This window comes from Nuphar pumila, chromosome 17 (assembly GCF_984573655.1).
Source record: "Nuphar pumila chromosome 17, dmNupPumi1.hap1.1, whole genome shotgun sequence".
Classification (NCBI taxonomy): Eukaryota; Viridiplantae; Streptophyta; class Magnoliopsida; order Nymphaeales; family Nymphaeaceae; genus Nuphar; species Nuphar pumila.
In genome coordinates, this window is record NC_143265.1 from 14,492,923 (window position 1) to 14,637,101 (window position 144,179).

Here is a 144,179-nt window from a genome sequence, read left to right on the forward strand (position 1 = left end):
ATGAAGTGTGTGAGAAACATAAGAGAAGATTAGGAGAATCGAAATTCCTATCAAGTTTTGGAAGTGAAGAGTATCATGCTTCCGAAGTGAGAGTTTGAAAAGCGTGTTTCCCACCTAACCAAGAAGCTCCATATAACTCTGTGACAGATAATATCTTACATACTTGGAATGCTGTCGTCATGCATGAATATCTTTCTAAATTAACTAGAAAAAGAAAACGAAGAAAAGCAAACAATATCTTTCAACAATCCAACCAAATCAAGCAAATAAATTTGGTTTTCTAAGTTACACAAATTTTAATACTTTTTTCCATGCATGAAATGTGCAATAGCAGAATTGCAGCCTAAAGTCTTAACTGAAGATTAAACTACATTCATCTTTCTCTCAATTCATAATCACTATGAAACATCCAGGAGAAGAATGAGCCTTTAGTCCTAACATGACGACCTTGTGAATTATCCACTAGACCCCAAAACTTATTCCTTCTTCCTTGCGTCTTTTAGCTGACCTCTCTTACGAATGGCAAGGGAGAACCTTAGACGCCACCAATCAATGGCAGCATCAGGAAGTGAGCGTGCCAAAAGCCATACAACAGAATGAGGCCAATGGGGTGTGCACCGGGGCTCATAGCCAATCCAACGCAAGGCAGATCGAGCATAAGTATCAGCTGATGGTACAAGTAGTGAAGACTTTCTGATAGATGCCATTTTGGTGGCCACGTACAGTGGGACCTTCGTCCAACAGAAAAGGTGGATCAATTACAAAGCAAAACAAAAACAACACAGTATCTTTTCATAATAACATCCAAGAATCATACCACAATGAACATTTCCAATGATAGATAGGAAATGTAGTAAGAGTAGACAGCACAAAAAATGGTTGAGGTATTGATCAAATGATTACTGAAGCAAACTCTGTCACAATGCTTTTAGATGCCTCTAAATATTATCGATGCAATTTGAATTCAGTGGTGAAGACATCCAGAAAATGAAGGAACCCAATAATTCCAACAAATGGTATAACACATTGATGGCTTTAAGAAATAAAACAAGATAAGAAGGCAGCAATGAATTTTTAAATCATCTTATAAGCTTTGCGACCTAGTGTAAGCAATTAGTAACTTCATGTTCTACAACATATTGAAGGAACTGGTATGCATGAAAAATCAAATTTATTCAGCATTATCAATTTGCTGATGCTCAAGAAGTTAACTAAAACACACCACAGAGTAAGCACCATCCATGTCCAACTTTCCATTCACATGGTAAAAGAAATAACAGAATGGAAATGGTTGAGATGATCCAGAATTTATATACAATAAGCCAGACTACTGTAAAATGTGATTCATGGTATACACAGACCAAAGATGTCATACAGCTTAATAATGTTGCAAATCAATGTAAATATTGCATAATTTTTTAATGCCACTATATATATAGCCCTAATTATTGCATAACTTTTGTGCATGTTCTAATTATGTGCCAATTAAAACATCATAACATAGGATTTACAGCCACAGATACACAGCTATCATTAGCTAGGCCTTTTTTGATATTTACAAAGAGAAACCGCCCACGCCCACAGGACCAGAGACCTAGCCGTGCTGGCTCTGCCTGCCGTACTTACGGTCGCTGTCCTGGCAGCGCAAAACTCCGTGGGCTTATCCCTTGCCCCCAGGGAGTTGCCACACATCGACTTGCGCAAGGAGTGACGCCCATGGGATTTGAACCTAGACCGCCTGCCTAGCGGCCTAGGCCCCGTCCCACTATGCCAAACCCTTTCGGGGGTCTCATTAGCTAGGCCTAGAAGAAGAAAACACAAGATTGAGTTATAACCTGAGCGCGCGCACACACACACACACACACACACACACATATATATATATATATATATATATATATGTGTGTGTGTGTGTGTGTGTGTGTGCGCGTGCACTGTGTGTGTGCGCGCGCTCAGTGTCACCGATATCACCGATATTATCGGCAATATATCGCTATATTTTTGGGAAAAAAACTCTTATATTTTAAGCATACATTTTCTATTTTTTATTTTTTTTATATTTAAAAACCTTTTAAAACTTGTTTATGAAAAGAAGTGTTTCTCTGGTTACGGGTCTTGGATCTGAAGATCCAGACCCGTGCCACCAAATTTCTCATTAATGGCATTGTGTAATATTGATTATTGTAAAAAGGGTATTCTAGTACCCTAATTTTGTTTGTAATCTCATGTTAATATAAAGTAATACACATCAGCAGCCGACCCATGTACAGCAGGGTATCGGTTTTCTCCCAAACTTCTCTCTCCCTTCCTCTACCTATCTCTGTTTTGCAGCTCCAACGTGGGACGGACTGAAGGTTGCAAAACTTACATGGTATCAGAGCCACGCTTCAGCTGAAACTGGGATCGATTCAAAAGGACACGTCTGAAGATCCTCTTCTCCTCTATTTCCTCTTCCAAAGTCTGAAAATAAAAAAAAAAGGTACGGCTGTTCCTGTTTTTCTTTCTTTTTGGATTCACGACTGACCCAATCAGTCTCAGCAGATCCTACACCTATTCCCTATTCTTTTCTGGAATCACGACTGACCCAGTCAGTCTCAGCCTGTTTCTCATCTCTTCTTGGGTTCACGACTGATCCAGACAACTGAGATTTTCTTTTCGGTTTCTGGAAATCCCCTCCTTTCTCATCCAGCCAACTTTGGATTCATTCTCTTCTTTTCTCAATTTTTCTTTCTACAGTTCCTTTTTCTCCTACGTTGGTGGTGGTCGAACCTTGGTTTAGCCACTGTTTGTTTTTATCTCTTGAGTGCTTCAGCCCAGATTCCCTCATTCAGCCATTAACAAGCCGACATTAGGAATACATATGCACATTTTTTTTTGGATTTTCATATCCGACATTCCATTTCATATACAAATCAGAAATCTGATTGTCTTTAAATTTCTGTTCCGTATCAGCGATCTGAATTAGTTCCTGCAAAAAAAAAAAAAAAAAATTACAGAACTGCAGGTGTAAGCAGATTGTGCTGAATACATTCTTCATTCTGTGAAACATGAATTCTCTTCCTAACCAGTCAGTTCTTTCTTCAAGTTTCCTCAGCCAACTTGTGTCTGAAAAATTAAATAATAGAAATTTCTTGACTTGGAAGAGGCAAATCATACCTTTTATTAGGAGTCAGGATCTTTCTGGACATCTGGATGGATCCATTCCAGTTCCTCCTGAGTTCATATCACAAGAAGAAAGGGACAGCAAAGGGGAATCTACTACCGTATATGTCAGAAATCCTGAATTTGTGGCTTGGATGAAAAGAGACCAAGCGCTTGTTGCTTATATTACATCAACACTCTCACAAGAGGTTCTTGTAGCCATTCCAGATGACTGCACTGCCATGCAACTTTGGAACAGACTTGTTCAGACATACTCACAGGTTTCTCAGGCCAGGATTATGTTTCTTAAAAGAGAATTTCAAATGTTAAGAAAGGAGTCCATGACCATCATGGAATATTTGAACAAAATGAAGGTCATCACAGATCAGTTAGCAGTTGTTGGAAATACAGTTTCTGACAAGGATTTGGTACAACAAACCCTCAGTGGATTGGGACACGACTATCATATGATTGTCACTTCTCTGTTATGTTTACCCGAGCTGCCCAATTTTGAAGATCTGCGTGCAAAATTGTTACAATATGAGATGAATCTAAAGGGATTTTTCTGAAGAATCATCTATGCATACTGGGGCACAAGAAGTCCTTGCTACAGGGGTTACTTATGCACGAGGACGAGGAAACTATGATATCAAGGGAAAATGAGCACAAGGTAGAAGTGGTCATGGAGGTCGTGGATTATTGCCTAACCCCAACTCATATACCAATCCACAAAGACAAAGGCCAATTCCTACTTGCTTTCTGTGTAATAAAAGGGGGCATATCAAAGCTAACTGCTGGTTCAATCCTCTAAATAAAGGAAAATCAACACAAACTGAGGCAAAAAGAGGCACAGACAATACAAGGACCAGCGGAGAAGTAAAGGAGTTGTTATTGTCAGCCTTAGCAGAATTGAATCTGAAACAGAATGAACAAGGCACTTGGTACGTAGATTCTGGCGCAGCGACTCATGTTACTGGAGATGCAGGTAAGCTCCTAAAACTTGTTCCTTACATTGGTAGAAGTAGTATAGTTACTGGAGATGGATCACACCACTCTATTTCACATATTGGAAACTCCATCATACCCTTACCTGAATCTTCCATCAATCTTTCAAATGTTCTTTATGCTCCTAATATCAAGAAAAACATTGTTTCAGTCTCTAAACTTGTTGATGATATCAAAGCCTCAGTTGAATTTACTCCCTCTTCTGTTCTTGTTAAGGATCTCTGCACGAAGGAGACGTTCGCTAGAGGGAAACGGCAAGGCAATATGTATGTTTTTCAAGAAGATCCTTCAGCACATATTCGCTCTGCAGACCCAAACTTGAAGCTCCAATCATCATTGTCTTCTTCTGAAAATCCTACCTACGTTTTTAGTGTCTCTGAAATCAATAAGCCAAACCTTTGGCATGGTCGTCTAGGTCACTGCAGTAATAATTTCATTGAGAAGCTTGTTTCAAGTAACCTCATTCCCAAGTCAAGTTTAGGAATAAATGTAAATGACAACAAATGTTCTAGTTGTCTATTATGTAAGAGTCATGTTTTACCATTTCATTCTATCAATAAAAGAGCTTCAAGACCTTTTGAGACTATTTGTTCTGATGTTTGGGGGCCTGCTCCAGTTGCTTCTATGTCTGAAACTAGATACTATCTTTTATTTGTTGACAGTTATTCTCGCTATTCCTGGATATTTTTCATGAAACATAAATCTGAGACTTTCAAGTTGTTCCGTAACTTCCATTCCTTTGTCAGAAACCAAATTTCTGAAAACATCCTAAGTTTCCAATGTGACGGAGGAGGTGAATTCTCTTCCATTGACTTTACTAACTTTCTTCAAAGTAATGGGATAAGGAAAAAGGTGTCTTGCCCGCACACACCTCAACAGAATGGGATTGCTGAAAGAAAGCATCGCCATATTGTTGAGAGTACGATGAGCATGATGCATGATAGTAATCTTCCGATCACTTTATGGACAGAGGCTTTTCATTCTGCAGTTCATGTGATAAATCGATTGCCCATGACTATTTTGGAAAACAAGTCTCCTTACTTGTCTCTTTTTGGTATTCACCCCAACTACTATGATTTGCATGTGTTTGGCTGTTTATGCTATGTTCATGTTGACAGTTCAAAGAGACATAGGTTTCAGGACAAGGCCTTGAAGTGCAGGTTTGTGGGTTATGCCGATGACTATAAAGGGTACAGATGCTACGATCCGGTGAGCAAGCGCATCAAAATATCAAGAAATGTCATCTTTGATGAATTGAATTTTGATTGTCAATGTAATAGTTCTTCAGAATCAAAACATGAAGTTCAAACTTACTATCCTTGGTTGAACTATAAACTTCTCACAGAAGCTAGTGATGCTTGCTCAAATTGCACTCAAAAGGATAAGATACCTGTGTCTACTGATGGGATGATTGATCATGAAAATACAGACTCAATCTTGAATCCAGGAAGATATAGAGGTTTTGTATATACTCGACGAGAAAGAGAGTCACCCACTATAGTTGATTCAGACATGGACACATCCTCAACATCCAACATTGTTGATACTAGAAGATCCACACGTCCTCGCCATCCAATTGAAAGGTGGGTCAGTTATGAAAATTTCTCATTAGATTTTCAACTCTTTCTAACAGCCTTGAATAAAGAAGATGAACCCACAACGTTCTCTCAAGCATCAAATTCCAGAAGATGGATTGAAGCTATGAATGAGGAGATGAAAGCTCTACATGAATGCGGTACATGGGATGTCGTATCAAGACCACCTGACAAAAATGTTGTTGGTTCGAAATGGGTGTACAAAATAAAGTATAAACCAGATGGGACTATAGAGCGATACAAGGCGAGACTTGTGGCCAAAGGTTTTACACAGGAGCAAGGACAGGACTATGATGAAACCTTTAGTCCAGTGGTGAGAATGGGGACAATCCGAGTCATACTTTCTTTAGCCATTGAACACCAATGGACCATTAGCCAACTTGATGTGAAGAATGCTTTTCTTCATGGAGATTTGAGAGAGGAAGTTTACATGGAACAACCCACGGGTTACGCAAAAGGTAATCCTACAAAATATGTCTGCAGACTAAAAAGGGCGATATATGGATTGAAGCAGGCATCTCGATCTTGGTTTGACAGCTTTTCTCTTGAAATACAAAAATATGGTTTTAAGAAATCTCTTCTTGACCACTCCTTATTTATATTTAAGGACCAAGACACAACTACTCTGTTGTTGATATATGTGGATGATATCATCATTACTGGCAGTTCCAATGATCACATTGAATAAGTCAAACATCTCTTGAATCAGAGGTTCAAAATGAAGGACCTTGGCAAACTACGGTACTTTCTTGGAGTTGAAGTTGACAGTTCCTCTGAAGAAATGACTCTCACTCAACATAAGTATACTATTGATGTTCTCAATAAAGCGGGTACGAAAGACTGCAAGCCCTTAAGCACTCCTAGCGTTCTTCATCAAAGGCTTAGCTCTCAAGATGGAGATCCATTTGATAATCCCACACAGTATTGTAGCATAGTGGGTATGTTACAATACCTCACTTTTACTCGCCCTGATATAGTATACTCGGTGAATCAAGTTTCTCAGTTTATGCATGCCCCATGTGAAGGGCATATGGAAGCAGTTAAACGGATACTACGATATCTCAAGGGAACGGTTGGGGATGGTCTAATATATAAACGAAATACAAATGGGCAAAGTGCAAATGAGATCACTATTTATTCTGATGCGGACTGGGCGGGAGATCCAGATGAACGCAGATCAGTATCCGGCTATTGTGTATTTATTGGGATGAATTTGGTTTCTTGGAGTAGTAAGAAACAAAAGGCTGTTGCCAGATCCAGTACAGAGGCTGAATACAGGTCAATGGCAGCCGCCACTGCTGAGGCTACTTGGGTTAGACATCTACTGACAGAAGTAGGAGAATCGATATCTCGTTCACTTCTTTTATGTGACAACCAGAGTGCCATTAGTATGTCTTTTAATCCAATTCATCACAGTCGTGCCAAGCATATTGAAATAGACCAGCATTTTGTGAGACAAAAGGTAGAAGAGAAAGAGATTGAGCCTGAATTTGTTAGAACTACAGATCAAGTGGCGGATATATTTACAAAAGGATTGACTAAAGACAAATTTTGGACGTTAAAAGACAAGTTGTTCATGATTCAAGATCATGCACAACTTGAGGGAGGGTGAAAAGAAGTGTTTCTCTGGTTACGGGTCTTGGATCTGAAGATCCAGACCCGTGACACCAAATTTCTCATTAATGGCATTGTGTAATATTGATTATTGTAAAAAGGGTATTCTAGTACCCTAATTTTGTTTGTAATCTCATGTTAATATAAAGTAATACACAGCAGCAGCCAACCCATGTACAGCAGGGTATCGGTTTTCTCCCAAACCTCTCTCTCCCTTCCTCTACCTATCTCTGTTTTGCAGCTCCAACGTGGGACGGACTGAAGGTTGCAAAACTTACAGTTTCTTTATACATTTGCAAGAAAATCATGCAATACTATTATTTTTTATCTTTTTCTTATTATTTATATATTTCTCAATATTTTTAAACTCTCAAGATATTCTCGAGAAAAAACCTTGTCGAGAAAATACCTTGAACAATTAGGTGACTATGTTATATATATATATAGGGAAATAGAAACCTACAAAATGGGTACGGTGTTAAAAGAAACATGCTAATGGATTTTCAGTGTTTTCTTCGAAATTCTGACCCGATAGATGCGTTCAGCATGATTGATTTACTAAAAATCAACACTTAGATCATGCATTTTTTATGAAAAAAATGGTATTTGCTATGTCACAGGGATTCGGCTAACCAGGTGCCGCACCCGCATCGACACGACGCGATACGGGTGCGGCACCTGGTGCGGTCAACCCGACCCTATGTAAAAAAAAATGAAAATCACGACGTCGAGGGAGGCATGCCTGAAGAAGAAGAAGAAAAAAAAAAACGAAGACAACGAGGAAAGAGAGAGGCGAGAGAGGGAGCTCACTTGAAAGGGGGCCGGAGGGCGCATCGCTGGCACAGGAAGGACTGGCGTCGGGTGGCTCGCCAGACGTGGGGCTTGCCGGCGTCAGGTGGTCGAAAAACAAACAAGAGAGAGGGAGCTTGCGGCGGGGGGAGAAGGCGAGCGAGGAGAGAGAGTGAGCAGCGTAGGGTGGGGGAAGCAGATCAGGTCATGCTGAACATGAGCGTTTTTGCTCATGCCGACATCGTGGCCATCCGATTTGCATTTTAAAAAGCTAAAAAGTCAACAAACCATGTGGCATTCATCCAAAATGCAAACAGACGGCCACCATGACGCTCATGTTCAGCATGACTTGATCTGCTTCCGTGTGGGGGAGGGTTTCTCGAATGAGAAACCCTACCTTGCGTGCTTTAAATAAGCACAGGTTTGGATCCGGGTCGGATCCAAATCCGACCCAGGTTCATTTTTTTTTTGCCACACCCCCGCACCCATGTTTTTTTAAAGTGCCGCATCCCCGCACCCATCTGACATAGAGTATTTGGATCCTCAAAAAATTATGAAAATTGTAGGCTGATGATTTCTGAAACCTTATAAAAACCTATCCATGCATCGGAATCAAATCCTCCAAGAAGTGATTCCTATATAAAACAAGCATATAGATCAGATCTGTATAGTCAGAATTTCAAAAAAAACACTGGCAATCCAATAGCATGTTTCATTTAACACTGTGCCCATTTTTTAGGTTTCCAATTCCCTATATATATATATATATTAGTAGAGAGTAGCTGCCTACCATTGCCTATGGGGCTTTTAAAGGGTTCTTTTCCATGTTTTTCTTGAATTTGACCATCCAGATCAATTCTATGTGATTGCTTTTATAGGAATGGATTCTTGCATCATTCGATTATGATGTGCAAGTAGGTTTTTATAAGGTTTGAAAATCAATGGTGTAAAATTTTTATAAATATTCAAGGCTTACAAAATCATGTGTTTTTTTATTGAAAAAACATGATCCAAGTGTCATTTCCTAGCAAATCGACCATGCCGAATGCATCTGCATGGTTAGATTTGGGAAAAAAATACTCGGAAACCCCCTTAGCTCATGGTAGGCTGACGTAGGCTGCTACTCCCCTCTCTCTCTTTGCTTGGCTGCTACAATCGTTTATACAAACTCCATTTGTATTTGTGTGGTTGTGAACTCTTCATCCATTTCATTACAGAAATATCCATCACATTTCAGCATGCTGAATTGTTCTATGTGTCCATACAATACGTTAAATATCAACCTTATTAAAAATCGATTATTAACCTTATCAAAATTTATTATCTTAAAGTCGGTAGATATGTACTCAAACATTTGTATCTCTAGATTGTCACTGTATGATTATAACAATTAATGACATATGCAGATACTGCTAATTCTTGGTGTATGTCAAGTTAGCATTTATAAACATCCATATATCACCACCAACAAATAAACTAAAATGGCATTTTCCATCTTCAAAACAAATCTCAAGGGCATGCTTGGAAGACACATACACAATATATATATATATATATATATATATATAGAGAGAGAGAGAGAGAGAGAGAGAGTAAAACTAGGTTATTAGTCTCCAATCAGCTATTAACTGTCAACGGGCTCCTCTAAATGCATATTGCTAGGTTGGAAGATAACTTAGGCTAATGAATGTGACATCTAATGGATTATGGAACCTAAGCTGCTTTGTCAACAAGACTAGAATGATCATGGCAACTGTTGCACTATTAACCCTCTGCTTGGGAACCAGCTTGGGGAGGTAGATAAGGAGAGTGATGGGAGGGATTTGTCAACTGCATCCTCATGAAGATTTAGTTGAATTAGAAGAAGGGAGACCAAATCCCCTTTCATTTCCCAAAGCAGCATCCCAATCAGCAGGGCATGTAGGCGATTCAACAAATCCCCATCTCCCTTTCAGATCCAGCTCCCAAAGAGAGCCTAAAAGGTACTAAGATAAAATAGTTCATGGAAGAAACTGAGCATCGTGACACTGTTCTAGGATTGTTGTAGCTCACGTACTGAATATTTATTAGGTTTAGAAACAAATGGTTTTTTATCAACTCAACCTTGGGTCTGAGATGCCAAACCACTATCCAGATACAGGTAGTTCCTACTCACATCAACCAGGTTGTTGAGGGTCTAACTGATTTGTGGAGCTCAATCAACCATCTGGTCAGTTTGAATGGGACATTCATTTGCACTTTCAAATAACTTTCTTTCATTATATAGATCATGTTTTCAGAGAAATAAAAGAATGGGTGGATAAGCTTATCTTTCCTTCTGTCATTCTGGAATTAGATTTTTCACTTTCCAATAACTTTAAAAAGTTCAGTTCAGCCATGAGTCAACTTACAAGTGACCACTGATGCTACGGATTGAAATTCTCACTCTCGATAGTAGTTTGATGTTCATTGCCCTTTTCACTACTTTCTTGACTATTTTTATTGCCAAGAGAACTTAGACACTTTGAAATATTAGGACATTATTTTTAAGCTAAGGAGGTTTCACTTCAAGAGACTTGTCATTATTTTTAAGCCAAGGAGGTCTCGCTCCAAGAGATTTGTCTACAACTCCCCTCATTAATGCTTTCAACTCACTGTTACAACTTGAACCAGGGCATTCACCTAACTGAGAGTGCATAAACCTCTTCTTCACTTAAGAATCATATCACGTAGGGGTGCAGACACATTGAATACAGTTGTATCCAATCCAAATTCTGCATATTGTTTCTGGATTTGGATCCTTCAAGTAAGATACAAACGTGCATTTGGATCAAACTCAGATTTTCTTAACTGGATAATTTTTGGATTTGGACCAGTATTTTAGGTAGGGTCAAATTCAGATTTAGATCAAAATCCAATCTGATTGCATTTTTCAGAAGGATCATGTTTTGGATATGTTTCTACTGGATTGTGTATTACCAACATATAGTTCGGATTGGGTTCAATTATAGATAAACACAGTTTTGTGGATTTAGACTTGAATTTGGATAAAGTGCACACACACTATTGAAGGCACGGAACTATCAAGCACAAATCACCTTCTTTTATATTTATAGATTTTTTTTCTGTATTTTGGACCTTACGGATGTGATCTACAAGGTTTGTTTAGTAGAAAATGAGGTTTGAATCATGTGATTGTGACATGTAAGCAGGTTTTTTAAGGGCTTCAAAAGTAAACGGTCTACAATGCACTAAAATTTTACAACTCAAAAAAATCATATTTTGGAATTAAAATAACACGATCCAAGTTTTGATCCTTGTCAAACAAACCATGCTGAACACATCTATATGGTCAGATTTGAGTCGATAAAGCTTGAACCTATGATTTCCAGCACAATAGTTCTATGCCTTCAATAGCACCAAATATTAACCCATGTATATGCTAAATGAAACATGCTAAATGCGTTTTCTAAGCTTTTTCGTTTTAATTTTAAATTCTGACCGTACAGATATGATCTACATACCAGACTTTATAGGGATAAACTCTTACAGCATTCTATTTCAACACATGAGTTGGTTTTTATAAGGTTAAATTCAACAGTCCAAAATCTTTGTAAATTTTTCGACACTCCAAATATCATTTTTTTCATTGAGAACATGGTCTTGATATTGATTCCTACTAGAACGACCAGGCCAAAAACATATATGGGGTAGGAATCAAGAAAAAAGCACCGGAAAAGCCGAGAAACCCATTTGGCATGTTTCAGTTAGCATATTTCTGTTAAATTGTATATACATATAATGTATATATATATATATATATGATTTAAATACAACTTGTAAATATTTTTATTTATTTAGTTTTCTTTCTTTTTGACTATTCAACCTAATGTTGACTAGTTTTGACTAGCCATTGGGGCTAGTCTAATGGCTACAAGTATAGCTGTTGGACTAGCTCCAACAACTCTTTTTGAGTCTTGAGTATATATAAAGGAGATAAATCCCCTCATTCTTGTAATGCTTCTTGCATATTTCAAGTGAACAATAAAATATTATTTTTTTATTCGAGCCTTCTTTATGTGTATACCCTTTGTGGTATTCGTGGGTGTGTCCATAGTGATCACTTTTGTGCTTGTCCACTTTGGTTATTGGTGGACTTTTGCTTACGATCAAAGGCTCTTCGGTTCTTTACAATTTCATGTAGCATGTTTGCATCTCTCTACATATATAATGATCAAGGAGGATTCATCCCGTATCTGACTCATTTTCAGAACTAATATTATGTGAGTTAGAAATTTTGATCTTTTATGGATCATATATTCTAGCAAGGGCGGAGCCAGGAATCTAAACTAGGATGGGCACAAACACACAATAAAAAGGGGCTGGTGTATGCCTGGTCAAGTGGGTTGAGGCAGAACCTGGAGAGAGAGAGATCATTTATGCTAATTGATTAAACAAAAAAGACCTTAATATTCTAACCAAAATCAAGCATTCATTGTTCATGGATTCATGCTTAATGCTAATTGAAAAAGAAAAGCACATAAAAAACTTGAAACCATAACTAAACATTCATGCCAATATAAAAAACCACAAAAATACAAACCAATACCTAAAACATTCATTAATAGAATCATACCTAATGACAATTAAAAAGAAAAAGAATGCACAAAAAATCCCTAAAATCCTAATTAAACATTCATATTATTTGCAAAAATACAAACCAATACCCAAAATCCTAAAAGAAATCATATATTAGAAAGACGTCAAGTCAGGTCAGGGTGGGCACTGGCCAACCTGACCGAAACTTTCACTGGGTTAGGGTGGGCACTACCCACCCTGACCCGAACTGCCCTATTGGGGGATGTTTGGGTGAGGGTGGGCATGTGCCCACCTTGACCTCAATGTGGCTCCACCCCTGGTTTCTAGACATAGCCCAATTATAGCATCCAGAGCTTTTCTTCTGTAAGGAGGTAACTCATTCATCTTTTGTATACTTAGGGTAAAACCAACTGATATGCTTTCTACAAATTCTATTTTCAACTTTGTTTTTTAACAGTTAATTGATAAATTAAGAAAAACAGAGACATGAGGATATGCATGTGCTTACCAAAAAGTATGACACATAAGCCTACCATACTGTCATAAAGTTTCACAACTGTTCACAAGAGTCCCTGATACATATGTGCTTGCAACTACAGAAAGTAGTACCACAATATGCACATGACCTCCAACCTGTACTATGTGCAAGAGATGACAAAACATGCATGCTTTAAGGCTGTAAACAGTGTCATGAACAAAAAGCAATCATAGGTCGGAAGTCCATTGTAATGATGCAAACTAGCTGGCTGTAACGAGTTTGGATATCAAGTAACAAACTGGTGTTAGAAGGACTTGGTCTATTCGAAAAAGAATACTGTACACTGAGCCAGAAAATCTAGTTTGTGCTTGTCTTTGTTCATTGAATGTTGAAATAACTAATTCTGTTAGGTATTTGGGGGCAACTGCTGTGATACTTTCTGAATATCCTTGGTTCTCCTACTGAGAGAACACTTTGGAAGCTTATCCAAACTCTTAATGAATGTTCTCTATAATTGCTTCATTACAGATCTAGATCTTAGCTTCTTTGAAATGAAAGCATTTCCTTTTACTATTAATCAGGCTTTTGAAGCAACACAAGGGAAGGAAGGAATCTAACTAAACCACGGATGATAAGGGCCTCAAGGTATTCAAAGGAAAATCATAGCCAAGCAGCAATAGGAAACAATAATTTCTTCTGTGTGAATGTGGTCAACTTGTGAAATTAGAGAATTGCTTCGGCAACAGAGAAAGTACCTCATGAACCATAGGAAAATGCATTGTTACATCATTCTATTATGATTGAAACTTCATACAAGGCCAAAGAATGACAAATTTGAGTATTGAATGCAGCTAATGAAGCATCCAAAACATTTGATTCACATGACAGTGATGAGTACGGACTTGGTAAGGGAAAGAATACCATTTTTCAATACTATGTGTTACAAATGGTGCTAGCTCCAAGTATTTTAAATATTGCCTAGCCATTTAAGTGTAGGGTATGAATTGTTTTAACATGGTGACTGATTGGCAAGAAGCCTGTCAATGGAAAATTGGACTTACAGAAAAGCTAAAATAGACACCTAGTTACTCTTCAATGGTTTTGAAAGAAACAAATATTCATTAAACAAGATGGATACTTCTAGCATGAGGACATGCATTCAGTCTGCTACGGTAAAGTTAGTAGTCCTAATCTAAGATTATAATTAAATGGAAATGCCTGCATACCTTTTGGTTGATGCAACACCATTATGATTATAAGGACTAAGTAACCAACAACTGTTTGTGTCAAATTACATTCCAAACATTTGTTACTTCTTTTTTTTTGGTAAATTTTGGAGAAATAGCTATGTTAAAAGTGAATTTTAGCTAATAATATTGTCACATAAACTTATCGAGCAAATATGTAATAAAAAACATAATTAGAAAATGAACATCAATCAGTAAATCAACACTTGAATATGCTAGAAATAAAATGCCAGAGAAAGGTTTTAGTTACAAAAATCAGTCTATCCGTCTTCATTACTATGTATACACAAATTTTTAAGATCATGGACAATCAGCAACATGATGCAATCTAGCTTATGCATAATATAAAACGTTCTGGCCAGTAGTCAAGATCTCCCACAAAAATGTCTGGTTTCAAGTAGCAAAAGGACATGCATATTGAAACACTAAACAAAAGCACTCAGTGTTCTTTGCCTTTTCAAATGAATGCAACAACGAGGCAGCATGAAATCCCATAGAAAAGAAAAGAAAGAAGGAAAAAAGATTAGAAGCCGCAAGAATCATAGAAAACATATGTGCATGAAAGAGAGGAAACAGTACCTGGCACTGCACATCTATCCCGCTACCCTTGTACTCAACATATAGACACCTTGAGAGTTGATCAATGTAACTGGGTAGATCCAAATCATTCAATTAGTTAGTAGTTCCACTGAATTGCTTCCAGAAACAACTTAAATCAGAAACATAGTTTGTTAATTCGACAATCGAATACCTTCCGAAATAGTCAAACACATTCACAGTAACTCACCAGAAAAAGAAACAAAATCCACAGGAAGCATAAAGATTGAAAAATGCATCATATTTCAGCAATGAAAAGCGTACATCAAAGAGTTAATCTTCACTATTGAACTATACCAACAAACGAAACAAAACAAACAGACAGACTAAAGGATTTGGAACAAGCATGGAAATCCTAATAAGAATTCCAATCAAGCTGATACTTTCTGAAGAAAAACAGCATCAAATACGTTATTTCGAAGAAGAAAAACAAGAAATAAGAAAGAATTGAGAAAGACAACTCGAAAACTTACGCTTTTGTGGCAGCATACACAGTGTACAAAGGATCTGAAGGAATGACGATGGAGGCACCGGAACCAATATTAACGATTGCCCCCTTCTTCTTCTTGAGCATCACCGGCAACACAGCCTGAGTGACCTTGGTGGTTCCCTCCACATTGACCCTGATCAGATTGTTCAGCAATTCGTGATCAACTTCATGAAAAAATCTCGCATATGGGTACGAAACCCCGACGTTGTTGATCAAGACCCCGACATCCAACCCAGCGATCTCTTTCTCAATCCTGCTGATCCCTTCGTCGAGGTCGCCGGCGAAATCGACCACCACGGCCCTGATCTCCACCTTAGAGTACTTGGATCTCAAGGCACCGGAGACCTCTTCGAGTTTCGATGGGTTCCGGCCGACGAGCACCAGATTTAGGCCCTTCCTTGCGAGCTGGAAAGCAAAGGCCTTGCCAATACCATCAGTGGAACCAGTGATCACAGCCCATGAGCCATACTTCCTGAGATTCTTACCAGGTCTGAGGAAAGTAACCCACACCCAATTCACAGCACCTATCAAATGCTTCAGAACCAAGAGAAAACCAATAGCTACCAACACAACAAACCAGAGTGGCTGCTTCTTGACATCCTCAATGATGCCAAGACACTCCATTTTTTCTGTCCCTACTGCCCACTTCTTCTTCTTTAAAGAGAGAGAGAGAGAAGCTGTTGAGGTGGGATGGGGTTTTAAATAACAGATGGGGGCAGAAGCTGTTGGGCTACAATTTTTTCTTTTTGGCATATGCTGGGAGTAGTGTCAACGAACCTGGTTTACTCTGATCCGACCCGAACCAAATCCTATAGAGTCCGGATATGATGATAAATAATAAGACCCGATTAAGATTCGAGTCCATACCCGATTAAGATTCGAGTCCGGTATAGTTTGTGAATTTTTATACCAGACCCAAACCGGACCCGAGTTTCAATTAAGACCCGAAATTTTTCAATGTAAAAATGATAAAAAATATGGTTTTACCGGGTATGATTTGAGTATAGTTCATGTCGTTCTTAGCGGGTCCGGGTATGTTTTTTTTATAGTAGACCCGATTAAACTCAGGTCGGATCCCAATACTACACTCAAAACTCGAGTCCAAGCCTGGTACCACCTGGTCTGAACCAAACCCGTTTCTCATCCAAACAATTTATTGTAGGCAGAGGAAACCCCTTCAAGTTGTGGTATGGGCCTGATATCGACCGAAAATGGAGACACAAATGACCTGAACCGGCTAATTAAAAAAATGAAAAATGGTTAAAACTATTTTTTTAATAATTTTTTGACATATGTCTTTCCCTGGCAATGCACACCGATTCAGCTCCGAATCGGTATCTCCCGGTTCAGCTGAACTCTTTGGAAAACGATTCATGGCCTGAGATGATTCTTACAACATTGCTTTCGGCTTTTATATACGAACAGGGTTTTGTGAGGTTTATGAATTAAGTGGGTTTTATTTGAGCTAATAAATTCTCCATCATATTTTTTTATTTTTTTTTATTTGTTCTTATAATTAGGGGTGGCAATGCGGGGGGGGGGTTGGCGGGTCGGCATACCTCAACATGAACCCGACCCATTTATTATACGGGTCGGTTATGGCAAACACGAACCCGACCCATTTATTAAATGGGTAACCCAACACGACACGGTTAACCCGTTTAATAAACGGGGCAGGTCTGGTAAACGGGTTGGCGGGTCGGGTTCAGGTAAACGGGTTGGTGGGCGGGTTGGGTTCGGGTAAACGGGTTGGTGGGCGGGTTGGGGTCGGGTAAACGGGTTGGCGGTTTGGGTAAACGGGTTGACCCGCCCGCCTAACCCATGTATTAAATGGGTCAGCCGGGTTGGCATACCCCTAACACGAACTTGACCTGTTTAATAAACGGGTTAGGCGGATCGACCCGTTTACGACACAAACCCGTTTAAGCCAAACCCGAACCCGGCTAAGAAGCGGGTTGGCGGGTCGTGTCAGATTTTGCCACCCCTACTCATAATGTATGCGTTTTTACATTATGGTGGTCCTCCCCTCAAACCAAATTGGTTCCGACTAAAGAAAAGAGAGTTCAAACTGTGGAGAAGAAGAGAGACAAAATAATTAATAAATTTTGTAGAGGTCATTTTAGATTCTTGTCATAATTTTTATGTCAAAATTATCCATAAATCTTTTCTTCTTAACCATAACAAGTGAGGGAGTCTTTTAAAATTTGCAAATGTTAGGACATCTTTGAATTATGCCAAAACTTATGTCTCATTTCGAAAAAAAAAACATTTTTTAGGTTTTCTGGTAAAGGAATAAGAGCGAAAATTCTACCTTGGATCCGGGTTACAGTTGCAAGACTTTGTTTGCTGACTAACTGATAGAATTGGGTGAGAGTTGATGAAGTGGGTGGAGTTTGACTTGACCATGAATTTGGATCTAGATTTGGATCTAGATTCAATCATTTGGACCTTTTCCGATCTTGATGCCAAGCCATTTGAACCAGTTTATGGTTTTTCAAATGAGCTGGTCAAGTGCAAGATGATTCAAGCCAATTTTGACTCAGTGTCGGCCCAGCGACCTCCCCAAGTCCACCACAGTCAAACAGTAGTATCTTAGATCTCAACCAATCACCCCTAGTGATCCAAGATCAAGTTTGTTATCTGCAAAGGGTAGTCCAAAGTCTTGATTGGTTAGGCTGAGTCTAAGCAAGAGTTGGTCAAGTCCTATTGAATGTTCAAGTCAATCTTGGCAATAAGCTCATGGTCTACTGTCTCAACTAAACTCAAAAAGTGCCGTTTTGGCGAGCCGAGAACAAGTAGCTTGATTCGGTAGCCATACTTAGATTGGTCCAGTTTGAGAAATCAGCCAGGCCCAAAATTATTGCATCTGTAGAAGGTGTTGGATCCACTACCAAGACTTCGGGTCAAGTATAAAAATCAATCAAGTTCTACAGGGTATGGCCAAATCTAGATCCAAACCATGTTAGAAGGCTGTAGTCATCAATTGGATCCAGATCTACCCGAATTGCATTGTACTAGCTTCCTGCTCCTATCAAACGGTCAACAAAGCTCAATGGTTGGGCCTTACACGGAATGTTCACGTTCATGACAACCAAACAACAGGGTCACAGATTTGGAAGTTCAATATTACTTTCTCAGGCATAGGTAGGCATGGACATCAGACCAGCCTAGCCAGGAGGCCATTAGGGCCTGATAGACCCAACCCAGACCTAGGCCCACCAAAAGCTGACCACACTATTGTCGGGTTCAGGCCAGGCCTGAGTCTTATCGGGCCAAGTTCCAGGTGGGTTCGGCTGGATATTTTAAGCCCAACTAGTGAACGGGTGAAGCTCCTTGAGATGCCATCTTGCCCCTACCCGACCTAGCCTGTTTAATAGTCAGGCTGGATTGGGCCCAACGCAACATTTATCCGGCCTCGGGCTACATAAGGCAGAGCCTAAACCCGTGCCATTCAGGTCGGGTGGCTGACTCGATGTCCACACCTAGTGTAAGGGTTTAATTAGAATGGTGCAGTGCAGGCTTGCCTTATTAAGAATGGCAAGTTTGAGTAGGAGCTCAAGGTTGACCTTATCTCGAGCCTGGCCAGCTAACTTTGAATTGGATTAACTTTGTTCACAAGCTATATACATTAGGTTCAAACTAAGCTCAATTTGAGTAAGAATGACTTTGGATGACTTTTTTTTTTTTTTTATAATCCAAGGGAAAAGCCCCTATCAGAGACTGACACCTAAAAAAATTGAGTCAATTTTTTTTTTCCTAATAGAGCACACAGCTAAATAAAATAAAATTTTAATTCCTTAGAATCAGTTCTCAAAGAATTCACCACACAGCACAAGAAAGCGATTTGCAAATGGTTAGGAAAGCCATACTTAGAAAATTTTAATTCAACGGCACAACATCGAACACAACATTTAAAAACAATACTTCTAATGATTCTAAAGTTCAGTTTACAAAAATCAATTCTAAATAAATCTCAATGATAACCCCAATACACATAGAGCCCCAAGGAAGTAGAAGGGTTCATGATCCAGCTCTAGATATACTTGAGTCCATCACATCTATCCCCGTCAAGCCCGCCTACTTGTAGGTACTTAAAAAAGGAGAAAGAAAACAGGGATGAGACAAACAACACGTCTCAGCAGGTAACGCGACCACCCACCTTACGACAGTGAACATGGATAGGTTGATGAGCCAAACTGGACTCCAACCAAGTCCAATGCTCAACAAAAGTCCAATTCTTAACTTCCTGCAAGATTTGACTCGACACAACCTATAACTCAAGAGGCAACTCTATGAACCATGCACAACCTAGATACATGCATATATTTTATTTATTTCTCTATTTAGGTTATTATTTTGCTTTCTATAATTTGTAAACACAATTAATTTAGTTTCGATAGAATTATTGTTTCTACTAAAGCATCACTGCCTCAGGTCACTATAGGCTCATCGGTCTATATGAAGGTATATTTTCAATCATGAGTATTTTACATATTTTATTATTAACCCCATGAGAACTCGGTTATGCCAACACTAAGGTCCAGAGCCCTTTGTGAAAGCATTCATTTCTCTAAAAAAAGGTCGTAGTGTACTACTGATAGCGTATGTAGTTGAATCTCCAACACAAAGGAGTTTGTGTCTCTTAAGCCACCATAGTTGGAGACTTGTCCACCCTAGTGATCAAGACGGAGCCCACAACAACAACACACTACCGCCGATTGAGAAGAAGTCTCTTGTTAACTTAGTAAAATCTCATGGGGTTGGTGCAAACTCGTTCTCAAGGCGAGCACAAAGCCACTCAATATGACAAGTTATCCCATTTTTGAGGGCTTAAGCAAACATCTCTGTGTAACTTGTTTTGTAATTAAATTAAATTCATTTTAAACTTAGTTTACTACGTACGCTCTAGGTACCCGAGGGCCTTGTCCAACTAGCTACACTGAAAGTTTCCTAACTTAGGAGATATAACTTTTTTGAACTAGTGCAATTACTCCGTTGCGCCCTTGGGGTCACCTAAGTGTCGTGCTCAAATCCTTAAGTTCAACGAGACCTTACTATACCCTACAGTAGGCTTTAACTTGAAAAAATCATTTCTCTAAGTCTAACTTACAAGAAAAATGAAAAACTTCGTAAAGCTCAAGTTTACAAATCCTAAAACCTTTTATGTGACCTATTAAGACCCACATATACGAAGTTCTACCAAACTTTAATGAGCAACCAAACTCAATCACTTTCATAAACTAAGTTCAATTCACACACACACACAATATATATATATATATATATATATATATATATATATATATATATATATATATATATATATATATATATATATATATATATATATATATATTCCAATCACTACAGGGCAGCATACGTATCAATGATAGAATTTATTTGTCATCTATGTATAGGGCAGTAAATACATATATCATACTAAAAATATTTTTTTCTTTGAACAAATAGGGCAGCATGCATACACATACTAACAATATATATTTTTTATTCGAACTAACATGGCAACATATGTATACATACTAAAATTACTTTTTTTCTTCAAACTAATTTGGCAGCATACGTATATATTTTTTGTATATATAAAAGCAACATATATATACATACAAAAAATATTTTTTTTTCTTCGAACTAACAGGGCAGCATATGTATACATACAAAAACATATTTCTTTCAAACACTACAAGGCAACCTACGTATTTTATAACAGAAAATTGATTTCTTTCAAATACTATAAGGCAACCTCTGTATTTTATAACATAAAATTGATTTCTTTCAAATACTACAAAGCAACCTTTGTATTTTATAACAAAAAATTGAACTTTTAAATACTACAGGGCGGCGTCAAGGTTTATAGCACAAACTACATATCAAACTTGTTTTAAATCAATCATAGGACAGCCATAACGTTCATAACATAACTACATATAAAAATCTGTCACATGGGTGCGGGTGCGGGTATGGCACAATCTCCAAAAATTTGGACATGGGGACTCAGCTATATATAGAAAAAATGATTGGACCTGGGTCGGGTCCGGACCGGACCCGACCCAGATCCAGATCGGGTTACCGTTCCCCCCATGCTTTTATAAAGCAACATAAGGCGGTTAGGGTTTTCTCATTCGAGAAAACCCTCCCCACCTTTGTCGCCTGCCCTCTCTCCTCTCCTGTCCGACCACCACCGGCCCCGCTTCGGCAGCTTCGCCGGCCACCTCCCTTTATCCTCTCTTGCTCGTACCTCCTTTGTCACCCTCTTCCTCCCTATGTCTAGCAGACACACCCAACGACCCCCAGGCAACCCCGACCAGTATCTCCTCCTTCCTCTTCCACGGATTCTCCTCGCCAACAATAGTCGTCGGAGCCACATCGCCGCAACCTTCTCAAGTGACTTCTCCCCCTCTCCATGTCTTCTTCTTCTTCCTCTGTCATCTTCTTCTTCTCCTTCCCTCGTCCTCTTCTGTTCGTCGGTGACCTCGCTCCCCTCTGGTAAATCCCGACACACACACCCTCCTCGTCTCCCGGCTCACCGGAGACACGGTAGAAGGTCGCCGACCTCTTGCCTCCCCTCTCTCAGGTGCATTGACCGAGTCTATAAAGTGGACAAACTCGGCTCAGGTGCATTGACCGAGTCCGACACTTGTTGACCGAGTTCGCCCCATGTCTGAAGCCGCACCCATGTCGGGGCGTGTCGACACGGGTGTGTTGACCCCATAGCCGAGTCCATGTGACATAGATAAAAATATTTTTTTTTATTAATAATAGGACAACATTAAGGTTAATAACAAAACTACATACAAAAATTCTGTTCTAAATCAATAACATGACAATATTAAGGTTTATAACAGAACTACATATAAAAATTGTATTTTGAATCAATAAAAGGACAACATTAATGTTCATAACAGAATTACATATAAAAAAATTGTTTTGAATCAATAATAGGATAGCATCATGAGCATTCATTTCAAAAAAAAAATCAGAACTTAATAACATAGGCATTATTCTTTTCATTACAATTTTTTTTTGCAAATCTAAACACAAAAAAACATGAGCATTCATTTTAGAAATTTCTCAAAACCAAATTACATAGGCATCCTTTCCTTTAAATACAATTTTTTTTGCAAACCTAAACACATAGGCACATGAGCATTCATTTCAAAAAAAAAAATCAAAACCTAATCACATAGGCATCATTCCTTTCATTACAATTTTTTTTGCAAATCTAAACACATAGGCACATGACCATTCATTTCAAAAATTTCTCATAACCTAATCACATAGGCATACTTTACTTTCATTACATATTTTTTTGCAAACCTAAACACATAGGCACATGAACATTTATTTAAAAAAAAATTCAGAACCTAATCACATAGGCATCATTCCTTTCATTACAATCTTTTTTGCAAATCTAAACATATAGGCATATGAGCATTCATTTCAGAAATTTCTCAGAATCTAATCACATAGGCATCATTTCCTTTCATTATAGATTTTTTTGCAAACCTAAACACATAGGCACATGAACATTCATTTCAAAAAAAAATCAAAACCTAATCACATAGGCATCATTCCTTTCACTACAGATTTTTTTGCAAATCTAAATTACATAAGCACATGAACATTCATTTCAAAAAACATTAAGAACCTAATCACATAGGCATCATTCCTTTCATTACAATTTTTTTTTTGCAAATCTAAACGCATAGGCATATGAGCATTCATTTCAGAAATTTCTCATAACCTAATCACATAGGCATCCTTTCCTTTCATTACATATTTTATTTTTCTCAAACAATTTTTTTTTCTAAAGAGCAAATGAATCAACACCCATTTACAAACATCTATATATATACTTTATTTTTTCCTGAATAATCACAACAACACAAACATAATTCAGTTCCAAAAATGCAAATTCCTATCCATCAGAATTGTTTTTTTGAACATTCATTAGGAAATGCAGATTGATGTCATAAAAAAAAATCTGAAAATTTAACAAGAAACACAAATTTATATCACAAAGAAATTTTTTTTTGAACATTCAACAAGAAACACATATTCATATCACAAATAATTTTTTTTGTTCTAATACAATAAAACAAAATGCAGATTCGTACTAGTTAATTTTCCCACCTTTTTTTTCTTGAGCATACAACTAGAAAAATGCATAATCACAATACACATCCACAACAATAAACAGATTCTACTCAGTCCACTCAAATGTGTGCCTATCGCATGCCACTAACACGAAGAAGTGGTCAAGTACCTACCTTTAATCACAATATCTAATAGACACAGACCCAAAATGTTGTTTCATGACCCCTAATGTGTGTCTGCTACCACAGCTCGCCATCCTCCTTGAGGATGCCCCAAATAGAAAAAGAAAAATAGCATATAAGAAAAAAATGAGAATAAAAAGGAAAAAACGAAGAAGAGGAGGAGGGAGGGGTTGGCCTACCCTAGGTCGGTCCTTCCTCAAAGCCCCAAGCTGGGGCGATTCTCCGAAAAAGCCTAGCAAATTGGCTTCCCAACAAGGTTGTCCTCCATAACAACACAAGGAGAAGGGGTTGAGGGTGGTGGTGGAGGTGGAGACACTGATGGCATCAAAAGGAGAAGAGAGAGAGGGAAGGACGGTGGAGGAAGAAGAAGGCATGAGAGAGGAAATGGGTTGGGCATGTTAGGGCAAAAAAAAGAGGGAGAGAGGGGGAAAGAAAAGGGGTTAGGTTAAAATAAGGATGGATCCGGGTCTTACCTGAATCCAGCTAGGATCCTTACACAAGTGAGCCTAGTTAGCTCCCTAATTGAGCTAACTTGGTCCTAACCTAGTTAGTTTAACTAGGAGAGAACTAGGCCTGGCAAGGGTCCAACCACCTGGCAGAGCTCAGTTGACCCTGACAGAGTCAAACCTACAGGGGTTAGCTAGACTAGGTAGCAACCCAGGCACTGCAACAACAATTCCACCCTTGCATTCCAAAAGAAATCCAAATGGGTCCACTAGACCCATTTCTAACCTTTCTCAAAAAATGAAATAACAGTCGAGAATGGCTAAATATGGCCTTCTTGCAGTTGACCACATTGGGTCAACTCAGGCTCGAACAACTATGGCACTCGTGATCAAAATACCCATGAAACACTCTTGAAATGCCCATAATGCCCTTGGAACTTGCTAGGTTCACTTCAAACTCATTTTTACACCGTTTTGATAAAATAAAGACCATTTTTCTTGAAAATGCATAAGAATTCAATAATACATACAAAAGCCATGAAAAATGCCTTAAAAATTTTATTATCTAGATATTACAAAAATAAGAAAAAATGCCAGATTTTACAATCTACCCCACTAAAAAAAATCATCCTCAAAAGTTAAGAAAACAAGGGGTATCGAGTACACATATCAACTTATGGCTCCCAGGTGCATTGTTCAATCCCATGGTATTGTCATCTCACCTTAACAAGTAAAATCATCAGGTTCCTTAAGATCTCATCTTGATGGTTTATATTCTCAACAAGGCTCTCTTCCATTGTCAAGTTCTCTCGCACCTCAATATCCTCAAACTAAATCACATAGGACAGGTTGCCAATGTATTTTCTTAGCATCAAGACGTGAAATACATTGTGAACTAGCAAAAACTATGACGATAATGCCACTTGATAAGTTGAAACACCAATCCTCTTCAAAACCTTGAAAGGTCCAACGTACCCAGGGCTCAATTTTTCCTTCCTTCTGAAGTGAAAAACACTGCAAGTGGGAAAGATCCTCACAAAAATGTGATCTCTCACATTGAAAACCAGATCTTTGCACCTCTTTTGAACATAACTCTTTTGTGTGCTCTAAACTGTTAGCAACTTTTGACGAATCATTTACACCTCACCTAAGTAATGCTAAATAATTTTTGGTGACTCTAGGGATCGCTCACAAATTTTGCTCCAACAATTAGGGCATCAACAAGGCCTCCTGTACAAAGCCTCATACAAGGCCATCTGAATACTCGCATGGTAGCTATTGTTATATGCAAATTTTATCATCTTAACATGCTTATCTCACTCTCCTAACCACTTTAAAACACAAGCATAAAGCATATCCTCCAAGGTCAGAATAGTCTTCTCTGACTTACCATCTATATGAAGATGAAAAGCAGTGTTGAACTTTAGCTTTATATCAAGCACACTTTGTAACTACTTCCAAAATCATGAAGTGAAGTGATGATCACAATCTGATACTATGGATTGTGTAACACCATGAAGATGAATGATCTCATCAATATACAAATCTTCCAAACCCTTTAAAGATATGCTCCTATTAATAAGCAAGAAATGAGTTGACTTCATTAGCATGTCCACAATCACCCATATCGTGTTGTTACCTCTACGGGTTCTCGACAGACCAATGATAAAATCAATGGTGATGTCATCCCACTTTCACTCTTAAATATCCAAAGGCTGCAAAAGACCTTCAGGTCTTTGATGCTCTATCCTCACCTGTTGGTGAGACATCTCACCATGAAGTCGGGTGCATCTTTCCTCATGTTGTTCCACAAATTTTTTTTCTAAAGATTTTTAAATATCTTGGTACTCCTAGGATGAATAGAGTACCTCGATCTATGGGCCTCTGTCAAAATTTCTTCTCTAAAAGTGGGATTATCAAGAACCCACACTCTCTGTATAAACCAAACAACACCATAACCACTGCACAAATAATGAGACTCTACCTTACTAGCCTTTGCTATGAACTTTTTATAATCAAGACTCGCATTTTGAGCAAGAGCGATCATATCCAAAAGCTCTGGCCTAGCAATCATATTCAAGCACAAAATCTGGCCTGAACTCTTCACAAGCAGTTCTTAATCTATAAAACTCTGCAAAAGATCTCAATCTTGGCTAATCAAGCAAGAAATCATAGCCTTTTTGCTTAATACATTAGCAACAACATTGGCCTTTCCTATATGGTACGATATAGAGAAATCGTAATCCTTCAAGAATTCTAGTCACCACTTCTGCCTAAAATTTAGCTCTTTCTGCGAAAAAATGTACTTGAGACTCTTATGGTAAAAGAAAACCTCAAAAGTCTTGACGTACAGATACTTCCTCCATAACTTCAATGCAAAAACAACTACAACTAGCTCCAAGTCATGTGTCGAGTAGTTGCGCTCATGGGTCTTCAACTGTCTTGAGGTGTAAGTGATCACCCTTCCATGTTCCATCAACATGCAACTAAAACCAACACCCAATGCATCACTATAGACAACAAACCCTCCTGAACCATTGAGTAAGGCTAAAACTGGGGCCAAAGTCAATTTTTTCTTGAGGATTTTGAAACTCTCATCACACTGCATAGTCCACACATACTTGACTCCCTTTCTCAACAACTTTGTCATAGGGGCTACTATTCCAGCAAAGTCCTAAATGAATCACCTATAGTAGCCTGCTAATCCCAAGAAGTCATGAACTTTTGTGATGCTCTTCAGTGGTTCCCAAGCCAGCACTGCTTTTACTTTCGTAGGATCTACCTTGGTACCATTATCAAAAATAGTATGGCCCAAAAATACCACTCTATCGAACTAAAACTCGCACTTTGAGAACTTAGCATAAAGCCTATGTTCTCATAGCATCTCCAACATGATATGAAGATGAACTTCATGCAACTCCATATCATCAGAATATACCAAAATATCCTCTATAAACATGATCATAAATTGATCAAGGTATTGACAAAAAACATGGTTCATCAAATCCATAAAATCTGCCAAAGCATTCATCAACTCGAACGACATCACTAAGAACTAGTAATGCCCATATCGAGTACAAAAGGTTGTTTTCGGCACATCCTCTGCTCTCATCCTCAACTAAACGTATCACATCCTTAAGTCTATCTTTGAGAACACCTTCACAGTCTTGAGCTGGTCGAACAAATCCTTGATCCTCAGCAATGAGTACTTATTATTAATTGTCACTTGATTGAGCATCCTATAGTGGATATGCAATCTTAAAAACCCGTCCTTGACGAACAGAATAGGAGCACCCCATGACAAGACACTCAATTTAATGAAACCTTTCTACAACATCTCTTCTAACTGCTTTTTCAGATTTGCTAACTCTACTAGTGTTATATGATATGGTGCTTTGGATACATGGGTTGTAGCAGGAATCAAATCAATAGAAAACTCTACGTCTCTAGGTGGTGGTAACCTAGACAAGTCTTCGAGAAACACATTTGCAAACTCTCAAACAACCTCCATGTCATAGATTGATGCTTCCTTGTGGTTCAAAGCAACCACGCTAGCGAGAAATATCTTATTAATGAACTTTTAACAAAACTCCACTGCAAGTTGACCAGGTCTCTCCAACAGGACCATATTCTCATGACACTCCGAACTAGCGAAGTGCTCACAAAGTCAACCCATCTTGAGAATGACATCAAAGTCCATTATCTCGAGAAGGATATAGTTCGTTGGAAACACTTGACCTTCTATCGAAACTACAACTCTAAAAAAATGCAACACACAATACGTTTGTTGTAGTATCCAACAAGTGAGTGAACGCCTTCAACAAAAAAGTGTGTGTCACACTAGAATCAAACAACACACGAGCAAAAAAGTCAGCGATGTCCAAAGTACCTTAATAAACTAATGAATAAGGCTTGCCTCATCTGTTATAGTTGCATACACACGACCTGTGGTCCTTTTCTACTGTTGAGCTGGCTGAGACTACTGCTGCTAGGGAGTCTGCTAAAGTTGAATTTGTTGCGGCATCAACCGCTACTGTAAAGACTTGTGAGTAGCCAACCTTTGCGAACAAAACCTAATATAGTGGCCCTTCTGGCCACAATGCAAGCACACTCCAATCCCTTTGGGATATGGCTGGCCCGCGTGGTCCCGTGGCACCTCCCAGTAGAATGTCTCTGTTGCTATTGCCTGCCCCTAAACTTTTGTTGCTTTTGATATGGGGTTAGCCTCTAGTTCTTCTAGAATGGTTTCTTGAAGGATTTATGGGAATCCTTCTTTGCTCTTGACGATGATGAGGAGGGCTCGATGTTGCTCTGATTCTTCTTTAAGGACCTTCAGTCCTCATCGATGATGTTGGCCGCCTCGATTGCCTCCAATAGGGTTTGAGGTCACCCCATGAGGACCTTGCTACGAAGTCCATTGTAAAGTCCTCGAGCAAACTTCAGTGTGCAGACCTTCTCCATCGGGAAAGTGTTGGGGCAATATCACTCAAGATGTCTAAATTGGCTTATGTACTCCAACAGGGTAGAGCTACATTGCTTTAGCTCTAAAACCTCTTGGGTCTTAGCCCTAGCGAAGTCGGGAAAGTAGGTCTCTAGGAAGGTAGCTCTGAACTCCTCCCAAGGGATGGTGGTGACTCCACCAAAATGAATCTCCTTGGTGGTCTTTCACCACCTCGCTGCAACGTCAACCAGTCTATATACAACTCAAAAAGGGTCTTCTTGTCATCAGGAACACTTAGGTCTTGAATACAACTTTAATCTCCTAGATCCAAAACTCAGCTCGCTTTGGATCTGATTTTCCCATGAAGGAAGGGGGATCTAAGTCCATAAACCTCTTATACACAACACTCTGCGCTGACTGCGATTGCGCTTGGGTCTGGGTCTGCACCATCTAGGTGAGGGTTGCGAGGGTTTCCAAGACAAAGTCCATTTGGCTCATCTAGTCTCTTGGATACCACGACATCTAGAAAATAAATATATAGAATCTAATTACCACAAGAGCTATAGTCTACACTATAATGCATCAAGAAAACAACCAATCATTAAGATAACTAAAACAACTAGCCACAAAAAGCATTATTAAGCAAATCCATTACCCACACTAACAAGGTTAGGCAGTCGTCAAGATGCAAATCTTGATCTTCTGAATCAGATCTTGGACTATTCTAGGAACTTTGCTCTGAAACCAATGCAGTGACACCCTAAAAAATTGAGCTTTTTACTAATAGAGCACACATCATCATAAAACAAATTTTATTTCCTTGGAATCATTTCAAAAAGAATTCAACACACAGCGGAAGTAAGTCATTTGCAAATTTTTAGGAAAACCACACTTAGAAATTTTTAACTCCAAGGCATAACATTGAACACAACATTTCAAAACAATACTTCTATTGATTTGCATGTTCAGTTTACAAAAATCAATGGGTGAACTTTAATCAATTCTTTTACAAAATTTACAGTTTCAAATAAATCTTAATGATAGCCCCAAAACACACAAAGTCCCAAAGAAGTAGAAGGGTTCACAATCCAGCTCCAGATATAGTTGAGTCCATCATATCCATCGATGCCAAGCCCACTTATATGTGTGTACCTAAAAAAAAGGAAAGAAAGCAAGGGTGAGACAAACATGTCTCGGTAGGTAACTAGATCACCCACCTCAAGATAGCGAACATAAATTGGTCGATGAGCCAAATTGGACTCCAACCAAGTCCAAGGCTCAACTCGAGTCAATCTCCCAACTCTTTGCGGGATTTGACTTGACACAACCTCTAACTCAAGCAACAACTCTATGAACCATGCATAACCTAGATACATGCATATATTTTATTTTTTCTCTATTTAGGTTATTCTTTTGCTTTCTACAATGTGTAAACACAATTAATCTAGTTTTGATAGAATTAATGTTTCCACGAGGGCACCACTGCCTCAGGCTGCTATAGGCTCACTGGTCTACATGGGGGTGTATTTTCAATCATGGATATTTCATATATTTTATTATTAACCTCACGAGAACTCGATTATGCCAACACCATGGTTCAGAACCCTTTGTCAAGGCATTCATTTTCTTAGAAAATGTCATAGTGCACTAATGATAGCATAAGTAGTTAGATCTTTGTTATCATTGCGAAATTTTACTTTTGCAAGTCAAATTGACCTTTGAAAAAGATTTTGAAAATAAGCCACCTCTGTTTTTGGCGCCATAACCAGAGGAATGAGACTCGCCTGACGGTACGAGGTTCAACTGTTCTTGGCACCATAACCAGAGGTAATCGAACCAAATATCAATCTTATGCTTTGCTTTGCTCAACTGTCTAAATCGATGTTCTATTTTCTAAATGCACAAAGAATTAGGCGTGTGTTATGAACTTTGAAAAATGCAGATTGAATACATGGTGTATGCTTCGAAGATTTGAAAATACTTGAAAAAAGGACACTTTGAAAATCATGAATCACATTGGAAAATACCTTTGAAGAAAAGGAAAATCGATTTCTGAAAAAATCTTGATGTTTTGAGAAAATAGATTTTGAAGAACATTCAAATAACTCTGAGAAAGTTGATTTTTTCCTGAATTTGAACTCTGAACTTAGAAAATATTGAAGCTTGAAAAACATTTCTAAAGAAAAGCAAACTTGAAAAATCATGAACTGAACTTAGAAAAGCTTTAGAAAATTTCTTGAAAAACCAAGGGCTTTGAGAAAATTGATTTTGAGGAAAATTCAAGATAACTTGCAGAAAATCAATTTTTCTGAGATGAATTTGTGAAATAACTCAACAGGGATGGGCGTGTGGCCCTATGAAATCTTTTCATGATGCTGTCTAAACCTAGATGAATGAATGAATGCAATTTGAGAAAATATTTTCTAAATTTTTTATGAAAAATCATTGATAAAAAGAATTTATGTGCCTTACAGAATTTAGATGAAATATATTAGCCATATATCCATAACTATGGCCACGAATATGTTTTGAATATAGTTCATTTGATTCTAAAAGGGGAAATACTTAGAAAAGTTTCAAAAAATGTGCCATGATTTCTGAAAATAGCCTGAGTGTGAGTCATTTGTGACTTAAAAGATGATAAATCTGGATATTGTTTCTATTCTGACTATGGCCACAAATACAAACTCAATCAAGTTTATTAACTTCTTAGAAGCGAGTGCACGTGCCATTTTTGTTGACCATGGTGAATTTGAATATGCATGAATCATCATTCATCACATGAATAGTATTATTAAAAATAAATTATATGTAATGCAACCCTAATCTAAGTAGAAAATTAAATTCTTATTCCAATGTTTATATTTACATCAATAATAAATTAAAAAAAAGAAAAGAGAAATAAAGAAGAATACAATCTTAAGTGTCCCTGTAAAATTAGCAAACTCATTAGTGGACAAATATCGACTTTTCGGGATTTATCCAATAATATCTAGAATTGAGAGATTTATTCAGATATAAGCCTTTTTCTATGCTTGAAATAAAACTCATTAAATAACATAATGGATTATGTATAACTAAATAAATAAAAAAAAAACAACTTTAAAATTTAGAATTTGGAGAAAAATGGCAAAAATACCCTTGAAAATTGACCTTTATTGCAAAATAGGTTTTTTCAGAAAAGATTTTTTATAAAATGCTTAATCCGGGGATCAAACAGATTCAAAACAAAGACAAATCGGGTGGAGGGCACCTTAGCATGATTATGAACATGATCAAATCCTAAAAATATAAAACTTTTCATGAAAAAATCGAAATATTAGAAAAAAAATCAATTTTTGCCCGTGTTTCAGTTGAATCAGGACTCCGTGGATATCCTATTTTTATGATTTGACTAAATAATTCATCAAATAAATTCCAAAATTCACAAAAATCTACATGGACACTTCTAATAACCCTAAAATTAAAATGCAATCAAAAAAATATATTTTTGGTATTATTTAAATATGAATATCAAATAAAGAAAAAAATATATGATTTTACCCGTGATCACGTACCTGTCACAGTGTGAGACCCAAATCAGATGTCAAACAACAATGAAAGTTTATGAAATTTTACAGGATGAAACTAGACACATGAACAAAAATAACCCTGGTTACATATTGAAAAAAGTATCTCCGGTTAGGGAGATATGATTCTGGCAATATGTACCTGATTTTGCCCTATATGTAATGATGTGAAATAGACAGATCTGGTTTCAGGTGCAGGAAATTATAGAAAACGACCTTCAAAATTTATAAAATTTTACAAAAATATACTAGATATCACAAAGAGAAAAACCCATTTTACGGATCATTGATATGATCTTTGGTGATGGATAAATCATTCTGACAAGTTGACCCAGGCTCTGAATTGGGTCTGTTAGTCCAAGAAACATAGATGTTGTTGTTGGATCAAAGAAACAGAGAAATCCACCATAGAAATTTATAAAAATTTCACAGATTAAAGTAGACATCATGAGGAGTACACTGATTTTTATGGATTATCGATCTGATCTTTGATGAAAGAGATATGACCTCGGAAAGAAGCTCCTGAATTCCATAGCGTTTTTCCAATACAGAAAATAGGTTCCGACTTTGATTTTTGAACACATGGTTACAGACCTCTAAAAATCCTAATTTTTTAATTAAAAACCTTAGAAATATGCATAAATTCACCATAAAAAATCAGATTTTTTTAATGCATATAAACTGGTGAAATAATTACATTAACAGATAGACAGAATTGTAAATAACGAATCTAAAACCCTAAAATGAAATAAAATTGATTATTCATGCTAAAAACATAAAAAAACATGTAAATAATGCAATGAATCATGATTTGATGCTTGAACAACTAAAATAAACATGAATATGATGAAATAAATAAAAAAAAAATTAAGAAAACATGGTCAAAATTTTGATTTAGCCATTAAAAGAGGGATTCAACCTATAAAAAGGTCGAATCTTGATCTTTTTTGGGCATTTAACATAATAATCGAATTTCCAATGGATCAAAATGTGTAAAGTCCCATGTATGATCAATAGATAATCATCTTAGGACATTTTAGGGTTCATTGAACAAAAAAATAAAAATAAAGAAAAAGCTCACATAGGGGGCGGCAATGGTGGACAATACGTAAAAAAATAAAATAAATAAAAAGGAAGAAGAAGGAGGCACTTACCTTGGCTGCACCAATGGAGGAGAAAGGAACTTGAGGTCTGAGAGAGATGAGAAAGAACAAATGAGAGAGGTATATATGCCTTGGTCGACCCCCCCTTGTGCCCATTTTATAAAAAATTTTGAACTCTTAATTAGAGAGTTCCATTTTGTCGGAACTCTACTAATTAAAAGAGATAGAATCAAAGAGGGGGGGATTTCCTTGGGATGTTCTAACCTAAATAAAATACTAATTAACTAACCTAATTGAATCCTAATTAGCCTAAAACAATCTCAAATGTGGTGCCACCCACTGTGGGCCCACATTTGGTTTTTAAAGTCCTAATTACAAGATTTAAAAACAAAGTTTTAAAATGTTAAAATAAAGGTTGAGTTTTAAAACCACTTTTGACTTTTCAAATTCATAATTTAATTAGAACATTAACTAAACTTGAACTAACCTAAACACTTTCAAATGTGGCACCACCTACTGTGGGCCCCATTTGATTTTTCAGAAAACGATTTTAAAAACTTGAAAATAAAAGGGTTAAAAATGATTTTTTTCAAGAACTTCAAAAGGGATACCTGGACACTAATATTTTTGTATTTTTAAAATGTGTAAGACATAAAAATGAGATGAAATCAAATAAAGATGGGAAAATTAAGGTTTGCACCCCTGCAGGGTGGGCCCCACATGAAGAAAGTTGATAAAAATTGAAAATTGATTTAAAAATCAAGTTTAAAACAAATCCAGATCATTTTTCTAAGGTAAATGTTTTTGAAATAAGGAATATAAAGCCTCGTGGGTTGGCCAAATGGCAAATGTCGGTTTAAAACCCAGGTTTTTGAAATAAGGTTTTAAAACTCGAATCTGGATTGGAGATTTTGAAAAACTAGAGTGCTAGATCTCGAGAATGAAATGCAATGCTATGCGATAAAATGACATGAAATGATAAGAAATGGTATGAAATTATATGAAATGATACAAAATGTAAACCCTGAGCAAGAGATTTGAAGTCCTGGATCCCTAGCAGAGACAAAGACTTAAAAATTCTTGTTTGCGGATGAAAATTGAGGATTGAACATCAGACCCAACATTGGATCTGGTCCAAATGCGAATTGAGTCTCGGATATAACTAAAATTTTCAGGAAGGAAACTGGTTTGAGCTCCGATTAGTTATTGTACCAGCTGGGAAAATGATAAAATGAAGTTCTGGACAGGAATGATCTGAGAAATGATTTTGCCCCTGCAGGGCATGGAGTGACACTGGAAGCGATGTTTGAACTGGTCTCGATTGGTTTAAACTGAATCCTAGGATTTCTAAACTCAGAGAAACTAAAACAACACTGACTCAACTAAACTCCTAGACTGATTGACCGAGAAATGGTACAATTCTCAGAGAAATGACCACTGGAGTAAAATGGGTAACGAGACCGCATTGGGTTTGAGCTGGAATGAAGATCAGTAATATTGAGATGAACTAAATTTGAAGCTCAAACACCAGCTCAGCTGATTGGATTTAGCTCAATTTTAGCTAAAATGGGCTAAAATGGACTCCGACACTATAGAAAATGGATTTGAACTGGAACCAAGTCACTTGAACTCCTGGTGAGCTCAAGTTAAACTCAAGAGAATACAATCGATTGGAATTGAAAGACTTGGGAAAAATTGGTTGGGATTCGAGCTAGAAATGAGCTTATTTCTCAGGAAATGAACCAAATTTAGCTGAAATAGTAAAAAATGAATAGGATCTGCTCATCGTGAGCTCAGATGAGCTAGAAATGACAGACATTCTAATTATTCTAAGCTTAAAAATGAGCTGGGTTGACTCTAACTGACAGGAAGCTAAGGTGACCTAAGGATAAAATGAGAATTTTACTGACAAAAGAGGTGAAATGACACATAAACTAGGACAGACCTAGGGTTAGACTCCTACACTAACCTACAGGTTTTACATCTGTGAAAGGGGGTGTCTAAAAATAAACGAGGAAAATTTGGGGTATTTACAATCTCTAACACAAAGGAGTATCTGTCCCTTAAGCTACCATGGTTAGGGACTGGTCCACCCTAGTGACCAAGACAGGGGGGGACTACAATAACATGTCATCACCAGCTGAGAAGGAGTTCATCATAAATTCAACGAAATCCCACAGGGTTAGTACGAACTCACTCTCAAGGCAAGCACAAAGCCACTCAAGGTGACAAGTTATCCCATCCTTTAGGGCGTAATGAAACATCTCTATATAACTTGTTTTGTAATTAAATTAAGTTCATTAACTTAGTTTACTATGTACCTTCTAGGTACCCAAGGCCTTGCCAAACAAGCTATACCAAAAGTTTTCAAACTTAAGAGATGTCTTTTTTTAACAAGTGCAATCACTTTGTTGCACCCTTGGGGTCACCTACGTGCCCCAAATCATTAAGTTCAATGATACCTTACTGTATTATAAAGTAGGCTCTAACTTGGAAAAATCATTTTCACAAGTTTAACATATGGAAAAAATGGAAAACTACTTAAACCTCAAGTTTATGAATTTCAAAACCTTTTACGTGACCAACTAAGGCCCACGTATACGAAGATCCACCAAACTTCAATGAGTAACCAAACTCACACATTTTTATCAACTAAGTTTAATTATATATATATATATATAACTATCGGGCATCATGTGTATCAAGGATACAATTTATTTGTCATCTATGTGTAGGGAAGCAAATACATATATTATACTAAAAATAATTTTTTTCTTCGAACAATTAGGGCAACATAGGTACACATACTAAAAAAAAAATCCTTCGAACTAACAAGGCAACATATGAATACATATTATAAATATATTTTTTTTCTTCAAACTAATAGGGCAGCATACGTATACATACAAAACATTTTTTTTCTTCGAATTAACAGAGCAGCATACATTAATACAAAAAATATATATTTTTCTTTGAACTAACAGGGCAGCATACGTATACACACACAAATATTTCTTTCAAACACTATAGGCAACATACATATTTTATAATAATAAATTGATTCTCTCAAACACTATAGGAAAGCCTACATATTTTATAACAAAAAATTGATTTCTTTCAAATATTATAGGGCAACCTACGTATTTTATAACAAAAAATTGATTTATTTTAAATACTATTGGGCAACATCATGGTTCATAGTATGAACTACATATCAAACTTGTTTTAAATCAATCACAGGACATCATTAAGGTTCATAACAGAATTGCAAATAAAAATCACTTTTTTTAATAAATAACAGGACATCATTAAGGTTCATAACAGAACTACATACAAAAAATCTGTTTGAATCAATAACAGGACAACATTACTGTTCATAACAAAACTATGTATAAAAATTTTGTTTGAATCAATAACAAGATAGCATTAAGGTTCATAACAGAATTGCATATAAAAAATCTATTTTGATTCAATAATAGGACATCATCATGAGCATCGTTTTAAAAAATATTTTATAACCTAATCACAAAGGCATCATTCCTTTCATTACAAATTGTTTTGCAAATCTAAACACAAAAGCACATGAGCATTTATATCAGAAATTTTTCAAAACACAATCACATAGGCATTCTTTTATTTCATTACAGTTTTTTTTTGCAAACCCAAACACATAGGCACATGAGCATTCATTTCAAAAAAAAATCAAAACCTAATCACATAGGCATCATTCCTTTCATTACAGTTTTTTTTTTGCAAATCTAAACACATAGGCAGATGAGCATTCATTTCAGAAATTTCTCATAACCTAATCACATAGATATCCTTTACTTTCATTACATATTTTTTTGCAAACCTAAACACATAGGCACATGAACATTCATTTAAAAAACAAATTCAGAACTTAATCACATAGGCATCATTCCTTTCATTACATATTTTTTGCAAATCTAAATACATAGGCATATGAGCATTCATTTCATAAATTTCTCAGAACCTAATCACATAGGCATCATTTCCTTTCATTATAGATTTTTTTGCAAACCTAAACACATAGGCATATGAACATTCATTTCAAAAAAATTTCAAAACCTAATCACATAGGCATCATTCCTTTCACTACAATTTTTTTTGCAAATCTAAATACATAGGCACATGAGCATCCATTTCAAAAAACATTTAGAACCTAATTACATAGGCATCATTCCTTTTATTACAATTTTTTTTACAAATCTAAACACATAGGCACATGAGCATTCATCTCAGAAATTTCTCATAACCTAGTCACATATAGGGGTGACAATTTCTGACACGACCCGCCAACCCGACCCGCCAACCCGCCTCTTAGGCGGGTTCGGGTTGGGCTTAAGCCAACCCGTTTAATAAACGGGTCGACCTGTGTAACCCGTTTATTAAACAGGTCGGGTTCGGGTTGGGGGTATGCCAACCCGCCAACCCGGCTGACCCGTTTAATAAACGGGTTAGGCGGGTGGGTCAACCCACCAACCCGCCAACCCGTCTGCCCGACCCGTCAACCCGCCAACCCGACCCGTCAACCTGACCCGCCAACCTGCCTACCTGCCAACCCGACCCGTCAACCTGACCCGCCAACCTGCCTACCTGCCAACCCGATCCGTCAACCCGCCAACCTGACCCGCGAACCTGAAAACCCGTTTACCCGACCCAACCCATTTATTAAATGGGTTGGTGGGTCGTGTCGGGTTACCCGTTTATTAAACGGGTCGGGTTCGTGTTTGCCACAGCCGACCCGTTTAATAAGCGGGTCGGGTTTGGGTTGAGGTATGCTGACACGCCAACCCGCCAACCCGACCCGCCAACCCGCCAACCCGACCCGATTGCCACCCCTAGTCACATAGGCATCATTTCCTTTCATTACAAATTTTATTTTTTCAAACATTTTTTTTTCTAAAGAGAAAATGAATCAGCACTCATTCACAAGCACACACACACACACACACACACACACACACACATATATATATATATATATATATACACACTCTAGTTTTTTTTTCTGAACAAGCATTACAACACAAACATAATTCAGTCCCAAAAACGTAGATTCCTATCCGTCAGAAATTTTTTCCTGAACATTCAACAAGAAATGAGATTCATATCACAAAGATTTTTTTTTTTGAACATTCAACAAGAAATGCAAATTCATATCACAAAGATTTTTTTTTGTTCTAATACAACGAAAAAAATTAAGATTCAAATTAGTTAATATACCCACCATTTTTTTTCTTGAGCATACAACTAAAAAAATGCACAATCACAACACATCCACACCAATAAATAGATTGTAACCAGTCCACTCAATTGCATACCTATTGCATGCCACTACTGCAAAGAGTGGGTCGTGTACCTACCTTTAATTACAATATTCAACAGGTATAGACCCAAAACATTATTCCATGACCTCTAATGCATGTCCGTTGTTGCAACTCGTCCTCCACCTCCTTGAGGACACTCTAAACAACAAAAGAAAGAAAAAAATGAGAACAAAAATAGAAAAAAAAGAAACGAAGAAGAGGAGGTGGGAGTTTAGGCCATACTCACATGGGACTGGATATATTTTGGACTAAAACCACGTCCAATCAAGTGTAGTTTGATTAGTTGTAGAACTTTAAATTTTTTATTATTATAGTATCGACATGGGCATCATATTCTACTAGAAGAATCAACATGAGCATGTGACACTACAAGGAATCAATCAATTCCAGATGTATAAGGTTTAGAACTTTTGTCGTGAATGTGTATCCACGATTGATCCATATTCATAGACAACGACCCCACTATATTCAACAAGAGAATCTTTGATCAGTGGGATATATACATAATCACAACAGAGAGAGAAAAAGATCATTTACGCTAATTAATTAAACAAGAAAATATTAGTCTAACCAAATCACATGGGATGCAACCAAACATACCCTAAGTGTTAAAAGTTAAAACTATAGTTATAACAATATAAAAAGGCATAACCCACAAAAGAATGCTTTTGTTTAAATCTAATTCCAAAATTAATAATCTCAATAAACTCTACTGTGGAGTTTTCCTAAAGCATGTGGTGCCAGGAGTCAGGACTTAGAAAATGAAAATGTGCGTCTGGAAGATCTAGCAAAATGTCAAAGCCTAAGCTTCAAGCAAGTAATAGAAGTGAGGCAAATATGTGGATGTCTATAGGACACTATAATAGGCTGAATATATACATATATCTCAAAAGAGATAATGTGCAAAATAAGCACAACCTCTACAAAAGGAAATGTGTACAAAGGCACAAGAACACTTAAAACAAAATGTACACAAGGTACAAATAGAGAACACAAATGCTAAAATATAAAGAATTTTATTGAACAATGGATAACAATGCTCCAAGCATTGAATAACATTTAAGAGGGGGGTTCACCCTTGTTTATAAAAAGAGGAAGCCTTGGAGGGGCTCCCACTAGACGTTGGAGGGGTCCAACGTCTAGTGTTGGACCCCCTCCAAGGAGTTGACTAAGTCAACAAAAAAGAAAAAAGAAAAAGAAAAAAGGAAAAAAGAAAAAGAAAAAGTTACAAACATATTCACTAATGTGGATATTCGTAAAAAGGAAGAAAGATAGAAATACCCTCGGGGGTTACATGATGTGAAAATAATATATATATATATATATATATATATATATATATATATATATACAAAAAAGAGATACAATTTAACACCTTCCCTCAAACTTAGGGTGCAATGACCGAGAGTTTGCCGAGAAGAAAGTTGAATCTAGGAGAGCAGAGCACTTTGGTGAAGAAATTTGTCAACTGATATTCTGAGGTCACGTAAGGAAGATCTATAACTTTTTGCAAATATGCTTATCTAACATAGTAGCAATCCATCTCAATATGCTTTGTGCGTTCATGAAACTTGTGATTTTTAGCAATGTAGATTGCACTCTTATTATCACAACATAACTTTGTGGGTCCTTGAACTTGAATCCCAATGTCTTGTAGTGGTTGATGAATCTACACAATTTTCATGATTGTGGAAGCCATGACTCGATATTCTGCTTCTGTGGATGATAGAGATACCTTATGTTGTTTCTTGCATCTCCATGAGATCAAGGATTCACCTAAAAAAATACAAAAACCTGTAGTAGAGTGACGATTATTTGGGTCACATCCTCAATCAGAGTTAGTATATGCAATTAAATTTAACTCAGAAGATGAGAAAAAAAAACTCTCTTGTTTAAAGTTTATCTTTTGTATCTGACAATTTGGAGAACATCGCCCATATGGACAGATGCAGGAGCATGCTGGAATTGGCTTGCAGTATGCACAACATGCAAGATGTTTGGCCTTATGATGCTAAGATACATTAGAGACCCCACAAGTTTCCGGTAGGGAGTGAGATCCTCTAAAAATATCCCATCATCGATCATCATTTTTTATCTCACAATTTCAGGGGTCTCACAGATTTTATCGTCAGTAATACCTGATCTGTCAAGAATCTCACATGCAAGTTTAGTTTGAGACAAAAAATAGCCTCTATGAAAGTAGGCTACCTCGATATCAAGAAAGTATGTCAGATATCCCAAGTCTAACATTTCAAACCTTTCTTTTAAAGTGGTTTTAATACTTTTAATGCCCTTTATGTCACTACCTGTTATCAACATATCATCAACATACAACAGTAAAATCATAATTCTTGCATCAGACTTTTTGACAAACAGAGCAGTGTCAGTGTAGCATGAAGTAAAACCTTCTTGAACCATTATTTCATTAAATCGATCATACCAAGCCTTAGGGGCTTGTTTTAAACCATAGAGCATTTTTTGCAAATGAAGGACTTTTCTCTTTGGTACGTCCATGCCAAGAGGAGCATCCATGTAAACTTTTTCATTAAGGTCCCCATTTAAAAAGACAATTTTAACATCCATTTTGTAAATATTTTATTTTTTAATAGATGCAATGGTGATCAAACATCTTACAGTGACCATTCGTGCAACAGGGGCAAAGGTTTCTTCGTAATCAATGTCGTATTCTTGACTATATCCTTTTGCGACAAGGCGGACTTTATATCTTTCAAGAGTGTCATCACTCTTGGTTTTGACTTTAAAAACCCATCTACATCCTATTGATTTCTTTCCTTTTGGAAGATATTGAAAGACCTAAGTTTTGGCTTTGTTGAGAGCTCTAAGTTTGTTATTCATGGCATCCCTCCACTCTATCATTTTCTTAACTTCTTCAAAATTCTTAGGTTCTTGATATGAGTGAATAGCACTAAGACATGCCCTATGTTTTGAAGAAAAAGACTCAGGATATAAATCTAGAAGGATTTTTTTTAGATCTTTCGGTTCTTCGAGAGTGGTTGGAAGGTTTACTAGGGTCACTATATTTCTCTATTGTACTTCTGAAGGTACTTTTATCTCTATGTGTATAGGTAATTGGTTCAACTATCATTTTTTTTTCATGTTGGATGGGTTGTGGAATACTTTCACTTATATCCTCATCCTCATTCAATTCATCATCGCTAAAAAAATCTTCATTTCTAGATAATAATTCAAACAAAAAAGAGTAATCAACATTATCTTCATGAGTTTTGCGTTCTTTAAAACCACATTTGTTTTTTAAAAAGGTTATGTTTCTTGAAACATATAGTTTATCATTTTTAATATCATAACACCTAAATCCTTTTTGTGTTTCCAAATATCCCAAAAATGCACAAGGAATAGCTTTGAGAGATAGTTTATCCTTCTTGTCGGTGAGGACAAAACATTTACAACAAAAAATTCTTAGTCTATTGTAATCAGGTTCTTTTTTATACAAGGTTTCAAAAGGGGGTATTTGATTCAAATTTTTGGATTGAAGTCGATTTATGAGGTAAAGCAATGAAAGAGTTGCTTCGGCCCAAAATCTTTTTAGAATTTTTTGAGAAATGATTAAGGTCTTTGTAGTTTCTATTATGTCTATGTTTTCGTTCAGCTATTCCATTTTATTGAGGTGTTTTAGGTCAAGACCTTTGATGAACAATCTCATTATTTTCAATATAACTTTTGAAATCATTTGAAAGATAATCTCTCTCAAAATCGATTCTAAGGATTTATAATTTACTATTGAATTGATTTTGTATCATCATATGAAAAACCTTAAAGGTAGAAAAACCTCATGTTTATGTTTGAGGAAGTATATCCAATTGTATCTTGAGAAATCATCAACATAAATAACATAATACGAAAACCCTTCCTTAGATACTATGGGTGTTGCTCCCCATACGTCCGAATGCACAATTTTAAAAGGTTTAGTTGAAAACATAGTTCTTTGTTCAAAAGGTAAGCTTCTCATTTTACCAAGAATACAATCATTACAATTAAAGTTGTCTTTACATAAAGTTTTAGCAAAATATAAATAAGAAAGCTTGACAATATTTGGATGCCCAATGCATTTATGCCAAACATTTATATCTTTATGTTGGGCAATATTACAAAAAGAGTGTTTTGGAATTTGAAGAAATTCCATAAAGTGTAGATTTCCCCTCCTAGAGCCTTCCCCAATCAACTTCCCAGACCGGCGATCCTATATCCAACATTTATTTGATGAGAAATTGATATCACACCTATGATTCGATAGTTAAGAGATGAAAAACAAATTTAAATTTAGTTTTTGGATAAATCCAACTTTAGGAATAAAAAAAACTTGTCATTCAAAATCTCTAATTCATTGTATTTCAATAGAAGCCCCATTCGCGGTAGAGACAAAAGAAGGTGGCAATTTTTTTGAGTATTTAGAAAGTGCAAAGACATTTGGAGTCATATGAAAGGATGCGCCCGAGTATAAGAGCCAAAGAGTCTTACCGGGAGGAGAGAAGGTGGTCATGGCGGCTCCGAAAATGGATCCCTTGAGGAGAGGTTAAAGAGCTTCCATGATTTGATTTAGAGACAAAGTAGCATTATTGAAAGTTGATGATTATTCTTCCTTGGTTGGTTGGAAAGTTGTAGACATAGCCACCATCTTTTTTCATTTAGGACATATCGGTTTAATGTGTTTCGGTTCTTTGCAAAAGTGGCATATGATTTTGCTATAATCTCTTCTTCCATATTGCCTACCATTTTTTCTTCCTCCTTGATTTCTGTTGATGTGGGGGTTTATAAGCTTTGACATTATTCTCCGGTCTTGAAACGACATAAGCACGTTCATCCTTAGAAGAAAGGGCCAACACACTTAGATAAGTTTTATTCATCCCCAATCTAGTTTCTTCTCCACTTAGTTTGGTAAGCACATCTTCCAACGGAGGAGAAGAGAAAGAAGACAAGAGAGAGGATCTAGTTTGTTCGAACTCGAGTCTAAGCCCATTTAAAAAGTTGAAGAAATGATTATCTTCTAATTGTTTGGCCCTTAATTCAATTGCCTCTCTACTCCATTTAGGTTCTTGGAGTGCAAGTTCATCCCAAATAGTGGATAGCTCAGCAAAATATTCTCTAACGGATGTTTCCCCTTATTGAAGAGTTAATGCCTTCTTTTGGACATAATATTTATGGGACAACTCACTTGAAGTATACATTCTTTCAAGATACTCTCATACTTGAAAGGCTTTCTTGAACTTCAATATATTGGCATTTATTTTTGTTTTAACGGAAGAAAAAAAACCATGAGAGAATTTTGTAGTTTTTCATCTCTCATTCTTCATGTCTTTTGTTGTATTCTTCAAAGGCTTTTTCTCTTTCTTCACCATCAAGAACATTTATTTCAGCCTTCTCAATAATGGTGATCTTAGGTTCGGGTTTGGGAATGGTTCCTTTGACATATCTCCAAAGACCTTTTTCTTTAATGCGAGCCTTCATATTACCATCCCAAACGTGGTAGTTGAAGCCATTTAATTTAAAACCAAGTGAAAAATGAGACTCTTTTTCACCCATTAGAGAGAGAAGAATGAATAATTTATACGTACCACAAGACTTTTAAATCTTACTTGTCGTAAAAACCTTCTAAAATATTGAGGGAAGAGAAGTCTCCACTCCAATCACCAAGAAGCCAAAGGCACACTTTTTGAGGCACTTGCAAATACAAAGAATCACATGATCTTCAATCTTCATCTTCAACCTTGCTCTGATACCATGTGAAAATATCTCAAAAGAGATAATGTGCAAAATAAGTGCAACCTCCACAAAGGAAAATGTGCACAAAGGCACAAGAACACTTAGAACAAAATATACACAAGGTACAAATAGAGAATACAAATGCTAAAATATAAAGAATTTTATTGAACAATGAAGAATAATGCTCCAAGCATTGAATAACATTTAAGAGGGGGGTTCACCCCTATTTATTTATAAGAAGAGGAAGCCTTGGAGGGGCTCCCACTAGACGTTGGAGCCCCTCCAACGGTTAGAAATCTAACCATTGGAGGGGTCTAACGTCTAGTGTTGGACCCCTCCAAGGAGTTGGCTAAGTCAACAAAAAAGAAAAAGAAAAAGGAAAAAGAAAAAAGGAAAAAAGAAAAAGAAAAAGAAAAGTTACAAACATATTCACTAATGTGGATATGCGTAAAAAGGAGAAAAGACAGATATACCCCTGGGGTTACATGATGTGAAAATAATATATATATATATATATATATATATATATATATATATATATATATATATATATATATATATATATATATAACGATAAATACATATACATATATATATGTATCTTTCTTTATATATATAAATATATGTACACAACACACACACACACACATATATATATATATATATGACAAGGTTGCACCATTGTCCTATATGATGAAGATCAAGGTGAGAACGTCTAAAACAATCTCTTGCTGCAAGCGACCAAAATCAAGGTAAAAAAAAACTTCAAAATCAGCAAATAACATTAGAATATAAGATTATATTGGAAACATCATCACTCATCGCCTCTTCTATAGGCTCGTACACACGTTTACACACACAGATTTTCCCTGTTGTGAACCAAACTTTGTATTACGATCTTTTGACAGTAGCTAAACCAGCCCAAGCCGAGGAACTCTACTGTGATCTCCTTGTCTTTGGAAGAGGTATGTTGTGACCAAAATCGATCAATCTAGATGTTCTGTATTAAGAGAATAGTTTTGGTTCCTTCTGTTGCCAATTTAGCAGGGGATAAACTTAAACTCAGAACTTGAGGTTTTATGGGACATGGTAGTTTTAATGCCTTCAAATTCTGGACAGAGCAACGATGAGTATGATGACCTAAAACAAGTATCAGGATCGTTCTACCATCTAGGCCATTGCGCTCTAGAACCAGACCAAGAGGGGTAATTTGAATATTTGACCTGTTTATTCAGATATTGAGATCTTGGATATGTATTTCTTGACCTAACTTCCTTTTGGTGACTGGTGTTTTCTCCCTGTCAGTCTGATGATAGATTCCTCTTGAGTTCTAAAGATAACATTTTTCACTTTAGGTTTTTTATTAAGTTCTATCTAGCATAAACCAATTTTAACATTTTGGGTACATGGTACTTTAGAAATTAGAGAAAAAAAATAGTTTCATTTTTGTTCTACCGTTGTGACTGCTAATTTAAGAAGTCATGGATTTATATTCATTAAAAAATATTAATATTCTAACTAAAATCAAACACTCGTTACATGCCTAATGCTAATTAAAAAACATACAAAAAACCTTAAAACTCTAATTAAATATGTATGCTATTTAAATATAAACTAAACAAAAAAATAAAAAACCCTATCATACATTATGCTAGAAAAAGCAAATAAAACCCCTAAAATCAAAACATTTTATCAAATAAATCCTAAGAAAAAGAACACACAAAAAAACTTAAACCTTTAATTAAACATGTATGTCATTTGGAAAAGTCCAAATCAATACCTTAAAGCGATTTTCAACCACATCAATCCCTATGATGAAAAGAAAATAACGAGAACAAGAAAAACATAGAAAAAGATCTAAAGGATGTGTTTTTTTCATACTTTTCTAAAGAAATTTCTAAAGGATTTGGATTTATCATGATCTTAACAAGTTTAGATTTGATTGATGTCTCTAAGACATCACAAGCAACACCTTGAGTAATGCACTTCTCACACTAGCCTTCTGTGAATCAAAGAGTTAGCATAAGTTCACTTCAAAATGCAATTCACTCTTGAACTACGAGGCAAGATAAAGTTCACTTAAAAATGCAATTCACTCTTGAATTATGAGGCAAGTAAGAGGCTGAGAATGAATTCCACAGCTCCAACCAAAGCCATCTCAAACATGCGCATGTTTGGCACATGTATGTGTTCCAAACCACTTTCCATCATAATCCTTTGCATGGAACATCTATAAACAACCAACATGAATGCAACTCGATGCTCAGCTAACCACAATCATAAACATGGTGATTTTCTTTGCAAAGAAAATCTTGTGAGGTTTTAACAAATAAAAATTGGGGAAATTATATATAAACCAGTTAAAGAATCCACATTCCATACAAATGGAACAAAAAAGAACAAGATGCTCACCAACCTCAACATAAGATCCTCCAACCTAAAATGCACATCTTTCATCGGATTCCAATTAGACGAGTGAATCCACAAAAAATTCCAGCAAAAAATTCTGCATATAGGTTGTGATGACCTAACAAAATCCAAGAGATGAACCATGGTAAGATCACATCATGATTCTAAGGGATACAAAATGTAATCGATTAAGAGATACTGTGAATAGCTTTAACTCCGATTTGGGCTGGAGAATCGGGTTCTGTCGATGCTCAGTGGACCATCGACATTTCCCAACATGTAGTTGGCACCAAACCCGAAAAAATGAGTGGCGACAATGATAAGGTCTAGCGAATGGGGTGGTAGGGTTCCGATAATGATGGTAGCGTCTGGCGAGACGGTGGTAGGGTATGGTGGCTGCAGCCAAAGGGAGAGAGAGAGAAAGAGAGAAATATAAAAAGGGTCGGTTGGGAATCACTCTATAACGGCGACATAATTGTCACCGTTATAAAGTAAAAACCTATAATGGTGACAGTCAGATCTCACCATTATTTATCTATAACAGTGAGATCTTCTGGCCATTAAATATAGTCGTTAAAGTGTTTTAACGACAATATTTAACGGGCAGAGAATTGCGCTGTTATAGAATAAAACTCTATAACTGCGAGAGTCAGATCTCGCCATTATTGATATATAATAAAGTGTTTTAAGAGCAATATCTAACAGCTAGAAAATCTTGTTGTAATGGCAGAACCGTCCTTACGGTGCCTAGGCTGTCGCCTAGTCTAGCCAACCCCAGCAGGTCTGACTCTGTTAGAGATAGTTGGACTCAGTTAGGTGGGTGGACTCTTGCTAGGCCAGGTTCTCTCCTAGTTGAACTAACTAGGCTCGCTAGGTTGGAACATAGTTAGGTCAACTAGGGAGCTAACTAGGCTCACGCTGGGTCAACTCAGGATCAGACAACTATGACCCTCATAACCAAAATACCCCCAAATACTTTCAAAATTCTTACAATGCCCCTAAAACTTGCCGGGCTCACTCCGAACTCATCTTAACTCCGTTTTCGATGAAATAAAAACCGTTCTTCTCAAAACATATGTAAGAATGCAACCATAGACATAAAATCCATGAAAAATGCCTCAAAAAATTTATTATCTAGGTATTACAAAAATAGAGAAAATGTTGAATTTTACACTGCCCATTGGCTGCCCTCCTATTGGTAAAACCCTTGAGGTCCTCCCTGCCCACTGGGGAGTACACAAGGGATGCCACCCGTGGGTTTCGGACTTGTGACATCCCGTCTACCTGGTCGAACTTGTGACATCCCATCTACTTGGTGACATTCACAGTCACCTATATCAGATGACCGGAGCCCTTATAGGCTACTTTGTATCTTTTATCCCATCAATGTAAGAGCACAATATGAAGACGAATGATCTGAATACAAATCAAAAAATGCGATGACTTATTTCATAAATTTAAAAAAAAAAAAAATCTGGGAGATGACTATTGACTGGCAGTGATGCCATGTACGTAATGTCTAGCATGCCTGCCTACCTACCTACCATCTATCTTTTAAAGTTACCCCAAGAAAACTGCGAGATGACTACAGAGGATGATAAGAACTTTCCTTTGGGAGAGTCAATCAGCAAAGAAAAGGCTTGGTGAGTCGGGATACAATTACTACTCCCAGTGACTTGGGATGCTCTGGGCATTTGAGAGTTTGCAATACCTACAAGAGGGCTTTCATAAGAGGGCTTTCATTGCTAAATGGTTTTGGTCTATCTGCATCGAGGACAAGCTTTGGATTCAGCTTCTTAAAAGCAAATACAAGGTCAATAAGTGGCCTTGGCAGCGAGAATAACAACTATGTACAAAAACCAATGGGGGGCTCAGCTTGTCTGGTAGGAGCAGTTAATGCACGTCACCTTGTGTTGGTATGTTGTAAGTTCAAATCCCAAGCATATGGTCGTATAATTGGTGGAGGTCTGTAACCAGAGGCAGAGTCAGAAATCCAAATTAGGGTGGGCACAAATTTGTGTATATGTAAGCATGCGTTCATGTGTGTCTATATATATATATATAAACCCTTGTGCATCAACAGGACTTGTCTGATCTTCAGATCAGATGGCTTCTGTGCACCAACAAGGTTACCCTTTTCTTTCTTTCCTCTTTACCCTTTCCCCTCCCATCACCTTCACAAATGTGTGGAAGAAAATTCGCATATTTGAGACGGAAGTTTGCATATCTGAAGCAAATTCGCATGTTGCAAAGGGTGAAAAGGTTCTTTTACAGCCAAAAAAGTTGTGGTTTTGGACATCCAGCAGATTTTTTGAAATTGTACGGTTTTCTTTTTGACACACATCATTTTTGTCGTATGGTCCATCCAATCATTTTCCATTTTAGAAACTCATATCATTGTTAAGAAAACTGTGTATCAAAACCTCATATAAACACGTAATAGAAACTCGTATCAAAATTTTTAGCCATGTAAAATGTACCTGAAACTTTTTAGGACCCATACCCGTATCTTGCACCCGTACCGGTACCCATCTCTGGCAACTATGATCTAAGCTTTATAATCCAAAAGGTTCATAATAATGACGCTGGTCACCTTGCTCTCCTTGAACCAAAGTTCTCATTTGATTAATGGCATAAAGTCAGGCAACCTACCAGCTTTGTGGTGTGATAACATGGGTGCCGCAGCTTACTGCTAACCCCTTCCAATCACACAGCAGACATGTAGAGATCAATTTCACTTTGTACAATTCAAGTAGCCAAAGAGGATCTTAGTGTTCAATTCATCCCTTCTAAATATTAACTTCTAGAGCTTCTCACCAAATCTTTATCACTGCTTGTTTTCAACGGCTGGGGTCCAAGATCAATGTCTATCACAGAGAGTCTCTTTAGGGGCACATGATAAGTATAAGAGTTGGCCAATCAGATCCTGTGACGAGTAACCATAATATTTTAGCATGAAGGCATAATTCTCTTGATTCTCTCATGTTTCTGTTTCTTGGAATCATTTGTAAAATTTTGAACATTTAAACAGTAAACAAAGATAATGCAAATGTATACCTTCCCTCTATCAAGATTATGAGGTGAATCTTATTCAAACACATTTCTTTCTTGTTTACATTTAGCTTAAATTAATCATCAAACAGCACATAATTACAAGAATCATATTTGTCACTTACTCATTTATAACCCTTTTGGGAACTAGTCTGAATCCATAGGTTATACCCAATTGTTCAACAAGATGAGTTGGCACGCAATAACCTATACAAAACTACTATTCGTTTAGCTTACATATTGTTTTTCTACAAGATTTGCACAGAAGGTAAGGTCAAAACGTTCCTCAGGAGGATCACCTATGCAGTCAAAGACTGCATCTGCATTAAGGAAATCTTCTTCGGCTGTGTAACTGCAATAACCCATAAAAATGAAACATGAAACTTGATATGATTGAATGAAACGATCTATGATCTATCAGTAAGGAAAAAGTGTACCACTAGCAAAGCAAAAGATTAGCAACGATAGATCCATGTGGTTTACAACAAGCTGTCCACCTCCTAATTGATGGGCAGGCCCTGGTGGAGGCATAGTTTTGTTGGTGATGCTTAGTTATCATTCAAGAGAAAATGGTTTCCAACCATCAAGCAGTTGATAACTATCAGGAGAAATTGGAATTACACGAGTAAAGAAAATTCAATCTTATAATATAAGCATATTTATCTTAAATCTTAACTCCTATTGATCTTTTATCAGAGCATGGTTACCTCCCATAAATTCAAAAAAAGTGTTACTGCAAGGAACATGCACACATTATGAACTGAGATATGGTTTGCATTCCCGGAAGTGAGAATAGACAGACTATTAGGTGTCTTGGATATACTAGAATTACATTTTTGTCAATAATAAGTGGGACACACCTTTGGTGAAAGGTGTCAGATCTATGTGTAATTGAACATATTGATGGCATTTTTAGCAGCATAATCCAGAGCTTTATGAGACAGTTCAGTCCCCTACATATTTGCTTAAACTACCTAAAGTTGCAGGTCATGTTGCAGTGGATGCCCCTGCCAAGAATAATCTTGGATACCACAGGCCGATTTAGAAATCTTCCCCCATAATGCCCATGGGCAGGTTCATCTTAGCCAAAAGAGAAAACCACTTTTTTTCCACTGTTTGATACTGGATGTGTTAGTAAAATCTTGGGAAACAAGAAAGCCCTTAAATCTCTTCTAATTGATCCTGCAGGACTAAGCATCAGTCCGTACAGGTGCATCTGACCATCATTTTTCCTACGCACAAGTGAATTAAGTACCTAAATATGGGTTGGTGTGGACTTTCTCTGAATCAAAGCATATAAAATCATTACCAAAGATTTTGAGCTTGGAACATAAATTGCACATTAGAAGGAAACTTTGGAAAGTCATTTCATTGGACAAGCAAGAGAAAAAATGTGCACCATAAGATTAAACAAATGGGACTTTCTAATGAGAATAGGAAATTCTGCCTTTGTGGTAATCTACCTGAACTCAGTGTTGCACTTCTCTATCCCCTGTGGGGCATTTTACTAAGAACCAAATAGCACCAAAGCAACTTGCAAGGTCATCCAATTGGGAACATATTTGGAATGATATAATTAACTACTTTTTCGAGTTGAATATGAGAATTGAGAAAAGTAACAAGGACATGAAAATGATATGGGCTATCATGAATACAGTATTTCAAGAAATAAAACATTTCCTCCAACAGGATACTGGTGCTCAAATCACTTCTGGTGTGACAACCAAGAGAGATGCAATTTTCTGCCCGTGTCCAACTCGTCCATGTGATTGTGGAGATAAATCATGTTGTGAACAAAAGGAAATGACTGGGCAATCATGAATACAGTATTTCAAGAAATAAAACACTTCCTCCAACAGGATACTGGTGCTCAAATCACTTCTGGTGTGACAACCAAGAGAGATGCAATTTTCTGCCCGTGTCCAACTCGTCCATGTGATTGTGGAGATAAATCATGTTGTGAACAAAAGGAAATGACTTTATATGTTTTTATAAGGAGATTGAGTTAAGCAATGCATCAGAAAAAGAAAAAGGATGAACCTTTGTTTCAAGGGAAAACAATATGTGACCTTTAAATGTTGATTTCTTCCAGATAGTGATGCCATCATGAACAAATAATTACCATTTCGTCAAGCAATGAGTTGAGTTCATGATGCTGATCATAGGTTCAGATCCAGGAATTAGGAGCACAAATGCAATAATAATTTGTAAGATCAGACTGGCATCACAGACAGAACAAGCAGATACTGGTAAAGGATAAATCCAATAGACAAGAATACCATCCCTAAACATTTAGGGCACCTTTGTGTAATGTGGAAGGAGGCTCCACGCTGCAATCCGTGTGGACCCTCCTTCCACAGTAACAAAGTCTAACCCCACCCACCCAAAAGGGAAAGCTTCAAGAGGAGGGGAGTCCTGTTGAATTTGCACTGCTTTCCACGAGAAAAGCAAGTGCCTGGTTTGTGTTGCCAGTGTGGGCACCATGAATTGTTCAGTTTTTTGTGTATTTCTGCAGAAATACCACATCTTCTGCGGCAGCAAACATGCCCTTAAGATGCAACAAGCAGACAGCAATTGAAAAAGAGAATAAATGTACTATCATTCTGACTAATTATCACAGAGAATCTGAAGCTTAATATGAAAATAAGTTCGTAGACAAGAAATTGTTTAACTGGCTCAGTAATATTAACTTGAATTTTTTGACACACTGTGAACATAATGAAAAGGTTTATTCTTTTATAAGACATTTTACTCACCCGCTTTTTGTTACTATGCACTTCATTCCAGCAGCCTTGGCTGCTGCAAGACCAATTGCACTATCCTCTATCACAACACAACTGCATTAAGTTGAAAAGCAATAATTAATAAAAATGAAATTGAAGACAGTTGGATGCCCAAGAAAAGCAGGTCAATGAGAATAGAATTTGAACACCACTGCTATGATCTACTGAATGAAAGGGAACATTTTGGCAGGTTACGAAGTAACATATGCCAGACATCTGTCCCATCTTTAAGCACAAAGGAAATCAAAGGAAAGTTATGCAAAGCAATTGGAATATTAGATTCTAGAGATCAAGGGCACTCAATTTTATTGACAAAACCATGTGGTGCATTTCCATTTTCTATGGTGTAAAATGTAAAAAATGACCACAATAAGCTATGATTACACTCGAAGCATTAAGGGGCCTTTGGATGACAAGAAAAGGCACAGTTTGAACCAGAGTTACCGGAAGCTTCTTAGATAGGTGGGAAGCCCGCTTTCCGGAAACTCGCTTCGGAAGCGCGATACTCCTCGCTTTCGAAACTTGTTGAGAATCTTGATTCTCCCATGCTTCTCTTATGCTTTCCACATGCTTCATTTATTCCTTTTATATGTTTTCTCACTCTACTTTTCATGTGTTTTCTCTCACACTTCACACTCACTTCCATGTGCTTTCTCTAAATTGGCAGTCATTTTATTTAGATTTTGTTAAAAATTTAATTCTTACATTAAAAAATCATGAAATTTAAGAATAGTCACTTTTATTTGCATTCTATTTTGATTCTCATTCAATTCTTATATATATATTTTTTAATTTTTCGCTTTAAGCTTCCTACACATTTTAAAATGCATCGCTTCTCGCTTTCGCTTCCCATATCGTTTCTCGCTTCCGCTTCCTAGTCTGGCAACCTTGGTTTGAACCCATGTTTTTTTGTGTAAACCCCATTTAAAAACCAAATCTTGGCTGGAACATCATTTGGATGATGCGTCAGACGAAAACAGAAAACGCTGTTTAATGGGGTTGACCCCACACCTTCAGCCCATTGTCTACCCACCTCCCCTCCTCTTCCCAACCTAAGCACCATCCAGCCACTAAAATGACTGGATGTCCAATGTATGGTTCCATCAAAATATGATGGCACCATCCTGATATTTTCAGGCAAAGGCAGCCAGAAAATGGCCAGGCTTGACTTGTGTGAGCTTGTGCAGATGTAATATGTTGGACATAACTGCACCATGTGTCACAAAAAGCAGCTTTCGATAGTTGGTTAGACTATATGACTTGAGAGAAAAGGCTTAGTGTTCTAATCCCACCATTTTTCACCCTCTGAATATATCTAACTTTTTACACAAGCCAGGTCAGGCTTCTCATGAGCTCGAGCTCGGCTCAGCTCAGTTTGACGCGAGCCCTAGCCCGACCTCTATCTGGGTCCAGTGGTAAATGAACTGAGCCAGAATAGGCCGTGTTTGGCTCATTCAGCTTGTTTACCAACCCTAGTGACTGCTCTCTCTCTCTCTCTTCAGCTTGTTTACCAACCCTAGTGACTGCTCTCTCTCTCTCTCTCAGTGATCAGCAATGGGGTTCTTCTAATGGTGACCCTAATTTCCATTTGGGGTTGGATTTATTAATAGCATGGTGTTTTTAGTGTTAGCTTAGAAGCACTTGACATATTTTCTGAAAGCTTCATGAAAATATCCATCATGTGATGATGAAATTTTGTGACATAACCTAATGTATATACATCCCTAAGAATAGAATCTGGCAGAGTAATTATGTTTATACTCCATGCTCCACCTAAGAAATGAAAAAAGAAAATAGAAAAGTTGCATTACATTATGCTTGCCTGCATATCATTGATCATATGATATTACCACAGGAAAGAGCAGTTATATGATATTAGAAATCCACTGGATAATTTATGCAACCTCCAGATGGTCATCCTTCATGGTACAAATCTTTTATGTATAATGCCCAAACTTTTACTGCAATGCAGCAATTATTTTTTTGAATGTTTTTCACTGTATTGCTTTGTAAAACTTCTGTGCTTTACTGATTATATTTGTTGCAGTTCATTCTTGTTGATTGCTATTAAAATTGTCAGGTGTTTGGTTATACTTTAAATTCATTTCTTATGCAAATATTCTTCAGGTAGCTGTAATTGTTAGCTTTCAACTTTGTGACTTATTTATAAAATTCCTTTCCTTTCTCTTTTTCTTCCCATTTATATGAAGTTTATATCAGTTTTCTCTTCACACATTCTGCCTTGAGTTTTTCATTCATCATAATCATTTTATAACTTAGATCATATGGTTCTAAAGAAATGTCTGCAAGTGTCTTTGCTTCAAATTTGTTACAAGATTCTATTCCTAATCAAGTACTTACTTTATAGAGAGATGAAATATTTTGAGAAACAAGAAAATATATGTTTTAGCTGGATTTTTTAACTTGAGAGAGATAAAATATTATATTATGTTAAAAATTGATTTTGCTAACCTGAAAAATGTTATGTTGGTAAAAAAAACTCTCAAACTCAGGTTAATTGTCATTCAAACATCAGTTATTGAAAAACTAAGTTAACTACTTGTTAACCACTTGTCATCCAAACAGTAAAACCAAGTTTTTCAGGGTTCTCAAGAACCAGGTGTTGCTCCAGGTTTTTTCAAAGCCAAGAGTTACAGAAAGCAGTTTGTTTTATTCTTTTTTTTTAAACATGCCATCAAAACAGGCACTTAGTAAGTTATCATGTGGTACCTTGATGGTTTGAGACCAAGAGTAGTTGCTGCCAAAAGGTAAATGGCCTGCACAGAAGCAAAAGTAAACATTACTGAGCTTTCATGGATTTTCAGTGAAAGCTGAAAAAATAAAATTGGAAAAACAACTAACCAGCAAATAACTGAAGATTTCCAATATAATAAAATGATGCATGACCAAAAGGTGTCTAAACAGTATGAAATACCAGTCCAAATGGCTAGAAGGCATAGTAGACTAGCATTGAGTGAACCAAACTATGTCACATAAGTACAGGTATGGGTGAAGGTGTGGGATACGACAAGTCAGTCTCTAAAAGTGTGGGTATGGAGGTACAACAATATATATATATATATATATATATATATATATATATATATATATATATATATATATATATATATGTGTGTGTGTGTGTGTGTGTGTGTGTGTGTGTGTGTTGTAAAAATTGTATCGGAACCTGTATTACAACAGTCAAAGATACAGGTGTATCATACTGTAAAAAAAACACTTAAAATTTTGTAATAAATTAAAAAAACACAAAAAATCTAAAAAAATAAAAGGATTAAAAAATAATAAAATATAAGAAAAATATATATTTCAACATTAAGATCAACTAACATAGATATGCCATTACAATTAAATGAAGTTCACTATATAAAGTCAACATAGATACCACGAAATTTATTACACAAAGTTTTAAGATAAAACTCAAAACAACAAAACTCATCATTTGTCTTTGTCATCAAATATTCCACGTTCTTTCTCAGAGATAACATTTTGTTATGGCTCCTGTTGCTCATCATCTTCATCATTTGGCAATGCATGGAGGCCTTGGACACGTGTCAATGCTTGTAATGCTTGTTTTCTTTCTCTGTTTATTTCATTCAGATCTAGTTGCATCTCATCCCATGCTTCATCTAGAGCCCAGTGATATTGTTGTATTGGCGGATCAAGTATCTGTGCAATATGCTGCTTTATGCAATGCAAATCCCCATGAATCAATAAACCAGAGAACCTACATCTCAGAGACACATACGTCTTTTGGGCTTCAAAAGCTTCATAGTATTGTCTAGCCAGATCATCAACAAGTAGGGGACATCGGACCATTAGAAAATCGAATTACCACAAATACAATTAGTTAAAAAAATATATCACTAAATACACAACCCAAAAGGTTTTTATAATTTATTAAAAAGTTATAATTATAATTTTACAGAATACAATGCTAGGAACAAAGACCAGACAAGCTAGAACTTAACATATATATATATATATATATATATATATATATATATATATATATATATATATATATATATATAATATAATGTAATATAAAAGTCACCTCAGTAATAGACTTCAGCTCAATGATTTTCTCCATTTACTGAAACATCCAATAGCCTCAGGTGACAGACCATCTTCATCTTATGAATCATGAAGGACCTCTAGCACTTTCTCCGACAAACGTTGTAAGTGCTTGTGCCTTTCTTTTAAGGCTTACAAAAAACTCAACATGAATATCAGATGAAATAACATAAGTACATAATTGTATGATGGAGTTCTAAGTCACAAAGACATGGGAAGATACGGATACGGGATTCAAAATACGACATAAATTAAAAAAAAAATCAAAAAAAGGACACGAGGATGTGTGTGTGTATATATATATATATATATATATATATCGTGTGTAACGAAATGGCACGAAACTTGAGACACAAGAATCTAAAAATAACAACATAGAAGAAATCCAAATGCATTACAAAAATGCATTTGGCGAGATACAATAAGTTGTGCAAATACAAGAGAAGAAACAAAATATAAAAAAATAAATATTTTATTGATGTGAAATAAACACAAAAAAATATACAAGAAAAACCTCACTACAACACTCATCCACACACACAATATACATCCATCCTCTCTTACATTTACTTACACACCCACACACTTATATATGCAAGAGGGAGAAGGACTAGCCTAACAGCTAGTTGGATGGAGGTCCAACGGCTAGTTGGACCTCCTCCAACTAGCCATTAGACACAGTCCTAATGGCTACTTTTGGTCAACCTAATTTGATTAAATAAAAATAAAAATACAAAAAATTAGTTATTTAAATAATGACTGAAAAATACATGCAACAAATGAGAAATACCTATTCTACCCCTATTAAGTCTACTTACACTACTAAGGACAAAAACCAAAAGTATACCTTAAGTATAAAAGAAAGAATACAAAAGAATAAGAATACAAAAAGAAATATCAATAAGTATACCTAAGTATAATTAGGTACATACAACAAATACAATATGATATTATATATCTTAACACCCCCCCACCCCTCAAACTTATGGTGGATTACTGAAATTTTGCAAAAAAAATAAAAAAATAAAAAGATAGGTCTTCAAATGCCTCCATAAACAATCTGCAAGTTTCAAGGCTTGATGACTGAAAGTTTGCCAAGAAGAAAATTGAATCTAGGAGAACAAAGTGCCTTAGTAAAGAAGTTAGCTAGTTGATATTCTGATGTTACATAAGGGAGATCAATGACTTTCTTCAGGTATTCTTCTCTAACATAGTGACAGTCCATCTCAATATGCTTCGTGCGCTCATAAAATGTGTGATTCTTGCCAATATATATTGCACTTTTGTTATCACAACACAACTTTGTAGGCCATTGAATACGAACCCTCATATCTTTCAGCAACCGTCGAATCCAAACAATTTCCATGGTTGTAGTTGTCATGGCTCGGTACTCAGTCTCAGTAGAAGACAGAGACACCTTCTATTATTTCTTGCATCTCCAAGAAACCAATGATTCACCTAAAAAGACACAAAAACCAGTGGTGGAGTGACGGTTATTTGGGTCATCTCCCCAATCAGAGTCAGTATAAGCAATTAAATTTAATTCAGAAGATGAAGATATAAATACTTCCTTATTTATGGACCCCTTACATATCTGATAATTCGAATAATGACACTCATATGAACTAATGTAGGGGCATACTGAAATTGACTTGCAACATGTATTGCATGAGAGATATCCGACCTGGTAATACTAAGATACATCAATGACCCGATGAGTTGCCTGTAAAGAGTAGGATCTTCTAGAGGAATCCCATCATCAATCTTCATTCTTGTTCCTACTACTTCAGGAGTTTCACAGATTTTATCATCTGTAATGCCTGACCTGTCAATGACCTCACAAACAAGTTTAGTTTGAGACAAAAAATAACCCTTATGAGAATAGGCAACTTCAATGCCTAAAAAATATGTCAGAAAACCTAAGTCCGACATTTTAAATTTTTTTGTTAATATAGACTTGATACTCTTAATTCCTTTGGCATCATCACATGTGATCAACATATCGTCAACATATAATAACAAAATCACAATTCCTGCATCAGATTTCTTGACAAACAGAACAATGTCAGTATAACATGAAATAAAACCATTTTCTACCATTACATTGTTAAATCGATCATACCAAACCTTGGGAGCTTGTTTTAAACCATAGAGAGCTTTTCGCAGGCAAAAAACTTTATCCTTAGGCACATCCATACCCGGAGGAACATCCATATAAGTTTCTTCATTTAAATCTCCATTTAAGAATGCATTTTTAACATCCATTTGATATATGTTTCATTTTTTAATAGATGCAATTATAATTAGGCACATAACAATAACCATTCACGCAACGAGGGCAAATGTTTCATCGTAATCTATATCATATTCTTCACTATATCCCTTGATGACTAGATGGGCTTTATACCTTTCAGGAGACCCATCACTCTTAGTTTTGACTTTGAATGGCTACATCCTATTGTTTTCTTTCCTTTAGGCAAATTTTGGAATTCTCAAGTTTTGGCTTTCTTAAGAGCTCTAAGTTCATTATCCATTGCATCCTTCTATTCTATCATTTTCTTGGCTTCTTCAAAATTCTTAGGTTTCACATACGAATGAATGACACTAAGACATGCTCTATGTTTAGGTGAGAAGGATTCATAGGATATAAATCTAGAAGGGTTTCTTCTAGTTCTTTCGGTTCTACGAAGATTGTTTATTGAGGAAGGTTCATTAGATTCATTATATTTTTTAATTGCACTTCTAAAAGTGTTTCTATCTCTATGTGTATATGTAATTGGTTCACTAGATATTCCTTCTTCGATAGTTTGCTCAAGAAGTGGAGAATGCTCACTCTCTTGTGTATCATTACAAGAAGCATCAAATATCATTTCATCATCACTAGAAATATCCTCATTTCTAGATAATAATTCAAACAAGCAGGAATAATCGGCATTATCCTCATGAGGTTTATATTCTTCAAAACCACTTAAATTTTCTAAAAAGGTTACATTTCTATAAACATATAGTTTATCATTTTTGACATCATAACACCTAAATCCCTTTTGTGCTTTTGAATATCCAAGAAATGTCCAAAGAATGGCGTTGGGTGAAAGTTTATCATTTTTGTCGGTAAAAACAAAACATTTGCATCAAAAAATTCTTAGTCTATTGTAATCGAGTTCCTTTTGATACATAATTTCAAAATGTGATATTTTATTCAAGTTCTTTGAAGGAAGGCGATTTATAAGATAGACGGATGCAAGAGCTGCCTCGGCCCAAAATCTTTTAGGGATTTTTTGAGAAATAAGTAAAGTCCTAGTGGTTTCAACTATATGTCTATGTTTTCTTTTGACTAAGCCATTTTTTTTTGGTGTTTTGGGACATAATTTTTTATGAATAATTCCATTAGTTTCAAGATAATTTTTAAAATCATTTGAGAGATATTCTCCTTCGGAATCGGTCCTAAGAATTTTTAATTTACCATTAAATTGATTTTTTATCATCATGTGATATGTCTTAAAAGTAAAAAAAACTCATGTTTATGCTTGAGAAAGTATATCCAACAAAATCTAAAATAATCATAAAAAAATGTCATAATAAGAAAATCCTCCTTTAGATACAACGGGTGTCGGTCCCCATTCATCCGAATGCACAATTTCAAAAGGTTTGGTTGTAAACATAGTTCTTTGTCCAAAAGGTAAGCTTCTCATTTTTTCAAGAATGCAATCATTACAAATGAAGTCATTTTTACATAGATCTTTAACAAAATGCAAATAAGAAAGTTTGACAATATTGGGATGCCCAAGACGCTTATGCCAAACATTTATATCTTTATGTTGGGCAATGTTACAAAAAGAGTGTTTTGAAATTTGAAGAAATTCCATGTAATATAGATCTCCTTTCCTAGAACCTTCCCTAATCAACTTCCCGGACCAGCAATCCTGTATTCAACATTTATTTAATGAGAATTTGATATCACACCCATGGTCCGATAGTTGAGAGACCGAAAGCAAATTTAAATTTAACTTAGGTATAAATCTAATTTTAAGAATAAAAAATCTTTGATTGTCAAAATTTTCAATTCCTTTAATTTCAAGAGAAACACCATCCGCGGTTGAGACAAAAGAAGAAGATATATTTTTGGTGTATTCGGAAAGAGCAAAAAAATTTAGAGTCATATGAAAAGAGGCACCCGAATCTAAAAACCAAGAAGTTTTACCGAGAGGAGAGAAGGTTGACATAGCGGCCCCGGAAATGGATCCCTTGAGAAAAGGTTGGAGAGCTTCTATGATTTGACTTATTGATAATGCTTCATTGTTGAAAGTGGATGGACCCTCCTCTTTATGTGGTTGAAATGTTGTGGACATGACCACCTTTTTCTTCCATTTTGGACAAACCGGTTTAATGTGACCCGGTTCTTTGCAAAAATGGCAAATAATTTTACCATAATCTCTTTTTTGGTACCTTCCATTTTGACCACCTTGTTCTCTTGCTCCTTGATTTTGAAACTTATTAAAATGCGGGGGTTTATATGATTTCAAGTTATTCCTCGGTCTAGAGACGACATAGGCTCCTTCATTTTCATCTTTTGTTGAAGGAACGACCAACACACTTTGATTGGTTTTATTCGTTCTCAATCAAGTTTCTTCTCCACTTAATTTAGTAAGAACGTCTTCTAAAGGTAGAAAGGTAAAGGAAGATAAAAGAGAAGATCTAGCTTGCTCGAATTTGGGTCTAAGCTCATTCAAAAAGTTAAAGAAGTGATCTTCTTCCAATTGCTTGTGTCGTAGTTCAATAGCTTCTCCACTCCATTTTGGTTCAAGGAATGCAAGCTCATCCCAAATGGATGAAAGCTCGGCAAAATATTCTCTAATGGTCATTTTCCCTTGTTGAAGAGTCAATGTCTTTTTTTTAAGGTAATATTTATGAGATAGTTCTCTTGAGGTATATATCTTCTCAAGATAATCTCATACTTGAAATGTCTTTTTGAATTTCAAAATATTGGCGTTTATTCTTGTTTCTACAGTAGAAAAAATCCATGAAAGGATTTTATAATTCTTCATCTCCCATTCCTCATATTTTTTGTTATACTCTTCAAAGGCTTTCTCTCTTTTTTCTCCATCAAGAACCTTAATTTCACCTTTTTCTATCATAGAAATTTTTTGTTCGGGTTCGAGAATCGTACCTTTGACATAGCCCCAAAGGCCTTTTCCCTTAATATGAGCCTCCATATTGCCGGCCCAAACGTGATAATTAGACCCATTGTGTAACGCCCCAAAATTTCGACTTGTGATTTCGAAAACCTTATCGAAAAACCTTTCAAAGATTTAAAGTTTAATATTTAAAAACAACAGCGGAAGACATTTAGAAAGGGACACAAGTCAACAATCCTGGGTACGTTAGCTGAAAAACCATCATTCACATGTACAACATCTTAAAGGAATTTAAGAAATAAGGCAATCGATTAAAATCTGCAGTTTATTACAAAATGGGTCTTTTATTCCAAAGTTCAATAAATCTAAGAAAAACTCCAAAAAGTCCCAGAGCCAAGCCGCCAGCAGAAAGAAGATGAATCTTGATCCATGTTGCACCACGCCATCGGCTGCCCGTAAGGTCCTACTCCTCACCTGCCCATGAAGTGGGTCAGTTTTACAACAAACCAGTAGGTGCACAAACAGATAAGTAGAATGAAAATAAAACAAGATATTCATGAGATAAGCAGTTATGATATTTAAGCAATTAAAACAATTGTAGTCTATTCTAACAAATGTAATAAGTGCAAAGAGAAGCAGTGTGAGTCTCAGTCATCTATATCTATTCATGAATATATTATTTAAGTTCTGATATTAACTGGCCTGTGGGTACGCACAGACGCGAAACGTAGAAACAGCCGAGACCGATCCGGGGGTTTATTATGTCAGGTGTTTTCATTAACCCGAATGGCTGACTGAGTCCGCTCCTAAGGGGACGGTCAGTGACCAAGAGAGTAAATCCCCAAAGGCATTCGTGGCCCATGGATGCATCCAACTTCTGCAGAAGTGCCTGGGAATTTCCACCTAGGATAATTTATGGTAATCCCAATTCCCCTAACTCCGATGACTGGGGAAAACCGAGTCTTTTGCTCGTGGAGTGGTTGTTAACAACCTGTCCATCGGAGTCTTTGTACCATCCATCCTCTCCCTTGATGAACCGTGAAGATCGGATGGGTACGACGGGGGTTTCTTAACCGCCGCCCCATCCTACATGCTCTGGTCCCTTAGACCCACTCGAGCATCTTGCCTGTGAAGGCGAAAATGGTCATCATTTATGTGATCTCAGCAATGTGCTAATTGCACTCATCGAGGTTGCTACAACCTCCTTAACCTACCATCGTAACTCACATGGGACGTACTTGTCCAAAAGTACGATCATACCTTCCTAGAGGTACAACTACGATAAGGTTTTATGATTTCTTTGGTTCCTACATGACATGTTTTGCTTTTCTGAGCAATTGGCCCGTGGAGGCCGATATTATTACATCCAAAACAATAAAGTGTAAATTTCACACTTCAATACACTCCATGATCTTACATAAAATTCATACCGTACTTGCCTTAAGGTTCGATTACAATAGCAATTGCAGTGCATTCGGAATCTATTCACAAAGTCTACCTTAAGTATGCAGTTCCAGAGGAGTAATCATGCAAGATAGACAATCATCAGTTAAGTAATCTTGCACATAAACAGGCATGCCAATTAAACTACTTGATGAGTCTACTAAAAGAATTTACATTATGCAATTTCAAATGAATCACAAAGAGTAAACTTTGACCAGTCAATATTTCTTCAGATACACAAGTATGCAAATTAACTATTCTACCTCAGAAGTCTTATTTTATTTTGTTCATACATACTATTCGTGCGACTTTCCCCTACCTCGGGATGTCTTGCAGCTGCGTGCGTCTACGCGTGTAGATGATACGAGGCTCGGGCCGCGGAGCCAGAGCGAGGGTCCGATGCGAGGTCTGCAACAGTGCTATGTTAATAATAATGCGGAGCAAAAGAAAGACAAACCTGCCTATAGGAAAAAGAGAGGCAGCCGGGGTGTGCCCCTACTGGCCGAAAACCGAAAAACGACAAGGGGCGGGCCCTTGCCTGCAGACAGCAACGGGGCGACAGGGAATGAGCCCCTGTCGACAACTACAGAGGCGGCAGGGGGGTCAGCCCCTGCCAATCGCAAAGAAGCGGCAGGAGCTGAGCCCCTGCCGGCAAAATAAATGTGGCAGGGGCTGAGCCCCTGCCAGAAACAAACAAGTGACAGGGGCTGAGCCCCTGCCAGCAACAGCTAAGTGGCAGGGGCTGAGCCCCTGCCTGAAATAATGAAAGTGGCAGGGGATGAGCCCCTGCCTGCGAAAATGAAAGTGGCAGGGGCTCAGCCCCTGCCAGCAACAATGAAAGTGGCAGGGGCTCAGCCCCTGCCATCAACAATGAAAGTGGCAGGGGCTGAGCCCCTGCCAGAATCGATTAGGTGGCAGGGGCTGAGCCCCTGCCTGCGCAAATGAAAGTGGCAGGGGCTCAGCCCCTGCCAGAACCGATTAGGTGGCAGGGGCTCAGCCCCAGCCAGCAACAATGAAAGTGGCAGGGGCTGAGCCCCTGCCAGAACCGATTAGGTGGCAGGGGCTGGGCCCCTGCCTGCGCGAATGAAAGTGGCAGGGGTTGAGTCCCTGCCAGAAACGTCAAGTGGCAGGGGCTGAGCCCCTGCCGGAATCATCGAATCGCCAGGGGCTGAGCCCCTGCCGACTGACACGAGACGGCAGGCAAAGAGGTGCCGCAGGGGGTGACTGGACCCCCCCGCCGGCCCTTCGACAGCCCTACAAGAAAAAAAAAGGGTGAAGAAAGATGACAGGGGCCTGAGGGCACCCTGTCGACCCTCCGAAGGGCACAGGGGACGTGGGAGGGCACGGCAGGGGCCATGCGCCGCCTGTCGGCCTCCCGGCGAGGAGACAGAGGGGGGGGGGGGGGAAGGAAGGAGAAGAGAAGAGGGAGGAGCGTACCTGGGAGCGGTGGCCGGCGTCGGCGACAGGGCGCAGCGAGGGAGGTGACCGGCGCGGAGGGGGGAAAGCTCGAGAGGGCTGCGAGAGGGGGGCGAGACTCCCCTCGCCCTCCAACCTCTCTCTTAAAGGCGAAGGGGGGCACCGGAAGGGGAAACCCCTGGTGGGTTTCCCAAATCTTCCCACAAGAGAAGGGGGAGAAGGGGGTGGGTAGCGGCGCCCGAATGCTCGGGTTTTTCTTAAAACCCTAACATAAAAAGGGGCCCGGGTCGGGTCCGGACCCGACCCGGGTCCAAACAGATTTTTTTTTTTTTTATGGGATTTTACATCCTACCCCTCTTAAAAGAATTTCGTCCGCGAAATATCTATTACCTTGAAGAATCAAAATACAGGTCAGGATATTTTTCCCTGATATCGTTCTCAGGTTCCCAAGTACATTCGTCAAACCCATGATGTTGCCACCGAACCTTTACAAATGAAATGGTCTTTGATCTAAGCACTTGGTCACGACGGTCGATAATCTCCACTGGTCTTTCTTCGAAAGTCAAGTCCCCTCTAATGTCCACATCATCATAATGAATGATATGCGATGGATCGTGAACATACTTCCTCAACATGGATACGTGAAAAACATTATGGATCTGAGCATACTGCGGAGGTAACGCCACGCGATAAGCTGCTTCTCCAATTCGCTCCAGGATTTCGAACGGTCCGACGTATCTAGGACTCAGCTTTCCCTTCTTCCCGAACCGAAATACGCTCTTCGTCGGAGATACCTTAATAAAAACCATCTCACCAATATCGAAGGTAAGCTCTCGTCGACGTCTATCTGCATAGCTCTTCTGCCGACTCTGAGCGGTACGGAGTCGTTCCCGAATCATATGTACTTGTTGAGTATAGTGTTGCAAGACTATAGGTGCCTCCAATTTTCGCTCGCCAACCTCGTCCCAGTAAACAGGGGATCGACATGGCCTCCCATACAAAGCTTCGTATGGGGCCATCCCGATGCTCGCATGGTAGCTGTTGTTATACGCGAACTCCGCCAAACTAATGTGGGAGTCCCACTCTCCCTTCCAGTCCATCATACAGGCTCGAAGCATGTCTTCCAAGGTTTGAATCGTACGCTCCGACTGCCCGTCCGTCTGAGGGTGAAACGCAGTACTAAACTTTAACTTTGTGCCCAACGCCAACTGAAGTTGTCCCTAAAACCTTGAAGTGAATCTAGGATCACGATCGGAGATAATCGAGACTGGAACACCGTGCAATTTCACAATCTCTCTAACATAGAGATCAGCGAGACTATCTAACGATTGGTTGAGACGGATAGGTAGGAAGTGAGCCGACTTGGTGAGTCTATCTACGATCACCCAAATCGCGTCATGCTTCCTCCGCGTCCTCGGAAGACCGACTATAAAGTCCATGGTAACATCTTCCCACTTCCAAAGAGGGATCTCTATCTGCTGCATGACCCCACCGGGTCTCTGGTGCTCGATCTTGATTTGCTGACACGTTAAACACTTCGAGACATACTCAGCCACGTCTCGCTTCATACCGTTCCACCAATAACTGCGTTGCAGGTCCTTGAACATCTTCGTGCTACCCGGGTGAATTGTGTACCTAGACTTGTGGGCTTCCGCAAGAACTTCATCTCGAAGAACCGGGTCATCAGGAACCCAAAGGCGCTCCCTTAACCATATACTTCCATCCTCCTTCAGACGAAAATGTGTATCTGCCAATATCGCTTGAGCCTTCAACTTTTCGTAGCGTGCATCAGTCTTCTGCCCATTGATGATTCTCGCTAGCAGCTCAGGTTGAGCAACAAGGTGAGATAAGCCGATTAAACCATGAGTGACCGCGAAAGGTTCCCATGAGGCTAGGTCTTCGACCAACCTCCATCCAACAAATAAAGCATTTATCGAGATTTCCGGTGCTTTGCGGCTGAGAGCGTCAGCCACAACGTTCGCCTTTCCTGGGTGGTAGGAGAGGGTGAAGTCGTAATCCTTGAGGAATTCAAGCCAACGTCGTTGTCTCATATTCAATTCCTTCTGTGAAAATAGGTACTTAAGGCTCTTATGATCGGTGAATGCTTCAAACTGCTCCCCATACAAGTAATGTCGCCATATCTTTAGTGCGAACACCACCGCAGCTAACTCTAAATCATGAGTTGGGTAGTTCTTCTCGTGAATTTTAAGTTGTCGAGAAGCGTAAGCGATCACCTTCCCATTCTGCATCAGCACGGCCCCTAGGCCTGACCCAGAGGCATCAGTATAAATCACGAATCCGCCCTTACCAGAAGGTAAGGTCAAAATAGGAGCACTGGTAAGTCGCTCCTTCAACAACTGGAAACTCGCATCGCACTTCTCGTCCCATACGAATTTAGTCTCTTTCTTCAGTAACTTTGTCAGGGGTAACGCAATTTTAGAAAAATCCTGAATGAATCTTCTGTAGTAACCCGCTAGTCCAAGGAAACTCCTGATATCACGCGCGTTCTTTGGTTGCTGCCAACCAAGTACAGCCTCCACCTTTGCAGGGTCCACGGACACTCCTTCCTTAGAAATAACGTGTCCCAAAAATATGACTTCCTCGAGCCAGAATTCACATTTAGAGAACTTGGCATACAAACGTTCCTTTCGCAAGGTCTCCAACACAACTGTTAGGTGCTCTCAATGTTGCTCTCGACTTTCTGAGTACACCAAGATGTCGTCGATGAACACTATCACGAAGGTATCCAAAAATGGCTTGAACACCCTATTCATCAAGTCCATGAAAGCTGCGGGGGCATTGGTCAGTCCGAACGGCATGACTGTGAACTCGTAATGTCCGTATCTCGTCCGAAAGGCCGTCTTAGGAATATCCTCATTCCTAATTCTGAGTTGATGGTATCCGGACCTAAGATCGATTTTCGAGAAAACCTTGGCCTTCTGCAACTGATCGAACAAGTCTTCGATACGCGGCAATGGGTATTTGTTTTTTATTGTGGCCTGGTTGAGCATTCGATAGTCGATGCACAATCGCAAAGTCCCGTCCTTCTTCTTCACGAAGAGCACAGGAGCTCCCCAAGGAGAAACGCTGGGGCGAATGAATCCTTGATCCAACAACTCCTGCAACTGCTTCTTGAGCTCCTCAAGCTCAGCTGGCGCCATTCTGTAGGGTGCTTTGGAGATTGGTGTCGTACCTGGTAGCAATTCAATACTGAATTCTACCTCACGAGACGGTGGAAGTCCCGACAGCTCTTTAGGAAAAACGTCGGGGTAATCGCGAACAATATCAAGCTCACTGATGGGAATGAGCATTGGATCTGACTGGATAACACTAACCAAAAAGGCAGTGCATCCCTTCCGCAAGAAGTTCTGTGCCTTAAGTGCCGAGATCATCCGGCTTGCTCGAACAGGTCTGGGAATTCTGAATTCTACTCTCGAAGAGCCTGGAGGTGATAAAACGATCTTGCCATCACGGCAAAAGATCTTGGCATGATACTTGTGCAACCAATCCATGCCTAGGATGACGTCAAATTCAGTCATCTCCAGCAGGATAGCACAAGCAGGCAAGTGCCGCTCTGCCACAACTACGTCCAATTCAGGTATGAAAGTGGTGCAAACCGTGTTCTTCCCAACGGGGTTATACACGTCTAATGCATTATCAAGCGTTTTTACCGTTATATGCAATTGTTTTACGAATTTTTCTGACACAAACGAATGTGTGGCACCACAATCGAAGAGTGCAAAAGCTGCTTGATCAGCAACAAGAATGGTACCTTGAACGAGATCCCCTTTGGTCAATTGATCGACCGTGGCTGCATAAACTCGACCCGGCTCTCTGCCACTGCTTGGTTGTGCTCGCTGTTGTTGCTGATGAGGTGGTCGAGGAGGCTGAGATACGTTGCCGGTTCGCTTGAGGTCATCTGCTGCTTTCTTCCCGCAGTCGCGTATGAAATGGCCCATCTTGCCACAGTACAGGCATCCGCCAGTGTCCCGCGGACAAGATTGTCCCACATGAGGCCTCTTGCACTTGGGGCAGTTATCACTCGACGGTTGCCTGGGTGGTGGAGGGCCCTGTTGTCGCTGGCGTTTTGCTGGAGGAAACTGTTTCTTCCCTGCTTCAGTCTTCTCTGGAAAAGGTGGTCGCTGCCCTGGGCCGCCGGAAAAGGTCTTCTTCTGCTCACCACCTGACGCGGTTGACTTCTTGGCTTGCACACTTTTTGAACGCTCCTAATCCTCGTTCAGTAGGGTGGCTGCCGCTACTGCCGCAGAAAAAGTTGCGGGCATACTGGTGAGAACCCTATGCCTGAGTCCTTCCTTCAGTCCGCGAATAAACTTCCTGGCCCGCTCATGATCATCCTCGAATAGGTGAGGACAATAGCGCTCCAACCGTTGAAATTTGGCGATATAATCGTTCAAACTTAAGCTACCCTGGCACAGCTCCAGAAATTCCACCTTCTTCTTTTCCCTCGCATGAGGAGGGAAATAGTTTCCGAGAAAAACCCTTCGGAAGGCCTCCCACGGAATCACCTCAGCACCCGGAAACTGCACCTCCCGCGTAGTGTCCCACCATTCGCGAGCGTCGTCCTTCAAACGAAAGGACCCGAACATTGTCTTCTTATCATCAGGAACGGACAACACTTGGAACACCCGTTCCACCTCTTTAACCCAACTCTCCGCCAAGTCAGGATCAACCTTGCCCGAGAAAGTAGGAGGGTCTAGCTTCAGAAATTTTTCATATGTGGCGGTTGGTGCATTCCCAGCAAGGGAACCCGGATCCTGATGGGGGCGACCCTGGTTACGAATCGCCTCAGCTAAGGAGTTGAGGGTATCCATCATGAATCCCCTCTGTTCACGCAACTCATCGGCCATGCTGTGGCTTGAGTTTCCCGCCATCCTTAAAAAGCAACCAAGATTAAAGTCAAAAATACTGAAGACGTACCAGTAGGCATAAGTATAGAAACAAAGTCAATAACATAAATCTTTATTCCGAGAGTCAAATATTTAGAATCCAGCTGTGCTGGTACATAAGCAAAAGTTATATTCCGCAGTTATAAATGAGTTCACAGACTCCAACAAAACTGGGTGCGTGCTACCTCCCCTTAGGGACGACTAGAGTACTTCCTAAGATATTCCGTTCTATTGCCTGTGCGCCTGAATCTGCGCTTAGGGGTGAAGGGAAGTGGCTCATCGTAGGAGGGCTCCTGCCCGTAAAGGGGCGTCGCCGGAGTATATTCCGGTGAGCCAAGGCTATAATCTGAAGAATCCGTCGCAGGTGTATATGTGGGTGATACACCGCCCACTGGGTCTGCCGGAGGTGGCGGTTGCTCGCCGGCAGTCGAAATTGCGATCTTGTCGTCATGCTCAGCCTTGTGGAAGCAAGCATCCATGGTGTGGCCTGTTTCTCCGCAGAAACCACACTCCTCTGCTAACTCAGGGGGAACAAAATCTCCCGATGACTCCTGTGGTGTCTGATGGTGCACCCGAATGTGTGAAGGCACGAAACCACCTTCTCGAGCATGCACTTCAGCCCATGCTGCTGCCAAGGGTATCTGGTAGGCGATCGGTAGTGAGAAGCCTTGCTCATCCGTAAAAATGGGTAGAGGAGGGCGGTTAGCCCAGAAACCAGCCCCGAACATCTCACGTCCGCCCCTCCCCCTTACGGAACGACCACGTACACTACGCGTGCTCCTACCGCGAATATCATTAAAACCAGTAACTGGATCCATATATCCAACGGTACTACGAATAAGACAAGAATATCATTTAGTCTAAACATGCTATGAAATATCAAAGGTTTACTTACAGCGCGATGGGATGCTCAATAGTCAAGATTCACTTCTTTCTGATCTGGCTCTGATACCAAGTTGTAACGCCCCAAAATTTCGACTTGTGATTTCGAAAACCTTATCGAAAAACCTTTCAAAGATTTAAAGTTTAATATTTAAAAACAACAGCGGAAGACATTTAGAAAGGGACACAAGTCAACAATCCTGGGTACGTTAGCTGAAAAACCATCATTCACATGTACAACATCTTAAAGGAATTTAAGAAATAAGGCAATCGATTAAAATCTGCAGTTTATTACAAAATGGGTCTTTTATTCCAAAGTTCAATAAATCTAAGAAAAACTCCAAAAAGTCCCAGAGCCAAGCCGCCAGCAGAAAGAAGATGAATCTTGATCCATGTTGCACCACGCCATCGGCTGCCCGTAAGGTCCTACTCCTCACCTGCCCATGAAGTGGGTCAGTTTTACAACAAACCAGTAGGTGCACAAACAGATAAGTAGAATGAAAATAAAACAAGATATTCATGAGATAAGCAGTTATGATATTTAAGCAATTAAAACAATTGTAGTCTATTCTAACAAATGTAATAAGTGCAAAGAGAAGCAGTGTGAGTCTCAGTCATCTATATCTATTCATGAATATATTATTTAAGTTCTGATATTAACTGGCCTGTGGGTACGCACAGACGCGAAACGTAGAAACAGCCGAGACCGATCCGGGGGTTTATTATGTCAGGTGTTTTCATTAACCCGGATGGCTGACTGAGTCCGCTCCTAAGGGGACGGTCAGTGACCAAGAGAGTAAATCCCCAAAGGCATTCGTGGCCCATGGATGCATCCAACTTCTGCAGAAGTGCCTGGGAATTTCCACCTAGGATAATTTATGGTAATCCCAATTCCCCTAACTCCGATGACTGGGGAAAACCGAGTCTTTTGCTCGTGGAGTGGTTGTTAACAACCTGTCCATCGGAGTCTTTGTACCATCCATCCTCTCCCTTGATGAACCGTGAAGATCGGATGGGTACGACGGGGGTTTCTTAACCGCCGCCCCATCCTACATGCTCTGGTCCCTTAGACCCACTCGAGCATCTTGCCTGTGAAGGCGAAAATGGTCATCATTTATGTGATCTCAGCAATGTGCTAATTGCACTCATCGAGGTTGCTACAACCTCCTTAACCTACCATCGTAACTCACATGGGACGTACTTGTCCAAAAGTACGATCATACCTTCCTAGAGGTACAACTACGATAAGGTTTTATGATTTCTTTGGTTCCTACATGACATGTTTTGCTTTTCTGAGCAATTGGCCCGTGGAGGCCGATATTATTACATCCAAAACAATAAAGTGTAAATTTCACACTTCAATACACTCCATGATCTTACATAAAATTCATACCGTACTTGCCTTAAGGTTCGATTACAATAGCAATTGCAGTGCATTCGGAATCTATTCACAAAGTCTACCTTAAGTATGCAGTTCCAGAGGAGTAATCATGCAAGATAGACAATCATCAGTTAAGTAATCTTGCACGTAAACAGGCATGCCAATTAAACTACTTGATGAGTCTACTAAAAGAATTTACATTATGCAATTTCAAATGAATCACAAAGAGTAAACTTTGACCAGTCAATATTTCTTCAGATACACAAGTATGCAAATTAACTATTCTACCTCAGAAGTCTTATTTTATTTTGTTCATACATACTATTCGTGCGACTTTCCCCTACCTCGGGATGTCTTGCAGCTGCGTGCGTCTACGCGTGTAGATGATACGAGGCTCGGGCCGCGGAGCCAGAGCGAGGGTCCGATGCGAGGTCTGCAACAGTGCTATGTTAATAATAATGCGGAGCAAAAGAAAGACAAACCTGCCTATAGGAAAAAGAGAGGCAGCCGGGGTGTGCCCCTACTGGCCGAAAACCGAAAAAACGACAAGGGGCGGGCCCTTGCCTGCAGACAGCAACGGGGCGACAGGGAATGAGCCCCTGTCGACAACTACAGAGGCGGCAGGGGGGTCAGCCCCTGCCAATCGCAAAGAAGCGGCAGGAGCTGAGCCCCTGCCGGCAAAATAAATGTGGCAGGGGCTGAGCCCCTGCCAGAAACAAACAAGTGACAGGGGCTGAGCCCCTGCCAGCAACAGCTAAGTGGCAGGGGCTGAGCCCCTGCCTGAAATAATGAAAGTGGGGCTCAGCCCCTGCCAGCAACAATGAAAGTGGCAGGGGCTCAGCCCCTGCCATCAACAATGAAAGTGGTAGGGGCTGAGCCCCTGCCAGAATCGATTAGGTGGCAGGGGCTGAGCCCCTGCCTGCGCAAATGAAAGTGGCAGGGGCTCAGCCCCTGCCAGAACCGATTAGGTGGCAGGGGCTGAGCCCCTGCCTGCGCAAATGAAAGTGGCAGGGGCTCAGCCCCTGCCAGCAACAATGAAAGTGGCAGGGGCTGAGCCCCTGCCAGAACCGATTAGGTGGCAGGGGCTGGGCCCCTGCCTGCGCGAATGAAAGTGGCAGGGGTTGAGCCCCTGCCAGAAACGTCAAGTGGCAGGGGCTGAGCCCCTGCCGGAATCATCGAATCGGCAGGGGCTGAGCCCCTGCCGACTGACACGAGACAACAGGCAAAGAGGTGCCGCAGGGGGTGACTGGACCCCCCCCCCGCCGGCCCTTCGACAGCCCTACAAGAAAAAAAAAGGGTGAAGAAAGGTGACAGGGGCCTGAGGGCACCCTGTCGACCCTCCGAAGGGCACAAGGGACGTGGGAGGGCACGGCAGGGGCCATGCGCCGCCTGTCGGCCTCCCGACGAGGAGACAGAGGGGGGGGGGGGAAAGGAAGGAGAAGAGAAGAGGGAGGAGCGTACCTGGGAGCGGTGGCCGGCGTCGGCGACAGGGCGCAGCGAGGGAGGTGACCGGCGCGGAGGGGGGAAAGCTCGAGAGGGCTGCGAGAGGGGGGCGAGACTCCCCTCGCCCTCCAACCTCTCTCTTAAAGGCGAAGGGGGGCACCGGAAGGGGAAACCCCTGGTGGGTTTCCCAAATCTTCCCGCAAGAGAAGGGGGAGAAGGGGGGTGGGTAGCGGCGCCCGAATGCTCGGGTTTTTCTTAAAACCCTAACATAAAAAGGGGCCCGGGTCGGGTCCGGACCCGACCCGGCCCGGGTCCAAACAGATTTTTTTTTTTTCTGGGATTTTACACATTGAGTTTGAATCCAAGGAAAAAATGAGAATCTTTTTCTCCCAATGGAGAACTTTTTGTGAGAAGGAAAGAGTCTTCTAAATTTGAAAACTTACCACAACGGGTCTTCTTTGAGCTTAATTGATGTATTGCACTTCACTTGAAATTGTTTGCAAGAGTTTTTCACGCGAAAAGAATAAGAATGATGAATGGGCACGTTCTTCGAGGCGACCACCTTGATGACGTAATACCCGAACTATTCTTCTAGAGACCAAGCTCTGATACCATGTGAAAATGTCTTCATAGAGACTATGTGCACAAAAGCACTAAGTCCTCAACGTGTGATGTGTGCACAAAGGCACAAAAAGGACACTTGAAACAATTGTGCTCAAAGGCACAACACATACAAGAGATTACAAATGCACAAAGGCATAAAAATAAAAGAGAATCTTTATTGAATAGGAAGAGAGCTTTTGCTAAAAAGCTTAAGAAATACAAAAGGGTTGAACCCCTATATATACACAATGGGAGACCTTGGAGGGGTCCCAAAAATAAATGTTGGAGGTCCTCCAACGCTCTATTATGTGCCCCCCCCCAAAGGTTGGAAAAAAAGTAAATAAAAAAAAGAGAACAGAAAAAATAAATACAATCATATTCAAAGGTGAATATGCGTAAAAGGGAAATGACAGTTTTACCTTCATCAGGTATTACAAAAGTATATATATATATATATATATAATTTACATTTTAAAGGGTACAATATCAATGCATATTCATAGCACATGAACAAATGCATATTATAACAAACAATTCAGATTTATCATATTAGCCAAAAATCCAAAATTTTCTAGCAGACCAAATTCAGCCTCTATAGATATCATATTTGGCTAAATATTCAAAACAGATCAGCATTGAACACTTTTTAACGGAAATCAGATCTTAGACAGCATAAAAAAGTTTCATATTCCAAACCAATTTTCTAAATCAGATTTTTAATACATTTAACCGATCAGATTTTAAAAACAAATGGATGTAAAACCCGAATCCTACTAACCGCATCAGGTTCACATAACTGGTTTAGATGCGGCGTAATAAACTAAAAATCAGATTTACCAGTTTTAACAGTGTCTAATGAAAAATCAGATTTATAAACCCCAAAGCTTAACGCCAATATATATATATATATATATATATATATATATATATATATATATATATATATATATAATCCAAGAGCCGATAAGCTGATACGCATGGTACCGCATCAGCCCCCATGTTTGGATTAATATGTAAGTGCGTTGCAATTTCAGTTTAATATATATGTGTTTTTAACACAACCAACACAATCTCTGGTTTAACTTGTACCAAAAACCATTGAACTCGACTAAAAATCAAGGTATGTTATTTGATCAGGACATTTGTTAAATATCATCAACTTTTTGGCTATGTCACATGGGTGCGGGTGCGGGCGCGGGTGCGGGTGCGGGTGCGGGGATTCGGCACTTCCAAAAAACCCGGGTGGGGGGTGCGGCAGGGGCAAAAATGTAAATAAATAAATATATATATATATATATATATATATATATATATATATATATATATATATATATATATATATATATATATAAGGGGTCGGGGGGCGGGTTTTTTCAAATTTTACACGATAGCACAAGCAAGGCTACCACCATCATTGAAAAGTCAGCAGCTGACAGCAGCTGTCAGCAGCTGACAGCTGCTGTCAACAGATTTTTTTTTGTATATACAGCAGCACGATAGCACAAGCAAAGCTACCACCATCATTGAAAAGTCAGCAGCTGTCACAGCTGCTGTCAGTTTTTTTTTATATACAGCTGCACGATAGCACAAGCAAGGCTACCACCATCATTGAAAAGTCAGGAGCTGACAGCAGCTGTCAGCTCCTGACAGCAGCAGATTTTTTTTTTTATATACAGCTGCACGATAGCACAAGCAAGGCTACCACCATCATTGAAAAGTCAGGAGCTTACAGCAGCTGACAACTGCTGTCATCAGATTTTTTTTTTAAAAAAAAAATTCGCAGGGGCAATTTTTTAAAAATAAAATAAAAAAAAGGACATAAATGATCCTGGGTGCGGTCAACGCACCCAGGATCGGGTTGACCGCACCCGGTGCGGCACCCGCACCCGCGTCGACGCGGGTGCGGCACCCTGCTAGCCGAATCCCTGTGACATAGCTTTTTGGGAAAGATTCAAAACATAAGATTTGTTCGTGAGTGTTGATTTTTGTCACAAGTCTTAGGTCTGATCACACAGTCAAATACCGGAATGCTATTCAGCGACAGGCATATAAACTGGTTCATTTAGATCAAAACCAAGCACACATAGAAATTTCCAGATTTTATATTAGAATCTGATCATACATAAATACGATTGTAAAGATATAACAGTAAAGAAATCTGTACGAAAATTTCTGAGTCAACACAAACCAGGAAATAGTTATATTTGTTTTTGTTAGATATGAAATCTTCAAAGCAATATACACATCATAGATTCAAATCAATGAAAAACACAGATTAAGGATGGGCAAAGTAAATCGAACCCAACACAAACAGATTCTGATTATAGCCCAGCATGAAACCTAGTTCAAGATCAGAGACGCAGACCAATATATAAGAAAGGTCCAGAACATACGCAAATCTACGTATAAGTAAATCTGAGCACACAAAAAACAGTCTATTCATGATCTGAACAACGACCAACTGTTTTCAATATGCAAACTGTCACATGCTGATCAAAACCAAAAACGCAAGTTAAATTTCCAGATTTACACTATGATCTAATTATGTTTAACCATAATAAAGTATGACAGGAAAGAAAATTTATGTACAGAAATACCAAACAAAATACACATCGTGGATATTCACCAATACCGATCCAACAGTAATCAAACCTAAACGAAAGACAGATATATATATTTTTGGGCCTGACATCATGTATTAAGATTGCCCATTCAACCCAGAAATAAACAAGTTAATCAATAGCAGACTTATCAGCAGCCTACATAAGTAGAAAATCATTATCAACAATATAAAACTCGACAGTATATATATACATATGCCGAAAAAGATTTATTCTGATTATAGTTATAGGAAACTGCCATGAAACCCAAATCCAATATAGGCTGTGATTTTTCCCAAGCCTGCTGAAAATGAAAACTCCATTGAGATAGGTTTGATTTTAGTATAAGTTTTCTTAACCCCATGTGATTCAACCCATGCTAGCCACTCACTTATTGGAAAAAAAAGAACTCGTACCTTTGTTGCAGATTCGCGAAAAAAAGAAGAAAAGGAAGCGTTGAAGACGATGAAGAGAACGAGGTTGTTGTCTTCTCATCGCTGCTCTCTCTCTGTAAGACCCGCACTTTTCAAAAATAATAATTTGTTTCATATCCAGGTTGGATCCGACCGGATCCGGGTCCACAGAGACCTCCCCCCCCCCCGCATGTTTCTATTTAAACCCCAAGGGGGGGGGGGGGGGGGGGGAGGGTTTCTGTTTAACGCAACACAGACCCCCCGGCCCAACTCCTCCCCTGCACGACCCGAAACCTCCTCTCGCCGGTGCACAACCCCCTCGTCGAGATCCTCTCTCGCAACGCACCCCCGAGCTCCTTCCCTATGCTCATCTCTCTCTCCTCGTCTCGCAACTCACCCCCGAGCCCCCCGACGCAAACCTGAAACCCCCTCTCAACTCCTCTCTCATCTCCCTGTGGTTTACGCTGGCACAACCCGAAGCCTCCCCCCTTCCATCTCCCTCTCTCGCTCGTCGGAGCATCGCCGGAGGCGCCACCTCCCAGGTACGCACCCCTCTCTACTTCCCTGCTCTCTCTCCCCCTTCCCTTTTCTCTCTGGTTGACGCCGACAGGAGGGCGCCAGCGCGCCCTCCTACCCCCTCTCTGTTTCCCTGTAAATCAAGGCTAAGGAGCGGTGTCGCCCCTCCTGCCTTCTTTTCCCAGCAGGAGGGCAGCGCCCTCCTGCCCTCTCTCTCTATTTTGACGATAGCAGGAGGGCAGCACCCTGCTGCCCTCCATCTTCTCTTGACGGCAACAAGAGGGCAGCGCCCTCCTGCCCTCTCTCTTGTTTGACAGTCGCTAGAGGGCAGCGCCCTCTTGCCCTCTCTCTTCTTTTGAGAGCAGCAGGAGGGCAGCGCCCTCCTGTCTTCTCTTTTTTTACCGCCGCAGCTGGAGGGCAACACCCTCCTACCCTCTATCTAGGTTGTGGCCTGCCCAGCCATGCTAGGTAGGCCCAACTGAGTTGAGCTCGGTCGTTACCGAACCCAGCTCGGTCCCCGCCTTCTACTGGTCGAACGCAGCCGAGCTGAGCCCGGCTAGCACCAAGCCCAACTCAGTTTACCCTTGGCATGAGTCTGGCTCAGCCCGGTCGACTCGAACTAGGTTCGGATTCGACCCCTGCGATGCAAGCATTACTTCAACGAATTAAAAAGATTTCATCGTTGCTTTCGCAACATGACAAAATACCTTTTAGCGCACCCTATCGACGCAATGGATGCGACACGCACACCAAGGCACAAGCCCTTGATAACCTACGCTCAGAATCATTAACGAATCTGACCATGTCCGAGGTAGGAGAAAGTTGCATACGAGGACAAATAACAGAATACTTCTAACTTATACGTATATATATATATGCTTTTAACTCAAAGACAGTTTTATGTATTCTTGTCCATTTAAATTCATGTTATTTACTTTGTCGTCGCGCTGTTACATGCACAGGCTACTGCTTACGTAATTTACTTAGCCGATATACGGTTTCGTACATCGTGTATTGCTTACGCAATTTATTTAACTTAATGTGTGGTTTCACACATTGAGTTTGGCTTTATGGTATTTACTTTGCCACTACGTTGTTACGTGCACAGGCTACTGCTTATGCAATTTACTTAGCCGATGTACGGTTTCGTACATCGAATCTGGCTTTATGTCATTTATATTGTCGTCACATTGTTACGTGCATAGGCTACTGCTTACGCAATTTATTAGGCCGATGTACGATTTCGTACATCGTACACTGCTTACGCAATTTATTTAGCCAATATACGATTGTGTACATCGTGCATCGCTTACGCAGTTTATTTAGCTCGATGTGTTGTTTCATATATCGAGTCTTATTTTATGTCATTTATATTGTCGTCGTGCTTTAATATGTACAGGCTTACGTTTTGATATATATATATATATATATTATATATACATATATATAGCTTTGTAAGGTACACAGTTTTGCGTACTCTTGCCATTTAAAGATGCAAAATTGCGCATGCTCGTCAAGTCTTTAATGAAAAAGGGGATTTCACATGCGAAATTTCAAAGCTCATGATATTCGTTGTTTCGAAAAGCAAAAACGAATATTTGGCGTTTGCATATTCACAACCAAGTATTTCTCTCAACCCTGAGTAACAAAAGGGCTTCGACTGCGTAACCCTAAGTAGGACGTACAGTTCTTTATTTTGATATCCGAAATGACTCGGTTATCCTCAGCCTAAAGCATAGAACTTTGAGATTTCTAAAGAATGTTAGGGTTTCTTTCTGAGAAACTGATACCCCTCTCATCGTAATTGTAAAACCCAAAAATTTTGATTATAAAATATTCCCAATTATGCAATTTGGGCCTAGATCCACATTACGGATCTAGGACCCATAAAGGGGGTAATTAGGATTTATTTATTTGAAACCTCGATTTAATGATAATAATAAATAAATAAAAATTTTAAATTTTAAAAATTAAATTTAATCTGAGGATCCACAGTTGGATCCATTCGGATCCAACTTGTGGATCCATTTTGACTTGGGGCCGGGTTGCGGGTCTCGGGTTCGGACCCAAGCCCCACCCCATATGTTCTGCCCTGTTAAATGAAAAGGGCAACCCGATAAGGGTTGCCCGATAAAGCCCTAGCAGAAACAGAAAGGGGGGCGCAGGGGGGTTACGCAGAGCGTAACGACCCCGCGCCCATCTCGGCAAAGAAGGGGGGGGGGCCGATAAAGGAGGGGAGTGGAGAGGGGGTCTCGCCCTCTTCACTCAGCCTCATCTCTCTCCCTCGTCTCTCTCTCTCTCTCTCGTTCGGTGCGCACGCGCTGGAGGCAGGGAGGTCGTCGGCAAGTTTTGGCCACCACAGACCACGGCAAGCACCCTCTGTCACGGCAGCTGCGTGGAGCGACGCCAGCAGCTCGACCTTCGCATTTCCAGCCTCCGATCGCCGGAAAAGTTTTCTCGAGGTACGGGTCTTCTTGGAAACAGGGTGAGGGATCGAATAGGGATTCGATTCCGTGCGTGTGGTTTCGAGAGGAGAAAATCTCGGGGGTTTTGAGTAGTAACGACACTCGATTTGGGGGTTTAGCTGACAACCCCATTTCGGAACCCTAGTTATGGTTGGGGTTTCTGTGCCTAACTCTAAAACGAAAACACATCCAACCCAATTTGATTTGGGGATTTTCAATCGGATTTGGGGGATTCGGCTGCCATGATCAAAATAAAATAAAATTGATTTTTGGGGGTTTTCGATCTTGGAACCGATAACCCGAATCTAGGTTGTTCTAAATACTGTTTATGTATACAACTTAGGGCATGGGGTTTCGTTATCATTGAATGTGCATAGGGAGAGTCATGTATAACCTGACTTGGGTAGGTTACACGATGTGCATTAGGTGCATCATATAAATCGTTATGAAGTTCCTTTTAGACAAATTTTTATGCTATTGGATTAAAAAGTTCATATGTCTTTAGGAGGTAGAACAGCCTGCGTAATTTGGTTCTGTTATTAGTGATTAATGAATTGTTGGTTTTATGAAAATGTTCATATTAAGCCCTGTACATTGATGTGGTAGGTTGTTGAATATCATTCCTTCATATTTTGATAAGTATGATAATATACTGCTATACTTGCTGCTGAATACTCAAATTTGAAATCATAACACCCAGACTTATGAAAGGCTGCATGATATAAATGAAATTTGAGTTGCAAAGCTAGTAGTCAAGAAGGTCCTAGAAAGAAGAGGTTTCTACCAGAAGATGATGATTTTTATCAATATAGAACTTCATGAGTCTTGAAGGTAGGAGAATTGATTGCGTACAAGTAAATGTGAATTATGAAGCACCGAATGAGATTTGGGAGGTGAATCAAATTCTGTCTGGGCACACATGACCTAGTGATTCACTAGAGAATGAATCAGTCTAGTTGCCTGTCTAATATCCAAATTTGTTGAAAACATAAATAGGTGGTTGCATGGTCAATTTAGTGGTATTCTTTTTACCATTTCTTAAAGGACAGTTGATGCAATTAGATAATTCAGGATATGCAATGTATAGAGGCAGCTATTTTGAGAAGAGAGAAAAAAAAATGAAACACCGAAAACTCAGTAACTCTTGGGAATTAGAGGAAATTGGCCTTAATATGGATGCACCACATGCCTGATGATTATACCTGCAGTGATGATATGCACATAAAATTCTTGACTATTTAAAAGTTATTTGTCATGTTATTCAAAAAATAAAATTTATGGTCATACTAAATTTCTAGATAAGTGGTTTAGGTTGTGTAGGCTAACGTGGTATAGCTTGTTTCTTGTGATGGATCAAACTTGGAGCATTTTAAGAACATAGAATTCCTTGTTTGTTTTAGAGTGCTTGTGCTGGTCATCCATGTAGACTGATGTTTTAAAAAAAATGTGCATGATAGCATGTTTTCAGCTGTACACTTATTAGCAATTGTGATTGCTTGTGTGTCTAGCCTTGTATGTTCATTTCATTTTTTTTAGGGAAAGTCTTGTATATTCATGAAAATGCTAATATGCTTAGACTTGATTGTTATGCTTGATTGGGATATCGTTGTCTAGTTGTTTGCATGGGCATGAGCAATCATGGAAGTAATGTTTGATTTCTTGAATCTACATGCATGAGTATTCACATGATATAATAAAATCAATCAAGGAATGACAACATGCATTTTGGTATAAATAAGTAAATCATTGCACATGAATCTTTGAAACCATGCTTGTGAGTGTTATTGTTTCATGACCATGGTTATATTGGCACATATGGATGTGCATTTGGAAACACTTGTCGTGGAGGTTTATGCTTTCACTTGACTGTTATGATTATGGTATTTATGAGTGTGAGCATGATTCAATTATTACCAATTCTTCCTGAACATGTACACTTGATTTATATGTGAAATTGCACATGTACACTCATACACTTAAAGGAACCATGGATTGGTTAATACCCATATGTGAGGTAGGTAACACACACATATTGAAAATGCATATGAATGAACTATGACATGCATATGTTTATGATTTTCATAAGTGCACATGTTTTTGGCACCTTGGCTTAGTGTTATAAATAAAACACTACTTTTGTTTTGTGATGTGATGCCTCGATGACCTAAATGGACTGTCATCGGCCTGGAGAGCCGTGGGTTTGGTTTGCTTTCACATATGTTTTAAATACATCACTTGAACCACATAAGATGGTTTGGCACTGTACTACACTGTTCTAGTGGTTTATACGGGCTGGAGTCCTGAATGGGTCCCCGCAAGGGAGGATGCGGGTTTTCACCTTACTTTTGCATATGGTGTTGCAAACTTAAAGAATGAACTTTAAATAAAAATAATGAATAAGAACAGTGTAATATACCTTCTGGGATATCTCATCTGGAGTATGAGAATCTTAGATATCCGGTCTTGGGGAGACTGTAAGGATACAAAAACTCCATGTGCGTTGTTGCCCCTGAACCCGATATTGAGGTTCTTCTTCTGGCCACGGTTTTAGGGAGAGTCCGCCACTTTACCCGTGAGTGGTGTGTTAGTCACAGTTGTGAGTTTATGGTACCAAAGAAGTGGCACTTGTGGGCGTGGGGTGTCCCTTGTGTCCCCGACATTAGATGTGGAGGTCTAATGTTCCGATGGATGGTGTTGTTTCCTGATATCGGTCGAGGGTTAAGTTGAAACCCAGTAATAAAATACAAATTGTGTGTTAAGCTACCCTGGGAACTTACTTGACCTCGGGGTTTGTACCCGTTTGGTGTATCCGCGGGCCACGATAATTAAAAAGAGGAACTTAAAGATGTGTGCATTTAATAGGGCATGCATATGGAAAGATGGAACTTAAATGAAAGATAACAGAATAAATCATGCATTGCACATAATCATGCATTTTTCTGTTATGCATTAGATCATGCATGTTTGAATCATTCTTGATATCATGACATCATTTGGTGGTAGCATATGATTTACTTTGTGAAATCATGCTGAAAGGTTTGATTATTTAGTTATTGATATATGACACTGTTTACTGTTCTTGACTGGTGAGTATATACAATTGTTGGTAGTTATAGATATTTGAATGTTGCAAAATTTTATATTTGCACTCACTCAAATCACTGCATGGAATCTTATCCATGTTCTTTCTCTCACCTGGTTTCTTTAGAAGTAGCTGTGCTCAGAATTTCGGTTCTGACACCCTACTTTGTTGGTTTTTCACAGGAATTGGTGAACAGTGAAGTTGGACATGCATTTGGAGATGGATGAGTTATACTTGGGCTTGTCAGCTTCAGTAGAGGATATAGTGGCTCTTTCTTTTTGTCTTTTAGTTATTTTAATTTCTGCAATTGTTACTTTACTTTCAGTTGAAGAAAACCTTGTCTTTGAAATTTTCTTACTCATTAATAAAATAGTTTTAGTTGGTTGATATGGATGATAATTGCAACTTCAATTGTGGTGGTTGGGCTATCCAATGGAAAGTGGAACTGTGAGGACCCCAGATCTCTGGGAAGGTTTCCGCAACTCTTAGAAAAAAAAAAATTCCGCATTTTCAAAGGGGATGAGTTGGGGTTGTTACAGTAATGGTACTATCAGACATGCACGGCAATATAGTACTACGATGATTAGATGAGAGGTTTATGGTAACCTCGTAGTGTGCAAAATGCACATTGCTGAAATCACATAAATGGTGACGATCGCCTTCACAGGCAAGATACTCGAGTTGATTTGAAAGACCAAAGTACGTAGAATGGGTCGTCAGTTAAAATATAAACCTCACATACCCATTCGTCTTTTTGGTTCCGTCAAGGGAGAGGATAAGATGGTACAAAAACTCCGATGAACAGGTTGTTAACAACTACGCTCATCGAGTAGCAATTAAACTCGGTGTCTCCGGTCATCGGTGTTAGAGGACTGGGCTACCAAAAATTATCCTAGGTGGTAGCTCCCAATAACTTCGGCAGAAGTATGGATGTATCCCCTTGAACAAGTGGCCTTTGGGGAATTCTCTCTCAGTTATTGGCCGTCCCCATAGGAACGGACTCAGCTAGTTGTTCGGGGTATCAAAATACATAGCATAACAAACCCTCGGGCACTCTCAGTTGTTTCTACATTTCTGTTTAACGCAACACAGACCCCCCGGCCCAACTCCTCCCCTGCACGACCCGAAACCTCCTCTCGCCGGTGCACAACCCCCTCGTCGAGATCCTCTCTCGCAACGCACCCCCGAGCTCCTTCCCTATGCTCATCTCTCTCTCCTCGTCTCGCAACTCACCCCCGAGCCCCCCGATGCAAACCTGAAACCCCCTCTCAACTCCTCTCTCATCTCCCTGTGGTTTACGCCGGCACAACCCGACGCCTTCCCCCTTCTATCTCCCTCTCTCGCTCGCCGGAGCATCGCCGGAGGTGCCACCTCCCAGGTACGCACCCCTCTCTACTTCCCTGCTCTCTCTCCCCCTTCCCTTTTCTCTCTGGTTGACGCCGACAGGAGGGCGCCAGCGCGCCCTCCTACCTGTTAAAATATGATGTATATTTATATATATATATATAGATTACGACACATATACATATATATGATATATATATGTCTACGTGTCTATCTATATATATAAATATATATATATATATATATATATATATATATATATTTATTTTGTAAAACCCGACAGGGGTATTTCTGTCATTTCACCTGTACACGCATATCATTGATATGTTTTTTCTTTTCTTTCTTTTTTCTTTATTCTTTTTTCTTTTTTATTTTTTAGTTTTTCTTTTTTATCATTTGAGAGGGGTCCACATAGAGTCGTTGGACCCCTCCAACGGTCATAAATTGGAGGGGCTCCAACGACTCTATGGGAGCCCCTCCTTGGGTCCCTTGCTGTGTATAAATAAGGGGCACAGCCCCATGTATTTTCCAAGCTTCTAGTGAAGCATTCTATGAAGTGAGAAGAATATTTTTACCTCTTTTTGTGCTTGACCACTTTTGTGGTTTATTTTGCCCCTTTGTGGCCTTTTGCGTATGTGCGTGCTTCCGTGCTTTCGCTTGAAGACTTTGCCCTTTTCATTAGGCACTTTATTTCATGGTATCAAAGCAAGGTTAAGAAGGCTTCATCGGATTCTACCTTGACAAGTAATACCTCTCCTCTCTCTTGTCTTATTAATTTGTTTTTCTAAATGGCCAACAAAGATGCAAAAATCGATCTCTCATTCAAATTGGATGGGACCAATTACCGCATGTGGGCCGCCGCTATGGAGAATAATCTCAAAGGTAAAAAGCTTTGGGGTTACGTATGTGGAACCATTCCGGAACCACAATTGAAGTTAACTAAATTTGAAGGAAATGAGGAAAAAGCTTTGAATGAAGAAGAAAAGGAAAAGGCTATTCTTGATTATTCTTCTAAAATGGAAGATTGGGAAAGTGAACATGCTAAAATCTTAGCATGGTTCATGAATAATGTCGAGTTGAAGATTTGTGCAAACCTTGCAAAATTCAAAAAGGCTAATGAAGCATGGTTTTTTATGAAAGGCATGTACACCCAAAGAGACCTTGCTAGGCATTTTTTTCTACAAGAAAAGGTAAAAGCTACCAAGCAAGGTGATATGAGCATTAGGGACTACTATAGTGCCCTATCCTTTTTATGGGATGAACTTGTCCTTCTCGAACCACAATGGGAAGGAAGTGCTATTGCTATGAGACAAGAGCAAATGGAAAAAGAGAGGTTCTTTCAATTTATTCATGGGCTTCGTCCCGAATTCGAACAACTTAGAGGATCTCTACTTCATAGGGCCTCTACCCCTCTAAGTGATATTTTGGCCGATTTATGTCAAGAAGAAACCCGTTTGGCCTTGAAAAGAGATGTTGATGAAGTGCATGCCGTGTCTAGACCCGGCAACAATGTAAGAACATATAAACCACCACATTTTTGGAAGAATAATGGTGGTGGAGGAAGAAAAATTATTTGTCATAATTGTAATGAACCGGGCCATATTCGTCCCGATTGCCCTAGATTCAAGAAGAAGGTGGCTTCCGTGGGGGAAACTCCACCAATCATCAATGAAGATTCAAAGAAGGATGGTGACATAAAGGAGTCCATCGCTCATCTAACTGAAACTCTTCAACAATTTATAAAGATGAACGCCTCTACATCATCCTCCTCACCTTCCACTTCCGGTGCCGCCATCTCCTCTTTTCCAGGTATGACCTCTTGGATTCTTGACTCGGGTGCCTCTTTCCATATGACTCCAAATGCATCACTTTTATCAAAACCAAGTCTCAATAAATTTAAATCATATGTATCCACCGCCGATAGAACATCTTTAAATGTTGAAGGTATTGGAAACCTTGAGAAAACTTATGACCAAAACAAACAATTTTTTGTTCTCAAAATCCGAATTATTCCAAAACTTAATCTAAATCTTTTTTCCGTCTCTCAAATTACCGATTTTGAATGTAATGTCTCGTTTTCACCAACCCATTGCTATGTGCAGGATCTCCGGTCCGGGAAGCGGATTGGGCAAGGCCATAGAAGAGGGGACCTTTACTATATGGATTTTTGGTCTTTGCCATCCAAATCATTTTGTAATCACGTTCAATCCAAAGATATTGAGACTTGGCATAAGAGACTTGGACACCCTAGTATTTCCAAGTTGTATCTTTTTCCGTTTTTGGAAAAATTTTGTAATACAAATACATTTACATGCAATGATTGTATTCTTGGGAAAATTCACTCTCTTCCATATTCTCATAGCAATTTTGTGTCAAAAAGGCCTTTTGAACTTGTGCATTCCGATGTATGGGGACCGGCACCCGTTATGTCCAAAGGGGGCTTCTCTTACTATGTTTCTTTTAATGATGATTTTACTAGATATACATGGGTTTACATTATCAAGAATAAATCTGATGTCTTCATTAATTTTAAAGAGTTTCACGCTCTTGTTCAAAATCAATTCCAACACAATATAGCCACTTTTAGGTCAGACTCAGGAGGAGAGTACATGTCTAAAGATTTTCAAAATTATTTTAAAACAAATGGAATTTTGCACCAACGATCTTGTCCTAAAACTCCGCAACAAAATGGTCTTGCGGAAAGGAAACATAGACATTTAATCGAAACCACAAGAACTCTTCTTGTGTCTAAAAATGTTCCTAAAAACTTTTGGGCCGAAGCTCTTCTTACCGCAACATATCTTGTGAATCGTATGCCCTCTTCTTCTTTAAAAAATGTTTCACCATTTGAAAAACTTTTTAAAATTACTCCTGATTTTAATAGACTAAGAATCTTTGGATGCAAATGTTTTGTACTTAATCTAGGACAAGATAAGTTGCCACCTAAAGCTATTAAATGTGTGTTCATTGGCTATGGTGAGAATCAAAAAGGCTATAGATGCTATGATATTCGAAACAATAAATTATATGTGTCGAGAAATGTAAACTTTATTGAAGATCAAAATGGTTTCGATATCCACACATCTAAGGAAGACATCGATTATTCTTTCCTATTCGACTTAGCTCCTAGGATTGAGTCTCCTGAGGCAATTACTTGTGATACTAGTTGTGATGGAATTTCACATTATAATGATATACCACAACATGAGAATACTTCCCAAAATGATATAAATATATATACCCGGCGGATCGGAAATGAACATCAACCTGCTATTGACAGATACTCTCAAGACCTCTCTTTAGAAGAATCTATTGATAACAATCCACCTAGGAGATCTTCTCGTACTAGTAGGCCACCACAAAAATTTGTGTCTTATGAATCTTTTTCGCCGAATTATAGGGCCTGTCTCATGTTAATACATTCGTATTATGAACCTACCTCATTCAAGGAAGCTAAAGATCACCCACATTGGATTGAAGCTATGAAAATCGAATTATAGGCTCTTAACAAGGCCCAAACCTGGAGCATTATTCCTCAACCTTTAGGAAAAAAAGCAATTGGGTGTAGATGGGTATATAAGGTCAAAACCAAATGTGATGGGTCTCTTGAAAGATACAAAGCTCGTTTGATTGCAAAAGGCTACGCCCAAGAATATGGGATTGATTATGAAGAAACCTTTGCTCCTGTAGCCAAAATGACTAGTGTACGAACCCTAATTGCTTTAGCATCCATCAAACAATGGCCGATATATCAACTTGATGTTAAAAATGTGTTTTTAAATGGAACTCTGTGTGAAGAAGTTCTTATGGACCCTCCGCCGGGTCTTGAAATTGGGAAAGGTAATATTCTAAAATTAAACAAAGCTCTTTATGGTTTAAAACAAGCACCAAAAGCTTGGTATGATCTTTTTAGCAAAGTAGTTATTGATAATGGTTTCTCCTCATGTTACACAGATACTGCTTTGTTTGTTAAATCTTCTAATGAATACATAACAATTTTGTTATTATATGTTGATGACATGATTATCACAGGTAATGATAAGAAAGGTATTGATCTTATTAAAAACATTCTTAAGAAAAATTTTGATATGTCTGATCTGGGTTTTCTAAGGTATTTCTTAGGAATTGAAGTTGCATACTCCCCCAAGGGGTATGTCCTATCTCAAATGAAGCTTGCCTCTGACATTATTGCTAAGTCTGGGTTGACAGATGACAAAAGGGTGGAGACTCCAGAAGTGATCAATGCCAAGATGAGAGCCAATGATGGCACTCCTTTAGCAGATCCCACGCCTTATCGTCAATTAATTGGATCCTTAACATATTTATCTATTACCAGGCCTGACATTTCACATGCAGTTCATAGTGCAAGCCAATTTCAGACTGCTCCTACTACTACTCACATGGCAGCAGTAATGAGGATTATCAGATACTTAAAAAATTCCATAACTAAGGGAGTATTCTTCTCCTCTTCTTCACCTCTCACTTTACTTGCGTATACTGACTCTGATTGGGGGGGTAACCCCGATGATCGTATTTCTACAACAGGTTATTGTGTGTTTCTTGGGGAGTCACTTATCTCCTGGAGGTGTAAGAAGCAGCGTAAAGTTTCTCTCTCGTCTACCGAAGCAGAATATCGTGCGATGGCCACTACCACAACTGAGATTATATGGTTAAAAAGCTTACTTAAAGATATGGGTGTCTCATTTTCAACTCCTTCAAAGTTGTGTTGTGACAACAAGAACTCCAGCTATATTGCTAGCAATCACACTTTTCATGAACGAACGAAGCATATTGAGATGGACTGCCATTATGTTCGAGATGAGTTCCTACGCGGCACCATTCAACTCCCATATGTTCCTACCGAATATCAGTTGGCCGACTTCTTCACCAAAGCCCTGCCTTCGCCTCGCTTCTACTTCCTCCTTAGCAAACTCTCGGTGATTTCACCATGTGTTTGAGGGGGGGTGTTAAAATATGATGTATATATATATATATATATATATAGAGAGAGAGAGAGAGAGAGAGAGATTACGACACATATACATATATATGATATATATATGTCTACGTGTCTATCTATATATATAAATATATATATTTATTTTGTAAAACCCGACAGGGGTATTTCTGTCATTTCACCTGTACACGCATATCATTGATATGCTTTTTCTTTTCTTTCTTTTTCCTTTATTCTTTTTCCTTTTTTATTTTTTAGTTTTTCTTTTTTATCATTTGAGAGGGGTCCACATAGAGTCGTTGGACCCCTCCAACGGTCATAAATTGGAGGGGCTCCAACGACTCTATGGGAGCCCCTCCTTGGGTCCCTTGCTGTGTATAAATAAGGGGCACAGCCCCATGTATTTTCCAAGCTTCTAGTGAAGCATTCTATGAAGTGAGAAGAATATTTTTACCTCTTTTTGTGCTTGACCACTTTTGTGGTTTATTTTGCCCCTTTGTGGCCTCTTGTGTATGTGCGTGCTTCTGTGCTTTCGCTTGAAGACTTTGCCCTTTTCATTAGGCACTTTATTTCACTACCCCCTCTCTGTTTCCCTGTAAATCAAGGCTAAGGAGGGGTGTCGCCCCTCCTGCCTTCTTTTCCCAGCAGGAGGGCAGCGCCCTCCTGCCCTCTCTCTCTATCTTGTGACGATAGCAGGAGGGCAGCACCCTGCTGCCCTCCATCTTCTCTTGACGGCAGCAAGAGGGCAGCGCCCTCCTGCCCTCTCTCTTGTTTGACAGTCGCTAGAGGGCAGCGCCCTCTTGCCCTCTCTCTTCTTTTGAGATCAGCAGGAGGGCAGCGCCCTCCTGTCTTCTCTTTTTTTACCGCCGCAGCTGGAGGGCAACACCCTCCTGCCCTCTATCTAGGTTGTGGCCTGCCCAGCCATGCTAGGTAGGCCCAACTGAGTTGAGCTCGGTCGTTACCGAACCCAACTCGGTCCCCGCCTTCTACTGGTCGAACGCAGCCGAGCTGAGCCCGGCTAGCACCAAGCCCAACTCAGTTTACCCTTGGCATGAGTCTGGCTCAGCCCGGTCGACTCGAACTAGGTTCGGATTCGACCCCTGCGATGCAAGCATTACTTCAACGAATTAAAAAGATTTTATCGTTGCTTTCGCAACATGACAAAATACCTTTTAGCGCACCCTATCGACGCAATGGATGCGACACGCACACCAAGGCACAAGCCCTTGATAACCTACGCTCAGAATCATTAACGAATCTGACCATGTCCGAGGTAGGAGAAAGTTGCATACGAGGACAAATAACAGAATACTTCTAACTTATACGTATATATATATATGCTTTTAACTCAAAGACAGTTTTACATATTCTTGTCCATTTAAATTCATGTTATTTACTTTGTCGTCGCGCTGTTACATGCACAGGCTACTGCTTACGTAATTTACTTAGCCGATATACGGTTTCGTACATCGTGTATCGCTTACGCAATTTATTTAACTTAATGTGTGGTTTCACACATTGAGTTTGGCTTTATGGTATTTACTTTGCCACTACGTTGTTACGTGCACAGGCTACTGCTTATGCAATTTACTTAGCCGATGTACGGTTTCGTACATCGAATCTGGCTTTATGTCATTTACACTGTCGTCACACTTTTACGTGCATAGGCTACTGCTTACGCAATTTATTTAGCCAATATACGATTGTGTACATCGTGCATCGCTTACGCAGTTTATTTAGCTCGATGTGTTGTTTCATATATCGAGTCTTATTTTATGTCATTTATATTGTCGTCATGCTTTAATATGTACAGGCTTATGTTTTGATATATATATATATATATATATATATATATATATATATATATACATATATATAGCTTTGTAAGGTACACAATTTTGCGTACTCTTGCCATTTAAAGATGCAAAATTGCGCATGCTCGTTAAGTCTTTAATGAAAAAGGGGATTTCACATGAGAAATTTCAAAGCTCGTCATATTCATTGTTTCAAAAAGCAAAAATGAATATTTGGCGTTTGCATATTCACAACCAAGTATTTCTCTCAACCCTGAGTAACAAAAGGGCTTCGACTGCGTAACCCTAAGTAGTACGTACAGTTCTTTATTTTGATATCCGAAATGACTCGGTTATCCTCAGCCTAAAGCATAGAACTTTGAGATTTCTAAAGAATGTTAGGGTTTCTTTCTGAGAAACTGATACCCCTCTCATCGTAATGGTACTATCAGACATGCACGGCAATATAGTACTACGATGATTAGATGAGAGGTTTATGGTAACCTCGTAGTGTGCAAAATGCACATTGCTGAAATCACATAAATGGTGACGATCGCCTTCACAGGCAAGATACTCGAGTTAATTTGAAAGACCAAAGTACGTAGAATGGGTCGTCAGTTAAAATATAAACCTCACATACCCATTCGTCTTTTTGGTTCCGTCAAGGGAGAGGATAAGATGGTACAAAAACTCCGATGAACAGGTTGTTAACAACTACGCTCATCGAGTAGCAATTAAACTCGGTGTCTCCGGTCATCGGTGTTAGAGGACTGGGCTACCAAAAATTATCCTAGGTGGTAGCTCCCAATAACTTCGGCAGAAGTATGGATGTATCCCCTTGAACAAGTGGCCTTTGGGGAATTCTCTCTCGGTTATTGGCCGTCCCCATAGGAACGGACTCAGCTAGTTGTCCGGGTATCAAAATACATAGCATAACAAACCCTCGGGCACTCTCAGTTGTTTCTACATTTCTCCTCTGCGTACCCTCAGGACAGTTAATATCGAAACAAAGTTATCATGTTCATTTTACTTATTTTGACTTGCACATCACGAAAAGGACAACGTATATGTTAGTTTTGTTCTTAATTTTGATATTTATGCACCTACCAGATTTTCATCAATCTGACCCGTTTCATGGGTACACGTGATGATTAGGTCGAAATGGCAAGCGATGGCGCGATGACGTGATGATATCAAGATAAGACTCCTTCCCTGACGTTTCGCTCCTGCGGACATTTCTTTGTAATTTGGTATAAGAGTTTCTTTGAAATTCCACCTTTCGTATAAACTTTAAAACCTCGTTTTGAATCTATTTGGTTTTAAAGAATGTATGGAGTTTACAAATCCGTTGTGTAAAAGAAAGTTTGCTTGTAATGCGCCCAAGGTCCGTTGACTTGTTATTTCAAACACCATTTTTCCGCTGAACTACTATTTTAAACTCTGAAAAAGAAATGATTACAAAGCTTTCAAAATTTTCTTAAAAAGTTAGAAGTCTGGGATTTTGGGGGCGTTACTCTCTCTCTCTGTACAGCTCCCTATACAACCCTCTCTCTCTCTCAAAACCGTGATTGAGAGAGAGGCTCACGCCTGGTTTTATAAACTGAAAAGGACTCCTCTTCTAAAGGGGATGTCCTTTTTAAAAAGATTTCTATTCCTTTAATAAAAATCCTATCTAAACAAAACAATTATTAAAATATATATATATATATATAATATCTATATATATTATCTATTGATATTATTATAATTTATTTGTAAAAGCCTATTTATCCACACACTAATGGATCATAGATCTTGACCCAAAGGGTCCAAGATCCATATCGGGATCCATTTAATGTTAGCCACTAAAATATATATATATTATCATAAAAATATATTTATTTAATAAAAAATATATTTATTAAATTTATAATTAGGCAAAAAATTGCGAGATATTACAAAAGCATGGAATAACTCATTTGACCATAGAGAAGAAATAACATGTTTATACATTCATAAGAACACCAACAAATAAAATAATAATTTTTATTAATAACAGAATAAAAAAATTACATATAAACCTCACTATAAAACACTCACAGAATATGTACAGTCATCCTCTCTCAAACTCACAATGAAGCATAAGCCTCGTATAAATAGTCAAGCAAAATACTAGCTGTTAGGATGGTCTAATGGCTAGTTTGACTAGCCGTTAGACTATCCTAATGGCTAGTAGACTCTAACAACTAGTTGGACCTGCTACCAAAAATACAAAAAAATAAAAAGAATAAACATAAAAGAAACCTAAAACTAGCCTACAAATATACTTAAGTAATCTAATCTTAAAAATACATGAAAAAGGTATACCTAAAGTATACCTTGAGTACATGACTACATAAAAAGAAGAAAATACCTAAAGCACACTTAGGTGTACTTTGGTATATACAAGACAAAAATGATTACACAAGAAAATGCTACATACATCTTAACAGCTATGTCACATAGGTGCGGGTGTGGATGTGGGTGCGGCCATGTGGCACTTAATAAAAACTTGGGTGCGGGGGTGCGGGGAGGATATATATATATATATATATATATATATATATATATATATATATATATATATTAAAGTTTTAAGTTAACATTAATAAAATAAAAACAATTATCGTATCATCAATTCATCATGCATAAATTCATGCAATAAATCAAATTAACAATCTATAATTGTTATTCATCATCAATAAAAAGTGAATTAAGAAAACAGGAAACAATCAAATAAGTCAAGTAGAAAAGAAGTAAATTATACTAATAAAAAAAACAAAGAATGCATAATTGCATACCAAAAGTATATCATACACAATGTTATACCTGGGTTTGGTTTTAGTGAACCTAGGCCTGTGTTCACCAGCCTGGGTTCGATTCTGGTGAACCCAGGGTTTGACCCTTGCGCCAACGAGGGGAGGAGGAGGAAAGAGAAGGAAGAAGAAGAAAGAGAGGAGGAGGAGGAGGAAGAAGAAGAAGAAAGAGAGGAGGAGGCAACGGAGGGAGGAAGAAGAGGTAGAGGAGGAAGAGAGAGAGAGAGGTACTTGTGGTCATCGTCGTCGTCGTCACCGGAAGAGGAGGGGATGGGGAGGAGTCGAGGAGGTGGGGAGCAGTCAGGAAGTAGTCAGGGAGGGGGAGGAGCAGTCGAAGAGGGAGGTGTAATCGTGCCCTAATACTCCCACCCCCACACTTTTTTTTTACCAAAATGGACTTGGTCAAATAATGCTGGATGTGGGTAACCCGCACCTAGAATTGTTTGACCACAACTGGTGCAACAAAATTTCATATTTGCCGCACCGGGTGCCACACCTGCACCCGCACCTGCGTCGCGTTGACGCAGATGTGACAGCCTCTAAGGAGAGTTTGTGTGACATAGCTTAACAATAGTTACATATATACAATCCATTGTGAATTACAAAACCACAAAATTCACACTTTACTATTCTTTTCGAACCCATGCTCAAGTCCACCAAATTGTAATATTTCCATGTTGGATCATTCACCATCCATCGATCCCTTAGGGCACAATTTTGAGGTTTAAGAACACAAAAATAGGTGATAAGCTATGTCACATAGGTGCAGGTGCGAGTACCGGTGCGGATGTGGCACTTTAAAAGAACTTGGGTACGAGGGTGCGGGGAGGGTATATATCTATATATAATTTTTAACAGTTTTAAGTTAACACTACGTGTATGTGTGTGCATTTATGTATTTATATATATAATATAGATAAAAATTTACTTAATTAGGGTTAACTGAATCTACGTTTGGATAGAAATGAACCTCAATGTGGTTGACTTCACCTAACACAAAGGAAGTTGTGTCCAAGTGTCGCACCTGCCTGGGTGCGGGTGCGGTGCCCTGTTAGAAGAGTCTGTGTTACATAGGTGATAAGAAGCAAAAAAATTATAGATCTAGGCTCAATAACACACTTAGGACAAAAAAAAGGGGGTTAGGCACAAAAATGAATAAATATCTTGTAAAAATATCAAAAAGAAGGAGCTTACCCTTGGTTTTGTGCTTTAAGCCTTCCTCCAACTTCAATCTCACACAAATCAAGCTCATAGAGCTTAATTTTGAGAATTGAAGGAAATAAAAAGGGTTGTTTGAATGAAAATGACGAAATTTAAGGTAAATCACACCTCTAAGACTCGAATTTGGCAAATACCACAGCCTTTAGAGTTGATTTGATCTTAAAACACAGAATTTGCTTGAAAACGAGGTTTGGGAAAGGAGAAGGCAAAAGAAAGGTCAAAATGACCCCTAGGGCCTTTAAAATCGCCGCTATAAGTGTCTAGTGACCAATTTCTAGTGCCAAAAGAGTTAAAAAAATAGTATTGACTCGTATGATACGTGTATCGTATGCTACAGCATGATATGCCCTTGTATTGTATATGTTCTAATACGGATCAATAATCTTAATAAATACGACACGGGGGTGCATCTCATATCATATATCGATACTATCATACAACACATCATAATATACAATGTTGATAACACTGATTAAAATTATAATAAGGAACAAAAGATGTAGTATATAAGTAAAATGATATATTATATAAATTGATATTATAGAAAACAAAATTTATGAGTAATGGGTATGGGTATCATTTTGTACCGAGGCTGACCCAACTTGTACCTTGTACCCACCCATGTCGACATGGGCACTTGAGCCTTCTAATCGTACCCATATTATACAGGAACCAACTCTAAGACCTTATGAACTGCAAATGAGTCTTGGTGCACTTCCTATATAAAATCTTACAACAAAATACAGCTGTAGTTAAAGAGGCAAGGAGAAGGGGCATTCCTAGAAGGTAAAACCCTTACAAAAGATATACAAGCATACGCTCTCATCTAGACAAAGATTAAAGATACGTATGCAAATAACAAAAACTAATATCCTTACAAACCACATACTGTTTCAATCAGAATTTACCAATATTGGAAAGTGAGGTGAAAGAACGAATTAGTGGCTGTATAGCAAGATATACACTAACAGAAACACAAGGAAATACGAGAAAAACCTGCTATTCTAACAAAATGCCAATCTCTGTACACTTCTTGTGCTCATGAATTGTCACTTGCATTTTAGATGAGACACTTATAGAAAATAGGAGATGAAACAACTATCTAAACACTCTATCAATTAAAAGATGGCAAGCACACTAATCAGGTAGTATTTGTAGGCACCTCATTATAATCAGGTAATATTTATAGGCACCACATTATAAATTAACACGTGCAATGGTGCAATATAAAAGACAGAGGTTAGTAACTGCCTTATCAGAATTCCATGGTAGTACTTGATCTTGGGTGGCAACACTACAAGTAATTTCAGAAATTTATCATGTGCAACTACTTGCAAATCAAAACCTCTAGTTTTGACAGGTTACTAAATGCCAATTACATTTCAAACAAAGGAAACACACTCTAGAAGGCTGACAGTTCTATTTAACCAAAGACTACAATGAATTTAGAAATTACTTAGATGTAATAAAAACCATGATTATATGTATATATATATATATAGAGAGAGAGAGAGAGAGATTTATATCAAAGTCAATGATTTGATCTGGTTCTCAAAGGTATGTTACACCCAGACCCAGACCCAGACCCAGCCAATTGAGAAACAGGAATTGACTCCTATTAGGTGCAGGTCTAGGTTCTTCTTTGAATCCTTTCTAACACAAATGCTCCCTAGTATAAAACTAAGCTGTTACACACTGATAATCAGCACCTTAATTCGATCAAACAATCTTATGAAAATCAAACTATGACAGAATGTAGCAAGGTCTGAATTTGAATAGAATCTACTTCATGCCATCCAAAAAGAAAATTGAAATAAACAAATTTATTGATTTTGATGACCGAGAAGCAAAAATGAGATTTACAGGATCAGGCTTTTTGCGAGGAACCACGTCTCCTGCAAATATTGAAATCTTCTCTGCTCTCTCTGCACCCAACAAGAATGAAACTATAGCAGACACCTGCCATGTCATGCACAATTCAGTTGTAAGGTTGCAGAATGTGCTATAATCTATATAAAGTTACTTGTAGTCAAACAATAGGAACACCAATAATAGGATCATAGGCTTAAAATAAAGAACAGACTTTAATCATAAAACAAACCAACCAGAATCCATTCAAGGTGGTAACTAGCTTGTTAAATCTTACTGTTTATCTAGGGGTCTGGTTTCAGTTAGTCTATCTCTGAATCAATCAAGCAGATAACCATCATTCACAACAGCCAAAAACATGTACATTTAAAGATACTTCTATTTAACATTTGTCACATGAGCACTGGATGTGATTGAAGTCTTAGATGGAAATAATTCAATAGTAGATTGGAAAGACTTGCCACTTTATATGATTTTCTTGAAACTTACCAGAACCATGCAAGCTATGTATTACTCTTGTAGTTTTACCACAAGGGGCAGTGGCAATTCAATTTATCACTGAAAAAGTAATTCCTCAAACACAACTCAAAATGCTAAAATACAGAGAAACATAAGAATACATGCATAAGATGGAAAAAATCATGACAATGAGCTTACATTTAACAAGCATAAATCTGGCATTTTATTGTTTCTTTTTTCATGTCAAAACTCTCTGAAAGAAATAACGGAATTCTCCATTTTATTTTTACGTTTCCAAGAAGGTAACTTCCATTGCCTTGAGATTCTTAGGTAGCACTACTTGAGATAAGATGATAGAGCATTTTAATCTTCTGAACAATATTAGTGGATTTTCTTATAAAGGAAAAATGATTAAGCTTCTAATAGTTTAACCAAAATAAATGATCAGGTGAATCTTTTAAGTGCTAAATTTTATTTCCTCAAAAGATGTTGGAAGAAAGATCTGTATACGTAATCTCATTAACAGCTATGTGTCATTATAGGTACTTCTGTTAAAACTGCATCATTTTTTAGCATTTTGGGTCAAAGCAGAATACTTTTCGGAGGTGAAAGTTTCAATTGCATAATAAAGTTTGTTTGATTTATTAATCATTACAACTTGGAAGTTTTGTAACTCATGGGACTCACATCCTATGGTCATATGGTCATACATAAAGAACAATCTTGAAAAGCATATAAATAAGAAATTCTACTGCTAAACGTTGGGAATTACAATTTTGCACATTCTGGTCATCGTGGAAAAACAGAATAGTGACAATAACCAATGATAATAAACACTAAATTACCTACCGCCTTCTCATTTGAAGTGCTGCAGACTGCAAGTTTAACATCATTTTCCAAAGCTTCATCAATCAACCTATGTTAACCAAGGTATAATCAGATCATGATTACAAATGAAATATCTAATCAAACATGTATGTTACCAGAATCAACCAGGTGTGTAATAGGGCAAAAAACATATGTACTAAGGCCCAGCCATAGCCAACAATTGCTGTAGATTTAATTTTTCAAATGAAGGTTACAGTTGAGCTGAGCATGATTGAAAAATTTTGTGCTTCCACTCGTGGCAATAGAAGTAAAAGAATTAAATGAGTTTCCATGTGTTTCAGGAGGCGCCCTGTAACCCAAGCAATATAGCATCTTTTTTTCCCTTCTATTCATTCCCTTTACAAATTGTAACCAATATTATGCATTGTGTCAAATTGCAAAATATAACTGAGTTGAGTTGAAGTTCAGATTGATAGTACTGATTACATGCGTAGTAGGACATTTGGTTGGTGAAATTTTCAAATTTGAGCTTGGAAGGCTGGAAAAAAAATATCCACAACTACACACGTATGAACTGTAGATTTAAAGTATAAAACACTGATAGCTAATGGAGAGCATGATTGAGTCCCAAAAGGCAATGCATTCCCCTTCCTAAGGATCCTTTTGAATTTATTTCAGTTACAGTCAGAGATAAATTGGTTTATGCAAATGATAAGGATGATCAAGCTAAATAAAATCAACAAGGATTGTGCTTCAATGTTGTTGCTGAAAGACCAGAATATGCTTGGGTTTGATCCTTTGGATTGTGAATACCCTAGTATCCTAAGTTGCTGGTAATAGGTTGCAACCCAAAATAGGGAATCTAGTATCTGCAAATCAAAATGTGAAATTCATACAAGTAATTTATAAACATGGCGAGAGAGCATATGCATTCAACTCCAGTTTGACGGCACCGATATGAAACGGACGTACCTTGCAACTCCGGGCCGAAGGGGTAGCAATCTTTTCTCAATCAATGTCATGAACAATTCGGTCTTTCTTTTATGCAGTGAGGCTATGAATTCCTTCCTCTCTTCTTCCGACTTGGGAGACTTCTCCGGCCACCCCGTCTTGTTAAAATAAGCTGTCATTCTGAACAACATAGGATGATAATAACGGAAAGAAAAGAGAAAGAAAAGGAAAGGAAAAGGGATTACCTCTCCTTTCCTCCACCAATCTTAAGCAACTCTCCGTACAACTCAACACCCCAACTGACACCCAAATCCCTCTGAAAATCCAAACAACAGAAAAGAAAAGAGAAAAAACAAGAAATTAAACTTCAAAATCCCATTTGGTGTGGAAGAATAGAAGAGAGAGGAGGTGGGCAATGCGACCCACCTCGGCAAACGTATCGTTGAAGGAAATCCGGTGGCCGTCCTTCTCTGTATCAACCAAAACACCGTCGCAGTCGAAGAGGAGAGCATCGGGGAGTGCTGCAGCCGCCTGCATTGCGACTCTTCTGCCACTTCGAGGCGACTTCCTGAGCAGGAGTCTGTGGGAAGGCCTCAAGGGATGAAGGAAGGCTTCATGGGATCGGTACCATGAAAAAGAATGCGGTTTGAAACAGAGGAGAGCCGTCGTTTTCTTAGAAGAAGAAGAAGAAGAAGGGTTCAGGAGGAGGAGAGGAGCTGCGTAGGAAGTAGAGGCTGCCATGGAGTTGGGGAATTAGCCACAGAGTCGAGTCCAACTCTTTTTGTACTGAAGTGTTCATCTTTTTACTTTGATTTCGCACCACTAACTCACAGAGCAAGAGCTTAGCTCTCTCTTTCGTCATCCCAATTTAGTGAGAGATAGGAGACAATTCGATGGCCACATCGATCCAAGGATAGCTCCAAATATATATATATATATATATATATATATATATATATATATATATATATATATATATATATATATATATTATTTTTTATTTTGGGAGGCAAGAGAGTCCGGTTTGGGTGCAATCTCATTGAACAAAATGAATGCATTAAGTATCTGGTCACCCTCCATCAGGCCCCACAACTGGCAGGCTTGTCCCTGAGATGGAGGGTGATCAGGTGCTTAATGCACAAATATTATGCTGCTCTTTTAGAGAGAGAGAGAGAGTTGCTTTAGACTATCATGCTAATGAGTTGTGAACTTTGTTATTTGATTTAAACTTAGTTAAACCACAAATAAAAGCTGTTATCACAAATATGGCACAAACGGAGGCTTCCACCTGTAGGAGCAGTTTGTGCAAGTGATGGAACGTTGCAAGTTCAAATCCCACTGATACATGGGGTGATTGAATAATTGTTTTGTACAAAGAGGCCCCTGAATCTATTGAGATGTGACTTGAATTCCATGTTACAATTCATCCGTCGGATATTATCTGACGGCTGATAGCTGCCTTGGATGTCGTTCATCTTAAAAATTAACGACACCCACCAAAACAGTGAATAAGATCATTGTGAGACTTTCATTTTAAACCATTCTGATGTCGTCCATCCGAGACACATCGGAAAAAAAAAATATAGTGCCCATCCAAATGATATGGGCATCTCATTCATACAGTTGTTCATCTTGTGATCACTGGCATCCAAAAGTACTATGACCGAATACGTCCCTGCCTTGCCAGTGATTTGCAAATCAGTCCTGCCTTTAAGGTATTTGCAAAGTAGTTCCCACCTTTTGTGTAGTTAGCATTAGTGACAAACGTTAAAAACGGCAAAATCTCATTTTTCAAATCTTGCATTTTTCAAACCTTAAATTTTTTTTTTTTATAAATCTTGCATTTTTCGGCAAAATCTTGGCAATAAAAAATTTAAATAAAAAATACAAAAAAATATTTTTTATAAGAAAATATTAATAAAAATTATTTAAGTATAAAAATATATGGTTTTTTCATGATAAATAGCCGTTTAAAATATAAAATATAGCATTTAAATTGTGGTATTTATGCTTTTTTCATAAATCTCACAATATTTTGAAAATCTCACAAAAATTTACAGTTTTAAACTTTCAGGCAATTTCTCACGATATTATCATGAGATTTTCGATATTTGCCGCTATGGTCGTTAGTGCAAAACAGTCATTTTGTTACCATGGTGTTAAGTAGGGCTGGGAAAGAAGCCGAGTAGCTCATGGTTTGGTTCACCACAAACACAAGCATGAACTCGTTTGTGTTCGACTCGACTCATGTAGCTAGCGAGTCAAGCCATGAGCAGCTCGTTAGCAAAAAAACCATTCGAACATGAACAAAGGGTGCTCAACTAGGTTCGGCTGGTGTAAGCTCGTAAAAATATAAGATATATAATTTAACTCCAATACTTTTAACAAAAAGCAGTTTTGTATTAGCTGGTTAGACTTCAAGACTTCAAGATACGTACGCTCATGTATTTTTTTACACAAGCCAACTCACTGCTCGGCTTAGCTGACTCGAGCTCGGCTCGTCTACTTACGAGTTGAGCTGAGTTGCATGGCAACTGAGCTGAGCTTGAACAAGGTGGGCTCGGCTCATTTACAAGCCCTAAATACCTGCTTGCCAATCAAATAGAAAAAAAAAAACATGCTATCGACAATATCGTCTACCATGCACTAACTTTTTTTTATTAAAACAATCAAGAAATATTGTGCTCCATAATGCAATGTTCTAAGTTTCACATCTCAACTTTTCTAAACTTTCTAGAGAAATAAGAGGCCAATCAAGCAGCATCTAACATGGACAGTTGTGTGCCTTGTTGAAAGTTGGAGATGGACTCTTGCCAGTGGACACCATTCGACTCGAAGGTGCATGGTCATTTTTTCAATTTATGGTGACTGTTTCAAAGTCTACTCGTAGCAGCATTCATCATATGAAAGTGGGCCATATTCTTGGGGCAGTGTGGAGTTTTGGTGTGACCCATGGTGTTCGCAAGCCCCCCTCATCAATTTTCTTCCCTACAACACCAAAGCAGTTATGTATAGCAGTCTGCGAGGAATCAAAGTGAAGGATTAGTGTTAGAAAAGACTATCATTTGTTACGTGTACCATTTGTGTATTTACTGTTACATTATCTTCCTTATCTCGCCAACATTAGGAAAATGTTAGGATGTGATAAAGCAAGGTGCTTGGAGTATCCAAGTGGTTACAGTAATTTGCTCTTCATCTCACGTGTTTTGTAAAGATGTATATACCATGTATGTAACAAGTAAAAGCAATGAACACAGATTGGTAGATTGACTTTCTGGTTCACCATTTTTGACTCACTATTTTCTTTTATGGTATCAGAGCAAGCCTGTGAGACCTGATCACCATGGAGTACACCAATCTCGACAACAACCGATCTCAGAAGAACAATGATTCTGTTGATTCGAATCTGCTCTACATCTATCACTCCCATAATCCAGGTGCTCTACTCGTTTCTCAAGTTCTCATCGAGGAGAACTATTCGATGTAGAAGTGAACGATTTCTATGACACTTAGAATAAGATAGACTTCGAAAATGGCACTATCTTGAAGCCTACAAATCCACCAAACATGGTACCTTCATGGGAGATGTGCAATGATATGGTCCTCTCTTGGATCCTCAATGTGATCCACAAGGACTTGTCAAAGAGTGTTATTTAAAGTGCAGCTGAGGTTTGAAAAGAGCATGAGGAGCATTTTTCTCAATCTGATGCACCTAAGATTTATCATATCCAATATCAAATTATCAGCACAAAGCATATGCAATCTTCAGTAGTTGATTATTTCACAAAGATGAAAGTACTATGGGATGAGATCGATTTGTATGTTCCTCTTCCCATGTGCACGTGCAGCACCATAAAGTCCGTACATGATTAGCAACAACTAGACCAGCTTATTCAATTTCTAATGGGCTTGAAGGATAGCTATGGTACTGTTCATAGTCAAATTCTTTTTATGCAGCCATCTCCCACAGTGTCTAAAGCCTACTCACTAATCATTCAAGAGGAACGACAATGTGATATGTGTGTTGTTCCCAATACCACCATCGAGATGCCTCTCACTACAGCATCTGAAGCCCAAAATTGGTCACACCAAACCTGAACTAGGACACGTTGTGACCATTGCGGCAAACTTGGCCACGTTAAAGCTAAGTGCTTCTACTTGCACATCTTTCCAAACCGTATGGGTGAGAGGAACGTGAACTCAGCGAAATTGGGAGAAGGGGCGCTCAAACCGTCCACTCTTATGGCTTCACCTTCAAATGCAAATTCAATGTCCAGTCAATCATTTACCAAAGAACAGGTCGAACAATTCTTCACATTTGTCAACCAAGGTAATCGGGAGGGATCACAAGTAAACTTGGCAGGTAATGCTCAAAACTTTGCTGGTGTCATTTCTTCTCAACATTGGATTCTTGACACCGACGCAACCAACCATATGATTGGCTCCTTTTCCAACCTTATATCACCCAAAATTGCGGTTTGTCCTCCTGTTAGCCATCCTAATGGTATCACTTCCCACGACTCTCACATAAGGAATGCCATATTGACTCCAAAACTTAATCTTTCAAATGTCATGTTTATTCTTGAATTCAAGTTCAATCTAATTTCTATTAGCAAACTCACCCGAGACTTGAATTGAATAGCATATTTTGATAATGATACTTGTTTGTTATAGGTTTGTGCCTTGAAACAGACGATTGGAGTGGGTAAGCGGCATAATGGACTCTATTTCCTTGAGATGACCAGTGGGATCACCTTGGCCACCACCATACCAACCCAGGTTTGGCATTTTAGACTTGGTCATATTTCTAATAACCATCTTTAAACTCTTGTCTCTTCTAATAAGATTGATCCTTTTTCTTTTAATGAATACTGTGAGATTTGTTATTTTGCTAAGCAAACATGTTTGCCTTTCCCTATTAGTTTCATTTTTACTACTACTACTACTTTTTTATTGATACATTGTGATTTGTGGGGAGATATCAAACCCCATCTATTTCAGGTGCACAATATTTTTTGACTGTCATTGCTAATTTTTTTAGATATACTTAGGTGTATTTGATGAGATACAAATCCAAAACCATGCAATTTATACATGATTTTTTTTTATGGTCAAAACTCAATTTATACTCAAATTCAACATCTTCGTAGTCATAATGGAACTGAGTTTTTTTTCCAATGAAATGCAGTCTTTCCTTCGTAACCATGGGGTATTACACCAACATAGTTGCATGTACACTCCATAATAAAATGGAGTCATGGAACGCAAGCATCATCATATCCTAAATATGGTGTGAGCCTTATGGTTTCAAGAAAATTTCCCCATCAAGTTCTGGGGCGAGTGCATTCTCATGGTTGCATGCCTGCTTAATCGAGTTCCTACAAAACCACTTTTAGGCAAAACTCCCTATAAAGTCTTGTTTGGTAACAATCCAAGTTATCAACACTTGCGGGTATTTGGATGCTTGTGCTATGCACATAACATTCATCATTCACATAAAAGCTTGATTCTCATGCAAAAAATGCATATTTGTCGGATACCTGTATGGTCAAAATGGTTATCGTGTCTATGACATCGATATTCATAGTATTTTTACTAGTAGGGATGCTATTTTTCATGAAAATATTTTTTTGTTTCGTGACATACAAAGTGCATCTGGAGAAGATAATAGTGTAGTATATTACCCCTACCAATCATAAATGTGTCACACAAAAATGACCAAAATTTTCTTTATAGAATCTTAAATCACATCTCTCACCAAGCCCACAAGCCACATTCAGATCCGCCGCTTGATTCAACTACCGAACCAAATCTCAATTTAAACTTGGATCTGAATCCTGATGCAAATGCCCCCTCCCCTCCAATCCTGAGAAAATCCAATAGGGTTAGATCCCAACCTGGATATCTCAAGGATTATAGATGCTATATTGTCGTCCAAGCTTCATCACCTATGAAGGTCATGACTATAAGTACGACCATTCGGTATCCTCTCACTCATTTTCTGTCTTATGATAATTTTTTTGAACCTCACAAGGTCTTCCTAACAGACATCACCAACACCATTGAACCAAACATTTTTTTCAAACCGTTCAAGATCACAAATGAAAAGAAGCGATGACAACAGAGATTCAAGCATTAGAGGCCAATGTCTCTTGTCCCCTTACCTTATGGTAAAAGACCCATAGACTACAAGTGGGTATATAAAGTCAAACATTGGTCAGATGGATCTGTCGAGTGGTTCAAATCTTGGTTAGTATCCAAGGGTTACACACTAGTTGAAGGGCTTGACTACAATGAGACTTTTGCACCCGTAGCAAAATTGGTCACTATTTGATGCCTTCTTGTTGTTAATGTCATCCTAAAATGGAACCTCCATCAATTTGATGTTAACAATGCATTCTTGCATGGGGACTTAGTTGAGGAGATTTATATGAGTTTACCATCAAGATATCATAGTCAGAGAGAACATAAAGTTTGTCTTGTAAATAAATCCATTTATGAACTCAAACAATCATCTTGAAATCGGTTTGCAAAATTCTCATTCTCTCTCACAAGCATCAGATTCACTCAATCAAAGACAAATTATTCTCTATTCTTAAAGTCTACACCCGCTGGTCGAGTATTCATCCTTATGTATGTAGATGATATCATCATTGCAGGAGACGATCTCAAATATATTGAGATTCTCAAGGTCACCTTGAATAAACTATTCTGCATTAAAGACCTTGGTCGTGTCAAGTATTTCCAAGGTATTGAGGTAGGTCACTCCAACCAAGGTATATTTTTATCTCAATGGAGGTATCTTCTCGATATTTTTGGTGATAGTAGTTATCTCAAAGTTAAATCACTAGATACACCAATGGATCCATATCTCAAACAGACTAATAAAGATAAAGAAGTGCTCAATGATGCCAGCTCATACGACCGACTTGTTAGCCGACTCATTTACCTCACCATCACCAGACCGGATATCGTATACCCAATCCATCTCTTAAGTCAGTTCATTCATCAGCCAAGAGAGCCACACATGAAAGCTGCACTTTGAGTTTTGTGGTATCTCAAAGGAACCCCAGGGCAAGGCATTCTTCAATCCTCCTCTTCACAGCTCCACCTCAATGGATATTTTGATTCGGATTGGGCCTCACGCTAGACGAAACAAGACATTGTTTACCACTTCCTACACTCATCCGTGCATGAGGTAGGTGTTCTTCTAGCAGGTTATATGTTCCCCCCAGAACATGCAGGTGCATGTTCTCGGGTCTGAATGAGCACCACGTATGTAAGCATGTGGGGCTCATTTCCCCATGTGTGTCAGCATCACTTAGCATCAGAGTCTGGTGCATTTACAAAGACTTAAGTACCCTTTCCCGCCATTAGCGCCATAAAATGACGTTTCGAGTAATGGATAAAAATGTCCTCCAGCCAGAAATGTTATAACGATATGTAGCCAAGGAGGAAAATCGTTACGATGGTGTGTTTACTTGCGTCCTTCATACAACAATATGTTGCCTTGCATCCTCAGTGTGGCCCTGCGGTTTATGGTTTTCCCAAGATCGGCCAGTGGGCTACAATAAATGTCAAGGAGGAAAATGCTCAGTTCATTTTAGATGGTCTGCAATTAAATGAGGTAAATGGTTTAAAATTGTTGTAATGTTTAGAATTCTTAAGTAATCATCGCTTTAGGATTTTGTCTTCCTTAGTATAAATCGTTATCTCCTTAGCTTTTAACTTTCATTAGCGTAAATCATTGTAATGTTTAGCATTCTTAAGTAATCATCGCTTTAAGATTTTGTTTTCCTTAGTACAAATCATTATCGCATTTAGCATTTTGCATGGATAATTATGTCTATATCTAAACCATAATCTTAATTATACAGGTTGTGTGGAGACCGTATGGAGATGGGGAGGATGAGGATGAAGAGGTTGTTGTTGTGGCTGTGAGACTATATGTTTGCGTTATTTAGCTCTTTAGCAAATGTGAAGCTGAGTTGTAGCATGGTAGTCGAGTACTCCTACAAGCTAGCTTGGGACAGTCGATACCAAAAGTGACTGTGGTATTAAGAAGGGAGACGAATAGTGGTGGGGCCAGGAACGTGAATTGGCACGAACGCTTCAGGAAACAATTGGATAGCTGGAACAAAGGAGGTGTTTACTTATGAAGTCAAAACGTTACAACAATATGTGCTTATGAAGGGTGTGATTTGTACATCGATTTGTACATTTGAAGCAGCAACAATTTATACATTTGATGCAGTAGTGATGTGTAACTATGAAGTTACCTCGATTTGTACTTAATTTTGCTAAATCGTACTATGATGTTTACTTATGAAATCAAATATTGCGACGACTTGTAATATTGGTGATTGTGTAACGAATGTGATAATTTATAATAATATATACTTGGGGAGGCGGTTGTAACATATATTGACGTGGTTAAATTTATGTGTTGTGCAGGTTAGCAATGACTACAATTAGTAAGACAAGAAAGCCTTCGTCGTTGGAGAGGATGACTCTTGGAGAAATCATCCGCCAATCCGATATATATATATATATATATATATATATATATATATATATATATATATATATATATATATATATATATGAGGGTTATGTAAAGTGCCAAAATATAATGAACATTGAGAATGAAAAAGATAGGAACAAATTATTGGATATTTATTATGCGGAGCCTGAACCATCAGATATTAAAGATGAAAAGCAAACGAAGAAAGATGAGGAAGAACTAAAGATGAAGAAGAAGGATGATGAAGAGAAGGAAAAGCAAAGAAAGAAGCAGTAGGAGAATGAAAACTACACACACTTATGAGGCAAAAGAATTTCTTCCTGCCGACCATGCAAAATTAAATCTATATGCACATCATTCTTCATGTTATATGTCATGATCGTCAGTTGCATCGCACTATACTATGCATCGAGTTGTTATTTACTATGCCAATAAAAGAAATGACTTATCGTATATGTGTGTTGATGATAGCAATTTAATGACAGCTACGACGTTGTGAAGCAATTTCAATTTTAATCGCTAAATGAACAACGATTTGAATACGCAAATCACCACCATAATTACGCAACAATGTAAATACCACATGCACACATTTCAATATCATAATACAAATATCTTACAAATCGACACTAGCAAACACATAATATGTTACAAATCGATATACATATTGCATAATATATTATAAATTGATAAGAAAATTTAACATAATAGCTTACAAATCGATATTAACAAACAAAACAATATGTCGCAAATCGATAGTATGTTACTACAACCACGATTTGTGTTATACTATTCCAATATTTTCTATACAAAGGCAAATCATTGTGGCCGACATAGACGTTATTGCGTAAATCACATAAATCGTCAATCAGAATCCAGGTCTCACAAGGCATATCGATTTTTAACAATGAGCGGGATGTGAAATGATGTTTTTTTTATAAATTAATGACACATATTTTCGTAACAAAGGCAAATCGTTGAGGCGACTTATGATTTATACATTTAAAGCAACAATGATTTATACATTTAATGCAGTAGCGATTTATGATTTATAAAGTTATCAAGATTTGTACTCAAGTTTGCTAAATCGTACAACGATGTTTACTGTTGAAGCCCAAATGTTACAACGATATATACTTATGAAGGGTATGATTTCTACATCGATTTTTTCATTTGAAGCAATAATTTGTATATTGAAAGCAGGAATGATTTATACGTTTGATGCAATAATGATTTATACTTATTGATGATAGTGATTCACGTGACAACTATTTAATTACAGGTACGATGCTTTGAAGCAATTTCCATAGAAATCGCTAAATGAGCAACGATTTAAACACATAAATGACCACCTCATGTCGCTACAATATAAATTCCTCACACACAAGTTTCAATTACATACTATAAATATCTAACAAATCAACACTAGAAAGCACTTAATATTTTATAAATTGGTATAAATATCGCATAATATATTACTATATCTAACCCTATACCCTAAACCCTTAATATCTTACTAAACCCTAACCCTAAACCCATAATATATTACTAAACCCTAAACCCTAACCCCTAAACCTTAAACGCTAAACCCTAAACCCTTAATATATTACTAAACCCCAAACCCTAACCCTAAACCCTAACCCTAAACTCTAACCCTAAAACCTAAACCCTAAACCTAAACCCTAACCCTAAACCTTAAACCCTTTAACCCTAAACTCTAAACCCTAAACCCTAAACTCTAAACCATAAACCATAAACCATAAACCATAAACCATAAACCTAAACCCTAACCCTAAAACCCAAACCCTAAGCCCTAAACCCTAAAACCCTAAACCCTAAAACCCTAAACCCTAAACCTCAACTGTAAACCCTAAACCCTAAACCTAAACCCTAACCCTAAACCCTCGATTTCTATGATGATTCGGTATATCGATTTATAAGCTATCAACATGAATTTTCATATTGATTTGTATGATATTTGATCTTTGACGTAAACCGCCTAAAACATAAACCGCTTAAAGGTATATGTTATTTTATTATAAAATCTTTGGTGGGTCCCATAATCATTAAACTCCTCTGCTATAAAAGGAGCTCCTCGCAATATTTCCCCCTAAACGTTCCATAAAAAATCTTTGTCGTCGTCTGCTTTCGTCGAAGCACCCTTTGCCGTCTCGGTGAGTTTCATGTAACCATGTGTTTTTATGATTTATGAAGTTACCATGATTTGTACTTAGGTTTGCTAAATCTTACAACAATGTTTTTATGTTCTGCAAGTTACCAATTGCTTACATTCGTAAAAGAATAAAGATTTCATTGTTAGAGGGGATGACTCTTGATAAAATTGTCGAACAATATGTTTTGTATGAGCAATTAGAAGTGTACTACAGAATAATGATGATTGAGAATGATAAAGAAAGGGAGCAATTGCTGATAAAGTATATAGCGGAGCTTAATCCGTCAGATATTGAAGATGATAATCCAACAAAGAATGATGAGGAAGAAGTAAAGATGAAAAAGAAGAAGAAGGATGACGAAGAGAAGCAAAAGCAAAGGAAGGCGGAGGATAATGAAAAAAAGCAAAGGAAATCAAGGCAAACGAAGGAGGAGGAGGAAGAGGATAGGGAAAAGCAAAGGAAGAATAAGGAGAAGGAGGAAGAGAAGCGAAGGCAAAAGGAGGAGGAGGAAAGCGAAAATCAAAGGAAGAATAAGGAGAAGGAGGAAGAGAAGCGAAGGCAATTGAAGAAAAAAAAGGATGAGAAAGAGAATCAAAGACAATTGAAGAAGAAGGAAGAGGAAAGACAAAGGAAGCAGATTCAGGATAAGGAAGAGAAGAAAAGGCAAAGGAAGGAGAAGGAAGACGAGAAAGAGAAAGAAAGACAAAGGAAGGAGAAGGAGGACAAGGAAGAGAAGGAAAGACATAAGAAGGAGAAGGAGGACGAGGAAGAGAAGAAAAGGTAAAGGAAGGAGAAGGAGGACAAGGAAGAGAAGGAAAGACAAAGGAAGGAGAAGAAGGGCGAGGAAGGGGAAGGCGGACGAGAAAAAAAGAAGCAAGAGGAGGAAGAGAAAGAAAGGGAAAGAAAAAAGCAGAGGATGGACGCGAAAGAGCGAAGGAAGGAAGAAGTACAAAAGCAGAGGAAGGGAGGGGATGAAGAGGAGAAAAGTGTGACTAAGGTATGTTAATCGCTATTGTATGTCGTGATGTACTGTTGTAGGTATTATTATGTATAGCGATTACTATGTATAGCGATTACTATGAATAGCGATTACTCTATATAGCGATTACTGTGATAGTGATTACTATGTATAGCAATTACTGTGATAGCGATTACTTTATAGAGCGATTACTATGTATAGTGATTACTATATATAGTGATTACTCTGTATAGCGATTACTGTGATAGCGATTACTATAACATTGATTACTATGATAGTGATTACTATGTATAGCGATTATGAGGTTACCATGATATATACTTAAGTTTGCTAAATCGTATAGCGATGATATAAGCAAATGAAATGATATTTGTTAAAAGTGATTTGATATGCAAATCGCTCTAGTCGACCATGATTTACTGTGATAAGTATTATTATGTATAGCGATTACTATTTATAGTGATTACTATGCATAATAGGACTAATTGTAATTTGATATTTTGTGTTACAGGCAGGTCAGAAGAGAAGCAGAGCAGTAGGTGAAAAGTTGAAAGGGTGGTGTCAGTGTCTTGTAGTTCTATCGTGGTACAGAAAGCTGAGTGAATATCAGAATGACCGATTACGAAAGATGCACTTCGACATCCTTCTGGACCAACATTATTTTAAAAATTGCTGAAACACCATGACCCACCTGGTTAATAAGTGAAACCATAAGACGAACACATTCCAGTTTAGGGGTTTTTGAGATCACCATGACCCTAAAAGATATGGCATGAATTACGGGTCTTAAGTGCCATGGAAGTGCTGTCCTAACACGGGATTCAAACTATAACCCATGGGACAAGTGCACGACCCTTCTAGGAATGGCGTGTGTATTTCTGGTGGAAGCAATTCCTTATCGATGAAAGTTTATTTTTTCGTAATAAATGGGAAGGCCGGTCCGCTGCATGTGCATCTGAAGCAGTTGACCAAGAGTTGCGCGACTTCCTTCTTTATTTTTTTGAACTTACTTTATTTTATAATTGTTCTGGTTCGAGAATAAGTTACTTGTGGCTGCAGTTCCTAGAAGACTTAGATGAAGTCGACAATTGGGCATGGGGTGCTGCTATGCTCGCACACTTGCACAGTCAATTTTATCGTGCGAGTAAGGGTACGAAAACTGTCAAGGGGTTTTGGCCATTTGTTCAGGTATTTGTTTATTACATATTTAGTACTTGTAGACTAAGCTCGTTGAAGGTTGTAGTCTTACTAATATATTGTTTTTGTAGGCCTGAACGTAGGAGTATATTGTCACCTTGCGTCCTCAGTGTGGCCCTACGGTTTATGGTTTTCCCAAGATCGGCCAGTGGGCTAAAATAAATGTCAAGGAGGAAAATGCTCAGTTTATTTTAGATGGTCTGCAATTAAATGAGGTAAATAGTTTAAAATTGTTGTAATATTTAGCATTCTTAAGTAATCATCGCTTTAGGATTTTGTCTTCCTTAGTATAAATCGTTATCACATTCAGCATTTTGCATGGATAATTATGTCTATATCTAAACCACAATCTTGATTCTACAGGTTATGTGGATAATATGCTAAATGCTCATAGTTATGTCCAGACTTACATATTTAAAATGCTCATAGTTATGGCTAGAATTATATATGTTAAAAGTACATATTTTATACATGTTAAATGTTAGATTTATACATGTGTAATATGCATAATTATATGTCTGCACATGTTTAGATTTTTGCATGTTTATAACTGGACAGTTATGTATGGTTGCATATGTGCATTGGAATGTATTCATGTGACTACCAATGTTGTCCCGTGTGTGGGCATCAGGGCTTGGACTCGGTGGGTAAATATTGTATCCCGAGCTTGCCCAAATGGCAAAAAAAAATATTGGCCATGCATGATTGTGACATTTAATGTATTGTTTACATACCTACGCATGTAGTGAACACGTTCAAATCCTGAAATTTATATTGTAGTTGCACTAGCATGATCACGTGCATGTTTGCATATTATGCATGAGATAAATCATGAAAATAAAGAGGTATTTTGCAAGCATGTGTTCATATGCATATGTGAAATGGTTATACATGTGCATTCTCATTATGGTTGCATGAATGTGCATTTGTAAGCATGATGAATGATTTCATATGTGCATGCTCATTGTGGTTCTTGCAATAGATATATTAGTGGTCAAATATGAACCACTGTAAGCCGTGTGGGCCACGAGCAGGTGTTGCTCTATGTTTTGTTATATGCATTGCAAAAATCAATTTGACATTATTTGAATTAATTGCATTGTTCCATATTGTAACGGGTTGAGGTTTTGTGTGGTGTTTTGCATGCTGATTTGCAAAATGAATATTGTTATGGGGTTTTGCATGCTAATTTGCAAAATGAATTTTGGTGTTGTGTTTTTGCATGCTGAATTGCAAAACGAATGTTAAGAAATAAATCTTTCTTTTGATAAAAAGAGAAAAATAGTGTAATTAATATTTTTTTCTCAATGTCTCTTATATACTGTGAGAATCCTGAATTTTAGTTTTGGAGAACCGTGAGAATACTAAAACTTCATGTGTGATTGCACCTCTGAACCCAACTAGGCGGTTCATCTCTCAGCCACGGTTTTAGGGAGATTCTACCACTTTGTTTGAGGGTGGTGTGTAGACACAACTGTTGTTATTGGTATACCAAGAAAGTGGCATTAGTAAATATGGATTTCCATAGTGTCCCAACATTAGATGTTGAATTCTAATGTTCCGATGGATGGTGCTGATTCCTGATATTGGTTGAGGGTGAAGTGTGGAACCTATTAATAAAATACAAGTGTGTGTTAAGCTACAACTGGAAACCCAACTTGAACTTATGAAATTGTTGTGCCTATTTTTGAGTATCCGCGAGTTTTAATGAAAAGTAGAACTAAAAGTGTGTGCATTTAATAGGGACATGCATAAAAAAGAAAACTCTAATAAAAGATAATAAGTTACTTATGCATGTGCATTGACATCATGCATAGTCTTGTTCTACATTAGATCATGCATCTTTACATGTTCTTGTAATTATGATATATTGTTGTTGTATGATAATTGTTCACTAATGGATGAATGGTTATTTGAATACTGAAAATTGTTATAGTTGTATTTCTCAAAAAAAAAATGTTGCATGAATTTGATTTATATTCTTCTTTCTTATTTGATTCATTAGAATAATTCATACGCAGGATCTATGATTCTGACATCGTATTCATTATATTTTTTGCATCCTCTGAAGCCCAGTGATGAGACCAGGTACTATAGAGAGCTACAAGGACTGCGTGAATATTTGATATTTTATTTTGGGACAGAGTAATTCTATTTTGCTTTATTGATATTCATTTGGTTATTGTTCTCAGTCTCTCATTATTAATGAATAAAGAGATTTGGTTGGGTTGATGGTTAGTGTAAAATCCCTTGTGGCTTTGAAATGTGTCATGTTTGTAAGGCCTCTGGTCTCTGGGTTTGTTTCCGTGATTGTTTAAAAAAAATCCACTTTTCAATGGGGATGAGTTGGGGTCATTACACACATAGACAATCTTTTTTACTCTGACTCATGGTCTCATCCACAATGTCTAAATTTAGGGATGGCAGTGGACCGGCGGGGGTGGGGGACAAGATCTACAACCCCACTCCCACCCCTACCTCGTCTCAAAATCCTGCCCTCTATCCCTGCCTCCATCCCTACACTGGTTTTGATTTTAACCTCCATCCCCATTTCATGTCCTCCATCCTCGGTCCAAATGGAGCGAGGTGGGGCTCTGTTTCCCCCTCGGTCCATTGCCATACCTAAAGAAGGATTGGGGACGGGGTGGTGCTGGGCAAGGCGGGGATCAGGATGAGGATAGGGCAGGGCAGGGGAAAGCATAAGTTCATCCCATTTTCCATCCCTGCATGCATTTTGATTTTAATCTTTATCCTTGTTTCCCATCCCCAGTCCAAACAGAGCAAGGTGAGGTAGGGCGTCATTTTCCTTTGGTCTACTGCCATCCCTATCTAAATTGTTATTTTTTGGGAATAGGTTAGTATAGATGTCAAGATTCTCATTTCCTATTGGTTGTTCTTCGTCGATAAGCTGTAATTCACCATTGTCCAAGTAGTCTTGGATGATGTGGTGAAGGATGATGCATTGTTCGATGTCAAGTCCAAAATTTGGTGGTACTTTCAAATGTTTATGGGTTCCCTTCCTTTTACTAAATAAGGATTGGGAACCTTAAGTAGTCTGACCATGTCTGCTTTAAGCAAATATTCAAGTACTTTGATTAATGACTGTCAGAATCAGGTGAACCTCCTTTCTCGCCTCTAGTTGGGATTCCATGTTGAGCTTGTTTGCCTTTGGTTATGGCCGCCTTGTTGTTGGGGCTGATTCTAATTTTGAGATGCTCTTGGTTGGTTCTTACCCCTATTGAATTGTCTCGTATTAAATGCATTTACCTAGTTTTTATGGTCGAGCTTCTTACATTTGGAGTCATGGTTTCCTTCAATCTTAGATATTATGTCATCATATTCCCCTCTTTTCAGGTTACCTTTCATCTAGGAGGTTGTGCTTATCATGTCCACAAATATGACATATCTATGAGTAGCTAGGAGTCCTCTCAGGAGCTTATTCAAGTTGTCCTAGATTATGTTGATGGTGTGAGACTCTTTTATGGGATCTTTCATTTTATGGTAAGCCTTCCTCCATCAATTTATAAAATCTTGGGCATCCTCATCCTTCCCTTGCTTCAGATTATTGAGTTGGTTGATAGTGGGCAACACATCGACTTCATATTTGAACCTTTTGATTAATAGTTTCATTAAGATTTGAAATTCTTTGATTTGGTGGATGTCTAGAGTAGAGAACTCGGCCAACACATCTCCTTTTAGACTCCTGAGAAAACACCTAATCAACACTCATTCACTATTTTTTTTCACTCATAAACATCTAAGAAGAGGGCAACATGAGTTTCACAGTTTTCAGCTCCATTGAACTTAACAAATTTTGATGAGACAATATCCATGGGTTCGTTGCTCCCACTCAAAAGCACAATCATGAATCTGATAGGGTCTTCTCTCACCCTTGACACTTTTCATCTGATGGTTTATATTCTTTAACTCTTCTTCTAACATCTGAACTTGATCCTCTATGTCACTCTAGGGAGGACTTTGGTTCTTAGTCCAATGAGATGGGTCCTCTAGGCATTGAATGGGTTAACCCCACTTTACATAAATTGATTGGTAATTGGGTCTGCTATACTGATACTAAATGGCTTTGGCTCAGATTCCATTCTCGACCACTTTTTACTGCATTTCCTGAATCACGAACCTTAGTTCAACATTTTCATCTTCTAGGTCCTGGGACGTGGATTTGCTAGTGGTAGCTTGTCATATTCTTTTCCCATTGTCTCAGGACTAGGATACTTCTTGGACCTCTTCCTCTTTCTCATTATCAGCCTCTAGATTTTCTAGTTGGTTGTGCAGATAACTGATCTTTAGCTAGATAAGTTCTAATGCCTAACCATCCAGATTGCCCTTGCCTCTAGGACTAACTGTCCTTGGGCATTTTTAAAGCCCCTAATGATGGGTTGACCCAAACCCTAAAGGTTGATTTCATGCTTAGATTTTTAGTCCATATTAGTGGACCTTAAATCTGTCCTGGTTGATCCAAAAATCTTAGGAGGGTCCAATTGGGTATCCTTATTTTGATCTTTGGCCATCTGGTCTAGGTTCTATAAACAAGAAAGAGTCCAAACAAGAGAAACTAACACATCAATCCAAATTTTCCAAAACCCAACTTCATAAATCTTCTCAAAACTCATGAGGCCACTTCAATGGGTTCTAATAGGTGAGGGGTTTCTCCTTCTGGATCTTTTGCAGATATACCTAAGCTAATACTCCTAGCACACATGAATAAATTATCTAGCTTCTAGGGTCCACTACCGATATACCTGAGTTAGCACTCCTAGTATGAGTACAGAGATCCAAAGAATAGGACATGGGAGGTTTGAAATATCCACATAAGAAAAACAAATACTTTCAATAAAAGTCCTAATAGATAGGATAAATTAAGAAAGAAGCAACCACAAAGCAAGCAATATCCTACAAAAACAAATTTGCCTAATTTGTTGGAGGTTGTTATTTTCCTAAAATCTATGTGAGATGATATTCTCCAACAAAAGTCTGTATGTTATTTTCCTAGAAAAATCTAGCATACAAGTACACAGTTTTGCCTAAGATTTTATCCTAAAGAGGCAATAAAAAAATAAAAAGAATCCCTTTCCAACGAAACTAGAATCACTGAGATTTGACACACGAGAAAAAAAATATCGCTCAAGAAAGACAACTATGTTAGGAGTCAGGTGGGCACCCAGATACCCACCTCAAAAGAATAAGATTTTCTAAGCACTTGAGTTGGCTATCTTAAATAAAGTTGTCACCTCCCAACAATTTATCAGCTTTTAGCATGCTAAGGTATTTCAAAGTCACAATAACATAATTGTAACTAGTATGAGACTCAAAATCTCATCTCAAAGGCATTGTTCTCATGCATGTATTTCTAAGTCCTTCACAATCTTAAGTATGCATTTTATTTAAAATAGAATAATTCAATACATGCAACTCATGCTGAAGAAACACAAATATATGAAATAATTTATGGCATCAAGGCTAATTTTCATGCATTCATTCTATAATCACAATAAAGTTGCATTTCTAATATGTAATTGCAAACTCATTAGAATACAACTATGATCTCAAGTAAGCACTTGAGTTGTCTAATTCACAAATACATCATCATACAATATATTATTAACTAAAAATGCTTATAATTTCTTTTACCTCAAATGAAAACGTTGAACACTAGTCTGCAATCGAGTCCCTCGTAGCTATAATAGTAGGATCTGACCTTCATACAATTATGTTCATATTAATAAACAAACATTCTCTACTTATTAAAATTACTAAAATTACTAAAATACTCCTCTCGATGTGGTCTGTCAAACCTTGATTTTTGCGCCCATTATTTGGTCACAACAATAAGACATGTAGATTCCTCTCTGTATCACGAATCCAATGCAGCAAACCTCACTCAATTTTGAGTTCAGGGTGAGAAGTTATGACCATGTTACTAATTAGATATCGGGTCACACATACAAGGGAAATTTGGTCATTCAACTTACTACGATCAGACTTGACTCAGCTTAGGTCAGACCGGACTCGGTCTGAGTTTAGTACACAGGGTTTACTAACCTAGTTAGGATTCAACTGGGTTTGGGTTCAGACCCAACTGAATTGTCTAAGTCCCATATCGGATTCGCTCACTAAGTGATACAAATCCATACCCAGTTTGATATAACTGGACTGGACATAATCTGTTTCAACTAAAAATAAATTGAGTTGGTTCAATTCTGTTCAAGTCAAAGACAGTGGATTGGTTCCAGTTTAATTCTAGTTAGGGATTAACTGGGCTGAATAAAGTTCAGTTCTAACCTGAATCCAAAATTGACCCACCTAGTCACAGATTGGATCCAAATCAAATTCAGTCTAGGTCTAGTCCAACCTAGACCAGTATAAGGTCAACTAGATTGAATTGGACCCAAACCCAATTTAGTCTAGTTCAATCCAGATCCATCACAAGGAACCAAGATAGGGCCCAAATCGGCATGTCTCGGTTCTCATCTCAACATCTTTTTTCTCTCACCAAACTCAGTCTGTGTTGAAATCAAACCAAGTCAGCCTGACCCGAACTGGTCTGAGAGACTGGTTCAGGTCGGGCCGACTCGGTTTGGTTCAACCCAGACCAAGTTGGATGGCATGTGACCGAGACAACCCACTTTTTTTTTTTTAACTGGTTCAATCTGGGTCTCATATAGACTGACCCGTCTGGGTCTTCAATAGACCAGACTCAGTCTACAGGCAGGGTGCAACCGATACTTGACTGCACCAACCTCCAATTGATAGTTGAGGTGGAGGGGCGCGACCCCTCCCCGACTTCCTCTCTCTGGCAGAGGTCATTGGCAACCACTTGGTTCCTGACTCTCTCTCTCTCTCTAACTATGTTGGTCGCCCGTGGCTGCCGACCTCCTCTCAATAGACACGCTGGCAGCCATGGTTGTTGGCCTCTCTCACAAAACAAAAAGAAAGAAAAACACACAGGGGAAGGGAGAGGGTTTACCTCCTCCGATGCCAGTGCTTCGGCGAGACTCTCCTCTTTCCTCTCATTCTCAACTCTCTCAATCTCTCTTTCTTTCTCTCTTTGATCGGGTGGGGGACAGAGTGGCACTGTGAGGGATCTTATATAGAGTCCTCACGGTGTGTGGAGATAACCCCGACCTCTTAAAATCGTGGGGAGGGTGAGGTTTATCCTCGCCTTCTCTTGCAGGAAAGAGGGGGGAGGTGGTTCCTCATTTGGAGGAACCGTATTTTCCCCTCTTTCAAAATATCATTTTTTTTGTTTATCCTCCAACCTGGCCAGGCCTGGCTGGGTTCGAGCCCACCCAACTTGGCCAGGCTGGGTCTTACAATGAGTTTCGTACCAATACCTCATATGGGATAAGCATGCAAATTTCGAGTACCAATGCAACTATAGGATATCTTCTATATGATGTAGGGTTGATTCCAAATATCACGTAAATAGTGGCTTGAGTAAAAGAAGAGCAAAATCAAGACTTGTAAAAATTTGTAAACCATTTAGGGTAGATCTGGTCCTAAACACAGATCTGACTCAAACATTGATCGAATCTGATTCATATCTGAAAATAATAGTAATATGCAAATTCAAATCCCTATCATGGTTCTTCTTTTATCATTTGTGGAAAATGGTAAACGAAAATAATAGTAGAAAGATTAAAATTATTAGTCAAGTGTAAGTGAAGAAAGGACACGTAAATATCGTTGTTTGATTTAAGGCATACATTTAGGGAGCAATGGGTAGGTGCTAAATGAGCTTTTCAGGGTTTTTTTATGTTTTTTTTTTAAATTCTGACCGTACAGATGTGATCTAAGTACTTGATTTTATAGGGATCAGCTCTTGAAGTGTTTGATTCCGGCACATGGGTGGGTTTTTATAAGGTTCAAAAAATCAACGGTCCAAAATTTTTGAAGCTTCAAATATCATTTTTTTCATAAAAAAAAACACTTAATCTATGTACGGATTTCTCGTACACCAATCATACCCAACACATTTATGAGGTCAAAACTGCAAAAAAATACCAGAAGAGCAGAAAAACCCATTTAGCACGTATCGTTTAGCATATTTCATTTAGCACCTACTTAGGTGCATATTCTCTCGCTCTTGCTTTTTTCTGTGCGTCACGTGAGCACATTACTAGTAACCCCAACATTCAAATACAAATCCAATCTGAATATACTTCTTTGGCACCCCTACATAGATGGCCTGGTTAAGCACAGTAATAAACTAAGCTCACGTCATCATAGTTTTTTTTTTTTAATTTATAACCCGAAGAAACAGCACCCTGTATGGAGACTCTATGGCTGTCTGCCTAAAACTCCGAGGCTAGGATCCCTGCCCGGGGACCTTTGCTACACATTGGCTTGCGTGTGTTATCATAGTTAGATGCAACTTCCTTCAGTCTTACTATCTAGAGTATGATCAAGGCTGGCTAAGCACAAAAAATTAAGGCTCAAACATCCTGATTAGGTCCCTAGTTGACACCAATTTAAATGGCAAAAATGGTCCAAAAACAAAATAGCAAAGCTATTATAAAAGCCTTGAAATTGGAAATGCTACACCAATGTTATTAAAATCAGCCTGAATTGGCCCAACAGCGATTCTAAAAGGTCCCATTCGAGTTGAAAACCGAGGATTGAATCTTACAAATATCTGTAGTTTTATCATGACAGGGGCACATAAGGCTGGGTGGTTGTGTCCTCATCTCAGAGTTTTACCTCTCAGTCATTCTGTGATCTGGTTCTTGGTAAGGGTTTTCTTTGTTATAAAAAAAAAAAATCTATAAGGGGTTTAAAAACTTTTAATATATTTTTATTTTTATTTAACACATACAGTTGACTGATTCAGCTCTTATTCGATTTTCTTTTCTTAAGAAACCGAATAACTTAGTGAACCGATTTTCACAACTACACACTTGTCAGGGAAAGCAATAAATACCAACAGTTTTCCCTCGTACTGCATGCAGCCTTTAGTTCTGGATCTGATATAAAACAACACACCAGAAATCACAAGAAATGCATGCTCTTGTTGAGGAGACGAGAAAGGCAAAATCAATTTGAGGCAGGAATAGCGGAGCTACTTAAAGGCCAAACGTACAAAATTATGATGATGTTAATACGAGACTATATGGTCACATGGCAACACCTTTTGCCTTTTTCTTTTCTGCGTGGTCATTTTCATGAAAGCAGCATCTCCCAGTGTCTAGGCAACGTGATAGCATGCCCTTTACCATAAAGACATGGTAAAGGGCATGCTATCACGAGTTCGTGGTAGGGGCAAGCTGTCAAAGACACCAAGTTGATGGGATATCACGAGTTCGAAACCTAAGGTGCACGTTCTTCGCTAAAAGTGGAAGGTGGGTGTGCTTCCTGGTGGGCAAGATGGACCTCAGATTTTGTGCTAATGAACTTGGTAAGCCCAGATGGTTTCTCCTCAGTTATCCAAAAAGAAGAAAGAAGTCAGGCTATAGTAGGTCCGAAAACGGATAGAATGCAGACTATATCCTTCTTAATTTGAATCTGAGTATGAATTTTGTGCAATCATTTTGAATCTAAGATACCATAATGCAAGTTTGAACCCAGAACAGAAATTTATATGGTGATATTTCATCGGGTAAAAGAAGATTGAACTCGAGGTTTTGATGTGTAAATTATGAAAATAGATCATCAAAATCCAAACATAGATATGACATAAAACACTTATTTGAACCCCCAAATGATCTAAATATGTCAATCCAAATCTGATCGAAATACCATTGCAGATCTTACTTTAATAAACCATGTCCAAAGATAAAGTGTCATACTCCGGTTATCTCAAAAAAAAAAAATCCAAAGTATAGTTTCTATTAAATAAGCCTTGATATACATCTGCTTATGATCTTTGGCAAGATATTAGGGTACTACCAAGGATAGCTAATATTTTTCCTTTTGACATGTTTTAATATATAATGTCATTGCTAAATGGTTTAGTACTCATGCATTAGGCACACTAATTTTAAATTAACATGCCAAAAGCATGATGGTTTTTAAGTGGTCTCTCCTGCATCAGATCTTTTTTGGATTTATAACCCGAAGAAACTAAACCCAGCACGAAGACCTTGTCGCGCTGGCTCAGCCTGCCATACCTACGGTAGTCATGCCGGCTGCGTAAAACTCCAAGGTTAGGACCCCTACCCCCGGGGCCTATGCTATATGTTGGCTTGCACAGAGGGGTGACACCCATGAAAATAGAACCTTGACTGCCCGTTTAGCAAACAAGGCCCTACCCTGCTAGGCCAACCCCCATGGTGCCTCCTGCATGAGATCTAATAATTTATCTGAATTTTCTTTTCTCCCTTTCTGTTGCCAACTATTGATTCCCATATCTTGGTACTTTTAACATCAACATTTGTTTTTTATTTCTTTTTTACAAATTTCACTTTGTTAATGGGAATAAATGGTAGTTGGCCTCTTCTGCTAGGATGGAAGAGTTGTTGATTCAATCTGAGACGGCTGCGGTGGTAACGATGTAAATGGTTCAGATTCAGGTCAGATGTGGAAAAAACCAAATCTGACTAATCGGATGTTGGCTAAATGGATTCAAATCTAGATTCAGATTTGGATGATGAAAAGCTCATACCAAATCCCCATTCTTACATGTAATCAGATTCAGATATCTGCCAAATCTGGATATTTGTCAGTTTCAGTAACAAAAAATCAAAATCACAATCACATTTGATTACAATTGGATATGGTTTTGCCTTAGCAAATCTGACTAAACAGAGTCGGATTCAAACGGGTATCGGATTAAATCCGATCCATTCACACACTTATACGGTGGCCAAACGCGCGCGCGGGAAAGCTTACCACTGAGGTTGTCATTGACAATGGCACCTGCTTCTTAGGTGGAAATGATCCTTTTTTTTCTGCATTCCAACGAAAAGCCTAGATATTTTTTGACATACAAACATGCCCTTAGGATGGGGGAGGTGACAACAACTATTCAATTGTTAGACTTGAAGATATTCATCAACGTGTTGAGGAGCTCTCTCTCAGATCCAGCCGAGCCGTGCAGTGCAGTGCTCATACCTAACAAATGATTGTTGGTGCAGAATTGTTAAGAATGCATTAGAAGGATGCCCTTCATTACCTGCTGCTATATTTATCACACGCCATTTTCAGGTGGATTCTGCTGTGCTCTTGTACCAATTTGTCTTGGAAGGATAAGCCACAGGATTGGCTAACTTTATCGAGAGATCGAATGTAATTTTTTATTTTTTTGTTTATCTAATAGAAATTCGGAGTAACCCCCCAGCTTCCTTCTTTAAAAAAAAAATTATTCATCAACCTGATGGTAATATACTCTCACATATAATAGTTCTTAGATTATGATTTATGAGTAGGAATGTAGTTGTCACTCTCACGAGATGCCAGAGCCTGGAGGTGACCACCAGCCTGACCAACTGGCTATTGTCCTTTTGGCTAACGGTGGTAGTTGTGCTCTAATGAAAAAGTGCAGGAGCTAGCCCACAGGTTTAGAGGGGAGGACTAGGTGAGATGTAATTGCACACTTTTAGTACCCTGGTGCACCTGATCACTCTCCATCATTGATTGGGCTTGGACCACCTGTGGGGCACAAGCAATGATGGAGGGTGATCAGGTGAAGAATGCAGCATACTAAAAACTATGCAATCACATTGCACTTGATCCTTCCTCCATAGTTTAGGAGGTATTGGCACTCTCCTAAACTAAGCTATAGGATCCTGGAGTTGGCATCCAAACATGAGCAATCTCATAAGCAATTTGAATTGGGGCTGCAGCTCAGGCATTCTGTCATTTGATTGGTTGTCATGAGATTATTAATGATCATGGGATTGTAATTGGGAATATCCTAATAATAGCGCACACCAGGATTGGATCAAATCTTGACCCAAACCCAAATCGAGCAACATGTAGGTTGGGTTTAGACCATGATTTCTTGTCAAATATCTAGCCTCACCCAGCTGACCCAAATACTACTAATCATATTACAAAAAGATTATTTTTTTCAATTTAAAAAAAAACAAAAAATCTCAAACCCGTGTCCCGTATGCTAGTCACATAGGCGTGCGTGTCCATGACTTCGTGTCATAGGAAGAGATTTATTCGACGGTGACTGGTAACCACTTTTGATCACAATTCTTTGAGGTTGCTTTTTTTAATAAATGTTGGTAGCAGATCTTGATGTTATTTGTTGCCAACATGACATGTATGCTTGTGGGGAAAATGGTTTTGTAGCCCCCACATTCTCAACCATTTTCATGATTACCATGAGAGCTGCCTAACATACATGAGATTTTCATGGAAGGGAAATAAATGATCTGCAAAAGGAATGGGACCCAATCCAAACCGTCCATTTAAAAGATAGACGATATGCTCATGAACGCATGGGAGTAGTTGTGCAAGTATAACTGATCCCCCACCCCCCTTGGCTGCATCTACCGGTTAAGCACAGTACCTATGTTAGATGGCTATAAGAGCACAGCTCAGCTAACAGAACTCCTAGGAGGAGGTGCCATAAGATAAGCTTTCTGCACTACTTCATCACGGCAAACTTATCTTCTTTCCTTGAATATAAAAACCTCTCACTCCCTCAATTTGTGCCAATCTGAATTGCTACCATTCCTGAAAGAAACTAAAATGGAGGTTCAGCTTCTGCTCACTCTTTCAACATTCCTTGGCATCATTTCTCTATTCAAATCTCTGTTGGTGATTCTACAATGGGTTTGGGCCTCATTTCTCAGACCAATGAAGAATCTCAAGGGGTATGGTTCTTGGGCTGTTGTCACAGGGCCTACTGATGGTATAGGCAAGGCCATCGCCTTTCGCTTGGCTCACAATGGCCTTAACTTGGTCCTAGTAGGCCGGAACCCGGCGAAGTTGAGCTCGGTGTCTAGTGAAATACGAGGAAAGTATGTCGATGTCGAAATCAAGAGCATCGTCTGCGATTTTGCAAAAGATTTGGATGATGGAGTTAGAAGAATTGAAGTAGGGATCAGAGGTTTGGATGTTGGCATCTTGATCAACAATGTGGGGATTGGTTATCCTAGTTTCATGTTCTTGCATGAAACTGATGAGAAGTTGATAGACAACATCATTAGAGTTAATGTGGTAGGTGCAACAAAGGTTACTCGTGTGGTGCTTCCAGGAATGGTGAAGAGGAAGAGGGGAGCTATTATCAACATTGGATCTGGCTCTGCTTCGCTTTTGCCATCTTATCCCCTTGTTACTGTTTATGCTGCATCAAAAGCGTATGTCTTTTCCTTCTCAGAATATTGGTTTTTCATTTATTTTTTTTAAATGATGAGGAACCTGCTAATTAGGAATGGGGTTCAATTAATGGACCCCCTTCCTAGATAAGTGGACACCCAACGGTCAACCCACCCGGAGCAGATCCAGTGATCGGGTCAGAGTATTTTGTAAAGTACTCGCCACACAAAACACAAAATCGCTGTCGATTTTCTGTGTTCCGTGTTTTGTGTTTTACACACAAAATCGCTATTTCAGGCAGTGATTTTCTATGTTCGTGTTTTACACAGAAAATTGCTGTCCGTGTTGGTGATTTTCTGTGTTTTATGTGACCCGAGTACTTTGCAAAGTACTCGGGCCCAATCACCTAACCACGCCTCCAATCCACCTATACCATCCCAAGAGGCATGTTTGCATGCACGAGACAAATGAGACAATCTTGAGAGTGGTGCTTTTTTTTTTAAAGAATCATGCTCTCACGATTGTGAGAGAATAATTCATATTTGGGCCAGAATAATCGTGTCTCAAATTAATCTTTCTTTTCCATTATAACCCGAATAAACTGTACGCAGCACGAAGATCCGGTCGCATTGGCTCATCCTGCCATACCTATGGCCGTCATGCCGGCAGCGTAAAACTCTGAGGCTAGAACCCCTACCCTTTATAAGGCCTATGCTGAGCATCAGCTTGTGTATAGATAGAGAAGAGACACCTATGAGAGGTGAACCTTAACTGCCGGTCTAGCGGCCAAGCCCACCCCCCACCCCCTTTACACTAACCCCCTTGGGGCAAATTAATCCCTTTGTTGGATGCACTAGTGCCTTGCATTTTTTGAATCCTTCCAAAATCTTTATTTATCTTCATACAGCATTAAAGTATCCAAGCTAGCTTAATTTGGATGGTTAATTTTTCATTTTGGACTTGCATGCATAGATTGGCTTTACGTTCTATCTAGACCCAATATTGTTTACATAGTGAGGAAGAGAGACCCACTGTTTATTGCTGAGTTGTCTGCATTCATTCTTTGGTCTAAAGACTTAAAGAGGTGCTTATAGGATGAAAATATTATGTCAGATATAGAATTTAACTTAAGGAACAATGACATAAATGGCTCTTGCTTTTATTGGAACCATTAATGCTAACCACAAGTTAGAAAAATATGACTAATATTATCAATTTACTGTTTACTTGACACTTTTGCCCTTTGTCGCCTAAAAATTTAGGCACCTGATCTTCCAGACGACAACTTATATGGTACCTGATTTCCCAAGAGACAACTTAGATGGTGCCTGATTTTTTTTTCAGGTGACCATTTTTATTGACACGAGATAAATAAATAAAAAGCATAATTCCGAATAACAGATTTTCCCTTTTAAGGAGCTTCATTGTAACCTGCTTCAGCAGGTAGAAATGCTAGCCTACACAAAATAGCTGTTCAATGGCAATTCTAGAAACAGTTCATATATAATTGCCTTAGCAATTGAAATAGACTCAAGGAAAACTCTATTCTGTGAACAAATGATACCTTGGTAGAATTTTTGGGATCTCACAACATGAATAAGTTGGCTATTTCCTATTCTACATGTTGGCCCAAGAAGTTAATTGCACCAAAAATATAATACAAACTGCAGTTAGGGATAGCCATTGCGCCGTCCCAGACCCAACATATGGTCGGCCGGACTATTATCAGGTTTGGGTAATTAGGCTCGGGCTACCTGGTTCTTGTCATGCTAGCCCCATTCATGGGCTAAGATCGAGATCGGTTGTTGGTCAGCCTTAAGGCTCGATTTGTTGGAAAAGTTTCAAAATATGTCTTCTTTTGTAAAGTTTTGGTGTTTTATTGCTCAGCAACAAAAGTGCTTTGAAAATGTTTAGTCCCGTATCTAAGAGAGATTTTTTTGATGCTTTAAATATAGTTTTTGTTCTATATTCTTTACTTTGGTAAACCTTGTGTGTTAGTGTAGGGTGTCTTACCTACGTTGCTTACATGGGCGCTTGAGGTGCAATGTGATGTTTTGGACTTTGGTGTTGAGGTTTGTTTTGACCTTAACCTTTGACCAAGCTTTCTTTGACTTTTGTTTTCTTAAGCTTTGAAACTTTAAAAAAACATTTATATAGTGTTTATAGGCATTATGACTGTTGGACGGTTTTAGAGGTCCTTGACCATTGGTTAAAGATAGGTAACTCTTCAGGGTTATTTTCATTAAATTTTTAAATTGTTGAATTTATGACTTTTAATTTTATTTATCACAAAAAAAATATGGTCTCCTTTCAAAAGTTTACAAATGTCTTTATTTTTGTCTTTTGGTTTTATTAGATTTTTTTATTCTCAAGCTTTCTCTTTTTTTATTCTTTTGCTTTTGATTTGGCTTGCCAAGTTCACATGTGGGAGAGGTCACCTGATCTTAAGAAGCAGTGAGGTTCTTTAGATCCAAGTCTAGTTATATTATTGCGAACAAACCCTTTTCGCAATTTTGAAAATCCCAAAGAGATAAAATAGGAGTTCTAAAAATAACGATCTTAAAAATTTTATTTTTCAAAAATCTTGTTTTTAGCCACTGTTTGTTCCTACACGACTATTATCCAAGTGCCCAATCCCGCCTGATAGCCACCCCTAACTGCAGTTTGTATTATATTTTCCTTTCACTTTACTTCCCAATGGCCCTTGAGCATAGTGAGTCTCTTTCTCTCTCTCATTCACTGATCAAATGTTCTGCAGGTATATTGAAAATTTCTCAAGGACTCTCCGTGTGGAATATAAACAATACGGGATTGATGTTCAGTGTCAGGTATGTACAAACTCGTACGTAGCATCTGGGTTCAAATTTGCCTGAAGCCTATTACAACAACCAACTGATTTGGTGCATGTGACTGGAGTCACTGGACCATATTTTGGTGTCCATTTTGGAGATGGGCCAACTTGGCCTGGTCTTTAGGATCCATCCCAACCGTGTTGAGCACACCTTAAAGAGGTCTAGATCAAGTGGGTTCCTTAAGGGCTCCGCTCATCTGGTAGAGGCTACTTGTGACTGTCAAGTTTAAGGGTCATCACAAGTTCTAAGCCCACAAGTGGCATCCCTTGCCGCAAGGTCGAAGCTGGGTGTACTCCTTGGTGGGTAGTGGGACCTCAAAGATTTTACTAACTGGAAGCTAGTCAATGTGGCGTTAGTGATCTGGGTTTTTTCGCCTTGGATTATCCTAAAAAAAAAAGAAAAAAACTGGGTTCCTTATTTGGATGTGATAAATTGTCAAAACATGATCCACGCAACCTGAATCTTTCTTTCAAAAAAAAACTGAACCTCACCAATTTAGAGCTACCAAATTTTACACTTGGACTGTTAATTGACTCATGTTTGGCATGTTTGGAGAAATCACAATCTAGAGGACCACTATGGGTCCTGGCCTCATTAAAGCCAGAACTTACCCTTATTTGGGAAGCCTTTTGTATGCAAAAGGCAATCTTGCTTTATAAATCCCATGTAATGCTGAGTTCATTATCTACCAAAAGCCATATGCAAAATCATAGAGGTAGGGTTGGTAAATGAGCTGAACGAACCGAACAGGGCATGTTCAAGCTCAGCTAATTTACAAGTAGATTGAGTTCGTGACTCTACTCACATTCATGTTTAGTGGAGCCAAAAGCTTGGCTCTCCATGAATGAGATGAGCCGAACACGAGCTGACTCGTATAAAACAGTTCATGTATATATATATATATATATATAAAAGCTCTCGCGAAACGAGCTGAACACCTTGTGTTCAGACTCTACTTGTTTAAGCTAAACGAGCTGCTCATGGCTCATCTTACCAGCTATATGAACTGATCATGAATGAGTTTGTGAGGAGCCAAACCGAGTCTAGTCACAAGCTGCTCAGTTCATTTACCAGACCCACATAGAAGATGGTTTTTATTGGAATTGATATGACCAAGTTGTGATTTATATTTTGGTTTTAGGTCCCCTTATACGTGGCAACAAAGATGATAAAAATGAAGCCATCCTTCTTTATTCCCTCAGCAGATGAGTATGCAGATTGGTGCTTGCGTTGGATAGGGTACGAGGCGCTCTGTACTCCCTACTGGACTCACTCCATCCAACGGTTTTCAGCACATCTTGTGCCAGATGCAGTGCTAGACTGGTGGTTCCTTCAAAAATTCCTTGTTCTGAGAAAGAAGGCGCTACTAATGGAGCATCCCACCAAGGACTCATAAAACATTATTTTCCAAGGACTACGGATATCAATGGTTCGGATCTTATCCCACCCAAATTCGACTCAGATATTCAGACTTGATAACCGAAATCAAATCCAAATTAATAATAAGATTTGAATTCGTTTTGGCATTTTATTATTGAATCTGATGGATATTTGGATATAGTTCACAATCCAATAATCAGTGCATGATTAGTGGGATCTGGTATGTGCTACTTCTGACTGAACCCACACCATTTATAGCTTACAGAAAACTATGGATGTATTGGGATTCAGATTGGAATCTGACCTAACCCAAATCTGTTCAGTCACATTGAGTAGCCAAAGCCAGATCCAATTAATAATTGGATCCTGACCCGGTATTGAGTTTTGCAACCGAATCCAAGTCTGAATCTGAATATATATAGTAGTCATATCTGGTTTCGATTTTAGTTGATCCCCATCCAACTCCGATTCGAAATATGGATTTGATTATGCAAGATCCGATTAGGTCAGACTTGATAATGCCTAGATCCAAACTGAGTCCGGCCTGTTTTACATCCCTACCTAGGGATGGCAGTGGGGCGGGGGACAAGGTCTCCACCCCCGCCCCGCCTCAAGATTAGAACCTCCATCCCCGCCTCCATCCCTGGCGGGGATGGATTTTAACCTCCACCCCCGCCTTCATCCCCGTTTCATGTCCTCCATCCCCGGTTCAAACGGGGATGAGGCAGGGCGGGGCGGGGAAAAGTGGCAGGGACGGGGCGGGGCGGGGATGAGGTGGGGATCGTGGCGGGGATGGGGCGGGGCGGGGAAAAGGGTACGTCCATCCCTGCCTCCATCCCCGAACGGGGATGAATTTTAACCTTCATCCCCGCCTCCATCCCCGTTTCATACCCTTCATCCCCGGTCCAAACGGGGCGAGGTAGGGCGGAGCCCCGCTTTCCCCCGGTCCACTGCCATCCCTATCCCTAACACAAACACACAAAACATTAATTTGCGAAAAATTAGTGTTGTAAATAGGGCAGACGCCCAACCCTACACTGAAGAAATACTAACATATGAAGAAATTCTAATTACATGACCCATAAAATCAGATGGCATCGGCTAGTGGGCCGGATATGGATAGTTTTGATACCAGTACAATCTGGTTCTTTGTTTGGGTGTTTACAAACCATGATAGGTTGATCAAAATCCAAAAGGGGGTTTGGCAACCGTGCTTTTGAAAATGCATCAATTTTTAGGAAGTTTGGTAATTGTGGCGAATGTGAAAACAGCCAAAGGCATTAAATTTTGTTTTGGATCAAAATATATTCCAATTGTTTTGCACCGGACGCCAAATCCCCCAAAATTCTTTTGAATGGAGGATTGACATCCGGCCCATGATCCACCAGGATGGGAGGTGGACGATGATTTTCAATATCATCTGAACCCCTGTCCATTAGATATGAACCACTTGCCACATACACAACTTATATAATGAGCCCTTGATGTGAAATAACAATTTTTGTTCCACTCATTGTCCCTCATCTTCATACCCTTCTGAATCTTATTGATGCAAGTTGTGATCAAATTTGACCTCATAGATGGATTCAACATGGTTTATTTTATATGAATCGATCCTTGCATCATCATAACTTTTTCTAAAGAAAAATATGATGTTTTTTTAATCACACAATTTTGTATTTTCTCAACCGTCGATTTTTAAATTGTGAATAAATCTTTGGCGATTCAAGTATTGATCGTGACAGTGTAGATCACATCTATGGAGTCCGATTAGATTAAAACCGCATGAGTCAATGAAATTCCAAATAGGGGTAGGAAGATAGGGATGGCTTAAAAAATGGGTGGATTCGGATTCTCGAAATAAAGCCACTGATTTTGACTGGTATTGAAGTGTTCCCTCATATTAAATGACTTGCTGATATATCTTTTTTTTAAGGAATAAGAAAATTTATATTATGATAGAAATAAAATACATAATACACTGGGATATTTAATGCAGCATATATAAAAAAAAAATAAAAGAACAGAATATTATTACTGTCACGGGCCTATTTCTTCAATAAGTCAGTGAATGTTTTGAACTGAGCTTTCGAAATGGGGCACGTGCAATGCAGAGCTCTACTGAGTGAAAAATGTATCGAGTGTAGAAACGCGCAGTATGTGTTGGTTTGATCGATGACGTGCGGTGATAGCATGACACACGATGGGCAACAATATCACCGCTAGTGCATTGTTATGTGGTGGCACAAACGTGGAGCATTGTTTGATTAAGCAGTGCTAGCATATCAGAGGATGTTGCCTTTGGAGATTTGGTTAAGAACCTCTCGACTTGTAGGAGTATCTCACACGTAACGGTTGAACGCACGGAGGTACGTGTGAGTTAGGGTTAATTTTCACAGAAATCACATTAGGTGATTTCAACTGAGTATGGTAACTCGGGGCTATGCGAGTGAATGCTTAGGCACCAGCGAATGAGTTTGGATGGTGCTCTTCCCTACGATGTTCAATCATCAATTGGTCTTCGGACTGGGGGCTGCAAGGTCTTGTTTCTTCAGTGATGAGGTTTTGTTGTGGTGTGCGCATGGAGTCGCAATACGATCCATGTCATGCAAGGCTAAGACAAGTTTGTGCCACTTTTCGAAAGTGATAGCTGGTATGGGATGACTATGCACTAAGTGTAACAAAATAGATAGAATACACAATTGAAAATGTGCTTGATCAACTTTCGCTAGGCAGCTGCACACGAGGTGGTGCGCAGGGCCAATGAAAATGATTCAGCACATGAAAATGTGTTGGTATGCAGCCTTTGGCCATTAGGCTGACGATATTGGGCAGTGTGGCGCATCGCGGGTTTGCGAAGCATTCTATGTTTGTGACAAATTACTTGCGAGTGAGCGACCGAAAGGCTTACGGTGATAAGAAAAAATTATCGTATTGCACTAGCCTATGAAAGAAATAGGCTCACGACAAATTGGCATTAGAGCAGAAAGATTCACGAAGATCTTGTTGTTCATTGTGTGTGACACTGAAGAGGACAAAAATGGTTTATCTTGGTTACACAAATTTATGCAGCTGAAGTGTTGTTGACCGAGCATAAAAGCAAGATGTTGGTAGGATGGTATGGAACATCTTGACCATTTTAAGAAGAAGTGCAAAGTTGTTGTTCAATTGGTCAAGGGAATGTGAATAAGCTAAAGATTCCTCCCAGTTGTGCGTTAGGCTTGCAGGTTAAGCGTGATATCTGTCTTGTGTATGCACAGAATGTACGCTAGATTCGGCTGAATGGATTTGCACCTTTGGGTATGGAAGAATCAGCTAAACTTCTATATTCTCTCTCAAGATTGTGGGTTAGCGGAGTGTCCATGTTGAGCAGAATGCTCATTATTTTGGTCCCTTGACTTGGCAGTTCCTTTGTAGGTTGCATGTGCGTAAAAAGTTATTGTTTATAGCTCGTCGGTTTGGTTTATGCGAGAATGTTTTGTTGTCTCTGGGAGAAAGTTACAGCGTGATGGCTCTGGATGAGAGTTGCAGCATTGGGCCAAGTTGCCCTTGTAAGGATGAGTGCCCAGGAAGACACTTTTAAGGATCGTTTTGGGGTGATACGCAAAAATGTGTCTCCCCACTTGAAGACTAGTTTAGACCGTTGAAAAATCGTAAGTTGGTGCTTAAGGGAGTTGATATCTCTGCGGCATGCATTGGTGGTTATCTTTCTCTGCGAGGACCACGAAGAGCTTGGAATTGCCCTTGCTGAGGTTGGAAGGCACCCCAACCATGAGCATAAAGATGGCAAGTTTGTCGTGCAGGCGAGGATGACTTGTTTGTGTATGGGATGACACTGGCATCCCATGAGTAAAGAATGCTCGATGTTGATTGAGTGGAAGACGCTATCTAAGTGATCGGAGGCACGTTAAGGAATGAGACTTGGCGTGTTAAAGATTGCGATGATGGTGGATGAAAACTAGAACAAGTTGAGTAGAATGAAGAAAAGAAGTAGACCAAAGATAAGTACAAAGGAAAACTGACATACCAGTTAAGACTGTGTTCTTATTTGCATCGGCATTGTCAAAGAGGACAATGGTTTGGGTGAGGGAGAATGTCCTGGATCGAGCCTTCAGAATGGGCCACGTGCAATGCGGAGCTCTACTGAGGGAAAAATGCATCGAGTGTAGGAACGCGCGATATGCGTTGGCTTGATCGGTGACATGCGATGGTAGCATGATACACGATAGGCAACGATATTGTTGTTAGTGCATCGTTGTGTGGTGGCACAGACGTGGAGCATTGTTTGATTAAGCAATTCCAACAGATTAGAGGATGTTGACTTTAGAGATTTGGTTAAGAACCTCTCGGCTTGTAGGGGTGTCCCACGCATAGTGGTTGGATGCACGAAGGTGCATGTGGGTTAGGGATAATTCTCCCAAGAATCACATTAAGTGATTTCAACCGAGTATGGTGACTCGGGGCTAAGCGAGTGAATGCCTAGTCACTGGCGAATAAGTTTGGGTGGTGCTCTTCGCTACAGTATTTAATCATCAACTGGTCTTCGGATTGGAGGCTGCAAGGTCTTGTTCCTTCAATGGTGAGGTTTTGTTGTGGTGTGCTCATGGAGTCACAATACACTCTATGAAACACAAGGCTAAGGCAAGTTTATGCCCCTTTTCGGAAGTGATAGATGGTATGGGATGACTATGCACTAAGTGGCACAGACTAGATAGAATACGCATTTGAAAATGCGCTTGATCAGCTTCCGCTAGGCAACTGCGCACGAGGTGGTGCACTGGGGCAATGAAAATGATTCAGCACATGGAAAAGTGTTGGTACGCGGCCTTTGGCCGTTAGGCTGGCCAGATTAGACAGTTTGGCACATCACAGTTTTGTGAAAAATTCTATGCTCGTGACAAATTAGTTGTGAGTGAGCCACCGAAAGGCTTGTGGTGGTAAGGAAGGATCATCGTGCCGCACTGTCCTATGAAAAAAATAGGCTCGTGACAATTACAGTAGGTTATGAAAATAGAATCTCAAATATCGACTATATGCAAGTGAGGTCCAAATGCGTTGCTTGCCCAACAAAGATAGTTCCAAGCCCTACCAATTCAATTTTGCAGCAAAAAACAAATCCAGTTGAACCAACGAATGAATAGATTTGGCAGACATTATCTTGCCTCTAAACAGTCTATTGTTCCTTTTCTCCCAAACTCTCCACTAGACTGAGCTCAACCACCATTTCCACACTTTCTTATATTTATATGAAAACTTTACCTCGTTAGGGCCCATTTTCAGTTGTCTGAATCAAGAGTATTGTGTAACCTCTATTTTTATATCCGGCCATGTGAGCTTCATTAATGCTTGAAAGTATGAGAAGAACCAAAGTAAATGTTTTTTTTAATTTATAACCCAAAGAAACTGCACCCGGCACAAAGACCTGGTCGTGCTGGCCTAGCCTGCATACCAACGGTCATCGTGGCAATCGTGTAAAACTCTTAGGTTAGGGCCCTTAACCCCGGAGTCTATGCTACTCATTGACTTGCGTAAAGGGGAGGCATCCATGAGAATAGAACCTTGACTGCTTGTCAAGCCGCTAAGGCCCCACCCCACTATGCCAACCCCTCTTGGGGCAAGTATTTTGTGTTAGAACAATCAATGAAAAAAAATAGGATTTAGAAAAATCGAGATTCCAAGCCTCGAGGCACATTTTTAAGATTGCTATCTTTAGAACTTCAATCGCCTATACGAAAAGGGTTTGTTATGACTGAGTTCCCAAGATACAACTAAGCTTGAACCTCATGAGAGTCACTGCTTCGCAAGATCAGGTGACCTCTTCTAGACTTGAACTTAGCAAGCCAAATCGAAAACAAAAGAATAGAAAGAGAAGGGTTGAGAATCAGAAATTCTTATGATCCAAAAGACAAAAAATGAAGAAATTTATAGACTTTAGGAAGGTCAAAATGTTTTGTGATAAATGAGACTAAAGGTCATAAATCCAACAGTTTGAAAATTGGATGAAAATGACCGTAAATGGTCACCTACCTTTGACTAACGATCAAGGACCTCCAAAATCGTCCAACAATCACAATGCCCCATAAATGCTATATAAATGCATTTTTTAAGTCTTTCAAATGGCCAGCCCTTTCGAAAAATGAAAAGTTAAAAAATGTCTTAGTCAAAGCGAACCTCAGCACCTCGCGCAGCTACGAGCGTGTGAAGTGCAAAGCACACCATCAAAATGCCATATTGTGCCTCAAGCACCCTTGCGCACACACGAGCATGCATGCACGTGTCCACGAACGAAGTCTGTTCCTCTGTGAAGCGCAACAACGTCCGCAAGTCATCCTAACATACAAGGTTTACCAAAGTAAAACAAACTACCAAAAAAAATCTCTCTCTTAGATATGGGACTAAACATTTTCAAAGCACTTTTGGTGGGAAATAATAAATCACCAAAACTTTACAAATATGCTATATTTGGAAACTTTTTCTAATAATCCCCCACTTGTTTCAAAATAAATTCGGCTTGCATGGAAAACTTATGCATTAGTAAGAGTGTCTTCAGGACTTGAACCCCCACTTAGTGAAAGAAAACCTAAATTAACCAAGGTGCTAAGTGAACTCACCTTGAACTTAGCTCCTTATATTGTTAACCGACTTTTCAATCACACATAGGTTTTCAAAAGTTCAATTGTGTGGATTTCAAGTTGGCACATTTAGAGCTTTGTGCTTGCTTGGATTCATGAGTGCTTATAAAATTGTCAATTCTCATAAGAAGCGATTCACACTTCTACACTCATATAGGTGAGTTTGTCTAGGTGTACTATAGCACAAACCTAAGCCTTAAGGCCTACAAACTCATTAAGTGTTATTAGCTCAACCCTCACATTAGTTATAGCTCATGAGCACACATCATTAATGGGTTCATATAAATATGCTCAATATCTGTCATTTATCAATTTATTTCTCATTGAACCTAGGCATGTGGGATCTCTAGCGCTCTACGTTGGGTATTCTTAGACGATGACTTAACTGACTTAATTCTCATTCTCCTCAATGTTTTACTGATGACAACTCTCGAAAGGCCTTTCGTAAATGGGTCTACTAAGTTTTAACATGATTTCACATATTTTAATGATATAATATAATCATCAATCATTTGTCTTATAAAATTATGTCTTAGACTAATATGTTTAGACTTCTCATCATATTTCATATTATTTGTTTTACATATAGCTGATTGGCTATCACAAAACATTAAAACAGCAGGTATGTGCTTCTCACCTAGTGGAATATCCACTAGCATATTCTTAAGTTATTCAGTTTTTCTACATGCAGATGACAAAGCAATAGACTCAGATTTCATTGTTGAATGAGTTATACATGTTTGTTTCTTAGAACCCCATGCAACTGATCAACCACCAAGGGTAAAAACCCAATCACTCATAGATTTGAAATCTTTAAATTCAGTATTTCAACTTGCATCACTATACCCTTCAATAATAGCAGGAAACTCAGTATAGCGGATTCCATAGTCTAAAGTATGCTTAAGATATCTAAGAATCTTATTCACAACATTCCAATGTTGATGTCCAAGATTATTAGTATATCTACATACCTTGCTTATTGCATAGGCTATATCAATCCTTGTGCAATTTATTGCATTCATATGACTACCTATAACACTGACATATTTTAATTGTTGAACACTTGCACCATCATTAGGAGTCAATTTCAGATTTGGATCATATGGAGTGCATGCAAGTGAACAATCAATATATTCATACTTTGTAAGAATTTTCTCAATATAATGTGATTAACATAATGCAATGTCATTATTATTTCTCATAATTTTGATTTCTGAAATGACATCTACAATACTTAAATCTTTCATACAAAACATGAAAGATAAAAATCTTTTTGTTTGGTTTGCGTATTGACTATTAGAACCCAAAATAAGCATATCATCAACATATAAAAAAATAATAATAAAATTACAATATACTTTACTGTAGACACACTTATCAGTATCATGTATTTTGAAACCATTATTTACAAGAGAACTATCAAATTTCTCATGCCATTGCTTAAGGGCTTGTTTTAATCCATATAAGAATTTCTCAAGTTTGCAAACTTTGTGTTCTTTCCCTAGCACTATAAAACCTTCAGATTGCTCCATATATATATATATATATATATATATATATATATATATATATATATATATATATATATATATATCTTCAACTAATTTTCCATTCAAAAAAGTTATTTTCACGTCCATTTGATGAATTTCAAGTTTATATATGGCAGTCATGGCAATCAAAATTTTAATCGTAGATATTCTGGTTACATGAGCAAAAGTATCAAAATAATCAATACATTCTTTTTGTTTAAATCCTTTTGCAACTAGACATGCTTTAAATTTATCAATTGCACCATCAACTTTTATTTTTTTTTTGAAAATCTATTTGTAGCCAATAGTTTTGCAACCAATAGGTAAATCTACTAATTTCCAAACATTATTAGGCATAATTGAGTCAATTTCATCATTTATAGTTTCTCTTCAAAAGGCATCATCTTGAGAAGACATTGCCTCTTGAAATGACATAGGATCATTCTTAATTAAAAATGTATAAAAGTTAGAACAAAAAATTAGTTGGTTTTCTAATGAGTTTATTGTGCCTAACTTCAGTTTTAGATTCAACATCATCGTCATTAGAATATTCAATCATGTCATTAATCGAATGTTCAACAACTACTATATGATTACCATCAAGAAAAGAATCATATTTATATTTATGCTCTATGAAAAATGCATCTCTAGATTCAACAATAACATCATTAGCAATATTTAGAAATCTATATGCTTTACTATATTCAGCATATCCAACAAATGCACATTTCAATGCTTTAGGTCTAACCTTCTTTCTTTTATTTGCTAGAATTTTAACATATGCTAAACAACCCCAAACACGAAAATAACTAAGATTAGGTTTTTTATGAAAACATAATTTATAAGGTGATTTATCAGATTTAGAATAAGGAACTCAGTTTAGAATATAACAAGAAATAAGTAGAGCCTCTTCCCACAAGTTGGGATATAAACTTGTATTAAGAAGCATAGCATTCATTATTTCTACAAGTGTTCTATTTTTTCTTTTAGATACACCATTTTGTTCAGGAGTTTTAAGGGCAAAGGTTTTATGGATAATACAATTATCTCCACAGAATTTATTAAATTTTCCACCTATGTATTTACCTCCTCTATCTATTCTTAAATGTACAATCTTGGTTTTTAAACCTATTTTGCACTTCAGCAAGATAAAAAAAAATGGAAAATGCTTCAGATTTATATTTCATCAAATAAACATAACAGAATTTTAAGTAGTCATCTATAAAGGTAATGAAATACTTATTGCCACCGCGACTCAGAATATTATTCATCGTACACACATCTGAATGCACCAATTCAAGTAATTTACAATAAATGAGAATCTAGTTAGCTTAGTTTGAATGCATATCTCACACTTATTATTATGTTCTATTTTAACATGACAAGGAAGTAGACCAAAATTATTCATATTATGAATGCAGTGATAATTAATATGTCATAATCATGAATGTCAAAGAAAATAGGAGTCAACCATATAAACAGAAGTAACAGATTCATTTGTGCTCATCTTGAACATACCATTAGTGACAAACTTTTTTCCTACAAAGATTTTCCCTTTGGTCACAGTTGCAATCTCAGACTTAATAACAATTTTGAAACCATTTCGTGACAATAGATCTGCAGAGATTAAATTTTTTCTAACTTCTGGAGCATAGTGAACATTTTCAAGTGTTAGGACTTTTTTGGAGGTGAACTTAATTTTTGCACTCCCTTTTCCCAATGCTTTAATTGAGGAAGAGTTTTTCATAAAGCTATTATATCCCTTCCCCACTACTTCATACGACTTAAACAAGTTCCTGTCATTTGCCACATGAACAGTGCTTCCAGTATCCAGGTACCAATTTTTATTTGCAGCCACCATGAAGGTTTCAGAGATTACAACAACAAGCCTCTCCTCTGACTCATTTGGCTTGGGATCAGACCTCTTCTGTTCTCTATATTCTCTAGCAGAATGGGCAAACTTGTCATAAACATAGCAACTGATTTTCTTTTTATCAGTTAGCTTTTTTCTTTTCACGAAATTCTTTTTGTTTTAATAGGTTTTCATGATTTTTCCACCTTGTTACTAATAATATTCACTTTAAGATAACCCTCTTTAGGACTCAAAATTTTTTTGTCATGAAGGCGAGTATCCTCCTCAATTCGGATGTCCTTAAGAAGACCATGTAAAGTGATTTTCTCATTTTTATGTTTTAGGTGATTCTTATATTCTTTTCAAAAATGTGATAGTTTCCCAATGATGACAGCAACTTGAAAGTCATCATCAAGATATATACCTTCTCTCTTGATCTTATAAACTAATATTTGTATCTCATGAATTTGAACAAGTATAGGCTTATCATCAACAATAAAAAAAATTAACATACTGATCTACGATAAACCTTTTATTACCAGCGTCTTTTGCAGTGTACTTGATCTCCAGAGCATTCCCTAATTCTCTATCCAACTCCAAAGGAGAATACAAGTTAAAGAGAGAATCGACTAAAGTGTTCAGGATATGCCCTTTTGCATCGCTAGTTGTCTATGTGTCACTTTTCTCGCTCTTTCTTCCATTTTTCTGTCTCAACTTCTCCAGCAGCAATAGTGGGACAAGACTTTTTGAGGACATAGTCGATGTGCAACTCAGACAACAAGAAAGAGACTTTCGATTGCCACCGCTTGAAGTTTGACCCATCAAATTGATCGAGTTTCTCAAGGTCACAGCTAAGCAGATTGATGGAGTTGGATGTCGAATCAGAGGTCATTTTGAAGTTCTAAAATTGTTGGAACAATCAATGACCAAAATCATGATTTAAGAAAATCGAGATCCCAAACCTAGAGGCACGTTTTTAAGATCGCTATCTTTAGAACTTTAATCGCCTCACTTCGGGAATTCTAAAGATGCGAAAAGGGTTTGTTACGACTGAGTTCCTAGGATACAACTGGGCTTGAACCTCAAGAGAGTCACTGCTTCGTAGGATCAGGTGACCTCTCCCATACTTGAACTTGGTAAGCCAAATCAAGAACAAAAGAATAGAAAGAGAAAGCTTGAGAATCAAAAATTTTGATGATCCAAAAGGCGAAAAATAAATAAATTTATAGACTTTAGGAAGTCTAAAACGTTTTGTGATAAATGAGATTAAAGGCCATAAATCCAACAGTTTGAAAATTGGATGAAAATGACCCTGAACGGTCACCCACCTTTGACTAACGATCAAGGACCTCCAAAACCGTCCAACAGTCACAATGCCCCATAAACGCTATATAAATGCATTTTTAAAGTCTTTCAAATGGCTAGATCTTTCGGAAAATAAAAAGTCAAAAAATGGCTTGGTCAAAGCGGACCTCAGTGCCTCATGCCACTGTAAAGTGCAAGGTGCACCTCAAGCGCCCTAGCACACACACGTGTCCGCATGTGTGTGTCCATTCTTGTGTGAAGCACATCAATGTCCGCAAGTCACCCTAACATACAAGGTTTACCAAAGTAAAAAATAGAGAACAAACACTCTATTTAAACTACTAGAAAAATTTCTCTCTTAGATATGGGACTAAACATTTTCAAATCCCTTTTGGTGGGAAACAATAAATCACCAAAACTTTACAAATATGCTATATTTTGAAACTTTTTCTAACATTCTGCAGTTTGTAAATCCCTTTCGCAAAGACAACATTAGTTAGACATATCTCCATGTCCTGTAACCAATCTTGGGTCTTTATTTGACCTACGAGCAGCACCCAAGCGAAGAAAGATGCTCCAAGGGTTGTGGCGCCCCAGAATTTCTACTCAGAAAATCCTTTGGATTTTTAGGAGTTTTTTTTTTTTAAAACCAGAGAGCACAAGTGCGGAAAACCAAAAGGGAAGGACAAGTGGAAACTCTGGGCGAGCTACAGAGAACAACAATAAGGAAACATCTGAAAGGAAAAATCTTTTTATTAAATACATTTACAAGTGTACAAATCTCATTCCCTTATACAAAACCCAAAACTGCCAAGATCCAGCGACTGTCAGAAGTGTGGGTTCAGAGTCTGCTGCAGCACATCGAGCTTCATCGCATGCCTAAGTAACACTTGTATCCCCATAAAACGGGGTCAGTACTCTTTCGAGTTGGTGAGGCAAACCAAACACAATATACCAAAGTGTGGAAGATGAAGCAGAGTTATTCATGACAATACATAGCATGCACATTACAATAATTAAGCAGTTACAGCATGAGCAAGAGTACAGAAATATAAGTGGAAGTAACTAACAGGAATTCATGGGTAGTAACTACGCTAATGCATTTCACAATCCATATCAACTAGTAAAGTATGCATCAAAGAACATAAATTACCAATGTACTGTGAACGGTGTCAGGTAAGTGCGAAAGGGCAAGTACAAGCCAAACGAAAGGTAACAAGTTGTAGTAATTGTAACGAGTGCTGGAAACAAACAAGCAACTAGAGCAGCCGTACAACAAGTAACTAGAACGGCAAACTGAACAGTAACGAACACTAAGCAGCAAAGAACTATAGTAATAGCTGAAATAACTATAAGACAGGCACTCACAGCAGTAACAAATTGTACCAAGTACTGAACAACAAGGCAACCAAGGTAACAACCGAGCAAGAAAGGCAACTGAAGCACAGACTACAGAACAAGTAAGTATCAACTACAATAAGTCAGCTGATTGGTTAGTCTTTAAGTTCTTCTGATTACTCCTTCGGGAACGCGAAGGAAACCTCGCATTCTGTGAGACATGCACCCGGCGTCTGTTATTCATGTTCTAGTGTGGTAACCGGGGAAGCTACAGACCGAGTCAACCTCATGCGAGCAGCACACGACTAGGAGAAGTACTCGCATAGGCAAGGATTGCAAGAGCATGAGTACATTTACTTGTCCTAAATCCACAACCAAATAGGAAAAATGGAAACTCACGAAATGGTATCACATTTATAACCTAATCCACAACATCTCCACGCATTTCATAGAATGCGCAACATGGAGTTTGGTTTCATGTCGTACGTGGGAAAGAAAGAATGTATAGTTCATTTAATCAAAACAAGAAAATCGTGTAACTAGAAAGACGTTGGAAACCTCACTAGAAAGGGATGCAAGCTTGCTCAACCCGAACGACAAGCGTGGTACCAAAACCGAAATGTTCTTAAGCAAAGGCCCAAAACGTTTTCTAATAAGGAAAAATCCAAACAATTTCAAATGGTAACTCACTACCACATTTCACAATAACCAAAACAAATGCATTGTATACATGCTCAACAAACCGCAAATCTAAGGTAAAGACATGTAATAGCAGCTCGTGAAACATGTATGAACATGTAAAGGTTTGTTCAAATCAAAACCCACAAGGGTAGAAGAAAGGAAACCCACGATTTTCACAACACTTGGAAGAGATGAAAAGTCTCACCTTCGAGGCTTTGAGGCAACAATGGAGAAGAAGGAGATGGTGTACACGGTTGGAGTTGAAGCAATGTTCACTCTACACTCACTCACGTTGGAGAAGAAAAGGGGAGGAGGAGAGAGATGCTCCTCAAGAAAATCCTCTAAGGCATACCTCTTTCTCTCTCTTCACAACATTAAATAGTTAGGGTTAAGGCATTGGAGGGCTGGGATTAACCCAGCTAGGATGGAGGGCTGGGGTGCTCCACGCCCCCCCCCTCCTAGGAGTCTACGCCCAATGCATGTACGTAGGTCTTTTGAAATCATTCCAAATTCTTTCAAAAATGCCACTTTGAAAAACCATTAAAACTTGAAAGAATTACATGGGCTGCCCCTAAGGCTCAGCCAATGGGTTTCTAGTGTTTGAAATCCTTCAAAAATATTGCAGAAATGCCATGGGGCGCCAGCCCCATGCTCTCTTTGAAAAGTGCGCCCCCTTATGATGCTTCATAATGAGCCTTTTTTAAAAAGCAATGGCCAATAGTGGCCTACTTTTCAAATGCCATGCAAAAGTTTTCAAAAGTGCCACTCAGCTGGTCAAACCTTGACCAGCTGGTCAACCATGACCAAGGATGTCCACTAGAGAGGACGCCCAATGGATTTGGGTCCTCTTCGAATTGATCCGCTCCAAATCCAAAAATCGCCACTTGTTAAACTTCAAAACTACGCTTAATTAATGCACTAAAATATCAATTAAATTCAAATAAATTGTTTAGTGCTCTAAATAACCTTAATTAATACGAAATGGTCAAGTCCTTTCAATAAAATCACTTTTTGTTTGCTAGGATTAAGCGTATTATGATTTCGGGTCCAAAACTCGTAATTCACATGCACTGACGAGGTTTTTACGTTGTATAGGTTCCAAATTCGGGGACAAACTATAAAAACATATTATAAATCAACCCTTAAAAT

At 38.5% G+C, this 144,179-nt stretch overlaps 3 protein-coding genes across 3 annotated transcripts; 1 reads left to right on the top strand and 2 right to left on the bottom strand.

Annotated features, from left to right (window-relative positions):
• Positions 1-222: 222 nt before the first annotated feature.
• Positions 223-16,200, bottom strand: LOC149811691 (very-long-chain 3-oxoacyl-CoA reductase 1-like). Its single transcript, XM_089993526.1, has 3 exons — positions 15,518-16,200; positions 15,027-15,096; positions 223-731 (listed from the first exon to the last, which is right to left on the bottom strand). Exons 1-3 carry the CDS (start codon positions 16,156-16,158, stop codon positions 477-479), a joined length of 966 nt encoding a protein of 321 aa, XP_089849652.1. The 5' UTR covers positions 16,159-16,200; the 3' UTR covers positions 223-476.
• A 33,839-nt stretch (positions 16,201-50,039) lies between these two features.
• LOC149811692 (Haloacid dehalogenase-like hydrolase (HAD) superfamily protein) lies at positions 50,040-100,136 on the bottom strand. Its single transcript, XM_089993259.1, has 8 exons — positions 99,787-100,136; positions 99,606-99,676; positions 99,382-99,540; positions 98,431-98,497; positions 97,117-97,212; positions 55,454-55,500; positions 52,697-52,777; positions 50,040-50,292 (listed from the first exon to the last, which is right to left on the bottom strand). Exons 1-8 carry the CDS (start codon positions 100,099-100,101, stop codon positions 50,169-50,171), a joined length of 960 nt encoding a protein of 319 aa, XP_089849385.1. The 5' UTR covers positions 100,102-100,136; the 3' UTR covers positions 50,040-50,168.
• Positions 100,137-124,755: 24,619 nt separating this feature from the next.
• Positions 124,756-129,839, top strand: LOC149811693 (very-long-chain 3-oxoacyl-CoA reductase 1-like). Its single transcript, XM_089993580.1, has 3 exons — positions 124,756-125,502; positions 128,220-128,289; positions 129,455-129,839. Exons 1-3 carry the CDS (start codon positions 124,892-124,894, stop codon positions 129,707-129,709), a joined length of 936 nt encoding a protein of 311 aa, XP_089849706.1. The 5' UTR covers positions 124,756-124,891; the 3' UTR covers positions 129,710-129,839.
• The last annotated feature ends 14,340 nt before the right edge of the window (positions 129,840-144,179 follow it).

Bases quoted from the DNA above. Each gene is read 5' to 3' on its own strand.
- LOC149811692 (XM_089993259.1), bottom strand. From the start codon at position 100,101: ATGGCAGCCTCTACTTCCTACGCAGCTCCTCTCCTCCTCCTGAACCCT. The intron at 97,213-98,430 runs GTAGGTAATTTA...ATGACATGGCAG, and splicing joins GCACTTCAAATGAGAAGGCG to GTGTCTGCTATAGTTTCATT. The intron at 50,293-52,696 runs GTGAGTAAAATG...GGGTTATTGCAG, and splicing joins TGCATAGTAACAAAAAGCGG to TTACACAGCCGAAGAAGATT.
- LOC149811691 (XM_089993526.1), bottom strand. From the start codon at position 16,158: ATGGAGTGTCTTGGCATCATTGAGGATGTCAAGAAGCAGCCACTCTGG. The intron at 15,097-15,517 runs GTAAGTTTTCGA...GGATCTACCCAG, and splicing joins GTGTATGCTGCCACAAAAGC to TTACATTGATCAACTCTCAA. The intron at 732-15,026 runs GTACTGTTTCCT...TGTTGGACGAAG, and splicing joins GGATAGATGTGCAGTGCCAG to GTCCCACTGTACGTGGCCAC.
- LOC149811693 (XM_089993580.1), top strand. From the start codon at position 124,892: ATGGAGGTTCAGCTTCTGCTCACTCTTTCAACATTCCTTGGCATCATT. The intron at 125,503-128,219 runs GTATGTCTTTTC...AATGTTCTGCAG, and splicing joins GTTTATGCTGCATCAAAAGC to GTATATTGAAAATTTCTCAA. The intron at 128,290-129,454 runs GTATGTACAAAC...TTTTGGTTTTAG, and splicing joins GGATTGATGTTCAGTGTCAG to GTCCCCTTATACGTGGCAAC.